The sequence below is a fragment of the Bactrocera neohumeralis genome, chromosome 5, assembly GCF_024586455.1.
Source record: "Bactrocera neohumeralis isolate Rockhampton chromosome 5, APGP_CSIRO_Bneo_wtdbg2-racon-allhic-juicebox.fasta_v2, whole genome shotgun sequence".
In the NCBI taxonomy this organism is placed as follows: Eukaryota; Metazoa; Arthropoda; class Insecta; order Diptera; family Tephritidae; genus Bactrocera; species Bactrocera neohumeralis.
Window position 1 is genome coordinate 75,077,090 of NC_065922.1, and position 139,529 is coordinate 75,216,618.

General features: G+C 34.8%; 17 protein-coding genes, 1 long non-coding RNA gene and 1 pseudogene across 25 annotated transcripts in view; 8 read left to right on the forward strand and 11 right to left on the reverse strand.

The window, feature by feature from the left end:
* Positions 1 to 8,893: 8,893 nt before the first annotated feature.
* Positions 8,894 to 9,691, reverse strand: LOC126757998 (40S ribosomal protein S12, mitochondrial). The gene is made up of 2 exons (XM_050471959.1): positions 9,484 to 9,691; positions 8,894 to 9,399 (listed from the first exon to the last, which is right to left on the reverse strand). The coding sequence occupies exons 1-2, from the start codon at positions 9,533 to 9,535 to the stop codon at positions 9,008 to 9,010; spliced, it is 444 nt and encodes a 147-aa protein (XP_050327916.1). The 5' UTR covers positions 9,536 to 9,691; the 3' UTR covers positions 8,894 to 9,007.
* A 221-nt stretch (positions 9,692 to 9,912) lies between these two features.
* LOC126758715 (uncharacterized) lies at positions 9,913 to 11,699 on the forward strand. 2 transcript variants are annotated; one of them, XM_050473076.1, is made up of 7 exons: positions 9,913 to 10,141; positions 10,202 to 10,336; positions 10,402 to 10,543; positions 10,619 to 10,805; positions 10,872 to 11,081; positions 11,147 to 11,398; positions 11,461 to 11,699. In XM_050473076.1, the coding sequence occupies exons 1-7, from the start codon at positions 10,082 to 10,084 to the stop codon at positions 11,594 to 11,596; spliced, it is 1,122 nt and encodes a 373-aa protein (XP_050329033.1). In that variant the 5' UTR covers positions 9,913 to 10,081; the 3' UTR covers positions 11,597 to 11,699. The 2 variants fall into 2 exon arrangements, with proteins under 2 accessions (XP_050329033.1, XP_050329032.1); XM_050473075.1 differs by having other exon boundaries at positions 9,915 to 10,141; positions 10,872 to 11,093.
* On the reverse strand, positions 11,602 to 13,272 carry LOC126758717 (mediator of RNA polymerase II transcription subunit 22). The gene is made up of 3 exons (XM_050473079.1): positions 13,028 to 13,272; positions 11,984 to 12,085; positions 11,602 to 11,908 (listed from the first exon to the last, which is right to left on the reverse strand). Exons 1-3 carry the CDS (start codon positions 13,140 to 13,142, stop codon positions 11,691 to 11,693), a joined length of 435 nt encoding a protein of 144 aa, XP_050329036.1. The 5' UTR covers positions 13,143 to 13,272; the 3' UTR covers positions 11,602 to 11,690.
* On the forward strand, positions 12,307 to 13,033 carry LOC126758716 (uncharacterized). The gene has a single exon (XM_050473078.1). The coding sequence runs from the start codon at positions 12,421 to 12,423 to the stop codon at positions 13,009 to 13,011; it is 591 nt and encodes a 196-aa protein (XP_050329035.1). The 5' UTR covers positions 12,307 to 12,420; the 3' UTR covers positions 13,012 to 13,033.
* A 389-nt stretch (positions 13,273 to 13,661) lies between the features above and the next one.
* LOC126759368 (uncharacterized) lies at positions 13,662 to 14,375 on the forward strand (annotated as a pseudogene).
* Positions 14,376 to 14,511: 136 nt separating this feature from the next.
* Positions 14,512 to 24,141, forward strand: LOC126758486 (acid phosphatase type 7). 3 transcript variants are annotated; one of them, XM_050472762.1, is made up of 5 exons: positions 14,515 to 14,812; positions 15,884 to 16,041; positions 16,285 to 16,628; positions 16,685 to 17,243; positions 17,300 to 18,370. In XM_050472762.1, exons 1-5 carry the CDS (start codon positions 14,674 to 14,676, stop codon positions 17,429 to 17,431), a joined length of 1,332 nt encoding a protein of 443 aa, XP_050328719.1. In that variant the 5' UTR covers positions 14,515 to 14,673; the 3' UTR covers positions 17,432 to 18,370. The 3 variants fall into 3 exon arrangements, with proteins under 3 accessions (XP_050328718.1, XP_050328719.1, XP_050328717.1); XM_050472761.1 differs by lacking the exons at positions 15,884 to 16,041; positions 16,285 to 16,628; positions 16,685 to 17,243; positions 17,300 to 18,370 and adding exons at positions 19,121 to 19,284; positions 19,360 to 19,703; positions 19,769 to 20,680 and having other exon boundaries at positions 14,512 to 14,812; XM_050472760.1 differs by lacking the exons at positions 15,884 to 16,041; positions 16,285 to 16,628; positions 16,685 to 17,243; positions 17,300 to 18,370 and adding exons at positions 22,634 to 23,147; positions 23,232 to 23,793; positions 23,853 to 24,141 and having other exon boundaries at positions 14,528 to 14,812.
* An 895-nt stretch (positions 24,142 to 25,036) lies between these two features.
* On the reverse strand, positions 25,037 to 26,119 carry LOC126758492 (claw keratin). Its single transcript, XM_050472772.1, has 3 exons — positions 25,988 to 26,119; positions 25,637 to 25,853; positions 25,037 to 25,573 (listed from the first exon to the last, which is right to left on the reverse strand). The coding sequence occupies exons 1-3, from the start codon at positions 25,997 to 25,999 to the stop codon at positions 25,197 to 25,199; spliced, it is 606 nt and encodes a 201-aa protein (XP_050328729.1). The 5' UTR covers positions 26,000 to 26,119; the 3' UTR covers positions 25,037 to 25,196.
* Positions 26,120 to 28,993: 2,874 nt separating this feature from the next.
* Positions 28,994 to 39,183, forward strand: LOC126758475 (myb-binding protein 1A). Its single transcript, XM_050472745.1, has 5 exons — positions 28,994 to 29,384; positions 34,997 to 35,299; positions 35,357 to 35,551; positions 35,616 to 37,190; positions 37,261 to 39,183. The coding sequence occupies exons 1-5, from the start codon at positions 29,370 to 29,372 to the stop codon at positions 39,043 to 39,045; spliced, it is 3,873 nt and encodes a 1,290-aa protein (XP_050328702.1). The 5' UTR covers positions 28,994 to 29,369; the 3' UTR covers positions 39,046 to 39,183.
* LOC126758479 (DNA topoisomerase 3-beta) lies at positions 31,034 to 34,699 on the reverse strand. Its single transcript, XM_050472748.1, has 7 exons — positions 34,444 to 34,699; positions 33,632 to 34,379; positions 33,370 to 33,570; positions 32,715 to 33,309; positions 32,405 to 32,659; positions 31,755 to 32,151; positions 31,034 to 31,699 (listed from the first exon to the last, which is right to left on the reverse strand). Exons 1-7 carry the CDS (start codon positions 34,532 to 34,534, stop codon positions 31,398 to 31,400), a joined length of 2,589 nt encoding a protein of 862 aa, XP_050328705.1. The 5' UTR covers positions 34,535 to 34,699; the 3' UTR covers positions 31,034 to 31,397.
* Positions 39,184 to 39,317: 134 nt separating the features above from the next.
* On the forward strand, positions 39,318 to 48,843 carry LOC126758491 (serine/threonine-protein phosphatase Pgam5, mitochondrial). 3 transcript variants are annotated; one of them, XM_050472769.1, is made up of 3 exons: positions 39,318 to 39,978; positions 40,058 to 40,493; positions 48,724 to 48,843. In XM_050472769.1, the coding sequence occupies exons 1-2, from the start codon at positions 39,403 to 39,405 to the stop codon at positions 40,370 to 40,372; spliced, it is 891 nt and encodes a 296-aa protein (XP_050328726.1). In that variant the 5' UTR covers positions 39,318 to 39,402; the 3' UTR covers positions 40,373 to 40,493; positions 48,724 to 48,843. The 3 variants fall into 3 exon arrangements, with proteins under 3 accessions (XP_050328726.1, XP_050328727.1, XP_050328728.1); XM_050472770.1 differs by having other exon boundaries at positions 48,727 to 48,843; XM_050472771.1 differs by lacking the exon at positions 48,724 to 48,843 and having other exon boundaries at positions 40,061 to 40,583.
* LOC126758496 (uncharacterized) lies at positions 40,586 to 41,275 on the reverse strand. The gene is made up of 2 exons (XR_007666856.1): positions 40,965 to 41,275; positions 40,586 to 40,869 (listed from the first exon to the last, which is right to left on the reverse strand). It is a non-coding gene; the product is annotated as an uncharacterized LOC126758496 (long non-coding RNA).
* Positions 41,882 to 57,650, reverse strand: LOC126758477 (vinculin). The gene is given in 9 exon segments (XM_050472746.1): positions 41,882 to 42,622; positions 42,693 to 43,091; positions 43,154 to 43,284; positions 43,351 to 43,468; positions 43,532 to 44,985; positions 44,988 to 45,600; positions 54,924 to 55,152; positions 56,276 to 56,402; positions 57,557 to 57,650. Coding segments are annotated over 7 exon segments (2,880 nt in total). The 5' UTR covers positions 54,981 to 55,152; positions 56,276 to 56,402; positions 57,557 to 57,650; the 3' UTR covers positions 41,882 to 42,514.
* Positions 57,651 to 98,632: 40,982 nt separating this feature from the next.
* On the reverse strand, positions 98,633 to 126,819 carry LOC126758490 (uncharacterized calcium-binding protein B0563.7). Of its 2 annotated transcripts, none has more exons than XM_050472768.1 (7): positions 126,522 to 126,819; positions 126,093 to 126,297; positions 101,782 to 102,371; positions 101,113 to 101,707; positions 100,726 to 100,869; positions 100,341 to 100,550; positions 98,633 to 99,996 (listed from the first exon to the last, which is right to left on the reverse strand). In XM_050472768.1, exons 3-7 carry the CDS (start codon positions 101,782 to 101,784, stop codon positions 99,818 to 99,820), a joined length of 1,131 nt encoding a protein of 376 aa, XP_050328725.1. In that variant the 5' UTR covers positions 101,785 to 102,371; positions 126,093 to 126,297; positions 126,522 to 126,819; the 3' UTR covers positions 98,633 to 99,817. The 2 variants fall into 2 exon arrangements, with proteins under 2 accessions (XP_050328725.1, XP_050328724.1); XM_050472767.1 differs by having other exon boundaries at positions 126,439 to 126,819.
* A 579-nt stretch (positions 126,820 to 127,398) lies between these two features.
* Positions 127,399 to 130,630, reverse strand: LOC126758480 (zinc finger protein 184-like). 2 transcript variants are annotated; one of them, XM_050472750.1, is made up of 10 exons: positions 130,407 to 130,630; positions 129,783 to 130,344; positions 129,491 to 129,710; positions 129,216 to 129,428; positions 128,750 to 129,152; positions 128,529 to 128,661; positions 128,272 to 128,360; positions 128,073 to 128,217; positions 127,865 to 127,920; positions 127,399 to 127,780 (listed from the first exon to the last, which is right to left on the reverse strand). In XM_050472750.1, exons 1-10 carry the CDS (start codon positions 130,533 to 130,535, stop codon positions 127,622 to 127,624), a joined length of 2,109 nt encoding a protein of 702 aa, XP_050328707.1. In that variant the 5' UTR covers positions 130,536 to 130,630; the 3' UTR covers positions 127,399 to 127,621. The 2 variants fall into 2 exon arrangements, with proteins under 2 accessions (XP_050328707.1, XP_050328708.1); XM_050472751.1 differs by having other exon boundaries at positions 127,400 to 127,780; positions 130,400 to 130,482.
* A 56-nt stretch (positions 130,631 to 130,686) lies between these two features.
* On the forward strand, positions 130,687 to 132,247 carry LOC126758489 (mitochondrial tRNA-specific 2-thiouridylase 1). Its single transcript, XM_050472765.1, has 5 exons — positions 130,687 to 130,803; positions 130,867 to 131,032; positions 131,107 to 131,291; positions 131,354 to 131,580; positions 131,636 to 132,247. The coding sequence occupies exons 1-5, from the start codon at positions 130,728 to 130,730 to the stop codon at positions 132,152 to 132,154; spliced, it is 1,173 nt and encodes a 390-aa protein (XP_050328722.1). The 5' UTR covers positions 130,687 to 130,727; the 3' UTR covers positions 132,155 to 132,247.
* LOC126758483 (cell division control protein 45 homolog) lies at positions 132,239 to 134,771 on the reverse strand. The gene is made up of 3 exons (XM_050472754.1): positions 134,134 to 134,771; positions 133,470 to 134,041; positions 132,239 to 133,411 (listed from the first exon to the last, which is right to left on the reverse strand). The coding sequence occupies exons 1-3, from the start codon at positions 134,473 to 134,475 to the stop codon at positions 132,595 to 132,597; spliced, it is 1,731 nt and encodes a 576-aa protein (XP_050328711.1). The 5' UTR covers positions 134,476 to 134,771; the 3' UTR covers positions 132,239 to 132,594.
* Positions 134,772 to 135,173: 402 nt separating this feature from the next.
* LOC126758481 (moesin/ezrin/radixin homolog 2) lies at positions 135,174 to 137,777 on the reverse strand. Its single transcript, XM_050472752.1, has 5 exons — positions 136,907 to 137,777; positions 136,741 to 136,843; positions 136,465 to 136,674; positions 136,174 to 136,410; positions 135,174 to 136,104 (listed from the first exon to the last, which is right to left on the reverse strand). The coding sequence occupies exons 1-5, from the start codon at positions 137,455 to 137,457 to the stop codon at positions 135,316 to 135,318; spliced, it is 1,890 nt and encodes a 629-aa protein (XP_050328709.1). The 5' UTR covers positions 137,458 to 137,777; the 3' UTR covers positions 135,174 to 135,315.
* A 129-nt stretch (positions 137,778 to 137,906) lies between these two features.
* On the reverse strand, positions 137,907 to 138,905 carry LOC126758494 (uncharacterized). The gene is made up of 2 exons (XM_050472775.1): positions 138,777 to 138,905; positions 137,907 to 138,720 (listed from the first exon to the last, which is right to left on the reverse strand). Exons 1-2 carry the CDS (start codon positions 138,797 to 138,799, stop codon positions 138,360 to 138,362), a joined length of 384 nt encoding a protein of 127 aa, XP_050328732.1. The 5' UTR covers positions 138,800 to 138,905; the 3' UTR covers positions 137,907 to 138,359.
* A 388-nt stretch (positions 138,906 to 139,293) lies between these two features.
* The window catches only part of LOC126758493 (cdc42 homolog), a 3,557-nt gene continuing 3,321 nt past the window's right edge, over positions 139,294 to 139,529 (forward strand). Inside the window, exon 1 of the mRNA XM_050472773.1 lies at positions 139,294 to 139,457. The gene's annotated coding sequence lies outside the window, so the exon portion shown is untranslated. The remainder of the gene's footprint in view (positions 139,458 to 139,529) is intronic.

The following is a 139,529-nucleotide window of genomic DNA, read 5'->3' on the forward strand; positions in this document are numbered from 1 at the left end:
GCGGTGTTTGCACATATGTGCATTTCCCAACCCCTGTATCTTGCAGCGATTAATATTTATACAACCACAATAGCCCCACAACAATGCAGCCTGTGTTCCCCCTAACTCGACGCTGATTGGTTTCCTACCAAGTGTCTGCCTGTCGAGCCTCTCACATTTACTATTAATATTCTACACAACCGCATGCAATTCCTTATAGACTGTTTGGTATTATTGTTCTTATGTACATTTTACCGACATAGATACGAACAATTGTTTATATATATATATATATACATAGACGTTTTGCAGAAATTTTAGGGGCGGATTGAGCGTACGTGCCGTCTTTGACAGACACTCTCATTTAGAATCGATTTATTTATAAAACCAAATGGACAAAAATGGCGTTTCAAGTCTTTATTCTTGGTAAGCGATGCCAAAATCACTAAAACTTCAAGATTAAAGTGAAAAGTTGGAAAAGCTTCTTTTAAATTACAGCCTTCAGGTGAGTAAGGTCCATATTTTCATATACTATATTTATGGTTCTTCAAGCAAGACAAGATCAAAATGCCAAACATTTACTTATCTTTAGTATGGAACAGAAATTTTATCACGTCCTTGGAAGACAGAAGAATCAGCAATCTGCCGACATTATATTGGGTAGTCGGAAAAGTCTTTTCTTATTTTGTTAATAGATGTCTTTGCAGTCGTATTTCTCCAGTCACATTGTGTCATACCATATAGTGTTGGAAAGGTGAGAATTTAGGCTTCATTTAACAAAAAAAAATTAAACTCGGTAGAGTTTGAAGCAAATGGTAATAGGAGACGAAAAGTGGATCAAATAGACAATAATGTGCGAAAAAGATCATGGTCCATGGTGAAGCTCAATAAATGGTCGCAAAGCCATGATGAGCTGCTCCAGCCTGGTCGAACGGTTGATTCTACATTTTACTGTCAACAACTGATGAGGTTGAAGCAAGTAACTTAGAATTTGTACGAATCGCTGGATAGAGCTTATCTAGCAATATTACAAAGAATCTTTACGGTGCAAACATTCCAATACCCCGTAGTTAATATTTAAACCAAAATAATCTAACCTCACTTTTTGTCATTTTTTGGCGAAAAAGATCTTACAAGTGTACATATGTATTTGTTTATACACAAACAAATGCTTTCTCAAGGATGAACTTCACTTTCTTCATCAATGCATTTAATATTTATAATCCCTTTCTACATATTTTTAATACTCTCCAAAAAACACTTAAAATTCATAAAATTATATTTTTCAACTTCATAGAAAGTGATTTGAAAACCAACACCAACCATTCCAGTGCATGCCGTTGCCAATAAAGGATTTTGCATGCTGTTCATATTGCAGTGTTGGACGTTAATCCTACTAAACAAAATCTGCATGAAGCGATTACTGATTGTTGAGGAAAAATCTCAAAAATCTCGAAAGAAAAAATGACACAAAGTGTGAAAATCTGCATGATGAGACAAAAATATGAAATTAACAGTTAAACGGTGGCTGTGGCACACTGAACGCTTACTCACACACAACCATATATGCTGATGTAGTTGTACTTCCGCATTGCTGTGTGGATTTATAACAGTAAAAGGAGCGTATTTAGTTCCGTTGCTCGATTTTATCGCTGCGAAAAGTGACAATTGCCACAATTGACGCTACAGTCAACAAAAGTGAGCAAAGAACACCTTTTCAACCGCATAACGGTTTGCATTTATCAGAAAGCAAAAACAAAAAAGTTGAAATAAATGAAACATTATCAAAAAGGACATAATGCAAAACGGTATTTGTGGGCGCATCTTTAGTTCACACCAACACAATGTAGAGCAACAAAAGGAAGGAGAGAGAGTGGTGTCAAAAGAATAGTGCTGAAGGGTTATTAAAGATGTGTCCAATGTGACATTTGATGAGCAAAGACCGCGTTGACAGTTAATAATGATGGTAGATGCGTTGTGTAGGTTTTTATTGAAAAATGTGGGAGTTTTGTGATTTTTGATTTTTTTCAAGTGTATACATACTTACATGCACACATTAAGCGGCGTTAGACGCTGCCATAATGCATTTTTATGTGAGATTATAGGAATTTATATGAAGTGCTTGCTGCTGACTACTTCATATGTACTATATATACATACATACATACATATACGGATGTATTTATGTTAAATACGCGGAATATTTGCAGTTGTGATGGGTCTATAACAATTGACAGCTAATAAAGCGAGAAATTGAAATAAATTATGTATGTATATTGTACATATGCTTTGAATTGAAATTTATACATAAATATATATGGACCCCTTTACAAATTCATACATACATACATATATATAAATGCGTATAAATTTATATGTTGATACATATATTATTTGTTAAAATATCTAACAAACACGATAATTGCGACTGTACCGAAGCTATAATACCCTTCATAGGTGCATTTCTTACAGAATAAAAGATTATTTTTATCTTGATTTTCATCAGTTAGTTTGTATGGCAACTATATGGTATACTGCTTTCTCCAGAATGGATAAGGCAGCGAAGCAAATGGGTCTCGTGGTGGACGAGAGCAAGACGAAATATCTCCTTTCATCAAACAAATAGGCGTTGGGGGAACAGAAGTAGAGGAAGACCTACACTCCGTCTTGTCTTTGATCGATCAAATTGTATGGCAGCTAAATTCTATAGTGGTCCTATATCAGCGATTCAGCACTTTCTTGAAAAAAAAACACTTGTGCAGGTCGATATCTCAAAAACTGAGGGAATAGTTTCGTATATACGGACGGACATGACTTAATCGACTCAGCTCTCACGCTGGCCATTTATATACATACTTACATACATATATACTTTATATCTATATTTTCTATATATTCTGTGTGTTACAAACTTCATGGTAAACGTAATAGATCCTATTTATGGTATAAATTTAATTCAACATTTCAACCGTTTGCATTATGCTGAGTATAACGGTACACAATAGACTTTCTGACAGTCCATCATAACGAATGAGCCATGCAAAATGCCACAAATCAGTTGAAATGACAATTACTACTTTTCTATTACCCATCTAATCTACAGTGAAGTAACATTCTTCCTTTGACTGTTGGCCAAGTGGGCGTTGCTCGCCTATGTAAAGGGATACTATGAAGATCTTTCAGTTATGATACACATGAAATATGCAGTTTTGTTCGTTTTCTCCTCAACAATAAACACACAAAGATGAAGCGTAAGAAAGTAGCAAGTCAGTTGAAGCAAAACAAATTGACACTTCCGCAAATTCATACATACAGACATATTTACATAGTAGGTGGGCAAACGATAGATCAACGTTGGAGGTTTACGGTTTATCGTCTTTAACGGCAGGCACTTTTTTTATTCCTTTTGTGATATAATTCTTTCAAAAAAACTGCAACTAAAAGTATTCCCAAGTTGAAGACTCAATGATATTTTATACACAATTTATTTGCGTAAGAGAGGGTTAGGTTTTGAAACAGTAAGAATAATTAATGTTCATGTTGTGCAACAGCATTTATAGTTCCCCAAATAGTGTTTATAAATACTGCTGCGGTGATCCATTTCGAATCGCTGAACTAAAAGGATGCGTAATACTTTTCAGACTACTTTTCGGATTAACTTCCAATTTCTTTCCTCATTTTTCAAATTTGAACTGTTTGAGTCCGGTTGACCCCTTTTGCCTCTGGTCATATTTCCTCTAGCAAGTAAATGCGATTCTTCCAGTTCCTGCTTCTATATTTCGCTACCAAGAGATGAGATAAGAGGACTATAATATTTAGCACTACAAGCTGATTAAGAATTTCGTTCCTGGAGTTCCCGGCTCCATAACGCAAAACTGGCAGTTTGCAAAAGAGACCATGACCATGTTGGACAAGGAATTTGTCTCGGGGGAGGTTGATCATATCATATACTCGTACCTTGATAAGTTGTAACATCTCAATAGCTGTTGGACATGGCGTATTCCTGTTTCCTGCTACCAATGCCGTTCTCTGCCTACTCTCTCATCCATGCGGGTCAACTCCTTTATGGTGCAAGACCCAACCGAAATGCATGGTTGTGGTCCCATCATCTTGGAAGCTGTCGCAGAGAGGGCTAGTTCGTCAATCAGCTCATTGACATCTACCCCTTTACGACCCGACACCTAGATCAGGTGCTAACAATGAAACAGGTATTACTCCTTCTAAATAAATTGAACAAGATAATCCATCTCAGAACCAGGAAGTATATAAATCAGTGCAGTAACAATGGTGCTTTAAAATCACCGAAATTCGTCCCAAAAGAGACATTTTTTAGATAGAGAAGAGGCCCAAAACGAAAATGTCTATGGCAGGCAGTAAGCTGCATATTTTAAATGTACATATTGACTACTAATTTCGACAGACCCACATATACATAAAAATCAACCCCTTTTAAATACAATCCCAACATTCTTGCCGCATATGACGCCATTTTTACATAACAATCTTACAAAATATGTCCGACGTCATATCCAGGCAGGAAGGCAAATCATCCGCAAACACACAATTCCTCCCTTAACGTCTTCCTAAGCATAAACAGCAACAAACAGCCAATCAGCGCGAAGTAAGAAAGATTGAAAGTGAATTTCACAAAATTAGAGCATTTAATAGAGCGCGATGGCGTAAGCGTCATGCAACCCCTATACCTTATTTAATGAAACTTCATTTCGAGTTGAGCAGAAAAAGTTGTTTTTGTTTTTTTGGTCACTTTATGATGCGAAATTTGGCCAGCTGTATCTAAAATTTCACTAAGTTAAATGTGTACGTAGCATTAAGATTGCAAAAGTTCGACATTGTGTAAATTAAAGAAGTTGCATTTTGCAAAGGATTATGTTTCTTAATGTTATAGCTATCCACATACGTCCATTACAAATGCCGTCAATTTAATGCAAGTGATTACGTTTCTTAATGTTATAGCCATCCACATATGTACGTCCCTTACAAATGCCGTCAATTTAATACAAGTGAATTGATTTTGTCATTACTTTAGTTTTAGCATTTTTGCTTCCAAACGGCTTAAATTTTCTTACCCTTATAGATTTGAACATAAGACGACTGTGCATGGGTTCACTAATTTATTAAGTGTAGAGTGGGGTTCTGGCCAGCTTTGTAACTAAACATGTTTACATACTGCCAGATAAACCCTTCGGCTAGTTTCGAGGGTGGGAGAAATGTTTATGTCTGAATACCTTGAATGACGAACCACAGCGGTGACCATATAAAATATATACATATGTATATAAATGACCAGCATCTGTATATACGCCAAATAGTTCCTCAGTTTTTGATGTAAACGTGAAATAAATGTCAAAACCGCCGATTTCGGACTACTATAACATATATGTAGCTGTCATACAAACTAAGTAATCAAGATCTAGAATTTGTATGGAAAAATCTTTAATTTGTGAAGGTTATTATAGCTTCGGTACAGCCGAAGTCCTAGTTTTTCTTTGTATAGGCTATATATCTAATGCAAATAATAATATGCTTTTAAAAATGAGCGTCTTCTCTCTTAAAATATTACTTAAATATAAAATCTTTTTTAATCTCTTCCTTTCAAACACCGGAAACATTTTCTTACATTTGTATAAGTACATCCTGTACACCACTCATCTACCATATATGCCCATTCATACCTCCGTATCTCATTAGCAGGTATTTTGTAGCTTAAAGCCGACGAAATGCCAATTAACCACTTTGTGGTTTATAACTTCAAATCCTTGGTTAGGTCAAGTGATGCTCCCAAAACAAAACAAAACAAAAAGTACAAATTTCAAAGCAAAAAATTGTCTTGAGCCAAGAAATAATTTCCTTACTGTTGCGCATGACTGCCTAACAATGCACATTTGTCTACAAACGTTGAAACATTGCCAAATCTATGAATGCGGTAATCCGCAAATTGTGCGGCAAGCATAAAGAGAGTATCGAGCAAAGAAAAAAAGGCCACAAAATAATGATTGTAAATAATACTATAATGAAGGCAAAATGTACAATATGTACGACAACAAGTTATAACTCCATAAAGAAGTCGAGACGTTGTGCAGATGATACCTTATTTATTGTGGCGTAAAGATTTGCCTTTGATATGACAAATGTGTATCTATAATGTCTAAATATTTTGCAAATTGTAAGTAAATTCTTTAAACCGGATATGTATTTTAAAAACGTAGAATTTTCTGCATACATAATTGCACCTTATTAGTAAAAGTAGAAGCGTAATAAATGTATTGCTAAATAAAAAGAAAATATTCACAAGAGTAGTATTAAGTTTCAATATTATTTTCATTATTATAATTTTTTTATTTTTTATTATTATTTTTATTTTTATTATTATGTATTTATTAACCCTTTCAGCATATACATACATATGTGTCTATTTTCAAGCTTTAATATAAATAAATACGTTGAATTAATACATTGCTTGTGAAATGATCACATTTCAAAAGCAATTAATAAATGCATGCATCAATTTCAAAGCTTTAAATAATAAACATGGTAAATTAATACGTTGCTTGTGAAATTGCTACATTTTGCAGCCATATTGCCAATTTGCATACTTACGTTAAGTGGCTTTGAAACTTTCCTTGATTGTTGCTGCTGTAACCGTTTGCTTGCAAATACACGAGCACCGCCATTTTGCGAACACATTTAGCTTGCCAAAATGCAAGCATCTTTTTATACACTTCGCATTTTATTCATCAAAGATTTTTGATGATTATTTCATGCATTTGCAAATGAAATGAGACCACTTTTTGAAGAAAACACTATATTATAACTATAGCTGCACTTTATTTAACACTTTTCGCATTTGAAACACACCTCACCACCACCCACTAGCACCAGATTTTCACTATCACATTACAGGGCACTACATTATTTTTACACTACCGCAAATAGCAACAAAAGTTGCATAAATTACAAAACTCTTCACTTCTTTAAACTATTTTACATAAACCGTTGTTTAAACACCGAAATTCAATTATTAAATTGTGCTAAACGACGAACTCTTGAAAGCACATTTCAACGAACGAAACTAGTTCCGGTCACTCGGCATTAGTGATGTGGTATATATCGATAATAGATGTTTTAAACATTATTCAAATTGGGTAACGTAAAGAATACGTTAAAAAATTAAAAAATGCATATAAAAGTATGCGCATATACTATTTCATAATAATTGCAATATATAAGATTATTTTTAACACAAATTGGAAAAGTAAAAAATAATTAGGATATCAAAATCAAACTCTTAATCAAATAAGTACTTACGTGTAAAAGTGTAACATGGGAAAATACCATTTTCTTGTTTGGTTCCAATGAAAAAAGGCCCGTGGCATACGCGTGGCCAACAACGGGTTACGATTTCTTGTGGTATGCACAAATGCGTCAAAAATCACCCTAAAACGGCAGGTGGTAATTTGTGTGGGCAACATGCCCAAACGTTTACTATTTTTTATATATAGAATAATGACAATAATATATAAATAAGCCGCCATATGTCACTATTTTGACGAATTCGTGCCTACAAATATTACAATACAATTGATTTTGTACAGATTTAATCACAAAACTGATCGATCTTTGTAATGGCAGAAGAGAAAACTGTACACGTATGTATGTAAGTGAGTATATAGCGCCTACTAATTCATATACATATATGTATTTATATATTAAAAATAATAGAAATGATACTAGCACATAATGTAAAATTTCTGTAACATAGCATTGTTAATTACTAATCGACAAAAGACAACAACAATCGATTATCGCACATCCGTAACTAAAATTTTAGAATATTCAGTTAAGCAGCGGAAATAGTGAAAAGCTATAGAGCGGATATCAAAATCGGAAATACATATGTTTCTTGTGTTTCAATCAACATTAGTTGTAGTTATTGGTAGATGTGTTGAAAAGTAGACGTTTTTTGTAGTGTTTTGGAATCAATTTGCAGTGTCCACTTTGCAAGATTTGCAATTTATGAAGCAGTTGCATTTCGAGCCATCAACCACATATAAATATATGTATAATATGTAAGTACGCATACATATATTCTTTTACAATATAAATTCGTACATGCATACACACAAAAGATTTTAATCAGTTGGCCCTTTTTCCGCTTGTCATTGCACCATTTGTGCACAAAGGGTCAGACAAACAATGCCAAACAATACTGGACGTCAGTACGGCAACCAATGGTCAATAATCTCCACACGTACAAAAAATACTTAATGCGTAAATGTATACGTATGTACGTTGTGGTTGCAGGAAAAGTATGGATTAACGTTAGGCATTAAATGGTCACAACGAATATCGCCAGCGATTGATATTGAAATGATAATAATTGGAAAGGTGATAATTTATTGCAGGTGTGCCCGAAAATTGTAGTAGTTAGCAAACATAAGTTTATGATTATTTTGTTGGTAAAATGTAGTTTTAGGTTAATATTGTCGTTGGGACTAACGTAAAATTCTCTAATTTGCATACATTCATAAGGATTCATGGCATTCAGCTTTTATTGTACACAATACGTTTTTTCGCTTCGTTACCACCGTAATTATTTTATTTAGAGCCCAATTGAAAAATGTGCCCCATCATCGTTTTAATTGCCGCTCAATCCTCCGTCCCCATCATTTGGATCGCATGCTTGGCACGCGCGGTAAATAAATCCCTCGAAAATTAAAATCAACGCATGCCATACGTAAATAGTGATTTACCCCTACGAAAAAAGCAGCCGCCTAAGGAAAATAGGTAAACAATAAAAGGAAAATAGTGATGCGCGAAAAACGCTAACTCATCCATTGAGCATATATTGCTCGAAAAAGGGTTGAAGATACATAAAAACATACGTTTATATACATATTTTTACAAGAAGTGTGACCATGTTTATTTTGTTAAAGGATATTTTATTATTTCATATACATATCGTAACATTTAAAAGGAAACTAAGAAAAATAGGTTCCACCACTTTTCTTCACTTTTTGATAACGTGCGCCAAATCATATACGCCGCGTACGCATTTCAATTTCACGCCAGGCACATCTTGACAGCGGCCTACACGGCATAACACAATGTTGTGCTCTTGTAAGTTGTGTCCCTCGCCGGGTATATAAGCGAGCATTTCTTTACCGGTAGATAAGCGCACGAGAACGCATTTCCGATTAGCGGAATTAGGTTTCTTTGGTTTTTTGATAAGTGTCTTAAGGACAACACCTTTCGCGAAAGGTTTGCCATCAAGTGGTTGTCGTGGCGGACGCGTTTTATAATGTGGACCAGTGCGGTGCATTTGGTTTAAGGATGCCATACGATAGGTCGGCTCGAATAGGCTGCCACTTTGGATAGACTGCAATATGTTGCCATTGAGCACTAAAGAAAAAGCAGATTTGGTGATTATTTAATATGATTAAAACTAATATTTTCCAACTAAAAGCCCATGTGTTGTCCACAAACCTTTTTGTGACAACTGTTTCGTAACACTAATAGTTTGCCGCAGGAAGTTCATTATTTCTCTGGTAATTGTTAATGGTAGAATAACAATCTACAATAATTTATTATTTATACTTTAACAATATACTTTTATTCAAGACAATTTATTTTTATTAAACAATTCAATATAAAAACACCAACCAGCTGAGATAACCGAGTGTCATAAGGAAGATTCTTCTTCTTTCAAATGAAGCACTCGCAATAACTTGTTGTCATTACAACAAAAATCAAAAATATTACTTAGCCTATATTTAAAAGAGATAATGTTTATTTATTATTAATATTTTTTTGAAGTTTGCGGTGTATTAATAAATAAAGTGAATTGAAATACAATTTATTTATTCTAAGTTATATACGTACACTGTTTTTCAAACTGTTTGAGTATTGACAGAGAACGTATTTTATTGTAATTTACGTTCCCTGGCTCATCTTTCCAAAACAGCTGCAAGATGTTTTGGCTTGCTGTGATCTAGGCGGGTTTATTTAAACAATTGCAAATCGTTTATTGTCTTCTTGTTGTTTTATTTGAATGAGTTAATTAGTGTATATATAATTCAATAAAATGAAATTTCTTGAGTATGGCGAGGACTTTCTATTTGATGATATGCCAAAAGTCTACAACGTGAGTACTAGTACTTTTATATGCAATTAACTTCCAATTTAATTAAGCATTTACTAAAAGCCTACGCAGAAAGTGTTCATTACACGTCTCTATGGCTTGAATCAACTGCTACTGCCAAAAAGGGTACCTAAAATTTATACAAGCAAAGCGATTGCTTGGCGAATGAAGATCCATTTCAACACAAATAAAGAGCAGGTCAGCGCAGAATTATCGCTTTTTCGCATATTTTCTAAACATATGTATACTTATTAATCATGTAGATACTAACAGACGATAACTTCGTCTACTTGGATCCTACAAAAAATCCACATATCCTGCATCTCAGTGATGAAAAGCGCGTTAAAGTTTTTGTGTTTGAAGAAGTTTCAGCAACGCGCAATATGATGGTGCTCATACAGAAAGGTTTTTATTTGTTGAAACGCTCAGCCTTACTTTATGATTTATAACAATATGAGTTTATATGCCATGCTTTTATAGAGGGAAAAATTACACACATGTACGGTGGCGCATGTGTTTTTTTACGCCAAATTTTACTTAACGATGTGTTCGTGTCGTGTATTGGCACTGGTGTTGACAAATTATACATGGACTTAAAACGTGCACTAATCCCATGTAACCCTAATGAGTTGAATGACATCATAGATGAATTGGACCGATTGCTACAGTAAATATATACCCATATAATACCCAGCTATATTTAAAATTTAAAATGTGTATTAGTATTTTTTAGTAAAAGCAAAGTAATTATCAAAATACAGCTGCTGGTGGAGCCTTTTGGTAGCGAAGAATTTGTAGCTGAGTTGGGAAATCAGCTACGTGGTTTAGTTCATCTCAATGACGCTTTCCTTAATTACAATGGCCATTTTTTGTGCCTGGAGCACTTCCAAATGGACCCTGAAATGGCACGCATATTCGTTGAGCATTCGTCAAATAAGGAGGAGTGCGCGAAACAGTATATTTGTAGTAATTCAAAAAAGATTATTAAGTAATTTTCCTTAATTACAGTTGTCATAATTCCGAAATATTAGTTACTGTAAAGTTAACTATGGACAAACGCAAAAAAGATAAATCTAAAAACTATTTCGAAATACATTATTCACCTTTGCCAAGTCCTTTCAATTTAAAAGTGCTCGCTTCTGCTGTATATCCAGCACACATATTCGGTATAACATATGGCACTATGGAACCTCCAACTCTACCTGAATATTTGCGTGGATTTTGCAGTGTACCTGGCGGGGCACGTTTTCCGAAAAAAAGGTGAAAACGTAGTTAATATAGAAAAGCTACATAATAACAAAATATAAAAAAATTGTATACAGTAGATTGCGTCCGGCTGATTCCGCCAAACCATTGCCACCAGAAAAAATTAGCCCCAACAAAGATACACCAGCACATTACTGCATACGCAAACAGAATTTCGAATATGTGGACGATGAAAGCAATGACGAGTCATAGTTGGCTAGTTAATACTGTTGATATTTTTCAATTTAATATTTTCGTATGGTTATTAATAATAAGTTGTATTATGCACTTAAATATAACTTTATTTTCACTTAAATATGCTAGTATAATATTCCTCTTCGAGATCATACAAATCCATAGCCATTTCATCGCGCAATTTCATAAGTTTCTTATCGCATTCCATTTGTTTCGAACGGAATAACTGTGAGTTGTTGGTAATCGCCTCGTTGACGGAGTGGAAATCGTTTAATATTAAATACTGTTTAATATCTGATACAAGTTTCATGAGTGACTCTCCGGCGCGCACTGAAAGCAAGAAAGTGGTAATTGTGACACAAACTGTACTGTTACTTATTTATGGTAATATGCTTTCGTGCTTACCGATATTCGCAGCGCGCACTTGCATTTCATAAGTGTCTTGCTCACATTGTGTCGTTTTAGAAATTTGAGAATCGCCTTCACCGCGTGCTAGTTTGATGATCTCTGAAAGAAAAAAAATGGCAGTTTTATCAATGTAAGATTGACTAAGTTGTAACGAGTATATGTTCCGTTACTGTATATACCAATACTACAATAATAAATCAGTAACATTCCATCTTATCGTATACTAGAGTTTATATGACTTTTGCAACAGCTGTTTATTGGTCTAATGTACGAACATTAAAAATTATATGTGCCTACATAATCAACCTAAACACAGTTGTTTAGAACTATATACTACTCTACCACATAAAGAAACACTTGTTTCGCATTCACAAGCCATTGCCAGGCAGCAGGCAGAACTATTCAACGCTGGACTTTTCTGCCATAACCATTAAATGGGTGGTCGTTTAACGCATTTATTTGCACGTTGGTTTCCAAAAACTGAACCGGAATTGCGTGTTGGCATGCTAGGATTGGATAATGCTGGCAAAACAACCATTTTATATCAATTGAAATTGGAACGGAACGTTGAGCCGGTACCCACCGTTGGCTTCAATGTGGAAAATGTGCGTTGTGGTAAAATGTTGTTAAATATTTGGGACGTTAGTGGCGATCGACCACGTACACGTACATTGTGGCAACATTATAATCATAATACGCGTGCAATTATCTTTGTGATTGACGCAACGGATATGCGTCGCTTGCCACGAGCTATGGATGAGTTACGTTGGTTGTGGTGTCGCCCCGAATTGAGCGAAGCTGTCTACCTTTTATATGCTAATAAACAGGATTTGCCGGGCGCACTGGGTGCTGAACAGTTGGTCACAATACTGCAGTTGCAGACATTAACACAACAGTGGGCCATTCAAGAGTGTTGCGCCATCAGTGGTATGGGTTTAAGCGACGGCCTACAACAATTACAGCAAATGCTTGCGCATAACCGGGGCAAGAGACTTAGTGCAACATTATCAAATAAATTGTTTTAATTGTGCGCAAATTTACCTTCGAAATTCTCCAACATGCTACGTACATCCTCCTTAAGACGTGTGTTATATGATTTCAATAGTGCTTCCTTCGATTGTGGTAATGCTCGCACAGTGCTGGTATTGCTGCTCATGTTTGAAATGTATAGTCGCGTATAAATAATATCAAAATAAATGAAGTGCTATTTATAAATAAAATCAAAGAACCAATTCGGGGAAGCTATTCTATAGTTTTCACAAAGAACCAAAACAAATCATTTGACAGACTATATTTTGGAAACCACTGGTTTTTCTAATTGAATAATTTTAAGTGCGTTGCCATTGAATTCATTATTTATATTAGGTTTCATACATATATAAAAACTATTAATTGATTGTTATTCCAAATCTCACTCTGATATAGTATTTTTGCATTAAAGTGCTTCCATTAATGTTTTTGTTAATATTCATAGCAGGCTTATTTTAATTTTACGCTATAAAACATTTTTCAGTACGTATACTGTACCCGCTGTTAATGTAACAGTTGAATGTCAAAAGTGACAAGTTTGCTATAAAATATAACAACCTATCTAGGCGCTATATAAAATTCCACTGCGCATGACTTTCGTGACTTGGATGCCTATACTGATTTCTTTAGTATAAGTATATTCTGATTTATGCAGACACGAAAAATGCTAAGTAAAAGCAAAATCGTGTGTTTGTACAATTTATTATATATTTTAACAATGGTGTCGGCATCAAAATTGCCGAAAGAGGAAAACCCAACTCAAATTTACCTCTTGGGATTAAATGACGCTGGAAAAACTGCAATTTTCAACAGTTTATTAGGTAGAAACTTTACTTTATCTCAACCAACAGTCGGTTTTAATTTAGAGGAAGTAAGATATAAGGATTTGAGCTTTTTTTTATGGGATCTTGGAGGTCAATGTAGATTAAGGTCATTATGGAAGCATTTTCTAACTGGAAATACGAATGGTATAATATTCGTAGTGGATGCAGCAGCTGGAAAAGAGCGGTTAAAACTGGCGTCAAAAGAGCTGCACGAAACACTTCGAAAGGCTATTATACCCGAAGAACTGTTCCTATTGGTTTTGGCGAATAAGCAGGATATGGATGACAAACTAAGTGCAGCAGAAATAGTAGATGGTCTAAAATTAGTGGGATTAAAATATGAATGGGAGCTGTTGGAGACCTCGGCAAAGCATAATACCGGTATTATTGAGTCTTTGGAGTGCCTACATCGAGAATTTAACTAAAATCAAAAATCAAACAAAATTTAAATATATGTTTATTAATATGTATATGTGTAAAATAAATGTAACTGCATTATGAAATTAAATTTGTTTGATTAATATAGTTACAGTTGATCATCTATATATATTTTTGCCATTTATTACTTTGGTATGCAAGAAAACGTATCTTAAGGTGCCTAAGTAACGTAACATTGAAACGTATAAAAATACAACATTGCGTGACAGTTGACTTTTTATTGTGACAGTCATTTGTTCTTGTATGTTTATGTGATTTGATTTCGCTATTGAATTTGAAATAGTTTAGTTGTGTTTTCTCTGGAACTTTTGTGAGCGAAATTTTAATCAAAATAAATAATATATAGTGCGTAAAAAAATTATCTTTCTGCACTGCTATCCAAAATTATAGAACGCAATGCGTTCGTTACTATACGTTTTATTCGCTTTGCTAGCGAATGCTACTGCGCAAAAGCTAGAGAAGATTAATACGATTTCGGATAATGTGGGCAAAGTATACCACTATCAGCCGGAACAAGTGCATTTGGCCTTTGGTGGTAAGTGCAAACATGACAATTATGTTAGGATCCTAAAGAAGGTAAAAGATTATGCAAATAAATACATTGCATGGTACATATACATGTACATACATACATATGTATGTCTTATATTTTTCTGGCATATTCTTAAAAAAGTTGGAATTTTAATAATAATATACATATATATGTATAAATAAGGAAAATTATGGAAAATTGCAATAGCGACTAATCATTTACAAGTGTTTCACATACACACATATGTAGAAATACATTCATATAAAATAATTTTTGTTTAATGAAGCCAGGTATTCACCTCTTCAATTATTCCGATGCATTTTTTTAACATTTCACCAGTGAACAATCGTAAGCGATTTTATTTCCGCGATTTTTTTTTATTGTTTGGTAGGGATAAACACGGTGTATTATGCAGTGCTTTTATTTTGATGTGTTGGAATTTTTCATAAGTAATTTTTTTTACAGGGCAGTCAGTGTATTTTTAAGTTATATACGATAATGTACATATGTTGATCATCATCATCAGTCTTATGACTAAGTGCTTATAAGGAAAATATGAATTTAATTTAAAATTTACCTTTTTGAAAGCTTTGCAATTCAGCAAAATCAAAATACATTATATTACTCACAAAGGAATATTATACACATCATTCAGGAACATGATATGATGTTTGTAGCCCAGTTTTTTCAATTAATTACTTACACTTGACGCAAATTCGTAATATGAAGCGTTTTTTATTGCTTACACTATATAGCCTGTGGCTGATAAGCGAGCGTATGCCATATGGCGGGCCTCTATTTACTATTCGAGTGCAAACAAAGATAAGAAAACAATAGCAATGACCAACATTTAAAAGGAACAATGCAATATAATATAACAAAAAGCAATATACATGTAAAAAGCTAACGTTACCCGTTCATTTTATTCAATAAAATGCAATTAAATGATAATTAGAAGAAATGTATATTTAATTTATAGAAATTCGCAAACTTTTATTAACACATTCAATATTTTCCAATTTCATTGTTGCACGAGCAATCATGTCTTCTCTGTTTGCACTACTGTATTTACAGAAAAGTCTAATGATGTTGTGGTAACTTGGTCCACACGCGACGATGCCATCGAATCCATTGTCGAATACGGTTTCATTGGCTTTACGCAACGCGCCAATGGCACATCCCAGCAATTTGTGGATGGTGGGGATAAGAAAAAGTCACAATACATACACAGGGTAAAGTTACTACTGACAATTTTGTTGTTTGCTGTTCCAAACATTTGCTATCAAAGTAGATGAGTGTAGTGTAAGTGCTGCAGTTGTGTCACTTTGTGTGACCTTGCGCGCATGAACGCGTTTAGCGTCACTTACTCAGCTGCTTTACATTGCATTGTTTTTGTTGTCTTGTGTATAATTTGTTTGCATTTGATGAAACATATATTTTTTTCGGTTTCCGCTTTCAAATTGTGAACAAAATAGGTCTCCTTATTGAATCTTGTGCCAAACCAAACGTACGCCTATCACTGTGGTGGCCAATTGGGTTGGTCGCCGCGTTTCGAATTTCGCACTGTGCCCGCCGGTGACGACTGGTCACCCACTATTGCGCTGTACGGTGATATGGGTAATGAGAATGCGCAATCGTTGGCGCGTCTGCAGCAGGACACGCAGCGTGACATGTACGATGCTATAATACACGTCGGTGATTTTGCTTACGATATGAATACCGATGACGCGCGCGTGGGTGATGAGTTTATGCGCCAAGTAGAAACCATTGCGGCCTATGTGCCATACATGGTGGTACCGGGCAATCACGAAGAGAAGTAGTGAGTAGCAATCATATTAGGAAAAAAAAATATATTATTAAAAAATGTGCTTCCAGCAATTTCTCGAACTATCGCGCACGCTTCAGCATGCCGGGCGGCACAGAGAATCTATTCTACAGCTTTAATTTAGGGCCCGTGCATTTTATTGGCATCTCCACCGAAATGTATTATTTTCTTAATTATGGCCTAAAAACACTCGTCTTTCAATACGAATGGCTGGTGAATGATCTGCAAGAGGCCAACAGGCCAGAGAATCGTGCGCGCCGCCCATGGATAATTGTCTATGGTCACCGACCAATGTACTGCAGCAATGGCAACGGTGACGACTGCACGCATGCAGAAACACTAACGCGCGTCGGTTGGCCCTTTTTTCACATGTTCGGCCTGGAAGCACTTTTCTATGAGCAGGGAGTCGATGTAGAAATATGGGCGCACGAGCATTCTTATGAACGCTCTTGGCCTATTTATGATTATAAAGTGTGTAATGGTTCGCTGGCCGAGCCTTATCGTAATCCATGCGCGCCCGTGCACTTGATAACGGGTTCAGCCGGCTGTAAAGAGGGACGTGAACCATTCGAAAAAGATACGCCTGAATGGAGCGCGTTTCACAGTCAGGTGGGTAGTGTATGAAATTGAACTTGTTTGCATTTTATTGTTTTGCGCATTCGCAGGACTACGGTTATACGCGCATGAAGGCCTATAATCGCACACACTTGTATTTCGAGCAAGTGTCCGATGACAAAAATGGTGCCATCATCGATGCATTTTGGATAATCAAAGACAAACACGGCAGTTATGTTTAATGTGGGGGAGTGTGTCATGGCTTTTAGCATTTGGTATGCGGAGAATACGTCAAAGTGGACGTAGAAAAAGCGGGGCTGCACAAAGCGCGTATATTAAAATTCTTAAGCACAATTAGTATATAGAAAGCACAAAAAATATTATAGAATATTTTTATCAACACAGCATTTGAGAGATAAAATCAGGGTTGCAAATTTTTTAACTGAAAAAAATTAATTTAAATTAAATTAAATTTTCAAACTTTCAATTGTTAATTACAATTTTGAGAACTTAAAAATATTTAAAATTAAAAATACAAATTTAAAAAAATTAGAAATTTTTAATTTTCAATTTCCAAATGTTTAGATTTAAAAATGAAATTTTAAAAACTTAATTTTAAAATTTCCAATTTTTTTTTTTAAGTTTTGAGAATTTAAAAATATTTGGAATTAAATATTAAATTTTTCAATTTTATTTGGAATTAGAAATTTCGAAAATAATTTTATTTAAGATTTTCGAAAGTAAAAAAATATTAAGAAATTAATAAAAATGTATTATTATTATTTTTTAATGTGTTATTTGCAACCCGGGACACAATACGCAAAAATTATCATTCCATTTTATGTTTTAAAAGAATCGGCTTTTCACAGTATTAACTGAAATACGAAACACTTGTACCTAGCAAATTATAGCGAATCTCTGTTTATTTTCAATTTTACTCTTTTTATTTTATATAATATCGTTTATATGCTTATAAGCGTAACCTTATTGGAACTTACACGACAAGAAGGTGTTTTTTACCACTTTTACCATTTAAGTATACATTTTGTGTGTATAATTGTTTTTGAAACTTATGATCAATTCTTTAAGTGTCTGTGGTGTATGTGGTTTAGTGAATATTTTGTAACAAAACAGTCAATTTATTCAAATATTGAATAAACGTTTACTTCTGGAAAAATAAATATGATTTTCAGCATTTCATTGGTTTCATAAGCGATCCCTCGTATAAGCTTTCAAAGACCCCTATAGGTGTATTTTTTATAGCATATCTTGACTTTGATTGGAGAGTATGTAGGAGCTATATGTTATAGTAGTCCGATCTGAACATTTTTTTTGGAGACTGAAAATGCTATGCCAAAGATTTTAGGCGTAACTTTTTATAGTCTATGCTCCCTCACTCGTCTTACTTGTCAGAACACTGCACTCCACATAATGAACTCCTCTCCAGGCAGTTCGTGCTGGGATGTTTTCACCGAAGTCACCCCTGCAGTTACCTGCTTGGAGCGGAACCGTCTCCTAGGAACAACAAAAGGTCTTTTCCTCAATTACGTCGACGACATTAGACAGTACGCCGACCAGACCTCGGACGCAACAAACTTCCGACAAGCACTGACCGCCATTCACAGGGGAGCCATCAACACCTTCACGGACTCCCTTCCAGTGAATGGCGTACTCGCAGGCAAATCACCACCCATCGAAGACTTAAGCTCGAGTTGCGGCGAGAAATGAGAATGACCCTTGCGCAACTTCGTTCTGGATATTTTAGCAGGTTAAACTCCCACTTATTCAGAATAGACCCCTATATATTTCGGTTAGTACTTAATTTCTTAATATTCTGCTCGGTCCGAATTCAGTGTTTCTTAGTTTTCGAGCACATTAAACTTATTATGAAAATATCAAAGACACTTTTTGCAAATATTTTGTTTTTAAAGAAACCACACGCGACATCGTTGTGACTTGGTCCACGCGCGACGATACTAACGAGTCCATCTGCGAATATGGCCTTGAAACGTTTGAGTTTGTGCAAAAGGCAACAGAGCCACCAAAAAAGTTTGTGGATGGCGGCAGCGCGCACAGCGTACAATACATACATCGCGTAAGTACATAATTGTTTTGGCATTATTTGCCTCCACTGTGCCATTTTTAATACGTTTTCTACTCACTATACCAGGTGACTTTGTCCAATTTGCAACCAGAAAAGCGTTATATTTACCATTGCGGTAGCAAGCTTGGCTGGTCGCCGCAATTTTGGTTCCGCACACCACCGACGCATGCGCATTGGTCGCCCTCACTAGCGATATACGGCGATTTGGGCAATGAGAATGCGCAGTCTTTGCCGCGCTTGCAGCAGGACACGCAACGCGACATGTACGATGCCATTTTGCATGTGGGCGATTTCGCTTACGATATGCATTCGGAGAATGCTGGCGTTGGCGATGAGTTCATGCGTCAAGTGGAGGCCATAGCAGCTTATGTACCCTATATGGTGTGTGCGGGCAATCACGAGCAGACCTAGTAAGTGTTAAACAAAACAATATATCCATAATTTTCACTTACATATATTCCATGCCACACTGTAGCAATTTTTCGAACTATCGCGCGCGTTTTAATATGCCCGGCGGCACGGAGAATCTATTCTATAGCTTCGATTTGGGTCCCATACACTTTGTGGCCTTCTCAACCGAGCTCTACTACTTTCTACACTACGGCTTGAAGAGTTTAGTTTCGCAGTACGAGTGGCTGCAGCGAGACTTAGAGACCGCGAATCGACCAGAGAACCGCAAAGCGCGTCCTTGGATAATAACCTTTGCACATCGTCCGATGTATTGCAGTAATGACAACGGCGATGACTGTTCGAAGCATGAAACGGTTGTGCGCGCTGGTTTGCCGGTGTTGCATATGTTCGGCCTGGAGCAACTGTTCTATGAGCAGGGCGTCGATGTCGCGATATGGGCGCATGAACATTGCTATGAGCGTTTGTGGCCCATCTATGATTACAAAGTGTTTAATGGCTCATTGACCGCGCCTTATCGCAATCCACGTGCGCCTGTTCATATTATAACCGGTTCGGCAGGTAATAAGGAGGGGCGTGAGCCCTTCTTTAAAGTGATGCCCAAGTGGAGCGCGTTTCATAGTCAGGATTTCGGTTATACTCGTCTGAAGGCGCACAACGGCACACATTTGTACTTTGAACAGGTGTCCGATGACAAGGATGGCCAAATTATCGATGCATTTTGGGTTGTCAAGGATAAGCATGGCAGTTATGCCGAGGAATAAGCATTTAAAAGGACATGAGAAATAGCGATAACAATAATAATAACGATATAAGCTGTGAATTTCACCAAAAAATGGCTAAGGAGTTTTGCAAAAGCAAAGACTTTGGTCAAAAGCAATCTCTAATCTCAAAATATTACATATTTGTATTTTTTATTATATATTTATGCATTAAAATGTTATTTAAATTTCTCAAAATGTATTTAAATATTGCTAAATATGCATTCCATTATTATATAAAAATTTTTACACAAAAATTAAAAACATTAAACGATGGCTGTGTTAAAATTTGCTCTGTAAGTGAAAATTCGAAAATTCAAAAATTAAAAAGAAATTAAAATTAAATTAAATTTTAGTGTGAAAAAAATTTAAACAATTATAAAAATTTAAAATTAAAAAAAAAATAATAATAAAAATTAAACTAACTTTTAGTATGAAAAAAATTAAATAATTATAACAAGCTCCCATCAGCATCAATAACATTTTCATCTAAAAAATTTAAATTTTTTCCAAAGCTAATATACATATGTACTTATAGCAAAAGCAATGAGCTTCTCAACTAAACTATCGTTTTTGTTTTTATTTTATTTGTTTTTTGTTCATTTTTGTATTTATTGTAGCAATTATTTATTTTATTTTTTTTATTCTATATATATAATTTTATTTATTTATATCTTGTTTTATTATTATAAAATTCGTTAACATTTTATTTGTTTGCGTTTGTTATTGCATTTATTTTTTTATTTTTTTTTTTATTTAATATATATTTTTTTTAAATTTATTTTAATTTTTTGCATTTTTTCACTTATTTTACACTTGTAATTGTGTTGTTAATATTATATTTACACATATTTTTATCATTTAATTATATCCAAAAACACTTAATCTCAATTATAAACAAATAAAAGTCATATTACAAAGCATATCTTTTTTATACCAAATAATTTTGCTTTTCCACTTATCAGTCCAAATTAGAGAATTTTTATATTATATCCTAGAAGGAAACGTCGGACACCCTATAAAATATATACATACATACATATGTATATATACATAAATGATCAGTGTGATGAGTTGAGCCGATTTAGCCATGCCCGTCTGCTGCATAAATGCCTCAGTTTTTGAGATACCGCACTGAAATTTTGCACATGTTCTTTTTGCCACAAGAAGATGCTCATTTCTCGGAACCGCCGTTATAGGACTACTATAGCATATAGCTGCCATACAAACTGATCAATCAAGCTCAAGTCCTTGTATGGAAAACTTTATTATTTGGCAAGTTATAGGCACGAAATTTGGTATAGAATATTATGTCAGGTAATATTACAATCCTCGAAAAAATTGTTCAGATCGGCTAACTATAGCATATGGCTGCCATACAAAGTCAACTGTTTTAATCAAAGATATTGCATATGTTGTTTTTACTATTATTATTAGTTGTAGTTGTTGAAGTAGCATAAAATTTTCATACACTTCAATTATGCCGTTGAATACTCTCCAGGTTTTTTATAAATCAGTGTGCGCAGTTTGTATCACATCATATGGTGTAAAGTGATGTTATGCGATTTACATTAATGTGTCGTTTGAAGACAGTTAACTTTGTCACGCTAAGTTAACTGTTTAGAAAACATATAATTATTTTCGTTATGATATAATTTACCTTAAAATTATTTGTTCAAGTGTGATGTGAGGTGAGAATTTATTATAAATACTTTTTGTAGTTGAATATTATTTAATACAATGTGTGTGTTGTGGGTGCTGTTGTACCGAAGATGTGATGTGAGTGCTGTTGTATATTTTTATTCACTCCATTCTATTTCATTTATTACATTATGTTACGTTTTGTAGCATTCCTGGTGATGGTGTGATGTTAGGTCATATGAGATGATGTGGTGATGTGACTTAAATGTTTTTGTTCCGATTTGGAGCATTCCTGGTGATGATGTGATGTTATGTCATATGACATGGTATTATGTGATATGATGATGTGACTTAAATTTTTTCTGGCTTTATGAAAAATTTCCAACAACCCAACTTATTTTAACGCTTAAAATGCTTCCAACATGAGCAGAGACCAATATTGTGTTGTTTATAGTGATGTGATTTTGCTTATCATACTTATGTTCTAATGGCAAATCATTTAAATACACATATGACATTTCTTTCACAAGATAACCTCGCTGACATTGTTGTGACCTGGTCCACGGGCGATGCCACCAACCAGTCAGTCGTGCTGTATGGCGAAAACTACGCCGACGCAAAGCGTTTGGTCAATGTCACTGGCGATGCGCGTCGTTTTGTCGATGGCGGCAAGAAGCAGCACTCACAATACGTACACAAAGTAACGCTGCGTGATTTGAAGCCACAGACGCGCTATGAATACTCGTGCGGCAGTGATTTGGGCTGGTCTGCGCGCTTCAGCTTCACCACGCCACCGGCAGGCAGCGACTGGCAGCCGAGTTTGGCCATCTTCGGTGATATGGGCAATGAGAATGCGCAGTCGTTGGCGCGCTTGCAGCAGGACACACAGCAGGGCATGTACGACGCCATCATACATGTGGGCGACTTCGCTTACGACATGGATACGGAGAATGCGCGTGTAGGCGATGAGTTTATGCGGCAAGTGGAGACGATTGCGGCCTATGTGCCGTATATGGTTTGTCCCGGCAATCATGAGGAGAAATAGTGAGTGTGCAAAGTGTTGCTGTTATATATATTTGTTAAACAATTAAAAAATTAAATAAATATTAATTTAAATTAAATGCATAGCAACTTTTCGAATTACAAAACGCGCTTCAACATGCCCGGCGAAAGGGACAGCCTGTGGTACAGTTTCGATTTGGGGCCCATACACTTTGTGTCCTTTTCCACTGAGGTCTACTACTTCATGCAATATGGTTTCAAATTGCTCACGAAACAATACGAGTGGCTGGAGAATGATTTACGCGAAGCCAATAAGCCGGAGAATCGTGCGCAACGCCCCTGGATCATAACCTATGGTCATCGTCCGATGTACTGTAGCGACGAAAAGGAGTACGATTGCAATGAGAAGCTGGAGACATTCATAAGACAGGGTTTGCCATTGGTGAAGTGGTTCGGTTTGGAGGACTTGTTCTACAAAAATGGCGTCGACGTGGAAATCTTCGCGCACGAGCATTTCTACACGCGTCTCTGGCCTATTTATGATTTCAAGGTGTATAATGGTTCCACAGCGGCACCCTACACCAATCCCAAGGCGCCAATACAAATCATAACCGGCTCGGCTGGTTGCAAAGAGGAACGCGAACCATTCTCCGAGACGCTGCCAGCCTGGAACGCCTACCACAGCAATGTGAGTGCGCCATTTTCAATTTCCCCAATTATTTTTTTATACGTTTTTTCATGCTTTAGGATTATGGCTACACGCGCATGAAGGCCCACAATCACACACATCTGTACTTCGAGCAAGTTTCGGATGATAAAAATGGCGAGATTGTCGACTCGTTTTGGATAATCAAAGACAAGCATGTGGCTTACAACGAGTTGTGAAAGACAGATCCGTCGATACTATAAATAAATAACTGTACTTTTGAAATTTGGCTGTAAAACGGCTTGAAATTTTAAAAGCTGTAGAATGAACAAACATATTTTTAAACAATAGACATTAAAAAATATACTCTTACCTAGCTGGACCTTTTAATTAGATCATCTAGTTATTTCTTGTTAAAAAAATTATTTTCTTAAATGTTACTTGAAAAAAAAAAAAATTAGAAATGGTTTTATGCAATAAAAAAGTTTTAGTTAACAATTTTTTTAGTTTTATTAATTATCTATAATTATTAAATTTTAATTATTAAAAAAAAAAATTTTTTCTATTTTAGCCTATACTTTTTTTTAACTTTGAAAAATAAATTATTATTAAATTTTAACTTGGATTTTTTTCTCTTCGAAAATATTTTTTTCACTTGGAAAAGAAGATTCATACCCTTTTTTAACTTAGTAAAAACATTATTTTTTTTTATTCTTAGCTTAGAAATATTGCTTTTTTAATTTAATATGTAAAATTCATTGCTCAACACTGTTTTTTTTAATTCTGGAAAAAAATTAAAAATGAATGTATAAATTTTTTATTTGGGGAAAAAAAGTTAGCTTAAAATTTAATTTTTCATACATTTTTATTATAGAAAAAATTTTAAACTTAGAGAAAAATATTTTTTTTTTTCACCCAGAAAAAAAATAATATTCATTCTCCAGTTTATTTTTATAATAATTTCTGTTTTTATTTTGCTTAACTGTTTTTTTAATTTTTGAAAAATTATTAAACAATTTATTAACTTATGTAGAATTTATTGAAAAAAATAGTATTCAAACCCTAGCTTAGTTTTTATTTTTAAATATTTTATTTTCATCATTATTTTTTATTTTATTTTTGTTTTTTTTTTCATTTTATTTTATTTTACTTTATTTTATTTTTTTAATTTATAAAATCTTTTTTTTTTTTTAATTTAGCATTATTTATATTTGTTTTTCAAAAATGTTTCCACCTGCTTTTAATTATTTAGACTTTTGCATAATTCTAATTGGAAAGAAAAAAATTTAATTTTTTTTAAATAATAATAGTTTTAATTTATTCTATTTAATCAGTATGCATTACAAAAATCGAAATTCTAGGCAGTATTCCCGGATCAATTCAGCCTTGTCCGAGTTTGCGCGCAACAAACGCATAGGCTTAAGGTCCGTTTAATTGTTAGGTCTTTAGTAGACTGTGCCCGAAATGCCCGGTCCATACTGATAGCCAGTGCCAGCTGCAACACCACCAACCGGCGGCACTACGCCACCAGCATAGCCGCCCAAGCCGCCACCTACCACGCTGTTGGTGTAACCGCTGTAATAGTTGGATGGATAATTGTAGCCCAAGCGCGAGTAGGGATAACCGCCACCGAAGCGTGCATTGTAGTACGCGTAAGGGCTGCCATAGCCGCCATAAGGACCATAGCCAGCAGAGCCGTAACCCGCATAGTTGCCATAACCGCCGTAAGCGCCATAACCACCATAGCCGCTGAGTCCACCTAGTCCAGCGGCGCCAGCATAACTGCCGTAACCACCATAGCCGCCATAACCGGAAGTGCCATCTTTAAAGTAGAACAAAAATTAAATTTCTAACATTTTTTAGACGCCGTGGCAGTGTCGCCTACCCAAGCCGAGTCCGAGACGCGACGAATACGGATCCCAGGCGCCACCAATGTAACGTTTCTCTTGCTTATGTGTGTCCTCCAGCGGATTCAGGCTGCTGGCTGCTTCCTCCAGCTGCTCGTCGCCATTTGCGGACGCTGCGATCTCACTATCCAACGCGGTTTCGGCGTAGGTTGTTGTTGTGATGGCGCAAATTGCGAGCAGAGCTGCGATTAAGGGCTGAGGGTGCACAGGGAAGCGGAAAATAAGCACAAGAAAACAAATAAAAGTTAATTTTTATAAATCCAGTAAACTTTTTAGAGTTAGTCCTTTATATTTGTGAACACAGCGGTATCCTTGCTTTTGACACTTACAGCGCACTTCATGTTTTTTATACGTTTTACTTCGTTTTTGCCGCACACGTAGAACTTAGCACTTTCCGTTAGCTAACTACCTTTAACTGCGAATTCGAGTGACTGAATGTCGTTTGTCCGATGCTTAACGGCTTTTATATCTGCTGGAAATCGCTCTGTTGTTGTACGCCTATCTGTTGGGGCGGCATCACGGCGTTTCTCAGACTTTCAAACTAGCCGCTTTGCGCATAACTACGCCTTTGTTGTTGTTTTTTTTTTTTTGCATTTGTTGTTGCTTGTTTGACACGCCGAGGCGCAAATTATTTAGACGAAAGTTTTTGTTTTCCCATTTTTTTGTGGAAATCAATTTTAGAGGCTTATTAGCAAGTAACGCATCGGCTTCAGAATCTCTGCCGCCAAAACTAGACTTGCTGATTAGTGCGTGTTCGCCTGTGTTGGTATAAAGCGCTGGCTTCAATTGAGCACACTTTACTATACACGACAGATCCGAGCCTGAAAATAGCTGAGCTTTGCTATCGATTGGAAAAATTGAGCTGATGAAGTGAGTTTAGCTATTTCCTTAAATAGGTTTAGAGAAAATCTGCAGAGCCGACGGTCCTTGGCAGTCTATAAGTTCCTATACGTTCCGGGTTCTTAAATAGGCTCAGCTGTGGTAACGGCTTAGGACTTGCGAATTTTCGAAATCTTAGGTTACTCTCCTTTCATAAAGCGAAAGTCCGTACCTTAACTGCCTACTGGAAAATATTCAACTGAAGCGTTAAGGCTAGTTTCTGCAGAAAGTCCTTGGCTGTATATGCATTTCAGTCGTATATGCCTTCGTCTTCTCAGTTTCTTTCCCGGTACTTATATGTCGCATAAAGTAAAGTTTCTTAACATTATATACCTTAGAGTTCTTAGATCCGTTCGCCGAATTTATGTTATTTATGTATTCTCAAAAAAATCGGAAAATATTTTACTGGGTTCTTATGGGAGATTGTTCAGCAATATCCCTAGTGAGCTTGTCTTCTTAGTTTATAGTATATACATAGGTATATAGTTTCCAGTCAAGCTTAGAACAACTAGAATACTTCGAAGGAAATGTTGCGCACAGAAAGACGAACCTTTTGTTTTTATTGTTTTACGCTTATTTGGCGTGAGAATTTTTACAAAATCAGCTATGCCGACGGTCATGGGTTAGTGTAGTATTTCTGTGCATTGTAAATAGTCAAAATATTTCGTTTGTATGTGTGCTAACTGTTTGCGTTTTACTAGAAAAACGTTTTGTAAACTTTTTTGAAATCAAATAGAACTACATGTTTCTAATTTGCTCAAATTTTCGTACATATTTAACTGAAAACAGCATACATCGATATGTCCACACACCCGCTCATGGCCGTACGTGTGCATTGCTGCTCATGGCTTGTCTACGCAAAAGCGTAAATAAAATAACAATGCTGTGCTTTATCCTACACCGGAGCGCTGCCATTGCGCCCACCACCGCCCGCTGCTACCTTTTCAAAGACCTATTTCGAAGACGCATGCCATTTGTGCCGAAAAAGTGTCACTTTGCGGATGGTTTTGTAATGTGAACAAGCAGAAATGAGTAAGCAAATACATTTTAAGTTTAGTATTTGCTTGTAAGTAAGCAAAAACAATAAATTGTTGTAAATGCAGTAGTAGTTGCTGGCTATTAACAGATTTTTGACCTTTGATGTGGTTTTTATGGCTCAAAAGTTTTATTTTAAACTATTTCGTGCCGAAAAATCTACAAATGATTCTTTGTAATTTGTAAGGAAATTGTGTTATGCTCTTTTTTCATAACAATTAAATGTTTTGCTGCTTTAAATGCTGCTTTGTTTATTTTCACTTATTTTGATTTCGCTAACAGTTATAACGCATGTAGTAGCGTAATTACGGTATATCCGCCAAAGTCTGCTTAAACGTAACTTGCGTAAAGTAAAGATAAAAGTTGCGATCTCGCCACATGGCAAGGAGAGAGACTGACATTTCTTCGTTTACTGTAAATGGCCTAGAGAAACTCAACTAAAATATTAAAAAGTTATAAAAAATATATATTTACATATGTATGTATGTGCTTGTTTACTTATCAATGGCAATTTTTGTGCGTACAATATATGCTATTGTTTATTAAAGGAAGCGACAAATATGTTAAAATTATAAATAAACAGCAATAGTGCGGAGCAGTGGAAAGTACACAAGGCTGACATGCTGAGATTTTTTTACTTATGTACATACTCGTACATATACAAGTACATACATGCATATGTAACTTATCCTCAAAAATCGAAAAAAAAAAACAAAAATATGCATACACTTAGCAGTTTTTCAATTTTTCCGCACCTCCTTTCATATTTATGAGTAATAAACAATTTTACGAATAATTTTTACAGTAACAGCCGCAAAGATGTCGATTTGTTATATAATTAATAACATCCCTCTGTATTCTATAAGATGATGTAATTTTCTTTAATTATTAATCTTTTCACTGATGATTGCTACTTTTAATTGATCAATATCACTAGAAAGAGTGAAAGCATATAAAATATATATACATATTTTTAATTTTTTTTAAGCTTGCGCTAAATTTTAACGTAACGCTTTTTATTTTTATATGCCATTAATTGAAACGAGACACGAGAACAAATTTACATATGTACATATGTAGCTACATATATACTTAAATTCATATGACACGAGTGGAGCTAACTAACAACGGTCTCATACGAAGTGCGATTAAATCGATTTATAGCGCTTAATGACGTAATTGGTTTTAATTGTAGTTAGGTAATAGTTAAAATGTAAATAGTTAAGCAAATATAACAAAATCATAGCAGAAAGCGTAACCTTAACTAATTAAAAGCTAAATAAATGCAAAATTAAGTGTGAGTAAAAAACTAAATCGTGTGTTTTGATAAGAACTTAATCAGTATTGCTCATTGCTATTTGTTATATACAAACAAATATATTTATATATCTAAACTTTGTTTATTTTACCTTTTACTTTTTTTGTTCTTATATTGTTGTTTTTATGTTCTTTTGTATTTGAATTAAAATTGAAATATAACAATCCACATATTTTCATGCATGCACGTGCAGACCTACTATTATTATCGCCTTTCCTAACGGCATTGTCATATCGATTAATCGTTATTGTTTACATACGAATTTGAGCCGCAATTTTAAAAGTCATGTGTTCCATTAATGCTAATACGCAACTTTAGAATTTAAGTGAAATGTGTTAAAATATGCATTATCGTGCATAAATTGATGGCAATTTCAAGTGTGTTAGCCGTTACTGTGTGTTATCAAATAAAGTTCGCTGCTAAACTCTTTCGAATTGCAAGCAAACTGTCGCAGGCATCAGCAGAATAGCAAGAATGAAATGATATTATTTACGGTAAGTATGTTATAGTGAAGTAACGTTTAGAAAAAGATAGCGGGAAGTTTTTAAATACTGCGCGATGTTAAATTATTTCATTTACAATACAAAACGGAATATGTGAAATATTTTAGTAAAGGCCAGAAGAAGTGTGTTCGCAAGTGTAAAGAAATTACTATTATAGAACTGTCATTTATACAATTAAAGTCAAAAATAAACAGTATGTAAATATATGTGCAATGATACGCTAATCAATCACGTTTTGTTTTAAAAACTAACTTTTAACTAAAGTAGATATTCAATTAAATCAAAAGTTAAATATAATAAATCTCTTTAGCGGAAACCAATTTGACGTCATTACTAGCAACATTAGTGCTAGATGCACATAAATAAATGTAAACAATGCAACGTAAATTAAAAAAACATATCGTTAACAATGGAGGCAGATATGTTTATACAACATCTGTGATTACACACTCGCTTAGTGCATTCTTAAAAATTAAAATTAATGTTGTTGTGAATATATGTAAACGCATAGCTTTATAGAAGAGAGTGTCTGTCCGGTATGTCACAATTAGTGGTGACAAAGTTATCTGTGTTTTAAAAAAAGTTTTCAGAAATACTTCACAACAATGGATGACTATTACTGAGCTCCCCCAAAGCCACATATTATAAAGTAGCGCGTTTTTCGCCTCTTTTTTTTATAATTAACCTTTGACATTAGAAGAATTAATTGTGGGAGGTAGCAATGATCAAGTTCTTACATTTTTTTTCGAAAAGTTACAAGTTTTAATTTTAGTTACAAGTTCAACGTGACATTTACATATACATATGTATGCTTGTGCTATAAAAAATCCGCCTATATACACATACATATATGTGGCTGCAGAGTGCATGCATTGTACCTGACATTCATGTACAGCGCCCTACAAGGTTGCAATCTGCACAATTCCCACCCATTAATCCATACGCTGATTACATAAACACACCCTCACACGTGCACACATTAGCTACTGCCAGTTGTAAACACAAATTTACTAGTGTTACTTGGAAAAGTTTGTGGTTACTTCTCTATGACTCGTTCAAGGCAACTGTGGGGTGGCCCTCAGTAGACGGCACGTCAACACAGTTCAACACTAACAAATTGGAAATGCATATTTATGCAATTTTAAATTAACTTTTTAACATGTTTACATTTTTGGGGTGGAGAGTTGTTGTTGTAGGCGGCTTACTAACCTGTGGCTTCTGTGTAAACTGTCAATTATTTTCGTGAGGTAATTAATTGGAGTGTGCGCTCATTTTTATGAAACTTGCGGTTAGTAAAATGTAAACCGATAATATTGTTTATGAAGGGAAATATTTTTAAAGGGCGAACTATGAACAAATAAAAACACAAAGCAAATTAAAGTAAAAAATAAATAAATAAATAATAAAATAAAAATAAAACCAAAGAAATAAAAAAAAATATAAATAAATAAAAAAATAAAATAAATAAAAACAAAAAAATAAATAAATGAATAAAAAATAAATAAATAAAAACAAAAAATAAAAAAAATAAAAAAAATAAAAATAAAAAAAATTAAAATAAATAAAAAAATTAAATAAAAAAAAAAATACAAAAAAAAATAAATACAAAATAAATATTTCTGTTTCGCTTTCTTGTTATTTAATTTCATCATTTGCTCTTAATAAAAGAAATTTTAAACGGTTTTGACCATAACTTACTTATTTGATCTCTCTTACATCCATTTTATAAAATTTTAAGTAATTCTAGCCGCATTTTTTGTATGTATATGTTTCTTCATTATTTAGTAAATGCAATTACAAGTACGTATACATTGAACTTATACGTTAACGTTACATGTATGTATGTATATATGTATAATTTATATATATAAAAAAAGTCATACAAGACAAAACTGTACATTTCATTAACTACTGATTGGCTTAGACCGCATAAGTTGCAACACGACGCGCTACTTCTTGCAAAATGCATAAATATACATACTTCTCCAACTCGTTGTGCCTAAATTAAACGAAATATGCCGCTAATTGGGCCATTTTGTCCTTTGGCTGACGCGGTCCACGTCCGCCACGTCCACCGCCTGCACCACCGCGTCCACCTTTAGCACCACCACGCCCACCGCCACGCGCGCCACCACGTACATTCACTGGACGCGATGCGACCGCGCGATGTTTCTCCACAAGATGCGCAAAATCGTTGGAACAGAAGACACAGCCGCTCTTCTCTTCAGTGCTGTCCTTGAACTTTGTCTTATCAGATTTGTATACTACATTGACTAGTTGAGCGCCGCATTCCGTGCACTTTTGTTCTGGAAAATTTAACAATTATAGTAAAAATAAGTTATATAAGCAATGCTGGCTAACCTTCCACCGACACTTTGGTGGCACCCTTGAAACAGTTGATTATGACATCGCAACGATTGCAGCCCAACTTCCAACTGGGCGCCAATGTGCAGTCCAGCACGAGTATGCCATGCTCACACTCCACACAACTGGAGATACCCAGTGTATTGAGTGAGTGCGGGCAGGTAGGATGCGTGCAAGAGTTGCAACCGCCATTTTTGGGCATATCCCTGAACGGTGGATGATTGTAGCAGTACGGGCAGAATGGATATGAGCGTCCCTTAGCGCCGGTGGTAAATGCCAACAATTCGAAATCGTCCAGCGGGCATTTGAATTCACGATAGACTTTAACATTACCGCCGTTCGGCAACGAATACGTTTCGTCGCATTGAGAGCAATGCAAGCGCGCAGGTTTTGTCTAAAAATTAAGTAAGAGATTTAATAAAAAAAATTAAGTACGAATTTTAAAAATATAAAATATAAAATATAAAAAAAAAAATAAATATTAAATACAAAAATTAAAGAAAAACGAAAATAAAATAAAAAAACAAATAAAAAAATTATAAAAATAAAGTAATGAGAAAATAAATTTTAAAAATATATAAAAATAAACAAATAGGTAAAAGAAAATTAATTAATAAGAAACATATAAATGTGAAAATTTGCTTTACTTGTATATATTTCATGTATCGTCGACACTTGCCGCAACGCGAGTGCGCCTTGCCCGTTTCGGCTAGTGGCGAGAAAGAGACCTCAAACAAGCTATCCATACTGCCGATGTTTTTGACGAAGAACAAAAACTTCAGTCGGAATATTTCGATGGCATGTCGCAGCACAGCCTGAAAATCCGCTGAGCCTTTGGCAATAAGATTCAGCATGCGCTCGACCTCAGAACGCATAGTGGGCAAGACGAGTTCCGGATCAATCTGCAGAAATTTTATGTCTTGAATCAAAAAATTTTAATTGCCAAAAATGAAATACCTTCTGATAGCCATGCACCAGCACGATTCCCAGCGTTGTTGGTATCAGCTTGCGACCGGTCTCGATGCGCACGTAATTACGCTGTGAAATGTTGTTGATATGCACCGGTATCGAGGCATCTGTGCCAATGCCATGTTGCTCCATCAACGTGATCAATTCGGCTTCGGTGAGGTAGTCCGGTGGTCCAGTTTGAGATTCCGCCAAGCGTACATCGTTTATAGTCACTTTTTCACCCTCCACAAAGGGTGGTATAGCCTCGTCACGGCCGAATGCTTGCCAGGTCATTACTTTTGTAAAACCCGGATCAAGTAATACGTTTGCGGTGCACGAAAATGTCTCCAAGCCGACACGCAGCTTAGCGGTGGTAGTGCGATATTTCAAATCACGTGACACTGTACCGAGGAAATGACGGCAAATAAAATCGTATACGCGCCAAGTGTCTTTATCAAAATCGCTACGATTCGCTAGTTTCATGGGGGTGATGGGAGGGTGGTCACCGGCGTCTTTGCCTTTACGTGGCGCATTGAAATCGCTTAATATGCCACGCGCTTCCTCGCCAAATTCGCTTGAGGGTTGCAATACACGTAGAACGGCACTAAAATTGTATAAAATAAATTTGATTGTTGTTGATATGTAAAATTTTTGGTGTACTCACTGCAAATCGAAATTCGCTGGATACTGATTGGTTTCTGTACGCGGATAACTTATGTAGCCCTGAGTATATAAACGCTCAGCGATTTGCATAGCTTGAAATGGACCAATACCCAGTCCTGAACTGCAAATACGCATCAACTCTACTGTGTTTAAAGCCTGCGGGCGACCCTTGAACTGCTCTTTGGAAGTTACGCTCTCCACCCTAAAAGTAGGCAATACAAAAAAATAAAACAGCTTTTAAGAATTAATTTTATAGAGCTTACAGCGCTTCCTTTTGTTCCTTTACACGTTGCATTAACATTATAGCAATTTCTTTTTTGAATACCCGTCCACGCGCCCATTCTAACGTAATTTCGGGCTGTCCCGCCAGTAATTGCAGGTACCAAAAACTTTCCGGCTTAAACGTTTGTATATCGTCATGCCGTTTCACACAAAAACCTAACGTGGGTGTTTGACATGGCCCGTAGGATATCAAGGAAGAATCCAAATCCCCATAGCGTCCTTGAAAAAATTTCGTTTGGAAGCGAGTAAATGCACAACCGATTCGCAAGTCGAGCTCTTGACGTGCATCCACTGACTTCGACTCATTCTCATTCGGATAACCAAGTGCCTCCATAGCACCTTTTATATCCTTTTCGGTAATGGCAGAAAAGTGCGCACGATATGTAACATTGCGGCTGAATACATTTGGAATGACACGCGACACCGCATCCATAACTTCATAACAAATATTTTCGCCCTCTTTATCACAATCGAGCCAGAGCACTAAATATTCGCAACCTCGCGCTTCTGACGCCAAAAATGTGCGCATATGTTGCTTGGGATTTGCTTCCTTCTTTTCGGTTGGACAGCCAAATAGTTCTGCCGGGTCTACACGATCCCAAGAGTTGTATTTGCCCACAAAATCTAGTGTCATGACATGACCGCACACTGACGTCATTCGAAAGAGCACGCTGCGCTCTTCACGGAATGGACCAACCCATTCATGAGTTGAACAAGAGTTATTTGATGCTGTTAGGACGAAAATTAAGCAGATTTGTATATTAGTTATAGGAAAGTGAGGGTGGTTATATACCTTTTTTTGTCGTGCTGCGCCCATTGGAGAGAATAGAAGCAAGCGATGCCGCTAAAGACGGCTTCTCCGCTACCATCAATACTTTCTTCATTGTTGTAGCACTCAAAAGAAGCAGCACACCTTACTTTCCACTCAGATTTGTTTTTTTAATGTATTTTCTTAATTTTTACGCACAATTCCCGAAAAGTGCTAAGCAGGGAAAACACAGTAAACTACAAATGTCAACTACAACGGTGCTACTAAACTTGTTAAAAAACATCGAGTGCCTGCCAAACTGTGCTATGTAAATTTTTAAATAATTATGTTCTAAAAACAATTGTATCTTTTATAAGATATCTTTAAAAAATATTTAATTGTTGTCTTTTGATTTATTTTTGAGGATCTAAGTTAGATTTCTCTAATAAATGAACACAATTTTGTACGGTTGGCAGCCCACTACATTTATTTCGCCAATTTGCATTTTGCGCAAGTCTGGCAATCATTTCCTCACATGTGCTTGTTGACCGTAGATTGTTTTCAGTAAAAATAACTCCAGAATTAAATAATTTTCAAGGAAATGAAAGTTAAATCAGCTAAAAAAGCAGTGAAGCGAGATCCTCCTGCCGATGATGGTGCAGAAGTAGAAAAGCCAGCTGCAAAGGTATTAAAGAAAGCAAAGATGGTGTCCAACGGTGTTACAAATGGTTCGGCAGAAACGACTGTAGCAGAACAATCCGCGGTGGAGAAAGGAGCCAACGCAGTCAATAAATCCATATTCCAACATTTCAAAGAGTTAACAAATGAGGAGGAAGACAAACGTATGAAAGCTGCGTTACAATTGCTGCAACAACTAAGCAAAACCAAAGAAGCCGAAAAGGTTTGTATTTGATATTGAGTTGAAGAAGCACGTTTTTAACGAATCTATTATTTACAGCGAGAAAAAGAACTGACCTACACGCTGAAACGTTTAGTGCGTGGCTGTGGCGCTGCAACAAATACGTCACGTGCTGGATTTTACACAGGATTGGTTGCGTTGCTAAAAGCGTTCGACGAACACGAAATCACGTTGGAAAATATATTTAACACAATGCACAAAGAGCTGAGTGTGGGGGCCACTGTCGCCAACAAGGTAAATAAATATTAGTGTTATTGATAAATTAATAGTAATTAATGTGTAATTGTTGCTGCTGCAGGACGACGCGGATGCTGTTGTTGGTAAAATACTAGTTTGTGGTGCTTTACAACAATCTGGTCGTTTGGACAACTTGAAGAATAATGAGCATTTGGAACGTATCATAAGCACATTACTGCAGGCGACAAAACAACGCAGTTATCATGCATCGCTAGCTTATGCACTACTTATAGAGTTAGTAGAAAAGATTTCTGCAAAAGATTTCAATGCTGTAGTGTGGCCGTTGTTGCAAATTGAGTTGCAACGCCCTTGGCCGAAACAAACACTGCAAACCGTGCACTGTCTCATTGCCGTGCAGCGCAAATTTCCAAACATCGTAAATGCCAAATTTTTAAAGGCACATTTCGGCAGCGCCGATCTACTAAATGCCGATAGTTATGCACACTTCTATCGACTATTTTGGGAACACAATAACATGCAACAATTAACACATCCAGCTTTTGAACTTTTCGGCGCTTGCTTGGCTACTAGCAACAATCTCAAAACCTTCTGGACGCAACAGGTTGATGCGGGTCTAGAAACAAGCAATAAATTACGCGAGTTGATTACACTGAAAATAGCTACTGACGTACTTAATAGTTGGCAACAAACGCAGGAGGTGGTTGTTGCAGATCTATTAAGTCCGAATTTTATGCGCCTGCTGGTTGAAGGTCTTAAGAATCAAAAGCAAAAGAAAGATGAAACTCTAAAAGCTTTCTACGACGACTTCTTCGAAGCTTTGGTGGGTTGTTGCACAAAGCTTGCCGACGACGAGCAATTGGTAGCCGTAATACGCCATCTTATACTACCGCCTGGCCTTTTTGGCATTGAAAAGTATACGAGCACACGCGTTGTGCATCAATTAATAAACGCTTTGGGCACAACGGGCGTAAAGCAATTGAATTTGCTCTATCGAGATATCTTTCTCGGCACAAAGGCGAAGAATGCCGATAATGCGAGCGAAACATGGCTCAATTTCGAACGCATGAACGCTGGATTCATGCTACAGCATTTGCTAGCACACAAAGCCGTGCGTCAGGAATACGATTGGCGCGAACAGCAATTACGTTTTCTGCTTACCTGTGGTATCTTCCATGTTACAGATTCAGCTGTCATATGCAAGAAGGAAGCGGCCTCCGCTTTCAGCAATGAATTTGGCGAACAATGTAAAAATATGTTCTATACCAGTATGCAGAGTCGTTTGCTCGACTTGAAACAGGAAAAGCAGCTGCTTTTAAAATTGGTGCAATACTGCAATGAACGCGTTGAACAAAAGCACGCCTCAAAGAGTTTTCGCATCAAACAGTATGATGAGTCCTTACTGAAATATTGGCGACAAATGCACGCAGCCGTAAGCGTTGCTGAGACGAGGGGTAAGAAAAAGGAGAAGCCGAAACCGCACAAGTCGGCAGCTGATAGTGATAAATTGGAACTGGTTTTCCAAATTTTACTACTAAATATGGGCTTACAGTTGTTCCGCGAACCGGAAATGGCTGGACCGGCTATAGAGGACTTGCTCAAGTGTATGCAGCGCATAAAAGAGAAACACAAGAGCAAACAAAAGGCTAAGGGAGGCGTCAAAATAGTTGATGGCGAGGTGAGTCTTGTACAAAATTTTTATATTTATATCAGCTTAACCGTTATTTTCAATAATTTTTTAATTTCAGAGCGAGGAGCCCGAGTGGATTGAGGTTGTCGTGGATCTATTTCTTCATCTACTCTCACAGAATGCAATTGCGCTGCGTAATATTGTGAATGCGCTATTCCCTCACTTATGTGACAGTCTAAATCTGACAGCCGTGCACCAAATTTTAGCAGTACTAGACATGAAGGATGGACATAATCCATTAAGTACACATGGCGAAGAGAGTGACGATGATGAAGATGATGAAGAAAACAGCGCAGATGAGGAAAATGTAACGAAACTTACAAATGGCAAAACAGGCGGTGATGCTGCTTCCGAAAGTGATGCTGATGAGGATGATGATGGCGACGATGATGAAGATGATGATGACGAAGACGATGATGATGATGACGCTGACGAGGATGAGGACGAAGAAGCTACTTCAGCCGATAAACTTCGTAATGCCATCTCACAAGCGCTAATGGAGCATGGTGGCATGCCAACCGCAGCTGATGATGACGATGATATGGCTTCGATCGATTTGAATGACATGAGTGAAGAGCAGGGTCGTAAATTGGACGAAGCGCTAGCCGAAGCTTTTAAAGCCATGCGCAAGACCGGTGGCGGCGGTGCAGCTGCAAAGAAATCAAAGAGTTATCGTGTTAAGATCACCACAGTGATGCATTTCCGCATACGCGTACTCGATCTACTTGAAATATATTTGCAAAAGCAACCACCATTGCTGATCGCCATCGAAATTATGTTGGCCTTATATAATATGTTGCCATATTGTGTGGGCGATGAGCTAAAGCCATTGCAAACAAAAGTGGAAAAAGTGTTGCAAAAGCTGACAACATTGAAATGCGATACCGCCGATGTGCAGGAGGATGAGTTGGTCGCATTTATACGTCTAATTGTGGAGCAAAAATCACCGGCAACCGCTTTTGAGGCGATGAATAAAATGCGCAACAAATGCATTATATTCCTAGTGAATAATGCAAATAAAATTGCGGTGGAAAAGAGCGCCGAGTGTAAAAAAGTGTTGACGCTATGTCAAGAGTATATCCAAGAGTTCCTACAATCGCGAAATCCCAGCGTGAATATCACTCTGCTATCTGATATTTTTCGTCTACGCTGGACCGGCGTATGGAACTTGGCTGTGACGCTAACGCATGACGGGCTCAATATGAAAACACGCGCTTTCCGCCGCATACAGATATATGAGATACTCGATGTACTCTATAAAAATCATGATTTGCAACGCGTGGACGTGTCCAGCACCAAACAGCGGTTGGGTGAGATTGAAAACGTGCTTTGTAATCATATTAAAACACTAGCTGCCAACACCAACGTTGAGGTATCGCCTAAAGAGTACAGTGTACTGTTACAACTGCTGCTGCAGGCGCAGAAGACACATCAAAGGCTGCAATTGAAATCGGCGTTGTCCGACGTTTCAATTGGACAAGCGGTGCAAAGTATGCGAGCGGACTCATCGGCGCTACTGCAACGCTATTGTGTGGCATACAAGTTGCCCGTAGTGCGGAGCAAGGAGAAGCAAAAGCTTAATGGAAAGCATGTTGAAGATAATGCCGAAGAAGCGAATGGGCAGGGTGAAAAGGAAGTGCAAGATAGAGCGGAAGGAAGTGAGAATGGTGTGGTAGAGGAACAGAAGAAAAAACGTAAGAAGACTACCGATAGTGCGTTGAGAAAGTTAAAGAAACAAAAGAAAGAACAGCGTCTGCAGATCGCGTCCGCAGGTTTAAATGGAGGATTTGCGTTCGTGCGTCCGATTTCTCAGGAAGAGGGATCCGGAGACGAAAGCGCGTAGTTTATTTGTTTGTTTTAGCCAACACAATAAAATTAGTGTAAAAAGGATTGAAGTCAAATATTTTGTGAAAATAAAACAATTTCTAATTTTAATAAATAATGTAAATTGTGTCTTTATAAACAGTAGAGACAAAATCAATATGTGCCTTTAATTTAATTCATACCTAACTGAAATCTTTCGATTCTTTACTTACGTTTCGTTTCCCTATCGATTATCGATACACCTGCTATCGATGTTAAGTGTTACAGAACTAGCGCGTTGTTTACGTTTTTTCCGCGCTGTCAGTTCATTAATTGCAAATTCTTCTGGTGGCCACAGTTATCTCATTTCAACAATTTTCTCTGAAAGCGTGAAATTATGGCTACGTTGAAGAATTTACGTATTATAAGCAGTATTGTCGTTGGTACAGGCGCAGGTTTATCGGCTTACTATTACCAACTTTTGCGCGAACCCGAAAACCTAGTGCAGAATTCCTTGCCAGTCTACAGTACCCCGGTTAGCGAAGGTGCACTCTGGGACACCAATTGGGACTTTCGCGAGCCCAAAAGTTGTGTGCGACCGGTTAAAAATGCTTCGCCACAAGAGGAGAATCGTTACAATAACGAGTTGGAAAAAATGCGCGTGAAAGCGACACGCCATATAGTGCTTATACGACATGGTCAATACTTGGATAATGGCAAACATGACAAAGACCACCACCTTACCGAATTGGGTAAATTACAAGCAAAATATACAGGACAACGTTTGCACGAGCTGGGCATTAAGTGGGATAAGATTATCGTGTCGACCATGACTAGGGCACAAGAAACTTCGGAGATGATACTTAAAGAAATTGAGTATGACCCTGAAAAAGTGAGACACTGCCCTTACTTACGTGAAGGTGCACCCATAGCACCACAACCGCCTATCTCACATTGGCGTCCCGAGAAATTTGTGAGTTCCACTCAGTTAAATATAACATATAATTTTTTAATTATATAGAATTCTCTCCGTATTGTTCATTTATTTTTAGCAGCATTTCTTCCAAGACGGCGCACGCATTGAAGCGGCTTTCAGACGTTATTTCCATCGCGCCGCTCCCGATCAAGAGCATGATTCCCATACGTTGATCATTGGTCACGCTAATGTTATACGTTATTTCGTATGCAGAGCATTGCAACTGCCACCTGAAGCATGGTTACGCATCAATATTAACCATGGTTCGATTACATGGCTAACTATTAGACCATCTGGTAATGTTAGCATCCACCATTTGGGCGAAACTGGCTATATGCCGGCGAATGTAATATCACATCGTATTCCGCGTGAGGCGAAAAATGTTGTTTAAACGGCGCAATAATGCAAATGTGAATTTAATGAATTAAAAAGAATAAGTTAAAAACCTTAGTGCAACCAGTAGTTCCTGTTGTTGCGGAAAAAGAAAACGAACCTATATGCAGTTATTTAAGGTAAATGCATTGTTTATAATTTAATTAAATACAATGGGTAAACCGAAATAGACAGACATGGTTGAAAAAATATAAAAACAAACAAAGAAACAGTGGAGCAGAATATTTAATTTGTTTAATAGTTCATAGAAGAAAATAATAACCATATTAAAAACATAAACAAAATATTGCTATTTAACTAGAATTAAATTCATCCAATTGTATAACAAAATTACTAAAGCTGCCTTTGGTGAATAAGAACTAAAGTTAATGCATGCATTTAAAAAATATATACATAGATGAATTTTATGTTTGCTGAACTGATTTCGCGTTGTACTCAAACGACGGTCCTTGGCTGGCTAGTAATTTGTCGCAAACCCGTTACCTCCAAGTCTGGCTGGAAAATACAAAAATACATGATTGAGCAGAGCGGCAGTTATATACTATGTATGTCTGTATGGTACAATTATTTTCTTTAGAACGTTATTGTACCCTACACATCTTTTAAAAAATTTGACCTTGCAGGTCGCCTAACTTTTATAACGTTTACAGGTGGATCCGTATATGCAAATATGGTAAAATGCATGTGTGTGGCTAGATAAGATAAAGCAGCTTTTGTATATTGAAGTGTGTATAGCAATTTTCACGCGGAAGTTACAATTTGCTTTACATTTACGATTTAATTAAATACTGTAATTCACTAAAGCCACCAAATGCATTGGTCAGCATTAGTTGTCCATATTTGTTTTAAAGAATCCTCACATTCAAAAACAAAAAATTATAAAAATAAAAAAGCGCGTGAATTTCGTTAGCTGTCATTTAAATAAACGTCAAACGCAAATGTCATTTTGTGTACAGTGGCAATCAAACTAATAGTCAAATAATTGTGAATGGTTTGCGTGTGAGTAGATTCAAAGCAATTTCGGTTTAGTATACTTTTAGGGCTGATTCGATAGCAAATTAAACGACTTTTTAAAATTCAAATAGCATTTATACCAAACATTAGTATGTACACGATGTATTTGTGTTGCACATTTCCGACAGGTCATGTTTTTGCCAATGCGCCTTGTCCAAAATGTTGTACAAATATTTCTTGTCTATTATTATTTTGTTATTGTTATTGTAATATCATGAATATTGGTGGAAAATTGCGTTTTGACTTGTGACATGCAGTTTTATACATATGTACATACATACATGCGCGAATATGCAAACGTGCACGAGCATGTTCAAACATGTATGTTTGTATGTATATTGCATTACGAATGCATGCTGTGCGTCGAAGCATGAATTTTGACAACCCAAACAAAATATAATAACGAATTAGCTCAATAAATTGGAATATGCGGTTAAAATTCAAATATTTTGTGTACAAAGCAAAAACAAAAAATAGTTAAAACATACATAAATATTTGTCAGTTTATTTATTGGGTAATTGAAGTTTGCGTTCAAATTTATTTTCGATTCGATTTTCAAATTGTACTGTGTAAAAAACTTTCTTGGATAACAGTTCGGTAAGAAATCTTGTCGCCAGAGACACATTTTGAGAATATGTACATATGTACTTATGTATGAACGCAATCTAAAGGTGGCCGATTTTGTGGCAAAATTAATTCCATTTTTGTAATGTTACATTTTTAATTATTGTGAAACAATGTTTACCTACTTTATTTGCTACTTACTTATATACAAAGTCAAACAAAAATTGATAATTTTTTTTGCATGTATTTGTTTTTTTTAATATTTTTTTTTATATATATTTAATTTAGTAGGAATTAATTTATCATTATTTCCTCAATTTTCAAATAAATTCTATGCAAACGGTTAGAACACCAAAAGCTTAGGAAACAAGTCGCAAGTAAGATACTAGTGTTAAAGCAAATTTGTTCGTTGTAATTTTGGTAAATTAAAAAAATGGTTATATTTATAAATTATTATTTTTAAAACTAATACATTTAAAAATTGGCGATATTTGATCGATTTTAAAAAATATGGGGCACTTAAAGGCATACAAATAAATCAGCTGGCACGTCAAAATCCATCTAATATTGATACCACGGCTGACGTCGCACCCATTGTAGGCGATTGCTGGTTTGATCTGAGCGGATTTTTATGCTAGCGCCCTCAGCAGCGCGCACTGTCTCCTTGACCTGCAAAAGTTCACAAAAAAATAACATAAATAATGGAAAAATCGGCACATTTAGCTTGCGCTACACTTACGCTCTGCATCAGATTTTGTGCATTGCCCACCAACATCTCCGTCGCCTCACGATCCTCATCTGAACCCTGAGCGCCCAACATGGTCGCCTTGACTGTCGACAAAATCTTCAACTGAGTGCCAATGGTTGGTATGCGCTCGCAGACTTGCAGCAGATTGGTACGTATGCGTCGATCTGTGCACTGACGTGCAAGCTCCTTCGCCAGTCTTGTCACATCCTCGGACGCTTCGGCGATCTTTTTAGCCGTGGCGATCAACTCACGCTTGCTGCCACGCGAATCTGAGAGCACCAGCTCGCTAAGACGTGCCATCAGTATGGCCATACGCTTCGCTGCGGCAATGATCTCATTGTCCTTTGACGACCATTGACGTACTTCTTGGTGCAGGCCGCGCGCGGCGATCTGTAAAATAATGTGCGGAGTAGATTAGTTAGAGTTTGGCGCCAGAGTATATAAGTGCATACCAAAATTGGCTGGTTGGCATGTGGCATTGTGCGGAAAACACCCTCGTCCTCATCGTCGGTCTCTGGCGGTGGTGGCCGTGCGGGTACTAGACCTTCGCGTGGCAATGGTGGACGTGGTGGTGCGCGTTCGGCTGTTGTAGAAGAAATTGAAAATTAATAACGCACCGAAACTCGTTTAAGCATACTTTTATACGCACCGTTTTGGTTGGAGATATGCAGTGCGCTGAGTTCTGGTATCGGTGGTGGCAGTGTTGTAGGCAGTGGTGGCGGTGATGGTGCAATGGCTGAACGCACTTCGCGCACATCGCCGAGCAACTGTAAAATAAACGGCACATTTATTTATTTACATATTTCGTTGCGATTTTCTACGTTACTCACCCTTTGGAATGATGACTTCCATGCGTGCGCCGCGGCTGGGTCATTGATGTTGGTGGCCACGCGTTTCGCATCGCCCACCATCGCGGGCAGCGAGCTCTCCAGCCTATTTGCGGCCGCGTTCAGATTTTGCGTGAACACCGGGTCCTCTGAATTGTCCGCCTCCTGTTTGGCGACGAGCAGCACGCGATTGATTAAGCGCGCTATATTCGATGTGTTGTCCACCATCTTTTGTGGCTGCTTAGCCACGATTGCATCCTCGCACAATTTCGCGTACATTTGCATGTGCTCCTCAGAGGTTTTAATAAATTCGCTCGGGTCGGTGGCCTGGTCGCAGAGCGTGCGCATGCGCAACACGGTGTCGGCGTATTGTTGTTTCAAGTTCTGCAAATGCTCATCGGCTGCCTTGCTGGCGGGGTAGTTCATGCGTATGCGGCCCGCATTCACGAGTTGCGGTGTCATTGAGTCCACTTGCGTGGCCGAGGAAAGCAAGATTTCGGCGATTTTCTTATTACCGCAAGCGCCGCCAGCCGCCACCATGCGGGACGTCTTCGATGCGCGATCGCTAAACGCTTGTAAATTGTTCGACTTCTGGTTGAAGTTTTGCTCACGTCCGGGCGTGCCTTCGGGCAACATAACCGCTTCGGTGAACTGCTTTAGTGGCGTACTGACGTCCATGAAGTCTTGCACAATACGATTAACCAATGCATTCTGCACGGCGGCCTTCAACTCGTGCAATTTGTGTGTTAGCTGCTTGGCAGCCTCCTTAGCGGCGGGTGTGTTGCCCGCCGCTTGACGCTTGAGACGTTCGACCTCATCGCAGAGTTGCATGATTTCCGCCTTCTGATGACCCGGACAGCCCTCGGCAACTTTACGTCCTTCCTCCACAATTAGATTCACGGCGCGCTCACCCAAACCGCCGTCGTTGATCTCGGGATGTTGCAACCACTTAACCGCCTGTTCTAAGCGTCCTTGTATTGTGTGCGCGGTCTGTTGTAAGCCCGCTTTGTCAACGCCCACGACGGCGTTGCGCACCAGTGATTGCAGGTCGCCCAGTTTGCCGCGTATTGCGCGCGCCAAGGATTCGGCCTGCGGCGAAGTGCCCTTGCCGTCTTGACGAAGTTCGCACAGGCTGTTTGTCATAGCGCCAATCTCGTCCGCCAAACGTCTGATAGGGTATGCGTCTTGCGGCAAGCAGCGCTCTGAGATTTCGTTCGCATTATCGATTATCTGTCGTAACGCCTTTTCGCCAACACCGCCTTTGAGTGCATAAGGATTCGATAGCCAATCGTTGGCCAACTCAGACTTATTATTGATGGCATTGCTGAGCTTTTTAAGCACCGTTAGATTGTCTAGCTCGCTGGTATCCTCGTCGTAAGTGGTGAGCTGAAGTACGCGTATGATTTCTTGTATTTCATCGCTCATGCGCGACGCTAAGTAGTTGCGATTCTCGGCCGCTCTTCCGTGCCCTTACCCTGCTGCTCGACAATGTGTATGTAGACTTTCATGCTGCAGATGAGTATGGGCGCTAATATTTTCACTTGCTCCAAGCAACGCACCAAAATCTCGCTATGCACCTGATGTGTCAGCTCCTTCTCACGTGCGCCAACCTCGCGCGAGACCTTGCTCAGACACGGCGAAAGATCCTTGAGAAATTGCACCAAATCTTCCATGGTATTTATCACTTCGGCAATGGCCAAATAGTCGAGCACCCGCTTGCATTCCTGCACGATCTTACGTACCTCGGACTCGTCGAAGCAGAGCAGCAGCGAGGAGGTGCCTTGCAGTATACCGCGACTTCCCTCAATCAGTTTTTTACGCGCTGGTCCCGAATAGGGATCGGCTCGTAACATATCGGAAGCCTCCTCCAGTAACTGCGAGGCAGTCTCGACGCGCTGCAATGATGCCGGCATCTCCTGCTTCAAGATCTTATCGTCCGAACTGTTGATAGTCTCGCGTCCGACTTTGACTAGATTCGCCACAGCTACCGATACCACCTGCACGGGTCTACTGAGATCGGGCATGGCGTTGCCATCTTCGGCTTCCTCGTGTAAGATGACGAGGCGAGAGACCTGTGGGGAGGGAGAGAAGGCATGTGTTGAAAATTTTCAATTAGATAGGATAAAAAATGTTAAAAATAATTACAAAAGCCTTAAAAAATTTAGATTTGATTTCACAGAACTTTTGAAATTCTAGACGTACGGAATAAGTGAAGAAATTTTGTCAAATAATTTTTACAATTAATTAATTTCACAAAATTATATGTATCCATGTTTGAAAATCTGTTTGTTGTCACTTACTACACCTCTGTCTACAGGTTGTTGTAGTGCGTTAGAAAAAAGTATAATTATTTGAACCAAATTGAACAACGAAAAAAAAAAATTGGCAAAATGCCAACTTAGTCATAGCGGAAATTTTCTCTTTCAATTGTATATACATATGTATTATAATTTTTGTAGGGTTTTCCAATTTTATTTAGTTTTTTGTTAGTTAATAAATTTTTTTTTCTTAATTTTTTAAATTTTTTTATTTTACTTTTCATTTTAATTAATGGTATTAATTAATTTTTATTTTTAATTGATGTTTTTTTTGATATTTTTAGATTTATTTAATTTTTTTGTATTTTTTTTAATTTGAATTAATTAATTATTAATTTTAATTAAGCACATTTTTTTGTAATTTTTTACGTTGATTAATTTTTTTCTAATATTTAATTTAAATTTACATTTTAAGGACTTATATTAATTAATTAATTTTCCATTTTTTTAATTTAATTATTATTTAAATTAATTTTTAATTTTAATTAATAATTTTTTTCTAATTTTTTTATTTATATTAACATTTTAATGAAGTACATTAATTAATTAATTTTCCAAATATTTTTATTTTACTTTTTATATTAGGTTTTTTTTTGTTTTTTCAATGCCATTGTAACTAGTTAACATAAAATAAACTAACGAACAATTTGTTTTGCTTATTGTATAATACAAAATTTATATTAGTTAATCATATTAATTAATTTTTAGTTTTAATTAAGGAATTTTTTGATATTTTTAGATTGATTAAATTTTTTTGTATGTTTTTAAATTTTAATTTAGCAAATTTTTTTTTGGTAATTTTTTACGTTGATTAAATTTTTTTCTAATTTTTTATTTAAATTTACATTTTAAAAAAGTATATTTAATTAATTTTCTAAATTTTTTTATTTTGCTTTTTATTTAAATTAATTTTTAATTTTAATTTATAAATTTCTTGCCAGTTTTTATGTTGATTAAATTTTTTCTAATTTTTTATTTAGATTTCCTTTTGAATTATTTTCCAAATATTTTTTATTTTACTTTTTATTTTAATTAATTTTTAATTTAAATAATTAATTACTTTTTATAATTCATAAATTTTTTATTTAATTATAAAAATAAATTTAATAATTAAATTTAATAAATTAAATAATATTTTTTTTATTTTATTTAAAAATGTAATTTGACTTTTAATAATTTAAATTTCTAATTTTATACTCTGGCAATATGTTGTTTGTAACACATAAAACTAATTGAGTTAGTTATACATATGTATATGTATGTAAATATGTATATATGTATAAATATCAGAACGATTTAATTTTATGTTATTTTCTAAATAATTTTTATTCAATGTTGTATTATTTTTTTAATAATACATCATAATTTTCTTTTATTTTTTATTATACATTTATTTTTATTGTATTATAATGTTTTTATTCTTATTTTTTTAATTTTTTTTTTCGTTTTTTGTATTTTTATTTTTTTATTTCACATTACATATGTATGTGCTTTGGTATATGGTAAAAATATAAATAACAAAGTAGATGTGTGTGTGTGTGTGTTCGTCGCATGGTGGGCGGTGATGCCAAAGTATCCGTAAAGATTTATGACTACGAAAACTAACAAATCCTACGGTTTCGCCTATTAGTCATCAATGTTTGGGAAAGTTTTGAGGCGCAAGTAAAACAGCACCTTCCTTAAAACAACACATTGAAAACTTTGAAAATAGAAACAAAACAATTTATGACATTTAGAAGTCATAAAAACTTCTAAAAATAACAAAATCACTAATAAATTAAATAAGCCACATGATTTTAGTCGAAAAAAGTTTTTTACACCCAAACACATTAAATATAATTCGACAATTTTTTAATTTTAATTTTTTGTTTTTATTTTGAAATTAGTTCTGCTCTAAATAAGCAAATATTATTGCCTTTGGCAATTACATGACTTTTGATTTAGCCAAATTTTGTTTCTACAAGTATGTATGGGTGGTTGAAATTTTTTTCATGTTTTGTGCACATATACATATGTACATACATATGTATATACGTAGGTCCATATGTATGTATTACGAGCAAAAATATATTAAAATGTTTATAAAACTTTATATATACAAATATCAATATATATTTATATAGGGTGTTCATTTTAGTGCTATAGTGCTTAGAAAAAACAACTGTCAACCGAGTATCTGCACTCAAGATCAAATTTGACTCGGACTGGTCCATATAAACCTGGCGCTCAACTAAAAAAAATCTATTTTATTTGAAATGAAATTTCTATACCTCTAAAAAACACCCTTTACATATCGAAATAAGTATGTATGTAGCTAGTAGCTCTGCTCCACTTTGTATTGTAGTATAAACATTTCACTTATAAAATGAAAAATATTTAATTTCAAGGTTTGTATGGATGCTATTCAATTGATTCAGATGTAGGTACATGTGTATGTATGTATGTATGTTTGGGTGTGTGTGTGCCAATGTCAAACTAATTTATGAAAAACACGTAGAATACTTTTAAATATACATACATATGTATGTATGTATATACATACATTTGTATATCAGCAACAAGGTATGCAGTAAAATGGTGTGTGGTGTGAAGGGTGGAAAAGTGCTGTTGGAAAATGTGGGTGTGTAAAAAATGCACTGATTTTATTAAGAAAAATTACGATTGTGCGCAAAAATAGGAATAAGAGCAAAATTCGTAGATAATGAAAAAATATGGATCAATTTAATTAGGGTAATGACGATGTAATCCCATAATAACAGCTATCAAATACTATTTTCATTTTGAATTTACAAAAAAAATACTGAAATTACTTTTATGACTTTAATTACAAAAAAAAATTTTCTTTACAACAAAAAATATTTTTTTTCTTTTTTTCAGCAGCAACAATTAGTGGTAACTGCTGCAACTTAATAATGGTGTGTGTAACTTTAAAGTGCTTTATTGGAAAATTGCAATATTCGTGAAGTGAAAAATATCAAAATTTGTTAAAAATGAAAAGTGAAACGCGGCTAAAAGAGTTTAATTAAAATGAAATTAAAATAATAAATAAATAAAAATATTATAAGTAAATAGAAAATAAAATATAATAAATAAAATAAAAATGGAAAATCAAATACAAAAAATAAAGCATAAAAAAATAAAATGTAATAAATAAATAAAACAATTGTAAATAAATAGAAAATAAAATATAATAAATAAAACATAAAAAATAAAAACATATAGAAATAATAATGAATAAAAAATAAATAAATTAAAATAAATATATACAAAAACAATATCAAGAAAATAAAAAATAAAATAAAATTATATAGTGCTTTCATTTTCAAATTATAGTGATAAAAAGTGCGTAAAATCTGTGAAAATGTCTTCAATATAGAAGAAGTCAATAATGACAAAGTGTTTAAAAAGTAAATAGTGAAAAGTGTGTAAATCGTATCTTATTTAAAAAAAATTAAAAAATCAGTTAAGGAAAAATTTTTTTAATTTTAAAATACGCGTGATCAATTAATAAAAATGAAAAATGTCAATATTTTTAAAAAGTTATTTGTTATGTGGTCTTTTAAGTAAAAAATAATAATAAAAGTAAAAAAATAACAATAAAAAAATTAGTTTAAAAAAATAAATTAGTGTCTAATTTGTAATAAAAAAGAAAATAATAATAAGAGGAAAGTGTTTTTAAGTGTTTAATTTTAAGTAATAAATAAAATAAATTTCAGAAAAAATAAATATCAATATTTTTATTAAAAAAAATGTGTTAAAAGTGCTTTATTTTAAATAAAAAATGAAAATAAATTAATTAAAAAAATAAATGTAAATGCTAAAAAAAAAAATGTGTTAAAAGTGCTTTATTTTAAGTAGAAAATAAAAGTAAATTAATAAAAAAAAATAAATGTCTATATTTTTCAAAAATAATAAGTTAAGAGTGAAAAAATTAGAAAATAAAATAAAATAATTTAAAGTAAAATATAAAAATCATTGTTTTTATAAAAAAAAATTTATAAAAATTGTTATATTTAAAGTAAAAAATTAAAAAAATACAAATAAAAAAATTAAAGTCAATATTTTGCTAAAATAATAAGTTTAGAGTAAAAAAAATTAAAAAAAAAAATAAAATTAAAAAAAAGTCAGTATAAAAAAATCATATGTTAAGTGTTTATAAGTGCCCATTTTTAATTAAAAAATTAAAATAAATGAAAAAAGTTGAGTGAAAAAGTGCTTTCATTTAAAAATAGTGATAATAGTGATAAAAACTGCTTAAAATGTATAAAAGGAGTAAAAAGCGGAATTATCAACAATCAAGCAATTTTCTCTGCATAATTCAGGAGTGGAGTTTTCTACAAAACGAAACGGTAAGCAAGATTTTTTCAAACATTTTTTTTTTAACTAAAAAAATTGCATAATTGTTTTTTTTATTTAAACACAGAGATTGATTGGATACTGTAGTAGGCACCATATATCGTCGACATACTTTCTTTAAGCTTTTTTTTAAATTTAGCGAATTCGTTTTTTTCGTTAATTTTATTTTGAAAATAGTTTGTTTTTGTAGCGGCAGTAAACATACTTGAAGTAATTTGGGGGAATGGTGCCGAGTTGGCAGTCCTTGGCCGCATGAAAATCAGTATTCCTTCCGGTTACTTAGACCCGACTCTCGTGTGAACGATTAGGACAGTAGTAAATATCCATGCACCCACCTCTTATTAGAATCCAAACCAAATGCCTATCAAACACTAGAGAAAACCTCGATCCAAAAAAATCCACACTTAGTATTTGTGGTCTTAGAATAAGACTTTTCTTTTATTTCAAGAGAGATTGCTGCTGTTCTACATAATAGTGTGAATATGTAAAACTTTCGAAAGAATAAAGGTTCAATTATAGATGACATACCATACCATAAGTCATAACTAAAATCCAAGCACCACTAATTGGAAACAGTCTTGCCCGTAAAGTTGTTCCGATCAGCTTTTTATATGGTTATGTTTATGGTGCCTATAATTGAACCTTAAGATGTTAGTAATAGTTTTTGAACGTTAAAGAATACGGGTTCGTTCTAGTTCGGGTCATTCTTGTTATGTCAAGTCAGGATGCATGAAGCCAAAGAGAAAGAGCACAAGCATTAAGGGTAACCAATAACTGTTTTTTTAGTACCTGGCATGTATTTATAGATTGGCTTGGTAAATTTTTTAACCGATTGAGAAGTACATAAAAGCGTTTGTCGTTGAATGAAATGATATGAAAAGTGTAAGGTTAGGTTAGATGACTGTTCCCTCCAGATGACGGGCGATCACACTTAGACTACTATGTACAGTCCTTTGCAAAGCCAGATAAAAAAACTCTTCTAGTTGGATATGAGCTATCGACAAATCGTCTTGAACCTGTCGCGAAATTGCTGAAGTGCTTTATAGAAATATTTCAACTGGAAGTCAAAAAGTTTGAAGGCCAAGGACTTACATATGTTTTAAATATTTTACGTTTATCGGAAGTTTACATGAAAAATGAAGAGATGTCGCCTTTAGCTGTGCCGTACCATTCCGCAATACTGTCTTAAAGATGGCTTTAAACTCATACATAGTTGACTAATCGATGATTATTACTATTTTTTTCAAATTTCATATTTTGTAAAGCTAAATATAGGTTCATTATATAACAACCATATTGCTGTCATCACCAAAAAATTCCACCAATTTATGGAAGTTTTTAACAAAGTTGTGCAAACATAACCCCGAAATTTATTATTTATCTTCCTTTTTTTGGAAGTTTTCTCCAAACAAAAACTGAACCAAAATTATGATAATACCGCGCAGCAAATTTAAGTTACCCTAAATGGTTATAAACAGATTTCGTATAGAATTCAGAAAAGTGTTAGATATTAAAATAACATTTGCTGCCAGAACTTGTTAATTATGCATAACCGTAATTGGTAATAATCGCGGAACTGCCATCGGCGTATACCCGTCTGTCAATGATATACCGAATGTCGCGCATTCGGAACAACAGGTGTGGACAACAGTTTTGTGCGGTGCGATCGGCCGACCGACCACATTTGGCGGTCACAATCACTTGACCTACGCGCATTTTTTCGCTCCAACGCTTGGAGTTTACTATAAACGGTTGCCGCAAAGCGCCGCCACGGCGGTTTAGTGATGGCAAGCGCGGGCGTTCAGCTGGCTAGCAAGTTGCCACTGCTCGATTCCAGGTGGTGGGCGTTTTTACGGCGTGAAAACGATAGAAAAAATAAAATACAATTGAATGAAGCAACGAGTGAATGAATGCGGCAGGTTTTTGCTGTTGCGTATTGTTGTCGTTTTGCCTGACATTTATGGTGTGTGTTAAGTTGCCGGTTTACGGTTCTCTTACTCGCTAACGCACATTCAGTTATTTATAATTATGTTGTTGTTTGTTTTTGTAATATTTTTTTTTGTTGTTGCTTGTTTTTATACCCTTGCAACATGCTGCTACAGAGTATAATAGTTTCGTTCATCTAACGGTTGTACGTATCAGCCCGAGAATGCCTTCCGTGGCGCCTTCAATGTTTGGAAATCGTGCTGGACCGCTGTATCGACGCAGGAGGAGTCTATTTTGTTTTTAAAGAATTGTAACGATTGGTTCAATAATTTTTTTTAAATCGACTCAGTCCTATTACTTTCCGGACAAACTCTGTACCTAAAATTAAGATTTCCAAAATTCCGGGTGACTTTATATCTTAATGAAGTTCAGAGAACGTGTTTTTTTTTTATAATGGTGCATATTTGTGCTCAGAAAGAAAAAAATGGCTGAAAACTCGTCCTAGACCCCACATAACTGACAAGCCTTATGTACCAAAAGGTACTTCCCTAGCTTTAATCTTTGCAAATTGCAAGAGTATGGAATGTTCGGTTATACTCGAACTTAGCTCTTCCTTACTCGTTTTTGTAATATTTTTTTGTTGTTGCTTGCTTTTGTAATTATTTTATTTTTGTTGTACTGTTTTTGTATTTTTTTTTATTGTTATGTTTTTGTATTTCTTTTTGTTGTTATTTTATTAACTGCTGATTTCATTTGTTTTTGTTATTTCATTTTTTACTCGTCATTATGTTGCTTTGATTGCTATATTTAATCTATATATGTTTTTTATGTGACGTCATTGCGTAGGCGCCATTTGTTGACTTTTCGAAACACACGCAGTAAAGCAAACAAAATTAAATAAATAGAAACTGTAATGGTTGGCAGTTTTAAGCAACAGTTGTTTGCTGCCAAGCCATTAATGTCCAATTTTTGACATACGATGAGCTTTGCGGTTTTCTGCTCATATCTCAGCCAAAAATATTGCGCCAAGTAAGAAAAAACAAAAACAATAATTGTAATCAACAGCAGCCAGAGATAAATTTAAGATTTCTAAAAAATAATTACCAGGAATTACACAACAACACTACACTTTTTTTCAAACTCTTTGTCTGCTGTATCAACTGGCACACATCTGGTTCAAGTTTCACCTGCCCGCTCACACCGCATGCGGTTTCTACATGGCAAACAAACTTCGTTTGTTTTTTTCTTGTTGTTTTTTCTTCATATTTTCTTCTTAAAAATAGCTTTGCGCAAGCATATAAAAATAGTACAACACATATGCTGGAGAAATATGTGCAGAAGCTGAAATATTCAACAACCATAAAGCACACGCTGATACAACCCTGTGTGTTGTGTATGTGGCTGTTTCTCTGACCTTTTTGGCAACTTCTAGCAGTTCATTTGCTCTTCTATGTTTGCATGTACAAATGTGTGGTTTTGCATTTGCCGGCGCTTTTCGCTTCTGCCACTAGTATGGTGTAGCAAATGTAAACAAATCGGTAGAGCTGCTGCTTTCCTACTCACAAGCGTAGGCAAACAAGTGATCGTTTAGTTGGTCGAATTCTGGCAATGAAGTGGGCGAGTAGTGTAGCTTAAATTGACTTCCAATGTAATTTTCATCATTGGAGCATTGAGTTGGGAGACAAGCGACAAATATTTATTGGTTTTCAATAATCTTTAACGAATCTCAATTAAAATGAGAGCCGCCCAGAAAGATTGAATAAGCTGGCAATTTTCATTCAAATTGGCAAATAATTTCGAATTTATAAAATAAAACAAAAAAGTATTAAAAAAAATACAACACATACCATACATATGTATATTATATTATGCATAGATTGGAAATAAGTGGCCCATTTTCATTCAAATTGTCAAATGAGTTCGGAAATTAAAAAAAGCAAAAGTTTTGTTTTTGCAAAAATAATTGTAAATCGATTTTGAAAAAAAATATTTAAAAATTAAAAAAATTAGAGAAATTAAAAAAATTTAAAAATAAAAAAAAGTAAAAAAATCAAAAAAATGCAAAACTTACATACATATGTATATGTACATATGTATAATGTACTTTATTCAATTAATTCAACTCAATTCCCAGCTGGCGTAAATTCTCATGTGACAGTTAATGGGGCTGAGTAATCTAATATGTGTGAGTAATGTAAATAAGCGATCTAGGCAAGTGCAGCTACTGTGTGACAGTGGAAGAGGCGCAGTGTTTCGAAAACAGTGGGAAAATGGCAACAATAAAATAGAAAATTTAACGAAAAACTAGTAAATAAATCACTTTTGTTAATCAGCTTCAAAATTATAGCAAATTTTCAGTAAATTTTTGGAAAAAAATCCTTTAACATAATTAAAAAATTTTGTATTAAAAATCAAATTTACATTTTTGATTTTCAGCTCCATTTTTGGGATTAAAAATTTAATTTTCAAAAATCCTCACAATCAGAACTTAAAATTAATAAAATATTTTTTAAAAAAATATTTTAGATTTTCGTTATTTATAACCCCAGTTATTTCAATGCCATCTCTAAGCAAAGAATAAATATATTCATTGAATTAAATTTTTTTTTGGATCTTAAAAACTTAAAATTTTTCAAAAAATGAATTAATCCAATAAATTTTTATAATACCTTAATAATTTTCAAAAGTCATTCATTTTCAAAAATTTATTGATTTTTTTAATTAAAAAAAATTAATTTATATAATAACTTTTTATAATACTTTAATAATTTTCTATAGTCATATTTCCAACTCACCTGTTGAGCTACAGGATCTAAAATGCTCTCAATTGTTTTCGTATGAAAAACAGGCATTTTGCTTTCGTTTTTATTTCACCACGCGAAAATGAATCTCAAATGCAGTTGTTGTTTTGGTCAGCACTGATATTTGTATAGAAAAATGTGCACTCAATTTTTGTATTTTCTCTCACTTTTTGGAAAATTTATAAATTTTTATTGCTTTGCGTGTTTGCTAAAATTTGGCGTGCTGTAGTAAGAAAAAAAATATATTTTTAATATTCCGAATATTTTAAATTAAGTTTTTTTTTTAAATAGAAGTCTTATCATTCTAAAATTTTTTTGCTTCTAATTATCTTTGCATAATTTTCTATAAAACGTATTTTTTTACTTAAGAGTGAGTTTTTCAATTTTTTTTTATTCAGTTTTTTTACTATATACATGATTTTTACTAATATTCACAAAAATTACTTAATAATTTGATTTAATGTAATTAATTTATTTTTTTAATTATAATAATTTAATTATTTTTCAGATTTTAATATAATTAATTAAAACCCTGAATTTTTGTAAATTAAAATTTTATTTTTAAATAGAAATCTTATCATTCTAAAAAGAATTTGTTCCTAATTATTTTTGCATAATTTTTTATAAATCTGTTTTTCACTTAAGAGTGAATTTTTCAATTTTTTTTTATTCAGGGATCACGATTTTTACTAATTTCACAATAATTACTTAATAATTTGATTTAATTTAATTAATTTTTCTTAATTATTATAATTTAATTTTTTTTAATTTTATTTTTTAAAATTTTAAATTTTCTAAATTTTTTGAAAAATTGTAATTTAATTTTAATTTTTTATATTTTTTTAAATTTTATTGCTGTGTTTTTTCGTGTTTTTATATCACTTTCGCAACTGCTGCTGCTGTTTTTATAAGTTCACTTTATGTTTTCGAAGAGGCTTTAAGCTTTTTCACTGGAGAAAATAACAAATATTGGCGTTTCTCGTAGGCGTTTTCGTTTTCAAAAAATTACACATTTTCGATTTTAAGCTCTCAAGTAAACACACGACTATAAAAAGAAAATTTCACTCAACGCTATGTATTTTTCTAAGAAATTACAGTAAATTTTCTTTATATATTCCACATTTAAGTGTATTTATTGGCACATTTAAATTGTTTTCACATCCCTGCGACAGTTTTATTTGGTTTTTATTACAGTTGTAATTCAAATTGCAGTTTTTACGTCCTCTTTTGTTTCTCACTGTCCACTTTATTTGTTTTTTTTTCGTCTTAAATTATTAAATTGTTATTTTATTTGTTGTTTTCTGTGGTTTTATCCACTCAGCTGCTTATTTTTCTTGCATAACCACCTGTCTGCCTCCGCACATCAGCCAAATCAGCATTGTTGTTCATAGTTTTTGTCTAATAAATTTATATTTTTTATTTTTGTAATTTTCCTTTCTTGCCAAACACAATATTTTTGAATATTATGTCATGCTGCGAGACGTTCGGGGGATTCATTGAATGAGCAAACAGAAGAATTGTATAAATAAAAACAAAATTTATATAAAAAGCATTAAAAATGCGCAATAATTTTTTGACAAATAATTAGCGTAATTAATTACTTTAATTTTCAATAAACATTTTTTTATTTATTTTTTATTAAATTTTAGCAGATTACATATTTAATTTTTTATTAATTAATTTTAATTAAGTAATTAAATATTTTTTAAATATATTTTTTTAATTAAAATGCGCAATAAATTGTTGTCAAATATAATTATTTTAATTTTCAATAATACTTTTTTTTTATTTATTTTTATTAAATTTTAGCAGATTACATATTTTATATTTTTTTAAGTAATTATCAGAAGGAATTAAGTACTTTTTTGAATTAAAATGTTGGCATCTGGTCTTATATATCGAACTGCGCAACAAATTTTTGTCAAATATAATTATTGTAATTAATTATTTGATTTTCATTAATCTTTTTTTGAGTTAAAATTTTTCCATCTGTTTTTATTTATTAAATTTTGTAACTCATTATTCATATTTCTTTTTATTAAATTTTATCAAAAATTTTTTATTAAAATTGAACTTTTATTATGTCATTAAAAAAATTAATATAATTAAAAAAATAAAATTTTATAATTAATTTTAAAAACTTTTCATTTGTTTAATAACTTGTTTAATTATATAATTACTTTCCGGTAATTATTTGTATATATTTGATTTCTTTATATTTAATTATTTATTTAGTTAAATAACTTTATATAATTATAATTTTTAATGTTTTTTTAATTATGTTACTTAATTAATTAATTTTTTTATTAAAATTTACCTTTTTTTATTTTATTAAACAATTTTATTATTTAATTAAAAAAAATAATAATTTAATTAAAAAAATTAAAATTTATTAATTAATTTTAGAAACCTTTCATTTGTTTAATAACTTTTTCTATTATATAATTACTTTTCGGTAATTATGTGTATATATTTGATTTCCTTATATTTAATTATTTATATTTTAATATTTTTTTTTTTTCATTTATGTATATTATATTGCAATATTATTTATTCCAATTTTCTATAAATTAATAGATTGTAGTATTATTGTTGGCAACAGTTTTCTGTAATATATTTCTATTTACTTCAGTAACTCTTTTCGCAAAACTTCCGTTACTGCAACCTTCGCACTACACACGAGAACTAATCAGCTTGATGTGTTTGGCTGTCTGAAACTATTTGATCGCTTTCGCCGAATGCGCCGATGATTCAACTGAATCATCAGAATCAGCACAGTTCAACGCAACACCCACTATTACCTACATGTACATACATACATACATATATGTATAAGTACAAGTAGATGTTATGTATACAATGTATTCCGACAGCATTTTGCCTTTGTTTCCACTTTCTTTCTGGCATGCAATGACACTTACTAAAACCCCTCGCGTAAGCACTGTGATTTCATAGTGCAATGACGTGTCACGTGACGTCATCACGAGACAAATTTCATCGAAGTAAATTATATATTGTACAACGCATGGCATTTTGACGGCGCCGCCTCGCAGCTTTAGAAAAATCTATTTGATTCTATTAAGTGATTAGATTAATGGCATTTAGGAGGCGCGTAAACGCACAGACACACGTGACTATAAATGCGCTTAGTCTAAACAATGTATGTACATACATATGTATGTATGTATGTATGTATGGGAGTATCAGCGTGTGCCGCGCTGCATGAAATCGAAAGCGAAAGCAGAAATAGGCGCGGCTTTTGTTTATAATGCCAACAAGCGGATATGTGTCGAAGCGCAACACCAAACTGCTGCCGCCGCCAAACCCAAACAAATGCTGACCAGTGGAAGTGCTGCTAAAAATAACAAATACAAGAAATTGAAATAATAAAAAAAACCTGCCACAGAAAGTGAAAATTTATTTGGAAGCGGTTACGTGACGCGTCATTTTCCCATCAATCTGACAATTCTTCAGTTTGTGTATGTTTAGAATTTTTTATTATGCCATTCAGAAATTTTTTTATTGCATGCACAACGCACTCATATAAGTCGTTAGATAATTTTGCGGTCATGCAGTAATGTCTACTTATCATCAATGACTGGCTGCCTGTGGCTGACTGACAGTTTTGCGGCATTCGATTGCGCACACACATTTAGGTTCGTACGTGCGTCTGCCATGTAAGCGCATAACGAGACCTACAAATCAAAATATTGAATGGGGAAGCCTTATATGGCGGTGTGTTGGTATTAGAGACAAATTGAAAATAGCAAAAACAAAAAACCTGACACATACGAAGCTATAATTTATGGCATATTAATTTTGCATATGAAAGCGGGGTGCTGACAATCTTGTGCGAACAGTGGGCGCTGAAGCGAGAAAAGGCATTAAATATGTTAATCAAATTCAGTCAGATATCTAATAGAGTTTTGGCAGCAAAATGCAAGTATTTTAAAATTTTCTTTGATGAAAAAAAATTCTTTGATGAGAATCGCTCTCCGGAAAAATGTATAATACTCAAATAAGTAACAGCTATGTATCGGAATTTCGCGCCTTGCATAGTTTCCGATTTCAAAGTATTTTCGATCAATGATCTCTTTGTAAAAAACTAAACGTGTATTCGTAATTCCTGATTAATTAAGATTACTTTAGACAGCCCAAAACCCGATTCCGCTAAACTCTGAACATATTTTTATGTATTTTTTATGTGAATTGTTGCCTACATTTTGGCGCAAAGCTGAAAATATCACATTTATTAGTTTTTACATAGATTGACAGTATTTAGGGTGTAATATGCGCTTGCGAATCGAATTTTTTTGTGTATATAGCGAATGTACATACATATATTTAAGAATTTTCTGCAAGCATTGGAAGTTGTTTCGGGAATTTTTGGGTAGTCGAAAAAGTCTTTTCGTATTTCTAATCAAATTTTAACATATTTTTTTTGTATACTTATAATAATAAATAAATAAACAAATATGTATCATTTTGGTCGACCACTTTTTGCTATTTTTCCGCTAGAGATATTATCCCATCAGTCTGAAACTTTCGTCAGTGTAAATCTAAATTTCTAGAACGGAAGCGAGCGAACCATTGTTGTGCTACACGAACTGATACAGCATCGTCTCCGTAAACTTCATAAATTTCATTGGTGGCTTGCGTGGCATTCTTCTATTTTTATACAAAAATTTCAAAATATAGCGAATTTCTTCATTATTTTCACTCAGATTTGAACAGCTATAACTTTTTTTCAACTTCCCCGAATTTATTTTTGGTTAGGTGAAGCTTAAAATCTCACCTTTTCACCGGAGATATACGACTGCTACGACATCTATTGACAAAATACGAAAAGACTTTTTCGACTACCCAATATATATGTCCTATAATGATCGAAGGTATCAAAATTTTTGTTTTCTTAATCATTTTTGATTTTTAAGCCATTTTGAAGTGTAAATTTTTCACAAGAAACTACTTTTTTTTTGTCCAAAAATCAATATTGTGAGCAGTTCTTCAACCATCACCTGTTTTCAGCTATAATCATAGGAATTTTTTGATTGATTTTTGATTATAAAATAATTTTAAGCTGAAACCTTTCCAACCACCAACAGAGGTTCCCCTGAAGATCGGCTACGGGGAAAAAGTAGAACCAAATTTTTCAACATATATCTCCAATGAATAAATTGCAATAAATTCTGCAAAAGTATGTACATTGTTTTTATTTAATAATTAAATAAAATGACTTTTCAAAAGAAATCCAAAAAAACGCGTTTTCTCTGAACTGCAAGTGCATATAACCCTTTCAATATAACACAAAATGTTGCCTACACTTAGGCGCTTAGTTAAAAAGGTAATTTTCTTATCATCACAGCTCGCCAGTCTTTAAAAAGCTATAGGTGTGAACATGCTTACTAAAAATGAACTATTTATAGCTTTATGTATACTTAGATAATTATCAACTGCAAGTTAACCATAGAACTTTAGGGCATAAAAATATGTACTTTTATGCTTTATCACTATTTCTAAGCTTGCTTCACTCTCGCCAGTACACTCTGCACTCATCCCCATTGACATTGATAAACTCTTAGCGCGGCGTCACTGTCATTTGTTGTCGTTTTGTTTATACTCGCTACAAATTATGTTTTGTTTTCTTTTTTCCCGCTGTCCTTTACAACCAGCAGCTTAACTTTTTGCTGTTTTCCATTTTTTATGCAAATAAATTTTGTAATGCTTACTTCTTTACTTCGTTTTTATATTTTTTGAATAATTGCAAATTTGTATATGTATACTTGTATTAATTCCTAAAATAAAAGGGGACGCAGCTTTGCTCTCACAGATGACTAAGCTTCTTGGAAAGGTGGCGTTATTTTAGCGACAAAAATGTGGTCATACTCATTGCATGTGTGAATGAGTGACGTGCTTGTTTATATGTGCATACTCGTATATAGTATGTTGTATTTGTTATTTTATATACTAATTTAACTAAAAGTGTATTTATTTACTAGATATTTGCACTATGCTTGTAATAATATTGTTGCATTTCCATTTTATCAGTTGTGTACTTTGAGTGCCAATGTAAAATACTCGTTTGCCGACGATAAAAAGTGGTGGTAAACATTAAGATAAACCGTTGGCTTTGCTTGTCAACTGCAGACAAGCGATTTGCATAGCAGAATTTAGATAGAGATGACTACAGTGGGTGCTATATATATTTTTGGATTTTCAAATATTTTTATTGCCAGCGAAAATGTTGTTTACATACATACTTATGTATATATGTATATCAGTGAGTTGCCGCTGCTTATCCTGTATTGTACTTGACTTACCAGTTATTTTGCATGATCTAACGACCTTGACACTGGTGTGAAACTTTGCTCTACGTTTGTATTACACTATATGATAATTTTGTAGACAAAATACTCAGCAATTAAATATATTTCTCGAACACAATCAAGTGGTGAGTACCCGACTGTGAGGTGATACTTTTCGCTGTAACCTCGGCCTTTTATTGTGGTTTTATCGAAATCATAAAATTCAACAAGAACAAAAAAAACTTAACTTCGATTGAGGGAAGCTAAAATACCCTTCCAGGGGCATTTCTTATAGCTTGAAAGGTTGTAAAAAGATCTTCATATTGATTTTGATCGAGCAATTTATATGACAACTATACAGGGTGGCCCCCGGACTTTGCTTCCTTGCCTGAAAAAGCCGATGAAAGGGGATTCAAGCAGCATGCACCTCGGTTCTCAAGTCTATTCCGGAGAATGCCTTCCGTGACGCCTTCAATGCTTGAAAATCGCGCTGGCAGCGCTGCATCGACGCAGTAGGATCCTATTTTGAAAGTTTTTAAGAATCTTTTTGATAGTTATATTTGTATAAGATGAATGAAGGATGAAATTTCAGATCGTTATCTCACAAACTGAGAGACTCGTTCGAGTATATACAGATAGACGGACATTGCTAGACCGACTCAGACCGTCACGCTGATCATTTATATTTATTATATTACTATTATGTAGAATATATGGTATCTCCGACGTATCACTCTGGGTGTAAGAAACTTCGTGGCAACTTAATATACCTTGCTCAGGGTATAAAAATATGTTAAAGACTTTTATAAAATTCCATAAAATATTCAGTTGTAACTTTAAACGTGTGAAGTTCTCAATTTAAGTTGGTAAAGCCATTATGTCTCTTTCTGAGGTTCATCCGAAAGCTATGCGGTGACAGCGATCTACATTTTTTTGGTCTTATAAAGTTGAAGAATAGTTTCATCGCCATGAGGCTATCAAGACAACTCCTGTTGTTGTTGTAGCGGCAGGAATCTGCCGAGTTCACAGTCCTTGGCCGGATATATGTAAATTCAGGTCCGTTCTGGTTACGTAGACCCGACTGTCGTGGGAACGAACAACTCCTATTTCTTCATCGCGTGTTTCCAAGCACATTAGAGTACAAAAACTGAATTTCACAAAGAAGCTTAATATGATTTAAATGCTTTCTCATATTCTTAGATGTATTTGACAGTATTATATTTGAGATCAAATTTGAACCGGACAGGTCCAAATAAGCAGCGCGCAAACCAAATCGAGACACTTTTTTCTAGATTAGTTCAAGCTTTTTTTATGTTCGTGTGAAGTTTGACCTCCACAGGCCAATTAGTCCCAATTAGTCTATGTTTCGCAGATTAATTTTTACGACGCGAAAGATTTGTGTGTCAATTTTTGCCATGCAAAAAAATTAACTTTGAGTTTTCTTGAAATTTTGTGTTTCTAATACAGCGTGTTTATCGATCAAACCTGTTTCAGCTTTTTAGTGATACCATACTTCTCCAATTTATCTCCAACCAACACATATTCTCCAACTCATCTCCATCTTGTCACCCGTTGAACCTATTTTGTCTGTATGTAAGATGTTCGGCCCTCATGTTCTATTTTCGTTGTAAGTGGCTATTTTTGGAATTATGCTATGAAGCATAAGCGGTGTGATTCGCTATGCATTTTTGTTTTTGATATTTTAAAGTTTTTTTTTTTCGACCGCGTTTAAGTGCTTATACGTCAGTTGCTATTTTTAGTGAACAGTTTTGGGATATCAATGAAAGTCTTTATTCTGGAACGTACTTTCACAGAAACACAGAATTTCATGGACATCCCAAACCTATTTTTTATTTTATTTAAAAAAACTTTTGTAGCGCCCTTATTGAAACAACCGTTACATATATGAATTTTTTAATTTTTTGGCTGCTTATTCACACATTTCGCTAAACTTTTATCATTTTACAACAACCATTTAAGCCATACAGTGACCCTATACTTCTCCAAGTTATCTCCAAGCAACACATATTCTCCAACTCATCTCTATCTTGCCACCCGTTGGACCCTTTTTGTCTGTATGTAAGATGTTCGGTTTTCATGTTCTATTCCACAAAAGTCAAGCATGCTGGATGCTAGACATTCTTGAATTGCTGCTAAAAGTCAACTTACAACTTTCACATTAAGTGCTCAGCTTTTGTAAACACTCGTAACTGCTGCATGATTAGCTTTCCCACCGATCTGCATATTCGTATAGAGTAAAAAGTCGTAACGCTCACCTAGGCATCCTCCACACTCCACACACCGTGCCACACTCTAACAATAACAACCAAATAAAGCAGCAACAATAAATTAAAAGTGTTCCCCTGCAAAGAAACTTGTGTTAAATAGAATGGGGAGCGCAAGAGAGTGCGCCAAATATAGAGAGTGCATACAGCTTAGCGAATGTAGCGTGAGAGCGCACAGAACTGAAATGCAGAGTTCTTGAAAGCTGAAAGCAACAAACGCAGTCGTCAAAAGCGATGCGGGTGATAAAAATATGTAATGGGCACATTTTACGTATTCTCGATTTTATTTTAGTATTTTTTCCATATTTACTTTTTGATTATTTCATTAGCGCTGTGACTCATCGCGCTGTGTGTGTGCCCAGTTCGTTGTAGACAAGCTGAAGAGTGACGATAATAAGCTTACCGACTACGGACTAGGGCGTGCGGTGTGCGGAGTGCGGAGTGAGGGCAGACCGGGCGGCGGTGGCTAACAACTAGTAGCAGCGAGCACTAATTTGACACGATCGAATTCTCTAAAACACATACACAGACACATACGTACAAACATAGGCTTTTTGGTGTGCAGACGTAGAGCTTGCAAGATTATTTCAATATGTTAATTTTTGGTGGTATAGACACAAAAATTTCCGAATTTTCACTTTCGGTAGCAGATTTTACTGAAAAACCTGAGCGCGCGCGTTGTAAGTGGCTATTTTTGGAATTATGCTATAAAGCATAAGCGGTGTGATTTGCTATGCACTTTTTGTTTGTGATATTTTAGAGTTTGTTTTCGACCTCATTTAAGTGCTTATACGTCAGTTGCTATTTTTGGCAAACAGTTTTGGGATTTCAATGAAATTCTCTATTCCTGCATGTACTTTCACAGAATTACAGAATTTCATGGACATCCCAAACCGTTTTTGTTTTATTTAAAACAACTTTTGTAGCGCTCTTATTGAAACACCCGTTACATATTTGTATTTTTTGGCTGCTTATTCACACATTTCGCTAAACTTTTATCAATTTACAACAACAATTTAAACCATACAGATATTTTTAGTTTAATTCCAAACAGCAGCAGCAGCAGCTTCTAAACGGCTTACTTTTCATAAGTTTTTATTTAATTAAACACAATTGGTTAAAAAATATTTTGTTTTTTCATTTTATTTGCTTTTCTTTACGCAATGCTGCTTCATGTTCTGTTATGCTTTCAATAAATTCCATCTACTTCACCACAACCACGATGCGCGCAAAATCTCCCCACTTGCGTACACTACAAATATATACACTTACTCGCCCAAGCGCTCCAGTCAAACTGACTACTCAGCGTTCACAATTCATTTCATTTCAATACAACTCAATTTCAATATATATTTCCTCTTTGCGTTATTCTTTGCCTTACCTCACGCCATATTCTCGCCCTCTTGGTTGGGCCTCTTGTAAGCTTTTGGGCCACAGCGACGGTTTGCTGTACGGTGCGCGGTTAGCGCACAGACACGTAAGAAGCCAATTGAATTAAGTCTTTAGGCTACTCTCGCGCTGTCGTTTCCGCGTGGCGCGCATGAGAGTGCGTTCGCTGAAGTTCTCGCACTTGCCTTTGGCGCTTTTGTGGATGCTTATTTACCTTTTTATGCTTTTTCTCGTATTAATTCAATTCTCGTCTGCAGCAACAACTGTTGCATGCGTTGATCATTAATTGAAAGAGAGCGCCGAGAGCGCATAGTACTTCAAACACGCTCATTAATTGATGACTTTTAATGTTATAAATGACCAACGGCATGCTTACGCGTGAAATAAAACAGAATTATATATAAGCTGGATCACGTTCAGGTGCTTTTGAAGCGCTTAAGCTAACGGTTAACTGAAATCAGACGTTTTACTGAAAAAAATGTGCTTTTATAGCGAGTAAACAACTATTTTTCTTGATTTTTTGATTTTAAAATTTGTTATTTTTTACTAGAAACATTCATTATTGATTAAAATTTAACAAAACTCAGTACAAGGTCACTCAGTTCGAATGAAAATTTATATAAATTAAAAAAAAAATTATTTAAATTTAAAAGCTTAATATACTATTTAGGTTTAATGAAAGCGAAAACTTTTTATAAAGATTAAATGTTTTCAATGAGTAATAAAAGTAAACAACATATACAGGGTGTCAAAAATTTTAGTTTCAAAAATAAATTTGTGGAAATAAAATTTTTAATCGTAACGACCAATTATAATCGATAAATTTTCAAAAAAAATAAAAAAGACACCCTGTACTAAAATTTTGGTTAAAAACTAACAGCCCTATTCTGAAAAAACCTCTCAACTGAGTTGAGAGGAAAAATTTGAGAGATTTCTTGTGAGGCATATTTTGTGAGGCTATTCTTGCTCAAACCACATAAGAAAAAAGCTTAAAAAAGTCACCACGTGAGGTAAAAAGCTTTTTGCTGTCAAACAGCTGTTTTAATAAAAATAAACAAACAAAAACACAAATGGATAATAAAGATATGTATGCGTCTGTGCTTGAGGGTGAAACAATCCCAATATGGGTACAATCGATTGCGCCGATTGTGCCCTTGATCCCAAATTTCGTGCAAAATCTTTAAGAGAAAATTTATCTATTTATTTATATTTATTTTTATTTATTTATCTTACCTCTTCTTTGTATCTGCAACATCCTGCGCGCTTGAAGTGAAATAAATTTCACTGCCCTTAACATCCATAATTAATTTCGAAATAAAGTGGAGAGCTCTAGACACAGAGGACTGGCTCATAGAGAGCATATAACTATTACCAACGAATTTTTGGTAAGAGCCATGCCCGTAAAAATACAAACACGCCAGGAAACGCAGATCAAAAGATATACTCGACTTCTGCACATTGCGGCACCAATTCACCTATAAGTACTTTACATAGCGATTTTGGGAATCGAAATGTATTTATAATTGTTGTGTCTTGCATAGTAAAAGGATCGTAAACCTTTCAAAATGTTCCTCCTTCCCCTCGATTCCCCCTCCTCAACAATTGCCGCATACACAAAGAACAGTTCCTCCATGCTATAACATAACATCCATAACACTCAAATATTTTTTAAAAAATGTCAAATATTGATGTAAAACAAAACAAACACATTTGTTTTGTATTATGATAGCTGCTTTCACACGTCACAGATAGTTGTGATAATAGTGAGCATTTGAGCTTTTGAATTTTCGCCAGAATAAGGTAACCCTCACTATAGTGAGAAACATCACTGTAGTGAGGTTGGTGACTTTTGTGAGGGCATGAGAATAGGGCTGTAAATTTGGGAAAACAAAATTTTGAATCGTAACAACAAATTATTATCGATAAATTTTCAAAACAAAAAAAAAATATATATACGTATATACAGGGTGCTAAAATTTGGAGTTAAAAAAACTGGAGAGGTAAAATAATTAGCAAATGGCAAATTATAACCAGTAAATTTGCAAAAAAGCTCTCAAAGTCAAAATTTGATGGTCAAAAAACAAGCTTCAAACTAAAATATTCAATTGTCACGGCATATGATAATTCGTAAATTTTCGAAAAAATATGATAGTTTCTTTGTAAGTTGATCGTTCTATGCCATGATTTCTTCCTTTCTCCGTTTTCTGTTATACCGTAATTCGAATTACAAGCCATCACTAACTCACATCACATCAACCTAAATGGGTCTCATTGCCTCAATCCCGGTATCCCAAAGCCATTTATTATATAGAGCCAGCAGTCAGACATCCGACACTTTATATCATAATACATCGCATCACAACAACTCAACTAAGTCACATGGCTACTACGCAGCCACCCTTCCAGTCTTTCTTATATAGAGCCGGTTGCCAAAAGCCTAGCACTTCAGATCACATAAACACATCAACTCAACCGAGTCACACTGAAACTAACCAGCCGCCCTGACAGCCTTTCTTACATATATAGAGCCAGCTGCCAAAATCCCGGCACTTCAGATCACATAAACACATCATTCGACCACACATCAACTCAACCGAGTAACACGGCTACTACCCAGCCACCCTTCCAGTCTTTCTTATATAGAGCCGGCTGCCAAAAGCCTAGCACTTCAGATCACATAAACACATCAACTCAACTAAGTCACATGGCCACTAGCCAGCCAGAGTAGCTTTCTTATACAGAGCCAGTGGGCTGTGGCCCTGTGACTAATGACCAATTACTTGACATCAGCTCAACTAAGTCACATTGCTTCCAGCCAGCCACCCTGGCAGTCTTTCTTATATACATATATGCTCGGATTCGATCGCAGATTTTAAGGAAAGCTGGCAAACATATTTCAGGAATGCTTCGTGCTTTAAAAACAAAATTAAAATTCTATATAAGACCATTTATTTCATATATCTAAGCATTCCTCAGCTGAGTGCTCACGTGATTATTTATACATAGTTTGATGATGATTATTATTTTAGTTTTCTTTTATATAGCAGTTCTCTTTTAATTAATACTATATAAAGTATTTTCATTTCCGCATGTGTGCGTGTGCTTCCGTTAGTACACACAGCTAACCCTAAAAGCATGCTATGCATTTTTTCACTGACAATAAAGTGATGCTGCTTATAGGAATGCCATACCTGCGCACTATGCGTATCTGCTCATATCATACTTCTTCGGAAAGAGCGCAATTTTCTCTATTTTTAAATAACGCAACTGTTTTTATTTTTCCTTTTTGAAAGCGATTTATTTTTGTTATTTTTCAACTTGCCTTACTTTATGAATTTATTTTTTGCATTTAACTTGTTGCTAAAATATAGCTGTTGGTGTATATGAATTTAAAAAGAAATGCCGCTTGTATTGTAAACGTAGCTATATTTGTATGCTAATTACACATAAATACATAACGGTGCCAGTGTGATATACTTAGTATATTTAGTGATTACCTTGCTGCTAATTTAGGCGCAAAATCGTTTTGTCCCTGAGGTGGGTGCAATTTTCTCGGCGACCTTTCATTCTTTTTCCAAGGCAGCCACAGACAATTGTTATCTACTTTTGGTGCTTTGTGTCGCCTTTTGTGGTAGCGTAGTTTGTTCTTGACTTGCTGCATGCTATAGAAACCTTTGGCTATTTAAGTGCAGCTGCACTTTGTCGTCAAGATGTCATAGAGATAATAATTTATGGGGGAAATTTAAGTAAATAATTAGGTATATGAAGTCAAATAGTTTGTCAGTAAATTGGAGCATTCTATATAAATTAAAGAAAGCTGTAAATATTTAAAAGAAAAAAACTTTAACCACGGCCACCACGGAAGCTAAAATAGCCTTCATAGGTGCATTTCTATGGCGTAAAACGTCATAAAAAGTGCTTTATCTTGATTTCGATCGGCCAGTTTGTATGACAGCTATATGCTATAGTCGGCCGATCTGAACAATTTGTTCGCAGATTGAAGCCTTGCCTCGAACAATAATCTATGCCAAATTTCGTAAAAATATCTTCTCTAATTAAAAATTTTTGCATACAAGGACTTGATTTTGAACGGTCAATTTGTATGATAGCTATATGCTATAGTGATTCGATCTGAAAAATATATACGGAGATTGTGGCGTTGGCTTGGAAAATAGTCCACGCCAAATTCCGTGAAGATACCCTGTCAAATAAAAAACTTTTCCATGTAAGGATTTGATTTGGACCGGTCAGTCTGTATGACAGCTATATGCTATAGTGGTCCGATATCGGCGATTCCGACAAATGAGCGGCTACTTGTGGAGAAAAGCACGTGTGCAAAATTTCAGTTCGATATCTGACAAATTGAATGGTTAGCTCACGCATACTCGTACACACCCTTAGGTATTATGCACTCAATATTAGACGCCCACAAACACATGCCACCAAAATGTATTGTTTTTCATTAGCACGGATTACGAAAATGTCAAAAATGTTTCAATCAAGAAATATTTTTATTGAATACTTCATTTTCATTACAAAGTCATACTTTGCATTGTCAACGCGACGCGTTTATTTGATTTAATGCTGTGAATATATTTCCATATTATGGCACTTTATATTTTATTGACAGATTATATTACATTAAACAAACGCCTCGTAAACTGCTCTTACATGCATACAAACATACACACATATTTGTAAATTTACATAGCGTACATATGTATGGTATGTAAAGTCTAACGACTGTGTAAATATGTGTGTAAACAATGTGTACGCGCAGCAAATGATTGACATGGCAAACTGACGAGCGTGTAACTACAGCCAAAGGCATATGGGACACTTGCCGGCCCCTTAGGGAAAATTTAAGGCAACGAAATCAATTTAGGAAGACAGACAGATCACAAAATGTTCAATATTAGACTTTTGATGTTTGTAAAAAATATATAAATAATTCTCTCCGTACATAACTTTACAAATAATATGAGAATTCTCAGGTGGTCTCATAAGTAGTAATTGAATTTTCGAGATTTTTACAAGACCGAGTTGTCATTTTTCAGTCAATATTTTGAAGACTTCATTTGAGATTGTAATTTTTCAAAGCTTATTTTAAATCGATATTTAAATGTATCGATGTTTTTCAAGACTTATTTTCAGTCAATATTTTCAAGACTTCATTTGAGATTGTAAGTTTTCAAAGCTTATTTTAAATCGATATTTAAATGTATCGATGTTTTTGAAGACTTATTTTCAGTCAATACTTTCAAGACTTCATTCGAGATTGTAATTTTTCAAAGCTTATTTTAAATCGATATTTAAATGTATTGATATTTTTCAAGACTTATTTTTAGTCGTTACCTTAATTTATCGATTTTTCCCACATTCGATACTTTAATTTATCGATATATTCTTTTATATTGAATTAATCGAAATCGATTTTTCCCACAATGACATTTTCAGTCAATACTTTAATGTACAGATATTTTCTTTCATATTGAATTAATGGAAATAGATTTGTCTCAAAATTAAATTTTCAGTCGTTACCTTAATCTATCGATATTTTATTTTATATTGAATTAATCGAAGTCGATTTTTTAATTTATCGATATTTTCTTTAATATTGATGAATTGATGTTTTTCAAAACTTATTTTCAGTCAATATTTTTCAAGGCTTCATTCGAGATTTTAATTTTTATTTTAAATCGATATTTGAAGGTATCGATGTTTTTCAAGACTTATCTTCAGGCTTTACCTTAAGTTATCGATATTTTCGTTTATATTGAATTAAACGAAATCAATTTTTCCAAAACGATATTTTCAGTCGATAATTTAATTTATCGATATTTTCGTTTATATTGAATTAATCTGCGGCAATTTTTCGTTTATTCTCTCATCACGATTTGGCTTGCCTACAGGGCATTGTCGGCGTGGACTGCTGACATTGAGCCAATCATGCAAAATACCAACTATACATATGTATATAAATAATTGTTGTTGTTATCATACGACATTTCGTGTCCCGGATGGTATCTGGTGTTAACATATGTAGTTATATGCGTATAAATTTTCTGAGCTTTAACAAATATGTTCTTGTTACCGCAATACAAATACCGATACCTACATATCAATATATTCAAGCGGAGCCAGAGCCAGTCAGTTGTATGCGTAAGAAAACAAAAGACATGCTTTTAAAGCGCTTTAATGTCAGCAAAGCATATAATATGCTCGCACACATACACACACACGGACACGCAAATAACAACTAACGGCACCGTTAGCAATACAGGAACGAACGTTGCATGAGCCAAGGCGCACTTGCTTGCTTGAATATTAGTAAATGAATAATTCATGCTACTGAAAATATTTAAAACGCTGTAGTGTTCGAAGAGACTGCTAACAGTGTAAATATAAATATATTTACTTATATATGTACATGCATACATTTACTCTACTGCTAACAATTTTGGTTATGACTGTATGTTTGCATATGCTATTGCAGCTGTGCCGCTCGTCTTTGGTTGCTGTTTTCTAGATAACTATTGTAATAATCGTTTAAGTAATTAACAGTTCTGCGTATTTCGGTAGTATTGCTCTCAAGCAGTTTATTATGTTGCAAACTAATTAAAATTTTAATTCACGCTGCGTACTTAACCAATTCAAGCTACAGTTAAAGCTATCAGTTTGCTTCCGTCCGAGCGTGCACAGTTTGTGTTTGCTGGTACTCATTAAGTAATTCACTTCAAGTAATGTAATTATGTGCCGGTATTAGAATAATATTTACTCTTCGATTAAGCCACAGCCAGTGCTCGAAATGCCAATTTAATCACACTTAATTAACATATTACATATATACTTGTGGTGTGAACTGATAGCATCGTTAAGGCGAAGTTTATTATTCAAGCGAACCGCATTATATGCCAATATTATTTCATTATTTTTGTAAGTGTAGTAGTAAGCTGTCATTATCTATATTTTGGCAACACAACTATTTTTAGCAACTCTTATTGTCTTATTAAGTACATATTATGTTTACTTTTGCATAAAAATAGCATAATTTTAGACGTCTAGCACTTTTTGCTCATTATTTCGTTCACACCACTCTGTACTTCTCAACCGGTTAAAAAATTTATGTAATAATTTAATTCATATATCTTGCCATTATGGTCAGAGAGGTATGCATTCACTCCGAGAGCCGAGCGGTTATACTGGCCTTGAGCTTGCTCACTGTGCGCTCAAAATTAGTCAAGGAGGAGGCTAATGGGATCAGCTATAACTTCGAGCTTTCTCCATATTTGACTTGTATGCATGCCCGGTCATCAAAAGGGGGGTCTCTTATCCGAGGCTGTTTTTGACTGTTCACTGGGGGCGTTTTTTACGTGGCGGTTACCGAATCCAGCGCACAACCCTACGGAGGGGATGTTTCACCTTCTCACTTTAGCTCGCCTTCAAACGGATGTTCGTTGGCGGAGAAAAGTTCTGCGAAAAATTTATGGTCCTTTGCGTGTTGGCCATAGCGAATATCGCATCCGATGGAACGATGAGCTGTATGAGATATACGACGATATTGACATAGTTCAGCGAATAAAAATACAGCGGCTATGCTCCGAATGGACGAAAACACTCCAGAGAAAGACCTCCACTCCACTGGAAGAACCAGGTGGAGAAGGATTTGGCTTCGCTTGGAATCTCCAATTGGCACAACCTTGCAAAAAAAAATAAATAACTGGCGCGCTGTTGTTAACTCGGCTATAACCACTAAGCGATTTCTGCGCCAGTAAAGAAGAAGAAGAGTACGCTTCACGGCGGAATCTCCGAAAACTGGCAAATTTTTAATTTTTGCAAGTCGATGTCTCCGTTGGATATCCAGTGACCTCAGCAAGCGCTGATCTACAGCCAGAACTTGCGCTATTGCGAGATCCTTCTAGCCAAGAGGTCAATCTCGCCGCAACTGTAGGTGTTCTGACTGGAACACTATTTTCGAATGCTGTCAGGAGGAAAGTGAGGTGGAGTCATAACTTTCTCTCTATTGTAATTGTCACTTCCTCCTCTATTCCTTAGCTTATACCACACTGAGTTTGAAATATTTAAATAAAAGAAATTGTGGTAAATTCAAAATGCTTCGTTGATCTATGAGGATCTAGAAGTTAGGTAACACAGGAACGAATATCTGTATCGATTTTGTATCAACCGTACGACCTGACTCGTAAGTTAACGGGTCGTCCAACCAGCTTTTTTCCGTTTAGGCCACGTAAGCTTTTAGCTCTTACGTGGTACCAACTGTGCTAACACCTTTTTATCGGGTTCAGTGGGAATAATTTAGAAACCTTTTCACCTACACTCCTTTCTTTAGGTAGTTTTTGAGTCGCCTGCACGGCTTTTCGGCAGCTTATATCATTTTGAAATATTACGAACACCCTGTATATGTTATTTATAAGGTTTCGCGATGGCGTATTGAAAGGGTTACATGTTAATATTATATAAATAAACAAATATGTACCATTTTGATCGACCACTTTTTGCCATTTTTCCGCTAGAGACATTATTCCATCAGTGTAAATCGAAATTTCGAAATTTCCAGAACGGAAGCGAGCGAAGCATTGTTGTGCTACACGAACTGATACAGCTTCGTCTCTGTAAACTTCACGAATTTCATTAGTGGCTTGCGTAGCATTCTTCCCTTCTTTCTTCATTATTTTCACTCATTTTTGAACAGCTGTAACTTTTATTTCAACTTCCCCGAATTAAATTTTTTTGGTCTCGCCTTTCCAACACTATAGAGTATGACACAATGTGAAATGAATCTCTGGTGCTACCAGAGACATACGACTGCAACGACATCTGTTGACAAAATACGAAACAACTTTTTTGACTACCCAATATGTAGTAAAATCAGTGGTATGGAGGACTTTCTGCTAGACTATGCTCCCTCCGTAGACGTTGCTGAATGAAAGTTGATATATTTTTGCTTTTTTCTGGATTTTTGCGAACTTTTAGATTTATTAATCATTTCAATTTCACATTTATCGTACTTAACTGGCTTGTTTGTGCGAAATATAATACGAAAATATGAGCTTTTTATGTATTTCTGCAATTTGGAGCGAAGTGTATGTGCAAAATAATTTATTTCATTGTTAATAAAGCACAAGAAATTCGCTGAAAAGGAAATTCGTCAAAATAAAAATTGCGACAAATTGCTGCCTGCAATTGACGGCGCTCAACTTCTTTATTTTATTTCAAAGAAACGCAATACTAACATATCGCAAAACATAAACAGGCGAACGACCCAAATCAAAATGGGAAGGAAGCATGGGTGAAAACGAAAAAGAAACCCACAAGCAACAGGAGAAAATCTTAAAAGTATGCTGAAGAGAGAAAATAAAATAAATTGCTTAAATACACATGTAGCTATAGATCTACATATATGTGTATATTGGTATGTAAGTGTGCATAAAGTAAACAAACGCATTCACAAAGTTGAAACAACAATAATTTCAACAACTATAAAATTGCCGTGATCATAAAAACAAATCAAGCGTTTAACGCTGTAAAAAAGAAACCGGCGAAAAAATACGCCAAGCAACTGACACACATGCATTTCCGAAAAATCGGGTTTTGGCACATAGTAGCCTGTAATGTATGCATTTTCTTCAACTTGCCTGATTTTACACTTCCTTTCTTCTTTTCTTCGGCGCTGAGTGACAATTTCGGCAACAACAATGAAACAATTTCTGTTGATGCGCTGGCGGGTGCTGCTACAGTGTGCGCATACGTGATTTAATCACATACACACACACATATGTAGGTGGTGGTATATTTTGATTTCCAAATATGCCGTTGAATTTTCTCGCAGTTCTTACATCGCCGAATTTTTTCTTGCGCTTCCTGCTTTGTTAAGACTGTCACGGGGCTCGTTTTATGACAGTTAAATGCCTCGAAGTGCTTACATTATTGTCTTCCAAAGCTCAGAAGTAAGTCAAAGTCAGCTTTCAGGCGCATAAATAATAAAAAAATATATTTATATTCACACTTGCTGTGGCAGACAAATTTTGATGAGATACGTGTTGGTTGCTTTGATTTTATTCGAAAATATTTATACTACAGCGGGAAAAACTAATTTTAAAGTCATGAATCTTTGAAGCTTTTGATATGATTCGTTTGTTATTCAAGTTTCAGTTGCTTATTGAGCCAGTAATCTGCCTTCAGCTATGTACATATGTGTTTAAGGAGATTTTTTTTAACGCCTACAAAGTCGTCGCAGTTAAGAATTAATATTTTGTTTTTAAATATAAGCTATAGAGTTCCTTAAGTCCAAGCTTTTTGTTTTTTTGCTATGTATCGCGTATTAAACTCTTTCAATCTGAGCCAGAGGTAAATTTTTAACAATTTCAAAGCTTATGCCTTTAGCATGGAAAAAGCTTTCATAAACTTTACATGCATGGAGCTTTTTGGACTTTACTTTGTTATGGATCTTCTTTTCCTTTTCACTTACAGCGCGAATTTGAATATTTCGGAGCTTTTGTGTTTGAAACGGAAAAGTCTTTCCTGAACTTTATTCGCATGAAGCTTTTAAGTCTTTACTTTGGTATGGATCGTCCTGTAAGTACTTTCCGTTTCACGTTTACAGTAAGTTCTAACAATTACAGAGCTTTGGTTTTGAGAAAGCTTTCATGAATTCTACTCGCCTTATACTTTTTGATCTTTGCTTAATACTGATCGTCCTATAAGTCCGTTTCCCGTTTCACTTTCAGGGTAAATTTTAACAATTTCAAAGCTTTTACTTGCAGAACGGTGAAAGCTTTCATTAACTATACTTGTGTTGAGCTTTTACGTTTTACTGTGGTATGTACTCTCAGAGAGAGTTATAACAATTTTAAAGCTTCTGCCTTTAGAGCGGAGAAAGCTTTATTGAGCTTTACCCGAATTATTGAATTTGCTATTTGCTTTCCATTAAATCGCTAATAATTTCTTTTCATCTTTCTCCCCGAGAGATTTTTAATAAATTCAAAGCTTCTGCTTGTAGACCGAAGAAAGTTTTCGTGAATTCTACTTGTATGGAATAAGGTGTTCGAAAATTTGATCACAGTTTTAATTGTTCCTCCCAAGCCGAGTTTTGGACCCAACGAAGTGTAGTATTTCTTCAAACGATTTACTTCGAAATATAATCCACGCTGACTTGTATATCGTCTACTTTTGTGTTTACTAATTTTTCGCAAGCCTTCTAGTTTCTTGTTGCCTGCAGTTGATAGGCACATTTTTCCCCAGCCGCTCAAATTTACTCCGCCTTTCTATTTTTGTACGCTTTCGCTGCGAAACTTTTACCGCTGCTTACATTTGTTTCCAATTACTTATTTGTTTTTCGTTCGCCTCTTAAGACACAGCTGCTTACAAGTAAGCAATTTCACACTAATGGCTGCTTCTTGGGAGCCCGAGGTCCCTGCTGCTGAAAAGCCAAACAGTCAACCGCAAGCAAAGGCAGTGCAGTACACAGTGGAGTTAAAGCTTTAATGCCAATCAAGCGTAAATGCTTTTGCAAACTGCCTTCAAGTGGAAAAAGTACAAACAGGCGCTGCTGAACATGTGTACGTTGAAACAGTTGAAATCGAAGCAATCGAAGGAGGAGCACAAACGCAAGCAAAACAGAAATTAAATACGAAGATGTGATGCAAATTTTAGGTATGCTGTTGCTTGGCCTTTCGCCAGTGAGTGAGTTCGATATAAACGAAATCTGGCGCGGGCATTTATATTGTCGCTTATTTTTTACTTTTTTCGGTTTTCAATACAACGTTTTTTCTTGTTTATATTTTAATCATTATTTTTTCTTTTGTTGTACTACATTGTTCGTATTTTTTAACTCTTTTCTGCTTTGTTTTCAAAGGAATAGGTCGAATTTTTCATTTAGTGTAATTTTCCAATAATTTTTCTCATCGCATAGTGTTTTTGCTGCGGTTTTCAGAGGGTGTTTGTTATTAAAAGCGCATTAAATCATTCTGTAAGCATCTGTAGCATTTTATTTCCTCGTAAATAAATCTAGCTCAGTTTTATTTGGAATATAACTAATCCAAATCTGTCTTACATTGAAGGAACGCTAAACGTCTCCGAAAATTCTAAATGCCTGCGACTTTGGAGCCTTTTTAATCAACGTCTGTCTTCTATTACCATACAATTTATTTGTTCTAACAGATTTCGCAAATAACTTTTATTTGTTAAGTCACAACAAGCACTTGCATCTTAACTTTTGACTCCAAATGCCAACACTCACGCAAATAGGTGTACACTTGTTAATTCAGCTGGCAACAAAATTAAGTTTATTTGTGATTTGCGCACTAAAACTGTGCAGCGTAATTCGAGAAAACTTCTCAAAGTTGAAGGGCAAGTCAATTTGGCATGCAAATTTAAGCAGCTGTCAAAATAGTTTGCATTCAGTGGATTTCGCGTGCTTTGCTATAAGCTCTTAACAGTTTGTGCATTTGCTGGCTGAATACAGTTGTTTACATAATTAAATTTGCACTTTTGTCATTATTTAAATGATAACTGTGAACTTGCAGAGTGATTAAAAATAGTTTAAATGCGCCGAAATTTGCATAGAGTGTGTGTAGGACGGGGCGTATGAGCAACATGCAGTGAGGCAGTTGTTGGCGCGCGGTGCGTATGAGTAACTTGTAATTGTCTTAAAGCTCGCAGTGGAATGAGGCAAAAAAATGCAGTTTTCGTATAAGCAATGTTAAATTTGAAAGAATGCTTGATTTTAGGCTTTTCAAATGTGTTTGAAATATAAAAAAGCACGAAGTACGCGGCAGAATCTGACGATTGTATGTACTAATTCGCCTGGTTTGCCATCTTTCTGTATATACGCGAGATATTTTAAGATATCTGTCGGTAATCTTGCACACATACCTTTTGCCTCATGAAGCTGCTCATCAAATCGACCGACATCGGACGACTATAACATATAGCTGCCATACAAACTCCCCAATCAAAATCAAGATACAGGGTTTGTCCCGAAAGTAATAGGACTGATTTTCCGACTGGATTCGGTAGAGGGCGTTCCGAGCTAAGGCTTACCCAGATGTTGCTTTAGCAAGAATTGGTGTGTTTCGGTTGCAGTCCTACTACTTTCTGGACAAACCCTGTAAATTATTTACCTTCTAAAATTCATGAACAAAATCAGTATCATATAGTCATCGTTACACTTTTTGTACCATTTTTGAGGTTAAAATAGCTAACCTCTTCTCTATGTTGTTCTTGTTAAAGTAAAGTTTGCGAACGTAAAAGCGGAATGCTAGACTAATACCTCCCATTTTTACAAAAAATGTAGCAATGCCGGTGCACCGCTGTGCATTTCACGTATGTTTATGTGTAATTTTGCAGGCACTCCGAAGCGATTGCATTCGCTCCAACTGTCAGCCAATACTCGTTTACTCATATTACTTCTTGAGTTAAACCACAAAAGCCACTGCCACAGTGTCTGCCTGCAACCTTCGACTCGGCTGTCTTTTAGTTATTGTCAAAGCTATTTTCGATTTCTAATCGTACAGCCATTTCGTGCACTTTTTTGCTACACTCTACCAGCTACAGTTACTTTGCATTGACCACACTGCTATTCGCCTGTGAAAATCTCAGTAATTGTAGCACGTAATTGTCATGCGAACGTCCAGCTACTCGCGGCGCACGCCCGTCCACCGAACCGACGCACATCCTTTTGCATTGCACGACACCCATTGTACGTCTGTCCATTTGTCTTTACTGCCGCTTGACAGTCGTTGCAATTTTCAAGTCACATCTGCCGTTGTCATGGCAGGCAGTGCCACCACTGCGGCTGCGGCTTTGTTTTCTGCATCGCATCTGCTGCGGCCTACCTGCGCTGTCTTTGCGCAAATGAGAACTTACCATGCCAATTCGCCAACCATTCATCTAAAGCTTGTTTGTATAAGTAGCGACCGAGGAAAAGTGGTTTTCGTGGCGCCCATAAAAACTCGCTGGCAAATAGGTAAAGATATTTAAGCTAATTTAACGCTGGTGTCGGCATTTAAAACCATAAAGAGAAATTAAAGCGACGGAGAATAAAATTAGCACACCTGTAACATTTTGGTTAGATAAGGCATCATTGAAGTAGAATAGTATATCCATATACTCTTGAAGACCGCCAAAGTCAGAGCTATGAGCCTTTAAAATTCGGGTCAATTCCGGTATAGTAGAACCGCGCTCTTTACCTTTGAACTTCCTTCATTCTTTAGGTTCCTCAAGTCGAGTGATATGGTAACTACCAGCTCTTAACAGTCTTGTTTTTGTTGAACGAAATAACAGCTCTTCTCGGGATACAGAGTTTGTCCGGAACGTAATAGGACTGAGTGGATTAAAAAAAATTATTGAACCAATCGTTATAATTCTTTAAAAACTTTCAAAATAGGCTCCTTCTTCCTCGATCCAGCGCTATTTGCAAGCATTGAATGCGTCACGGAAGGCATTCTCCGAATACCTTGAGAGCCGAAGTGCATGCTGCTTGGATCCCCTAAAAATGCTTGCCTTTCATCGGTCTTTTCAGACAAAGAAACAAAAAAGTCCGGGAATCCCACATCTGGGCTGTAGGGTGACTACGAAAGTGTCGGGTTGTCGGCTTTGGTTAGGTAGCTGTTTCCAAGAAAGGCGGTGTGAGGCGGGGCGTTGTCGTGATGCAACTTTCTATTGGCTGCGATGTCTTGTCTGACACGATTGACCCTTCGTTTGAGTCTCTTGTGGACTTCTACGTAAAACTTGGCGTGGACGGTTTGTCCAGAAGGAACAAATTCATAGTGGACGGTGCCTTTGATGTCAAAAAAGACAATGAGCTTTTGGATTTGCTCATTCTTCCCTTTTTTGGACGCGGAGACGCCGGCGTGTCCCACTCGGGAGATTGCCTCTTTGTCTCGGGATCAAACTCAAAGATCGACGACTCGTCACCTTGATCATATCAAACGTGTCTCTCGCATATTTACCGAGTTTCACACAGAATTTAATCGCGTACCTCTGCTCTAACGAATGACGCTGTATTTTCGGCTTGCACCACTCACAGAAACACATCGCGCGAAAATGTTTGTCCTGACTCTCCAAGTGCTCGGAGACAACTGATCAGCCGCTCGTTCGTTAGCTAGGAACGTATTCTACCGAATCCAGTCAGTGCGCGCACGCTACGAAGTACATCAGTCCTATTAATTTCCAGACGAACCCTGTATATGCGGTAGATATTGTAACTCAGTTCGCTGATATTTTTCTTTATACTGAACCCAATGGGAGCTCACTTGAGATGAGAATACCACATTCCGAAAAGGCCTAAATTTTTAATCAATTTATGCTTGGCTAGCTAGATCTAAGCTTGAATCCTGAAAATTGAAGAAAGCTAGAACTAAGCTTGAATCCTCAAAATTGAAGAAAGCTAGATATTGAATTGAAAAAAAATCTCCTTTGATGGTAGTAGAGCCATCTATAACTCGAAATCCCTGTTGATTCTTCATTAATGCTTGTCACCCCATACTTTTAGATCGAATATATTTCCCCCACCTTATTTGTATGGCTCTGTCATGTAACAGTATACACTTAAATGCCATAATACCAGCTTTTGCATAACTTTAAATACCATAACCTAACTTCTTGCTTAAGCTTATACTTAGCTATGTGTACCATGCATGTGGAGCTATTCAAATCAGCATTGCATTGGAATTACTGTATTAAAATGTACTTTGTAATTCACACGTTCGTATGTAACGATTATCGCAATAGAAAGCATTATTGTAAATTTGTGTGCGTCTCTGTATGGAATTGTGAAAATAATATAACAATATATACTTGGCAATGTAAATGTATGTTTTATTATCACTTCGAAACACGTTTATCCACCACAGCATTTAGCCAAAGCTTATTGTCTGAATTCCTTATAAATGCCACTTCATGTGTCTTTGCCTTGTCATTGAAACGCACGCGCGCAAATTCTAACTGACAGCTGTGGTGATAACCTTTGTGAGGCCATGAAATTACTGTCAAATTGTACTGATTTTCTTAATTTCCATTTTGCGGTATTTTGGTTTAAGTAAATACGTTGGATTTCGCTGACTGATTAAGAATTCATTATTCAACTAATTACGTAATTGGCTATTATTAATTGTAGATTATTATTGCATAATACATATCACAGATTATATCCCTCTCCATGGCTGTGCGCTGGGTTTGGGAACCGCCACGAAAGAAAATTCAAAATGGAAGGAAGAAAACAGCCTCCGCTGTTGTAATCTCGGCTAAAACCACGTAAGCGGTGTCTACGTCAATAAAAAAGAAGATATCTTGTATTGGAGGTTGGAGCCCTGTGTATAAGTTCACGCAAATGAGGAAAGTTCTCTGGGAGCCATTCACTTGGGAGTGGCCAGAAACGGTCTTAGACCAAATATCCTCAGGGCAGCCAAAACATATCCAATTGAAGGCGAGCTAAGCGAGATTGCGAATCATCACTAGCCAGGGTTGTGCGCTGGGTTTGGTACGTGCCTCGTAAAGAAACACCCCCAGTGAAAAGCACACACCACCCTCGGATGAGAAACCTCCTGTTGATGACGACAACTGCAAACGTATTAAGGATTACGATTCAAGGGCATGCATCTGGAATATCCGATTCTTTCATTGGGAAGGTGCCGCTGCCCAGCTGGTTGATGTCCTCGTAAAGGTAAAGGCTGGCATCACCACCGTCCAAGAAATGCGATGGACGGGGCAAAGACTGAGACGAGTAGGACCTTGAGGCATTTACTGCAGTGGCCGTATAAAGGTGCGCAAATTTAGTGTGGGTTTCGTGGTAGGATAGAGACTCTGTCGCCGAATCCAGGCACTCACTACTGTGGATGAACGTCTAGCCCCAATCCGCATCAAAGCGAAGTTCTTTAACATATCGCTGATCTACGCCCACGCCCCGACGAAAGAGAAGCCTCCTCTCTTCAGGTTTTAAGTGCTCAAAAATACAGTTGATTCAGGCGATGTATAAGAGCTCACATTTTCGTGTTGGTTGGTTTTCCTGATTTCTTGAAATCTACGTAATATAGCGTTCCTACCAAGTACTGAGAAGTACTTAAAACTAATGTGGCGTCCTCACCATCACTTCTAATCTATGCATCCGTGCTCAGTTCGGTTTAAACTTACTAATTTTGGATTTCAAATTCATAGTTTGGATTTTTTTTAGCAAAATCTTTGTTTAGATTTATCTAGCAAAAAGACTTAGAATCAACTCATACTTTCTACATTTGACTGCCAGACTTCATAGTACCTAAGTGCACATTAATGTGTTGATTCATTTTTCTAAATTTCGCTCAAATTGTTGAGCGCGTGAATCTTCCGTTGAATCTCTCGTTCAATGAGCTGTTTAAGTATGCTCGTTTCAGTTTGACTGCTCATAAATTCTAGTTTACTTAACCTTCGCACTTAAGCTAACTATTTGATCATCGTACTTTATTTCGTATGTAGTAGTTTCGTGTATATTGTATATTTCTGCTCGTCTCCGCCAAAATACTCATTGCAGCTTTAAAGCTTTTTGGAGTGCTTTTATGTACCAAAGAATCTTAAAATGGGTTTTCTAATATTTTTGTATTTGCTATATTTTTATTATTAATTTATTGGTTATTATTTAATGTTTTATAAATTTATTATATATTTTTATATGTTTTTTTAACACTGCTGTTTTTTTTTATTTCAGCTTCATCTTAACTGAATTTTAAGTTGAATGCGTTTGGGTGAGTGCCACAGAAAAATTAATCATATTTATTTTACATTTTATAAAAATTTTAATTTTTTTCTCTTACAAAAAATATGTTTTTAAACTGATGTCTTATTGTACATTTTTCTTTATTTTTTAAAGTTTTTACACTTTTAATATTTAAAGTTGAAAACTTTCTTCTCTTAAGTTATTGGGAACTTTTGAGTAATTTGTTTAACATTCAGCTTCTATAAATATTTAAAATAGCTATAAAATTTTGTATTAAACTGGTACCCATTTTCAGCAACCAATTTGAAATTTTATTGAATTTTTTTATAAAATTTTATTTTGTGAAACTGGTTATAAGTTTCACACAACATTTTTAAAGCATTTTAAATATGAAACTAATGATGAGTTAAGTTTTTAATAATTAAAATTTAAGGTGTGGCAACTTTCAAAAGCCATTATTTTGCAGATGAAAGTTGCCACATCTTAAATTTTAATTTTTAAAAACTTTTACTTTTGCTTTAAAATATAGCATGTGTGAAGTTCAGAAACGTAAATGCGTGTTCAGTTTAAAATTTTTTTCGTGAATAGTGAAAGTGAATAAGTTTAAATTGCGAAATTTTGTGTTCAAATTAAAAAAATAGATATACATACATATATGTAAATATTTAAATATTAATATGTAAAATAAAATAATAATATATAAAATAAAATAATAATATATAAAATAAAAAATATTAAAAAATAAACGCAATTATTTAATATTTCAAGAATTGTTTCAATAAGAAAAGCAAATTTTAAAAAAAGTTGAACTTTTTTGGGTAGTCGAAAAAGTCTTTGCGTATTTCTAATCAAACTTCAACTTATTTTTTTATATTTATTCTAAAAAATAAATAAACAAATATTCACCATTATGGTCGACCACTTCTTGCCATTTTTCCGCTAGAGACATTATTCAATCAGTGTAAAACTTTTCTGGTTTCTCGGCGAAAAACTGCGATTTTCACAGGTTTGAAGCCAACTTTACTCCATTAAGGGAGTTCTGCATTGACCGAAATAAATGGTAGTCCGATGGTGCAAGGTCAGGGCTATATGGTGAATGCATCAAAACTTCCCAGCCGATTTCTCCCACTTTTTGACGAGTCAACAAAGATGTGTGTGGTCTAGCGTTGTCCTGATGGAAGACGAAGCCCTTTCTGTTGATCAGTACTAGCCGTTTTTTTCAATTGCTTGTTTCAATCTCATCAGTTGTTGACAGTAAAATGTAGAATCAATCGTTCGACCAGGCTGGAGCAGCTCATAGTGGATGAATCCTTTCCAATCCCACCAAACACTCAGCATAATCTTTCGAGCCCTCTATCCTGGCTTTGTGACCATTTGTTGAGCTTCACCACGCCTGGACCATTATCTTTTTCGCACATTATTGTCGTATTTGATCCACTTTCCGTCTACAGTTACCATTGGTTTCAGAAATGATTCGCTTTTATTTCGTTTCAGCAAAGGAGATGTTAATTCGTTCCATTAAATTTTTCACAGACAATTCATGTGGTACCCAAACATAGAGTTTCTTTTGTAGCCAGCCTTTTTTTAAATGGTTCAAAACCGTTTGATGATGAATCTTAAGTTCCTTAGCGATGTCATGGCTGCTTATGTGACGGTCCTGGTCAATCTTTTCTATAATTTCATCGACTTTTTCAACGATAGGTCGACCAGAGCGAGGTACATTTTTCACATCGAAAGTGAGCGAACAATAGCATCATCTCTGTAAACTTCACACATTTCTTTGGCATTCTTCCCTATTTTATACAAAAATTTCAAAAGATAGCCAATTTCTTCATTATTTTCACTCATTTTTGAACAGCTGTAACTTTTTTTCAACTTTCCCGAATATAATTTTGTTTTGGTAAACGGAAGCTTAAAATCTCACCTTTCCAACACTGTATGGTATGACACAAAGAGGTTGGTAGCACTGGAGATATACGACTGCAACGACATCTATTGACAAAATACCAAAAGATTTTTCCGACTAACCAATATAATTTTTGAAAATGAAAAAATTTCATTGATCACAACACAAAATTAGTAATCAAAACATATTTGCAATTGTTTTTTATTATAAAAAAATATATAAAGTGAGATGGCGCAAATATGTGAATAAATGAAAAAATTGCGGTGAGTTAAAGAAGCAATAAAATAATAAATATATAAAAAAAACGTAAATAAGTAAAAGCAAAATGTAAATACAACAAAAAAAAACAATTAAATAAAATAAAATAAATATAATAATAAATAAAACCAAACAAACAAAAAAAAAATACAAACAAATAAAACAATAAAAAACATAAATAAATAAAAGCAAAAAATAAATACAAAATTTTATCGAAAAATCGTTTTATGAATTAATTTATAAACAAACGAAAAAACTGTAAAATTTTCAAAAAAAAAGGTAAGTTCATTAAATATTTTACAATCCGATTTTTTCCACTTGAAACAAATTTTATGATAACATAAATATAGCTATTATATTTATTAAAATCACTGTAATATTTGCAATTTTCGTAGTGGGTTACTAAAATTTTAAATGTAGTTAGTTTAAGGCTTGTAGATTAACAGCGAATTTGAAAAATATTTGGTCTGCGTATAAAATTTTGTAGAAAATTGTGATAGCATGAAATTTGATAAACAAAAATCTTATTGGCACTCAAATGTCTCTAGTTTAATTAATTGTAAAGTTAACCGCATGAAATTTGAAATATGGTCAACTTGAGGCTTGCAGATTACTAAAAAATTAAAAAAAACAATTGTCTACATATAAAAATTTCTAAAAACTTGCAACACTATAATATTTGATTTTTTTTTTATTTGAACTTTTGCACTTAAAAAGGCTCAGCGGGAATCACTTTAAAGCTAAGAGTCAAAAATTGTGTGATAACATAGCTGAAAGCATAAAACTTCGTATAAGAATGACTAGTGAAATAGACAAAAAAAATAAACACAATTGGCTGCTGCCAGCTGTTAGATGACAGTTTGGTTTCCACCACCCATTACCCATCATGCTTTTCTCAATCACTTTTGCCGTAAACTTTCCTAAGTGTGCGTTTTACCCGCTATAAGTATCTCTTATATTTACGAGTATCCTTCGTCACCCACACACGCACACGCATAAATAACGGCACACAGTGACGAGGAAATATAGCTGCGCTTAGTTATGTGCCAACAAAAACCCTTAATGACCCAGTCAAACGTTAAATTGTGGTCAAATAAAGCAAACCCATCTCAGCGCCACCGATGAGCGATGGCTGGGCGTAGAGTAAGCAGAAGCACACAAAAAAAAACAACAAATGATTGCGTTGGGGCTGTTGCGCGCCATGCCGCCTGCCTTGGCCTGGTTGAGTGTCGTGAAAGTGTTGAAAATTAAGTGTTTCCGCAACGAAATGAAATTAACCAAAATTTACAACAAAAACTACGACTACAACAATAGTGCAAACAATAAAAAAGCCACAGCAATAACTCGACGTGTCTAGTAAATGGTCAAATTAAGCGCACATTCCTTTTTGTGAGCCGTAAAGTTTCTTTTTAAACTCATTTAATGAGCGTAAAAGGCGAATCTGCCGGCCGAGGCTTCGCTAAAATCACAACGCTCCGCTTTGCACCGCAATCAGTGGTGTTGTGCTGCTTTACAACTCGCTTATTTTAAATTTTGACTTTTACCGTTTTTTGTGGAGGAAAACTTTTAATTTCCCCTGTCACGTGACCAACACATTCAGTTGCCGCGCATATACCAACGTGCAGCGCAACAAAAATGCAGCATTTCTACGCATCCTTGTGCTTCCTTACCACATATTATTGCATTCTATGACTCCTAGCAACCCTTTCTGGCTAAGTGTGTGTGCGAAAGAATACAAAAACTTTCTGATTACTTCCCTAACAAACCGCACGAAATGGGAATATGCGCGTTGCGTTCACCGTGTGTTGCCGGTAACTTAAGTTGGACACAAGATTTCAACGTGTTCGAACAACTTTCGGACTGCACATACAATTGAGTAAAATCAAAATGTAGAATATTCTTAATTTTTAATGAAGTAAATTCTTGCGCGTGCTGCGTTTCAATTAGCCTTGAAGCGCACTAATTGCTGGTAGTTTACGGCAACGAAAAGTTTCGTTTAAAATATGTTCAAGCTTCGAGGATAAATTCATTATTATGAGACTTCATTAAACTTAATTCATAAAAGCTTGAAGTTCAGACAGATAGAGGACAGTGCTTGGCTAGGTTGAACTTGCTGTGAGATGGCTATTCAGCACTAATAACTTCTTTTAGTAATTCTCTCATAGTGAAGTTGGATAATTGTTTTATACGCCGGAATGTTAGATCATAATTTATTATTACAGTCCAACGTCCAGTGATGAGTGCGAATATACTTTCTAGAAATCTCCTTATTTAGCATGGACAAGACTGCTTAGAAAACCTTATATACAATATTAAGAGGAGTAATTCTGTAAGCACCAATCGTTGGCCTCTACTTTGCAGAAGTCCATACGATACATTCTACGACCCTGATGCTCATTTGCGATTGTATTGCTGAACACTCTTCGTTTAGTAAGCTCATATCCACATTTATATAAATATATCCTCGAAGTTTCAGCTCTTAAACTTTAGTAAAGTGTCTTTGATCGCTTTTATTCTCAGTTCAGTTCGGCCCAGCTCTTCATACTTAATCGTTCTCTCTATCATTCCTTTAGCATGAATCTCAATCTATGGCTTTTCTGCTCACATACTTGTACATGAGCATCGGAGAGTTGTTTTCTAGTTTCCTTCATCCAATTTTATATTTACTTGAAAGTGATACTTGCTGAGCGAGTCCACTAGAACCACTATAGATGCTTCTTATGTTAAGAAAATCTACCAGAAAACGGAGGTTGAGATTCGGTGTTCTCTCTAGCAGATGTCATTAGGTCGTAATGTAAAATTACTATCAGAGAGACTATCCTTAAATGGATTTATGGCAGAATTTGCTTCGACCACGTGACTGTAGTGACTCGGCAAAAAGACGCAAATAGTCCGTGACGAAAGAAAAAATTTTCCACGTAATCCAAAAAACGATTTCTTTGGACCATTTTTTTGACTATTTCGAATTTTTTAAAAACAGTAAAAATTTAAATTTGGGATTATGGATAGTTCCAGACATAGCGAAATTCATAAAGAAGACTTTCTAGTTAAATCGGTCCAGTAGTACCTGGGAAATCGTCGATATCGTTTTGAAAAAGACAGTTTCGAGAAAAACGCGTTTAAAATTAAAGTTTCAGTTCCAGCCGCACCAATTTTGGATGCTGGATCAGCAAAATACATATATCTCCGAAATAAATAATTTGAATTTTGAAAAATTATCTTGTAGACATATTCTTGAATAGTTAAATTTTGAAAATATATATTTTTTTAATTCCTAGACTAAAATACCCACCTCATCGTTTAATTGATGTAATTCAAATTTGAGTTTTTTATCAATATTTTTTTCAAATAAATTTTATTATGGATTAATATTTATATTTTTATCCAGTTTTTATTTTCTTTTATTTCAAAAATTTTGAGTTCCAAAATTTGATAAATTGCTTTCTTTAAAAAAAATAGTTTGTAATATCTCTATTTCTCCGAAATAAATAATTTAAATTTTGAAAATATAAGTTTTTTTTAATTTCTAGACTAGAATACCCACTTAATTAAACATTGTAATTCAAATTTTATAACTCAAATTTTTTTCATTAAATTTTATTATAGATTAATATTTATATTTTTATTCAGTTTTTGGTTTTTTTTATTTCAAAAATTTTGAATTCCAGTTTATCCAGTTTTTAGTTGTTTTTTTAATTCACAATTTTTTAAGTCCAAAATTTGATAAATTGCTTTCTTTAAAAATAATTGCATAAATATTTTAATTTTTTTTATTTTTGGGGTATATTCATTATTTAATAATTTCGTTGTTGCAAAAAAAATCATAGTTTAATTTTCTTTTAAGTTGTTCTTAATAATTTTATTTTTTAATTAATAATAATTTTATAATTTAATTAAAATTTTTGTATATCAATATTGTTTATTTATTTTTATATATTTGACTTAAATATAACGGTGAAAAATGTATATTTCATTAAAAAAAACTTGATTTGGTTATTATATTTTTATTAAAAAAATTGATTTTTATATAAAATATTTTTTATGCAATTATTTATAAATACTAGTAATTTTTATAATTTCTTGATTGAGGGTTTTAATTTAATTTTTATTTTTTATAATTTTTTTTGTTTATTTTTATTCAATTTACATTTTATTCAATTTATTTTTTATTTTCTTAAATTTTTGGGTTTTTTTAAGTAAAGCTTTTTTTTATATATTAATTTTATTTATTTATTCATTTTTATATATTTTACTAAAATATAACGGTAAAAAGTTTTAATTTCATAAATAAAAAACTTGATTTGTTTATTATATTTTTATTAAAAAAAAATATTTTTATATAAAATATTTATAGTATACAATTTTTTTATAATAATTATTTATAAATTTTGGTAGTTTTTATATTTTTTTTTTAATTTTTTTTGTAATGTTTATTATTGATGTTTTTAATTTTATTTTTAATTTCAATTTGCAATTTTTTTATATAAAATATTTTTTATACTATTTATAAATTCTAGTAGTTTTTATATTTTTTTAAATTTTTTGTAATTTTTTTTATTAGTTTTTATTAGTTTTTTATTCTATTCTTAATTTTTTGTTGTTTATGTTTATTAAATTTACCTTTTATTCAATTTATTAAATTTCGAATTTATTTGTCTCGTGTAAAGTCGCAGATTTTTCAATGGAATTTAAAATATTAACTGTACATTGCAGAAATTGTGCGCATAAATATCAATAATACGCATAAAACGATTTTCAGTATTTCCCCTTTATAGTCATATTAAATTTTAATTTGTTAAATGCAAATTTACACATTTTATTAACAATTTAATCGAATTATACGCGCGTGTGAAAGGAGTGAACAGGATGGCATAATTTTTAAATCGCATCGCGCTGGCGAATTCCATCATTTTTCATGTCATAAAGTTTTATCAGAACAAAACGAGCACACGCACACAACCAAACTCGCAAGAGCAGCTGTTGCTGTGAATTAAAGAAACTTATTTGCAACTTATAATAAAAAATAAATAAAATTTTAAGCAAAAAATAATAAAAATTAAGTGCATGCATACAAGTAAATTACAATATTCATTAATTTTAACGCGGCAAAAATTGCAACTGACGTCGCGAAAATGAAATCAGAATGCGTGCGCGGCAGCGCTGCTTGCATAATGAATGCCCAACTACATATATCGAACCACTATAGTTAATATGTGTGCAAATGTGTATGTCTGTATGTGTGGAGGCATTTAATCATGTATTTTTTAACGCAACCGACACAAAACATGGCGAAATTTCGATGCGCGCACTTAATTGTAATATTGTAGCTGCTAGCTGCTGGCTGGCGGCAGGTGGCAGCAGGTGTCGCCGGAACCGAAAGTGTTGCTCACGCGCCCACGTCGCGGCCGGCAGCAAGCCGCAAAATCGACTGTCAATTATGCTCGTCATGAGGGTGTAAAAATAACACAACCTTAAGCACATAATTGCGTGTAGCGAGCGTGGCGCTTTCTGTGTGTGCGTGTATGCGTTCATGCATAAGTGTACGTGTGCTTGTGTTTAAGCGCGCGTGTATTTGCGCTGAACCACTGCTGGCCACACTGCACGCCAAAGTTTTATGCTACTGTGGTTGCTCATACGCCCCAGGCGACCACTTGCCCGCACGTCCGTTCGCACACACAAGTACCAACCCAAACACAAATGTATATGTATGTGTGTGCGTATAAATATAAGAGATGGCATGAACTTACTAAACGAGTTTTTGTTAATAAAATGAGTGTTTATGGCTGAAAAAGTTTTATGCGTGCAATGCCCATTCATGTTTGCAAACACTCAAACTTACGTGCATCTTCTATACATACATATATAAGTATGCCTATTTATACCCTGAACAGGTTATATTAAGGTTGTTACGAAGTTTGTACATCCAAAAGCAAACGTCGAAGACCCTGTAAATATATATATATATATATATAACTGAACGTTCGTCTCACTATCTGTCCGTCTGTATATATGCGAATTAGTCCCTTAATTTTTGAGAATCAATCTTAAATTATGCACACGTCCTTTACTTAGCAAGAAGCTGCTCATTTGTCGAAACCATCGATATCGCACCACTATAACATATAGCTGCCATACAAACTGACCAGTCCAAATAAAATCCTTGTATAGAAAACTTTTTTATTTGACAAGATAACTTCACGAAATTTGGCATAGATTATTGTTCAAAGCAACTATGTAAACACCGAAGAAATTATTGAGATCGAAACGCTATAACATATAGCTGCCATACAAACTGACCAATAAAAATCAAGTCCTCTTATAGAAACTTTTTTACGAAGTTAATGTCTTGTCTTGTTATGCTGTAAGAAATGCATCTGTGAAGGGTATTATAGCTACGGTGTTGTCGTAGTTTGCTGTTTTTCTTGTTGTTTGTGTACATATGTACATACTTATAGCGCAGAGATTTTTACCGACATTTACGAACATTTTCCGTTTTGTGGTTTTGCACTCGATTATTTTATTTTTGGTCAGCCAACAACAAGCCCAACAAAAAGAGCAACAACAGCAGCAAAACAATAAGTTGGCGGGCATAAAAATGGATAACAAACTTAAAATCACATAATCATAAATAACCAACTACTAAATCGAAAACCAAACAACAAACTGTGGGTTGGCCGCACAACAGGAAATTTGGAAATTGCACACAAAACGAATAATAGAAAGCAAAACAAGAATAGAGTAGCAGTTATGAGTGAAAAAGAAATGCAAAGAAAACTAAACCAAGCACAACACGCTGTGCCTGTCGCCTGCCCACACCACACAGTTCGGCATTTTCATTTTTCTTCGCACACTCTGCTTCTGGCTCCCCCCAACCAAGGCAGGCGGCTTTCAAATTAGTTTGGCTGTGCAAAATTTGCATTTTTCAAATTAACCTCAAACTAAGGCGCTGCTGAGTTGGCTTGTCGCAAAAACAAGAAATTATAAAGAAAGCAATGCAAAGCAAAGAAAGAAAACAAAAAACAAAAACATGTGAAAAATTGTAAGACACAGCGCCATGAAAGCTCTGCGGCAAGCAAAGCTTAAAACCGACAAGATAAAAATGTGTCGCATTTAAATTCTTAATATAAATATTTCCTCCCCATTAGTGTGTGTGTGTGTGTGCATTTTGTATGGCATGGATTTACATATGCCATGCAGGGTTGCTTAGGCATTTTTTGCTTGAAATGTCTTAACATACTTTCAGGTGTCTGATAAAATTTAATGCATGCAGACACACCTTTTTATTTGCGATGACGGCGCGGTTTAAGAAAAATACACAACAACAACAATAAACATACATAAATAAAAAAAATATGCACAGTTTTCTTTGTCTGCGTGTAGTTATTCATATTTTCCATGGCTAGCAAGCACTTGGTGTCTACTAAAAGGATGCATGTCTGTCAAGAATGTCTTTTGTTGAGGTTATAAGCCCCGAGAGCTTGCAAATCACAAAGAAGTCAACCTCTAGAGCAGGGCGTATGAAGTCAGATTTTACTTGTGAGCAGCTTGGGGTGTTTGAAAAGAGTAGAAGGTTTCATCCCAATGGCCCAAAAAGTCGGTGAAGGGTGTGTCATACTCTGATTGATGAAGACAGAAAGCCTAATTATAGTCGGATTTAGGTGAAATATCAGACATTTGTGCCGAATCTACAGACATTTCATATTTTTTAGAAATAAATCTCTGTCTAATCTCCTGCGCTTACAATGTCTTCAGCGTCATTAGCTCAGCCACTACCTATTCCTTGACTTTAGATGCCTTGTATACGAAATTTGAAATGAATTTATTGGTGTCATTTTCCGCCAGAAATCTGACCAAATCAATTAACATGAGATCGAAGGTAATTAATGGTGCACACATAATTGCTGGTCTAATGTTCTGTACACCCAAAGGGGGGTCTCTCATCCGAAGCTGTTTATGCTTTTTTATTGATAGTGTGTTGCTACCCAGAGAATACTTGGTCAAAGACTGGCGCTGGCTAGGTCATGTCGTACGTACGGACGAAAAAGACCCAGCTCTGTTAGTATTCGATGCAATAACCGCCGGGAGAAGCAGAGAGAGGAGAAAACCTCCACTCCGTTGAAAAGGCCAGGTGGAGAAGGACCTGACTTCGCTTGGAATTTCCAAGTGGCGCCACGTTGCAAAAAGAAGAAACGACTGGCGCGTTGTTCTTAACTCGGCTATAATTGCGTAAGCGTTGTCTACGCCTGAAAAGAAGAAGAAGAATGTTCTCTACAAGAAACACCTACTCGTTTATCCTTTCCTGCAAATAAAACTGTTTACTGTGCTCCTGTATTCTTCAAAAATCCATATAGAGAATCCCTTTGATCTTTTTTTTTTGGAAACTCGATTTACACTTTTTGTTCTGACACCTTTGTTCGGCTATCTTTTGAGAAGCGCTGAGGGCTTTCGAAGATTTCTTGAAAACCTTAAAACTAGTTGAACGGTTTGTTGTTTTTGTAACAGCATAAAACATCTCTAAAATAATTTGATTTATCAAAGCTGCCGAGCTGTTATTTTTGGTCATATAAAACTCCGGGTCCGTTCAGGCTACGTAGACACGATTGTCGTGTGAAGATTGGAGGTCGTTTTTAACAGGCCGAGATCGCCAAAATAAGAGCCCGTGGACGGTTAAAGTCCAGGAACGTAAAACCGGCTGTTATGAACATTGACGTGGGTAGGTCCTTATGGGCGCTTACAACCAGAAATTCGAAGGTGAAGTGAAAGTGAAAATAAAAAAAATATTTGCTATTCTCCAAAAAGCAACTATTATAGAGGCAAAAAATTGTATTTATTTCAACTATTTGCATAAACTTAATTTTAAACTCACCATACACTCAATACCATCGAAAATATCGATTTCTTTGCAATCACTAACAAATAGCTTACACTGTGCCTTCTGTTTGGGCTTGGAGTAATTTGCATAAAAAGATGATAAACCCAAAAATAGATACAGTTACACGTGTATTTGTTTAAGCAACTACATTTCTTCTGTAAACTAACTGTTTTTGTAAATATTCATTTGACTTATCGCTGCGTCTTAGCAGCTGCTCCTTTGCCGTGCAGCAACCCAAGCATTTTCTGCTCACTTGAACTTTAGCCGCATATTAAATCGTTCATTCTGCTTGCACTCTAATCTCGCCAATGTGCTGCGTGGGAAATTTTAACGCAACTGGCACGTGTTTGCCCTCCGTACGTGTATCGCTACGTGTCTCAATTTATTGCGCTAACCTTAATACGTGTGTGGCCAGCGTGGCTAACAAAACCCACAGAGGTCAGTGAAGAAAATAAATAGTTGTCAGCAGAAGATACTAGAGTGGCTGACGGCCGAGGTTACCGGGTTCCTTAACAATAAAAATGCAGTACTATTGAACTGACAGCAAGAAGACAAAGAAAACAAAATATACTTTGCTCGAAACACATTGCCAAATTTAACAAATGTGACGTTTTAATTGCAATTTTTCCGAGTCTTTCTTCTAGCTATAATAACCTAATACGAGTTTGGCAACCCTGAAAGCCAACTTTCGGCGTTGTAGCGCCGTCAGCCACTTTTTTATACACAGATAAGGGTTTGTTAACTTTGCCACTTAGGACGGAGACCCTATAAAGTATATATATATATAAGAGATCAGCATGACAAGCTGAGTCGATATACGCGAACTGGTCCTTTAGTCTTTGAGACATCTATCTCTATCTTTTGCTCATTAGTCGGAACCGCCGATATCGCACCAGTCTAGGATATAACTGTCATACAACCCGACTGAACAAAATAAAGCTCTTGCATGGAAAACTTATTTATTTGTCAATATATCTTCACGGATCTTCGCGGCAATCGTTTCTTCTTTTCGCAAGGCGGCGCTAATTGGATATTCCAAGAGAAGCCAAGTCCTTCTCTACCTAGTCTTTCCAACGGAGTGGAGGTCTTCCTATTTCTCCGCTTCCCCCGCGGTTATGGTGTCGTATACTTTCAGGGCTGGAGTGTTTTCGTCCATTCGGACAACATGACCTAGCCATCGTAGCCGCTGTCTTTTAATTCGCTAAACTACACGTATGTCAATGTCGTCAAATATCTCATACAGCTCATTGTTCCATCGAATGCGCTATTCGCCGTGTCCAACGCGCAAATTAGCATAAATCTTCCGCAGAACCTTTCTCTCGAAAACTCGTAACGTCGACTCATCAGATGTTATCATCGTCCATGCCTCTGCACCATATAGCAGGACAAGAATAATGAGTGACTTATAGAGTTTGGTTTTTGTTTGTCGAGAGTGGACTTTACTTCTCAATTGCCGACTTAGTCCGAAGTAGTACCTGTTGGCAGGTGATATTCTGCGTTAGATTACGAGGCTGACATCGTTGTTGGTTGTGAAGGATATTACAGCTAGCAAACTTTCATAGCATCTCTTACCTCTCCTACGACATTTTTTTCTTGGCAACCCTGCGTACAAACATTTTAACTAAAGCAAACAATGACCCTCCCAATTGCAACATTCTTTCTCCTACATCTGTGTAAATAAATGCATATTCGCATGTTATTTGTTTGCACAACTATTTAGCCAAAACACCCACACACATGCCCACAATCGAAAACACACTCTGCTTGATCCATTTGTTGACTCGTTGCTCGACATTAAATCACAATCAAACACAATGGTTAGTAGTGATTGGCGCCACACTAACAAATCGCTCTCTGCAGGCAAGTAAAAATCTTTTTCGGTTGCAAAGCAATTTGTTGCATTTAATCTTTCGATATCCTGACCTTTTTGTGCGGCAATATGTTCTTCTGTAAATATAGTAAATAAAATTGTTTGCTTGAAAGCGCAACTTACGACTTTTGGCATTTATATGTTTTACTAGATGAGGGTCCATTACGTAGTTATTTAGTTTGGCGCTTTTCTCAACTCAACCATCAACATCAACGGCAACGACAATAGTAAAAGTTGTGCGTATGTGTGCCATGTGTGTGTGCGAAAGTGTCAGCGTGTGTATTTATACCGTTTACTGCTCATTATTGTTGGCTTATTTGCTCGACTGAAATAGTTTTGCAGCGTGAATTGTTAAATAATTTTGGGTTTCCGAAGGCCAGTGTGCGAGAAAGCACAACGGCCTGTTAGTGCGAAGCCTTAAAGTCAGGTTATGGCGAAGATTATTCGAAAGCTTACATTATTTCAACCTTTGAGTTTAGTGCGAAGCCATAAAGTCAGGTTATGGCGAAGATTGTTCGAAAAGTTATTAGTATTCGATTATGCTAACCTTTGAGTTTCTCACACTGTCATCCCTTTTTATACAGGGTGTGCCAAAATAAAAGCATGATTTAAATTTGCGTTCATTCCAATTAATCTCTTCACAGCATTTTGTATGAAATGTTCATACTGCTGCCGCAAAGCTTTCATTATTTTTTCATAATTTTTATAATAAAGAGATGTTTTTCTATAGTGTAACTCAACATTTTTACAAGCCTAAACTGTCAGCTGTCGATTTGTGTCTTTACGACAAAATTTAAATTTTGCGTTAATATTGGAACACCCTTTATTATATATAAAAATTACATATTTAGTTTAGAAAAAGTAATTTTATGCTTCGTATATCAATTATTACGTTTTTTGACCTTTGTGTATTTGATTTATACTATACTATGTGCATGCATTCGTGGCTTTAGGTATATAAAAATTCAGTTGTAAATATGTTCGTCTCAAAATCGTACTTAAGGAAGTTAGAAGTAAAATCTACATTTAACAGTTGACCTTAGAGGAAGTGTTGCTAATTTTTGGTTGCGTTTTCAAGGATAATGCCTGGAGTTTGGTTTCGATCATTTAATAATTTGTTATCTTTCTCGGCTATAACCGCGTAAGTAGTGTCTATGCCAATAATGAAGAAAAAATAATTTGTTATAAGCATTTATAGGTCATGCGGGGCCTTAATATAGGGTAGTCGAAAAAGTCTTTTCGTATTTTGTCAATAGATTTCGTTGCAGTCGAATATCTCCAGTGCTACCAAGCACATTGTGTCACATCATATAGTGTTAGAAAGGTGAGACTTTAAGCTTCATTTAACCAAAAAAAATTCAATTCGGGAAAGTTGAAAAAAGTTACAGCTGTTGAAAAATGGGTCAAAATAATGAAGAAATTCGCTTCATTTTGAAATTTTTGTTTAAAAAAGGGATGAGTTACTATAGCACAACAATGTTTCGCTTGCTTCCGTTCTGGAAATTTCGATGCGTAAGATGCACCTCGATCTAATCGACCTATCGTTGAAAAAGTCGATGTAAATATCGAAAAGATTGACCAGAACCGTCACATAAGCAGCCATGACATCGCTAAGGAAATTAACATTCATCATCAAACGGTTTTGAACCATTTAAAAACAGGCTGGCTACAAAATAAAACTCGAAATTTGGGTACCATGGGAATTGTCTGTTGTTTAATGGACCAAATTAACATCTGCGATTCATTGATGACATCGAACCATTTCTGAAACGAATGGTAACAGGTGACGAAAAGTGGATCAATAATGTGCGAAAAAGATCATGGTCCAAGCGAGATTGAAGCAAGCAATCGGAAACGACCAGAACTGATCAACAGAAAGGGCTTTATCTTCCATCAGAACAACGCTATACCACACACATCTTTGATGACTCGTCAAAAGGTGGGAGAACTTGACTGGGAAGTTTTGATGCATCCACCATATAGCCCTGACCTTGCACCATAGAACTACTATTTGTTTCGGTCAATGCAGAACTCCCTTAATGGAGTAAAGTTGGCTTCAAGAGAAGGCTGTGAAAATTTCTTGTCGCAGTTTTTCGCCGAGAAACCGGAAAAGTTTTACACTGATGGAATAATGTTTCTAGTGGAAAAATGGAAAAAATTTTCGACCAAAATGGTACATATTTGGTTAATTAAAATTCATTGTAGATGTACAAAAATAAGTTAAAGTTTGATTGGTAATACGAAAAGGCTTTTTCGACTACCCAATATTTCTTCTGCTTCTTCTTCTTCTTCTTTTATTAGCTCTAAATTTGCTTCAAAATATTGTGTCATCAACTTGCAATTCCCTCAGCTCCATACACAGTGGAAGACATTATGACACAGTTAATAGCTCATAAGAGTGTAAACGCCATGTAAGCTGCTCTTTATCGATGTTTAGGATCCTACCGCTGTCATTATTTTCAACAAAAGACATATGCTTTTTCACATTCATATAAGCTAGTCGCTGTTTTTTATTACGCCATAGCATTTATTTGCACTAAAATGACATTTACTTGCACTAAAGTTCTAGCGTATAATCAAGCTGGGGTCGCTTTAATTAATTGTAAATAGACAGTGTTAGTTTTATCGTGATAAACACGCGCTTTTAGCTCCTGCATTGTAATGAGCTTCCCACAAATTACTGCCATTTTGGCATTTCCTTGTCTTTTTGTGCTTTTTATGACATTTTATTTTAATGAGCAGCTTATAATATCACCTCATATGCATTGAACAACCGTCTGTCACAGTGCTCAATGAGCGCAATAAAATTGTTTAACTATTTTGAACTGGGCTGTCACCTGGCGACCGACAATTCGTTGATTGAGCATGCAGTTACCTTTGAATTAAAACAAATTTAGCTTTTTTGTTTTGCATAAGATTCGAAGTTTTTATTGAATTATTTAAAGTAAAAGTTTTTGATTAAGTTTAATTGTAATTTTTTCGTTATCTAGTTTAAACATATGCGCATAATTATTATTACTAATGTTAATTTGTTCAAACTTTTGCGGAAAGTGTTGCCATTTCACAAAAAAAGTTAAACTTTTGTTAGAGATTTGCATTTCTTGCTAATTATTTATTTGTATTAATTTTGTTTGTATTTATTTTTTATATTTTTCTTTGTATTTTTTTTTTATTTTTCTTTGTATTTATTTTTTTATATTTTTCTTTGTATTTTTTTATTTTTTATTTTTTTTTGCTACTGTTTGTTTAAGAATGCATATGTGTTGAATAACGAAATTAAAATTAAATTTTAAAGCTATAAAGGCGTCAAAAATTCCAACACCACTTTAGAAAGGCATAATTTCGTGTGATTTTGAGACATACATTTATTCCTTGTGGCAATTTTAAGTAACGTAAATATTTTATTTTTATAATTAAGTAATTAAGTGCTAAGTACATATAATATATGGATATGTTTACATTGGAGTTATGTTATAATTCGTATTTTTAGTATATAGCAACCTTTTTTTCAAGTTTTAAGTTAAAAAACTTCGTTATTAGCAACAATTTACTTCAAGGATTTACATTTATACATATATTTGTTTAGCAAGTATTTTATTTTTACATAACCAATTGTGCGAATTTTGATTTTGTCCAGCTTTGTTAGATATTTTTTATCTTAAAGAATTGTGTTTCTCTGAAATGACTTTGATAATTTAAAAATAATTTAAAATGTGGCGTACCATAGATGTTAATTTTTTTTTTGGTTTTTCGTTACTTGTTGCGTAATGATGAAACTATAGTTTTGATTTTAAGTATTTTGATTACTAAATTTAAGTTAGGCATAATTAAACTGGTATTTGTATTAAAAATTTTCAATATTATTTTCCTTGCTTATTTAAAAACACAAGTTTGTTAGAAGCCAAAATTTTATTAAGCAAAATGTTACTTTTAATTTTTAATATTTTTTTATAGTTTTATTATTTTTTTTTATTATTTTATTTTTTTTTTTATATACATATATATTTTTTTTAATACTATTATTTTTTTCCTTATTATTATATTTTTTTGTTCTTTTTTTTATTTTATTATTTTATTAAGTAAAATTTTTTTTATATATTTTTAATATTTATTTTTATTTTTTATTAATATTTTTATTATGTTTTAATCTTTAATTTTTTTTTTTATTATTTTGTTATTATTTTTCACTTATTATGAATATTTTTATGGTTTTGTTGCTTATTATCCTTATTAGTTTGCTTTTAGTTAAGCTTTCGTTAAGCAGTTTCATCATTAGCTGTTAAAATTCTGCATTCCTTAGTCATACGTCATCGACACAACGGATTTTGGTGTTGGTAATGGTGAAGTAGTATTTTCCTCCTCATTCTCGTCATCGTTTTCTTGTGAGTCTTCTGGCTCGCCCAACGCATGCACGAACTCATAGAAATCAATGCGTCCATCGCCGTCGACATCCACTTCTTTTATCATGTCTTCAACTGTACAGAAGTGACAAGTGTTGGAAATGGAAACAAAAAAAACAAGATTGCAATTTAACGCTTTGCATGAAAATAATCTGTTTACGGCAACCCTAAGGCAGCATGAAAAGTAAACAAGCTAACTGTAAAATCATGCAATTCTTAACGAATTTGTCAGCCAATCATACACATACATCAAAAAATAAAAATAAATAAAAAATAAAAAGAAACACATATACGCTCAGCTGCCCAACCACAAAAAAAACGACAACAACAAATACAAAATGTAAAACCACTCAATACCTGTAAGCTTGTACTTCAAAAATATATTATATTAAATACTTAACAAATTTGCCACGACTTACTGTCTTCCTCATCCAGATCCTCGCCCAAGCACTGCAGCACCGCTCTCAGGTCTGAGGCCGTTATATAGCCACGATTATGCTTGTCGAACACACGAAATGCGTCGCGCAACTCACGTTCCTCCTGATCGGCAGAGGAAAGCCCCGATTTGTCTTCATATGTCATGTTGGAGAGTATGTCCACAAATTCCTCAAAGCTAACATTGCCATCGCCTGCAGCGATACAAAAAACAAAAACGAAAACACCTTCAAGCAAGCAATAACAAAGTGCAAAGTGCTTTCAAATATAATATCAACGCTGTCATGGCCTTTGCTGCAAAGCGAGCTAACCTCCAACAGATATTGCTATTTTCTATGTTGCACGTTTTAACAATCCCGCCCAACTCACCGTCCACATCGATTTCCTGCAGCATTTCCTGCAATTCCTCGACACGCGCGAATTGACCCAATGAACGCATTACGGTGCCCAACTCCTCCTTCGTTATGCAGCCATCGCCATCCTTGTCGAATAGGCGAAATGCTTCGCGAAATTCTAGAAAACACACACGAAAATAGATAGCAATACAAAAAAAAACAAAGCAATATTGGTGTGACAACAGCATAAATTGGACAGTTCGTGACAACCGACACGTACAAAATGGGAAAACACAGACAGCTTAGCTAGCGCACACAGATTAGGTGAGGTGAGCTTAGCTTGTCCCTTAAACAACCTAATAACTCTATTTATCAGCCAACTACCGATCATACAAGTAATCGTGTTTACGCTGCAACTCACCGCGCATTTGACCCTTCGATATGCATGGACGCACGCCGCTCTCCGTGGACTCGGTCGAAGTGGTGCGCTGCGAGAATTGACGTGCGGTCTTAATGCGTCGCTTTGGCCGTTTGACGCCGCCTTTCGCCGCCGAGCTAGTCGTCGCCTGCTCCGGCAATTCGATTTTCCTTTGTTGTCTACGTGGCTGTAAGAATCTAGCGTTGCGCTGCACCGGCGATTCGTCGTAATAATCGTTTTCGCCATCAACGCCATCTTCGTAATCGTCTTCCTCATACTCATCGAGGTCCACGGCTGCCGCATCGTCGTAATCTTGTGTTGCTGTCGCTGTACGGCCGCTGTATGAGTCCAGCACCAATTCGGAGACACGTCGTTGTCGTAGCGAGACCGCTCCGCCGCTGCACGCTGCTTCCGCGTTCGCGGCAGCCATGCTGTTCGCTTGCTGCTCGCGTTGTTGTTGTGTTGGCGGTGTTGTTGCTGTTGTATCGGAACTGTAGCCAGCTGGTGGCTCGTAGTGCGCAGCGTCCTCAAGCTGTTGTGCGTCCGCGCTGTCGCCGCCAGCAGCCGTGTCATCCGCGACGCCTGTAGTCTTTCTCGTCTGCAGGAAATAATAACAAAAACAACGTGTTTTAGTGCGAATACTTGTGTTACACTGTTGCGCAGCTCACCCACCATTAGTTGCCTGAGTTCGCGGGCAAAGCTCGAACCGGCTAAAATATTATTAACAGCCGCGAATAGTTTTTTTCCTTCCAACTTGGCGGTGTTAAGTGAATTTCGGCGTTGCTGCAGAATATTGAAATGTCAAAAACAAAATTTGCAACAACAACACGCTGCCTTGTGTTGTATTTGTTTGTGTATTAAATGCAATTCCGCGGCATGCCCCCGTTCTAACGCCGTCGCCAACACCCTGTTCTGCCACACGCACACGAACGCGCTATTTTGTTTTGTGGTAGTTTTCGTAGTTGTCCGCGTTCACGCGCGCTCTTAATTGACAGCATCAATTGGCGTGCATTTACAATGGTGAAAATGTCATTTAACTGATTGCACTAATTACCAGCGTGTATGTATGTACATAGCAGACACCGCTTCGTCATTTATACAACGCGTTGCTGCACACTGTCACGAATAACTGTACTAGCAGGTCATTCACATGTCAATTTTCGTTTACGCGCTGCAGCTGCTTTTGACATCTGCTTTTTTAATTGAGTTTACGCGTATGCGTGTGTGTGTGTGCAGTTATTTGTGTTGCTGGACTTAGCAGCCTGCAAAAGAGAATTTATAATTAAGCTTAATTGAGCGCATCGATTATGCTAAAATGCGTGGTGTAAATTGAATAATTCAACTGTCACGTCAAGTCATGATTTTTGGTGCAGATTGCGGAGGGCGAGTTTAAGTTTTCCGCCTAATTTGAGCTGTCAAAATATTAATTAAGGAGCGCCAATTAAAAATTCAAACAGAAAAGTCTAATTAATTGAATGTAATGGTGCTAAAAGACACTGAAGGTAGTAGGCAACAACACTTAACAAATAATTGTATTTCCCTGGCGCAAAGTCAACCAAAAGACGGAGGAAATAGCAACAGACCTTTCTATGCTTAACAAATTTCAATGCTTCAAATAGCATTAAGTCTAGTATTCTTGCAAACCGAACGTTTTTATTTACATCTTCTTCTCCTTTCTGGATATTGCGTCGAATACTTTCAGAGCTGGAGTGTTTTCGTTCATACGTACGACAAGACCTAGCCAGCGCAGCCGCTGTCTCTTGATTCGCTAAACTATGTTAATATCGTTCTATAACTCATACAGCTCATCATTCCTTTGAATGCCATATTCGCCGTGGCCAACGCGCAAAGGACCATACATCTTTCGCAGAACTTTTCTCTCGAAAATTCGTAACGTCGAATCATCAGATGTTGTCAACGTCCATGCCTCTGCACCATATAGCAGGACGGGAATAATAAGTGACTTATAGAGTTTGGTTTTTGTTTGTCGAGAGAGAAGTAAACTCCTCTCTTTATTTACATACCGTACGATTTTTTGTTGATATTGAGTAGTCGAAAAAATCTTTTCGTATTTTGTCAATAGATGTCGTTGCAGTCGTATATCTCCAGTGCTACCAATCACAATGTGTCATACCATATAGTGTTGGAAAGGTGAGATCTTAAACTTCATTTCACCAAAAGAATTAATTAATTTCGATGAAGTTGAAAAAATGTTACAGACTTTCAAAAATGAGTGTACGAAGAAATTCGCTATATTTTGAAATTTTTTGTATAAAAAAGGGAAGAATGCCAGAAAGCCATCAAAGAAATTTGTGAAGTTTACGGAGACGATGCTGTATCAGTTCGTGTAGTAAACAATGGTTCGCTCGCTTCCGTTCTGAAAATTCGATGTGAAAAATGCACCTCGCTCTGGTCGACATATCGTTGAAAAAGTTGATGAAATTATGGAAAAGATTGACCAGGACCGTCACATAAGCAGCCATGACAACGCTAAGGAACTTAAGATTCATCATCAAATGGTTTTGAACCATTTAAAAAAGGCTGGCTACTAAAAGAAGCTCGATGTTTGGGTACCAAATGAATTGTCTGTGAAAAATTTAATGGACCGAATTAGCATCTCCTTTGCTAAAACGAAATGAAATCGAACCATTTCTGAAGCGAATGGTAGCAGGAGACGAAAAGTGGACCAAATACGACAATTATGTACGAAAAAGATAATGGCCCAGGCATGGTGAAGCTCAACAAATGGTCACAAAGCCAGGATTGAGGGCTCGAAAGATTATGCTGAGTGTTTAATGGGATTAGAAAGGAATCATTCACTATGATCTGCTCCAGTCGAACGATTGATTCTACATTTTACTGTCAACAACTGATGAGATTGAAGCAAGCAATCGAAAAAAAACGACCAGAACTGATCAACAGAAAGAAAATATACGACTGCAACGACATCTATTGACAAAATACGAAAAGACTTTTTCAACTACACAATATTTTTTTTTTTTGCAAACTATTTCTTGGATTTAGTGATCTAAATTTGGCATTTATACCGTAAGGCATAAAGTAAACAATTAATAGCTTTACTGTTCATACTCTTGACTGTAATTTTATGCAACTTTTGTGTATAAATTGCATCAATATTACTTCAGCTCATATTTTTCGTTCAATATACTTATTTTAATCCTCTCTTGCCATGTGCTTATATTGTCTCTTGAGCTTCAAATGCTTCATGCTGCAACCGACTGCCTGTAATAATAAATTCCATAAGTATTGAACTTCGATAAGAAAACAACTCACTTTACTAAGCTCAATATCATAAAATAAAATTACTATTTAATTTTGTAGTTATGCCAATGATGATTTTCCGGTACTCAAACTTCTGCCTTTTCCCACCCGCTTTCCAACACATTAGACAGTCATGGTTTTTTTTCCTCGTTTTAAGTTCTTAAGTAGCAGTTGCAAACTCAATTGCCATGCAAATTGTTCCAACAGCAACAACTCACTTCCACGCACAGATTCGCAAGTGTTTGAAGTGTAGAAAAAGCGTAAAAAAATATGCCACAGAAAAGTTGAAGCGTGTCAGACCAGGCATATATACTACTACTACTCGCACTATATAGTGAGTTTTAGGGTAAGAGTGCAAAGGTATGTGTATTTTATTGTTTTTCGCAAGATAAAATCAACGTCGACGATGAGTAAAGTTTATAGTGAATAATGTCATAAATGCAACTATGCATGTGAAGAAGAAGCAGAAAAAAACACAAAAAGGAACGAGGCGGCGGAAGTTATGTAGCTAACTGATTGGTTGTGGTAAGTTTGTGTGGGCTGCACTAAAAATGGTGTGCACGTCCAACAAAATAATGACAGTGTTGATGGCATTGCTGTGCTCTCTTGACATTATGGAAGCAGACTTTTGGATTTGTTTGGTTACGGTGTTGATATCACACACACGTTAGTCTGAAATTTTGTTAAATGGAAGAATATTTGCTTGGAAAAATGTGAAAATTTTTTAAGCAGTTTGGTGCAAGGTGTTGAAATATTTTGAAACTCTATATTTTGATGCACTTTTTTTTAAGAAATGAAAGGCTTTGGACTTTGTGAAGTGAGTTAAGTTTCTCGCTGATTTAAGTTAAAAAAAAAAATTAGGCTTCACGTTAAGTAACGTTTTAAGTTAAGTTTCACGTTAAGTTGCGTTTTACGTTAAGTTAAGATTCAGATTAAATCAAGTTAAGTTTCTCGTTAAGTTGCGTTTTACGTTAAGTCTTACCTTGGCTTAATTAAAGTTTCACGTTAAGTAACGTTTTATGTTAAGTTGAGATTCACGTTAAGTCAAGTTAAGTTTCTCATTAAGTTAAGTTTCACGTTAAGTTAAGTTTCACGTTAAGTATCGTTTCAAGATAAGTTATAGTTCACGTTAAGTTGATTTTTACGTTAAGTTGCGTTTTACGTTAAGTCTCACGTTGGCTTAAGTAAAGTTTCACGTTAAGTAACGTTTTTCGTCAAGTTAAGATTCACGTTAAGTAACGTTTTACGTTAAGTTTCTCATTATGTTAAGTATCACGTTAAGTTGATTTTTACGTTAAGTAATTTGTTGTAATTTTTTAAGCTACATACATATGTACATACTTCCAAAAGCGTTGTTCAACAACTATCATCGCTTATTGCACTACAACTGCTTACTGCTACTAGTCGCTACTATACGATAACAGCTCCATTTGTATATGTAACTTCTGTTCACTTTGAAAACTTCGAGAGTTTGAGGCTTTGACATAAACTCGAGATTTCAATGGATTCCCGTTAGCTCTAAACAATACACCTTCTTGCGAAGTGTAAGATTTTTTGTCTGTTTGAAGCGTGTTTTCAGACTGTTTGATCCGCAAATGTCACAAATGTCAAAAAGTGTCTCAAATGTTAAGGAATTTCCCAAGTGCCAAAAAAAAATTCACAAGTGTCAAACAAAAATGTTGCAAAAAATGTGACAAACGTCAAAGAATTTTCATAAATGTCAAACAAATCTCATAAATGTCAAACCAATTTCATAAGTGTCAAAGAATTTACATAAATGTCAAAAATTGTCACAAATGTCAAACAAATTTCACCAATGTCAAAATAAAATGAAAAATTGTCGAAGTCGATTTGACATTTGACATATTTTTGAAGGATGTATGTACATATATAACACATGTATAAACTTCATTGCGTTTGAGTCTAATACTGCATGATTTTCCCGCCAGCATTTAATTAAATGTAACTAGTTTACTGTTTGATAGTAGCATGTGTAAAAGCTACTATTTATGTGTTGAAAACTCATAAAACCAAAATTTCTCCCTATGTGGCTTGTACATATACTTGTCAGCATATTCTTTATACTTGTGTCTACATATTTTCAGCAGTTATCCACACATTCATGATGTTTGATTTACGTAGTAGTTTTACAGACTTTCTCACGTACTTTATTGGCTTCCGCACATAAAACTTGCAAAGCTAGCGGAGAGTTCACCGAAAATATGATATAATAAATATTTCACAGCTACGTACATATGTATGTATGTAGAGTTCGACGCTTTTCAGTTCGGCACAACTATTTTTGCTGCAAACTTCTTAATCATCCAACTGGTTTATATAACTTAGTGAAGAATTGTTTAACTTTTTTAATGTTTGTGCAAAGTCGTTTGGCAGACAAATTGGCTTGAATTGCCATTTTTGTTTTATAGTTGTTAAAATTATATTAAAATGTCAAAATATTTTCAACATGAGCGTGCTTTTGTGTGATTTTAAAAACATTTGACGTGTTTGTATAGTGCGCAGCAACCTTAAAGGATCTTGTTAGTTATCGAATATCGATAGCGCTGAACTCAGCTGAGAGCTAAGAATTTAAATATTTTGAATTATTTAAATGCTTTTAAATTATTTGTTTTATAATTCGCACGAGTTGGCTTATATAGCGCTGAAATAACAACAAAAAGTGCTTTACTAAACTTGAAACAGCTTTTTGCCTTACACACTATGGCTTATTAATCACTATTGTTGTAAATTTTCTCATATTACTTTTCCAAATAATTGGTTTGGCGTCACTTTCTTATCTCTTGTGCGCACGGTTTCCTCGCATTTTTTTTCTACACACAAGTGGTTAGCTTTTTTAATTCTCTTCGAAGCAAGCAACTTAGAAAAAATGCTGGTTTCTTATTTACAAGCAATAAAGCGCTTTTGTATCTTCTTTTATTAGCGCCTGAAAAAAATAACATTAATTTAACGTAGACAACGCTACTTAATCCCAAGTGTGGCACTTCAGTTGTTTTGTTATTGCAGCTTTACAAAAAAAAAAATAATAATAATTAAAAAAACAATTGGAAACATGAAGCAGTTTTATGATAAAAATGGGAACACAACAATACAAATTCCAAGAAAACATCGCGCATAGCTGCACTGAGGCCTAACGAAAAAAATAATACGCGCCATAAAGGGACGTAAGCAATAATGATAATGGCGCAGCGGCTGGTGGCGTCTCGCGGTTAAAGGAGATAAAAAAAAGCGCACACACGCAAGTAGCACAACAATGACCAGGAGCTACTCAAAATAAATACGTGCAATAATAATAATAATAATGCGCGGCGAACGGGAAAAAATCCAAAGCAATGTGCACAAATAAAAACCGCATAAATTATGTGGTTTGAGAGCGGCAAACATTCAATTTATATCTTTACGTGTACTCCGCCAATTTGTGTGCAACGCGTAGCAGTAGATATTCGATAGCACTGTTTACGCAGAGCGGCAGGTGCGTGGTTGCGCGGTGATTGCGCTGATTTAATTTTATTTCATTTGGCTTTCGTGTAAAATAAATATGAAGCGCATAGTGATAAGGCAAATTGACGTTGAAACAATTAAGCGACATAAAAATAAATTAACGGCAATGAAGTCTACAATTTTTGGTGTATAAAGTTGGAGAAATGTCCTGATTTTTTCACATCGAAATTGGCCTGTTAAAAATACAGAAAATGCATATAAAGCATTTATAGACATACTTAAGTAAAGTTGTAGAACTATGGAACAAAATTTAGAGGCAACAAATAAATCTTTTTTTTTTTTAATTTTATTAAGCGAGCCGTAGTTATTCCCTACGAATTGGGCTAGGATATCGCTTTTGAGTTTAAGTGAAATTAAGTTTCATGTTAAGTTAAATTTTATTAAGGAAGCTGTAGTTATTCCATAGAAAATGTGGTAGGGCATTGTGTTCTAAATTAAGTGAAGTTAAATTTCACGTTAAGTCAAATTTTAAGTCAAGTTAAGTTTTACGTTAAGTTACATTTTACGTTAAGTTTCACGTTACCTTGGTTTTCACGTAAAGTTTCGTTTCAGGCTAAATTAGTTTTCACGTAAAGTTTCCTTTTACGTTAAGTTACGTTCTAAGAAAAGCTGAGTTAAGTTTTCAGTTAAGTTACACGTTGGTTAAGTTTTAAGTCAATTTAATTTTCAGGTTAAATTACGTTTAAGTTAAATTAATTTTCTCGCTGAGTTAAGTTTTGAACCAAATTAATGTTCACGTTTTAAGGTAAGTTAAACTAAGTTAAGTTTCACGTTAAATTGCGTTTTACGCTAGGCCCCACGTTGGCTTAAGTAAAGATTCACGTTAATATATATTCAGGTTAAGTCACGTTAAGTTACGTTTTACATCAAGCTAAACTTCACGTTAAGTCGAGTTAAGTTTCTCATTATGTTAAGTTTCACGTTAAGCTGATTTTTACGTTAAGTAATTTGTTGAAACTTTTTAAGTTACTTCCAAAGCGTTGTTGAACAACTATCATCGCTTATTGCACTACAACTGCTTACTCCTTTAACATTTTTTAAATAGTCTTCCTGCTAAGTAATCACTACGGTAATCGTTGCAAGTATGTATGTATGTAGCTTCACAAAAAGCTATCCATTTAAGCAGCAGCATTATTCAAACGTTTTTCACACTTACATCTCCGCTTAGCATGTTAAGCTCACTGCTGCGCCACATTGGCCACCCAGCAACTACTACTTACACACAAGTGTGCTCGCACTTATCCACTTGGGCGCCCACTTCGTTACATAGCAAAAGTGACGAACTAAGTAAAAAAGCAAATAAATAATGCCGAGAAAACAAACAAAATGTCGCGCCGCTGACAGCAAGGACTTGTTAAATATGTATGCTAATCGTGATATGCTTGTAAGTTCATTTTCATACAGTGCTTAAGCGTGCACTCGCACTGCTTATGCCAAGCAAAATATGTCAGACCGTTGAGGCAGTGCTTTGCGCTTGCCGTCACGGCCTGCAAGGTCATTATAGTGTTGCTACAACAATGTCAGATGTCAAATATGCGCTTAAGTGCTTACAAATTTCTATTCTTTATGCTTTTGATATGCTTCTTAAGTATTTTTTTTTACTTTTTTTCTGCTTGCTCTTTTAATGAACTTATATAGTAGAGCTCCTTGCTTGCAAATGGATTTTTATTTATCTCTTGACACACTTAAGCACTTTAAGTTTTGACAATCTCATTATGTGCGCTTTACAAACCAAAACGCATACATATGTAATTAAGGAAGTATTTGTGCAGAAAAATAAATTTCGCATTGTCTTCCTTCATGCGCGCGATTGCAATGCGTAGCTGCCGCTGCAACAACCCTTTAACCTAATTTCTTGTTATGCGCTACTGTTAAAACACCCACGTATGTAGATATACATATATAGTATGTATATGGTACGCGTTAATATCTTATGTATGCTCTTACGAAAAACTTTAGCAATTCAACGGTGCAACGGAGTCCGCCTTCGCTTGCGAAAACATTAGATGTGGAAGTAAGCTTGCCAGTTGTCAGTTGATCTTGGCGTTGATAATTTTTCAAAGTTCAGTAATGTGTTTTTTCCACAAGCAGGAGGGTGAAAATGCATTAAGGTATCAAACGTGTTCAGAAAATCTATAATATGTATATGTTTTTAAGAAAAAAAGTCACAATTTAATATCATCAGAATTTTGTAAATCTCGGTTAAATTCGGTAAGTTTACAGCGCTGATACCCGCTAAGTGGATTATGGAGATTCCGCTGGAATTTTTGAAATTTCTGTGCTTTGTAATTTATAAAACACTGCGGTACGTATCAAGAGAAGCTAACGCATGACGAAGGCCTGCCACTATTCAAATTTGGTGACCCAAGGTATGACATGATGTGAAATAAGTTTAAGTTTAATTAGATATACGAAAAGACTTTTTCGACTACCCAATATTTACAGTTTCGGTTAGGTTACATGAGATTTCGGTGCTGATAATCGCTTCGTAGCTTAAAGGAACTTGGATTTTAAAAAAATCTGTGCTTTCTTATGCCAGAAACGCATAGGTCCAACTGCAGAAGTTTTTCATCTAGCTTCACAAGGAACTGTACATAATAATCATAATGTGTTATCCCACGCCTAACTCAGAGATCAGCCATCTAACCTAACCCAACTAACTTAACTTTGCTAAATATATGTAACTTTCAATTTAATGGATATATTTTTACTAGACATTAAACAGGGTTTGTCCGGAAAGTAATAAGACTAATTTTCTTCCGCCGCGACTGGAGATCGGAGCGTGCGCTCACCGACAGGATTCGGTAAAGGGCGTTTCTGGCTAACAAGCGGCTGGTCAGTTGTCTCCGAGCACCTGGAGAGTCAGGGCAAACATTTTCGCGCGACGGTTTTCTGAGAGTGATGCAAGCCGAAAATGCAACGTTTGTTAGAGCAGAGATACGCGATTAGATTCTGTGTAAAACTCGGTAAATCTGCGACAGAGACGTTTGATACGATCAAGCAGGCACTAGGTGGCACTAGGCCTTTGTGGAGGGCCGGGAAGACGTCGCTGATGAATGAGCAAACCGAAAGTGAAAACGATGCTCATTGTCTTTTTTGACATCGAAGGCATTGTCCACCATGAATTTGTTTCTCCTGGACAAACCGTAAACGTCAAGTTTTACGTGGAAGTCTTCAAGAGACTCAAACGAAACATCAATCGGGTCCGACAAGACATCGTAACCGATTGGAAGTTGCACCACGACAACGCCCCGGCTCACACCACCTTTCTTCTGAACAGCTACCTAACCAAGCCCGCCATACCAACGCTTTCGCAGCCGTCCTACAGCCCAGATGTGGCCCCGGACCTTTTTTCGGCAATCAAAGCTATTCCGGAGAATGCCTTCCGTGACGTCTTCAATGCTTAGAAAACGCGCTGAATCGACGCAGAAGGAACATATTTTGAAAGTTTTTAATGAATTGCAACGATTGGTTAAATAAAATTTTTTAAATCGACTCAGTCCTATTACTTTCCAGACAAACCCTGTATGAGACATGCTAGCATTTTAACTGTGCCCTGAACTAGCCTCTCTACAAATCTCAAACGCTTTCTGCGCACATTTTGCATATATAACCTCATTGGCGCACCCTTTACGACAGTGTGTGATGCAATTAAAAAATGAAGTCAACTGTTTAAAGTAAAAATTAAACTTAAATTTACTAAATTGCCTTCGGCCGCAACTCTACCACACACACCCGGCCACTGCGTGCGCACGGCCTTAACACTTTAGGTGTTGATCACCAACAAAGTTGCATTAAGTTAATAAAGTTGCTGACAATGTTGACTGCCGGCTGCCGGCTGGTTGCCGCTGCTGCAGGGCAGATGAAACTGCGCCTGCTGCCACATTTAAACGCATAGCGGCACTTGAGTGCTGGTGTCGCTGGCGTGCATCGCCTTTTTGCAGCAATGCAGCAATGAAATATTAGCTACGGTGCAAAGTATGTCACGTAGAATAATGAAAAATGCGAGCAAAAGCAAAAATGAAATTAGTGCAGTGGGAGTAGCCGGGCAACTCACATGCATGAATATGTGCCATACTGCTGTGATAAGCAACGTCGCTATGGCGCAGACGTGCTACGACCGTTATTTACTGTTTACTGCGACGGCAGCAGCGCATAAATGTGCGCATATGAATAAAAGCTCACAGTGGCAGCTGCTGCATGTGCGCCACTGCTTTTGTGCTGTAAGTTTTACAAAGCTGTAAAAGGTATGAATATTATTATAGTGTGTTGTAAAATATGCGAAAATGATGAACATGTTTTTGTAGTTGCTCACAAAATGAAATTCAAGTATGCTTGTGCGCTTTATGCAGCGATAAAATTGAATTATTTCAATGAAATGCAGCAAACGGCTAATGAAATTATTTTGGAGACGTTGTTTGTGTTGTTGCTGATTTTGTAAGAAGTTGAAGCTGTGTACTTTTGCAGAAATGAAATCGTTGGTGTTTAATGCTTAACGATTAATCGGTGGAGAAATGCCTTTTTGGCAAGAATATTCACGTTAACAGCTTTCTAAAGACTGGCGACCTGTGGCGGTACTAAAAAAAATTTACTACTTTGGCGGTGCGCCTACATGTAGGCAACATTAAGTATTATATTTAAAGAGTTATAGCCACTTGCAAGCCAGAGAAAATGCAATTTGTGTATTTATTTTGCATTTTCTAAGAAAATTTACCATACCAATTTGTGTATTTTTATACTGTGATACTTCAAGGAACATAAAGCTTATTGGGTGCTCAAAAAAACTTTGCTTTGAAAACTTTTTTATTGAAAAAAAAAGTAAGAAACACAAAAACATCGTTATTTGAATTTTCCACATAAAATTTAAGGTTATGTGAAGAAAGTGTATATACGAAAGTTATAGATCTTTCCATTATCTACAACATTGCCCTATAACTTTTTTCAATAGGACTCATAGTTTTGCCGGAAACTGTGATAAATTGTTTGAAAAAAGGAAAAAAAACACTTTAAATAAAAAAAATACAGTGTCTTTGGAACATAGAGAGAAAATTGGAAACTTCTTCGTGAAAGAAGAAAATATTTTTGTAAAAGTTAAAAAAACCCAAAAATTTTGTCATTTGAACTGAGAGAACTTTTTTTATTGAAAAGAAGTAAAAAAAAAATGTGTTTGGAACATAAGACGGAAAATTGTAAACTTCTTCGTGATAGAAGAAAATATTTTTGTACAAGTTAAAAATAAAAAAAAAAACAAAAACTTGGTTATTTAAATTTTTTATATAAGTTTTGAGGATATGTTGAAAACAGTGTACATATATACGGAAGTTATAGTTCATTACCACAGATCGCCCGTAAATTATTTTTCTTTTATGTTTGTCATTTCATCTTTTCTTTCTGATAAATATCAACCTACTATGATTTTCATAATTTTTTTTTCATTTTCAAAGGCTTTTGGAACTAGTCTATTTACGCTTCAAAGTGCTTGCAAAATAGAAATTATTATCGAAAATCGTATTCCTTCGATCGATTACCTGTTAAAAGTATATGTATGTATATTTAAAAATTATAAATAATATCAATATCAATTTTTACTATTTTTTAAAAAACTCGAAGCAGTCAAAAAAGTGTTGGAAAATTTTTTTTTCAGGCAGTCGCCAATTTATGAGAAAATAAATTTTCAAACTTTTCCGTAATTCCAGACATTGCAACATTTTTCTGGATAAATATTTTCTGTTTCAGACTTCCTTATGGGTTTGTCTATGGCTAGAACTATCCCCATCGCCGAATTTTAACTTTTACTATTTTTAACAAATTCAAAAGAGTCAAAAAAATTTTTTTTTCTGACAAAAAATTGTTTTTCGAAGTTTTCCGTAGCTCCAGTTTAACAAATTCGAAAGAGTTAAATATTTTTTTTTAATTTTTTTTCAGACAGAAACAATTTTTTTTTATTTTTTTTTTTAGACAAAGAAAATTTTTTTTCGAAGATTTCCGTAGTTCCAGTCATTTACGACATTTTTCGTGATTAATATTTTTTTTTTGTGAAATCGTGGATATGGTCTCGTGCCAATTATTAGAAACACCCCATTTTATTTATCACCTGCTAATTTTTGAAATTTTTAACTTTTTGTATTTTTTCCAATGAAATGCTGCAATATTAATAAATAAAATAACTAATAAAAAAATTTATAATAAAAATATGAATTGCCTTTTTCTAAAAGACTTATTATCTAAAATTCATGCCTAGAATACCCCTAAAGTTTGAGTTTAAACTCTTCTATAAAACATTTAAATTTTCTCAAAATAAGGACAATTATTACCAACCCTTTATTACCCTTTCTACTCCACCACCTTCTTTCATGTGTTTTCCGAAATCCGCAAAGCAAAGTCTTAAAAAATCAACAAACTGCCACATGTGACATATTTGCGACCGCAAGCGCTGTCAAAAGTGGCAGCTACACAGCTGTTGCTTTGAAATATGCACAACTCATTAATCATTAAATTTCATGTAAATGAGCTGCCAACTTCTCTGCACCCCTTCTCCTCAACACTGACACAACAATTTGTTACTTTTTGTGTAGAAAAACGAAAAATTTATTTAAATGCTAACTGCGTTTCCAGCCCAATTCGTGCGTGCTTTCTCATATGTCTATTGTTGCTCATTGTAAAAAAGGTACGAATATCCCAAAATAGCACAAGCCAAGTAAAAAATAAATACAACTTAACGAGCGTTTGATAACTTCACAGACTCCGTTTTTATTTGTGACTTTTGTGACTTTGGCAACTTTTGCAAATATGCAAATGAAAGCGTGCAAACTTTGGCGAGCAACGCGCAATAATAATGCTTTCGTTGTAGTTGTTCGTAGAAAAACAGCAAAACTATAAATATTTTATACGCAGTCATTTAAAAAGGGTTAAAAAGCACTGACACAAACTCCCAACGCGCAACGCAATTGTCGGCTTTTTACGAGCAATAAAAATTTCAATTTGTTGCCCGCGCTTCCCGAAAACTTGTTGAAAATTAAAAATAAACCGTTAAACAATGAAATTGTTGCGTGTGCATAGCTGAACATTATAAAAAGTGGTAAATAGAATGTGTTCATATTGGTTAGTCGAAAAAGTCTTTTCGTATTTTGAAAATTTTGCGCTGATGGTATAATGTCGCTAGCGGAAAAATCACAAAAAGTGGTCGACCAAAATGGTACATATTTGTTTATTTATTTATTAATATGAATATAAAAAAAAAACAAGAAAAAACGTTAACTTCGGCTGCACCCAAGCTAATATACCCTCCACAGGTGCATTTTTTTTAGTAACTATGTGTTCAGTTTGTACGGAAGCTATATGCTATAGTAATCCGATCTGAACGTTTTTTCGAAGATTATATTATTACCTTCAACAGTTATCCATGCCAAATTTCGTGAAGATACCACGTCAAATGCGAAAGTTTTCCATACAAGCCCTTGATTCTGATCGTTCCGTTTGTCCGATATCGGCAGTTCTGACAAATGAGTAGTCTTGAAGAGAAAATGACGTTTGCAAAATTTCAAAACGATAGGTATCTTAAAAACTGAGGGAATAGTTCGTATATATACAGACGGACAGTCAGACAGACAGACAGACAGACGGACATGGCTAAATCGACTCAGCTCAACATACTGATCATTTATATATATACTTGATAGGGTCTCCGACGCTTCCTTCTGGGTGTTACAAACTTCTTGGCAAACTTAATACCCTGTTCAGGGTATAATTATTAATCAAAACTGAAAATTTTTTCATCTGTTCGAAACATAAAAAACAAAAAATAAAAATAAAAAATTTTTCCTATCCGAAAAAAAGTAAAAGAAAATTACCACTTTTTTGACTTTTGACGAATTTGTTCAAAATAGTAAAAATTGAAATTGGGCGATGGGGATAGGCCCAGCCATATACAATTTCATAAGGAAGTCTGTCTAAAAAAATCAGGTAAATCGATCCAGTAAAACTTGAGAAATCATGGGTATCATTTAGCAAAAGACTCTATCGAGCAATACGCGTTTAAAATTTCAGTTCCGTCCGAGTCAGCAAAATACATACATTGGGTAGTCGAAAAAGTCTTTTCGTATTTCTAATCAAACTTCAATTTATTTTTTTTTACTTTATAATGAACTTTAATAAGCCAAATATGGACCATTTTGGTTATTTTTCCATTATTCCATCAGTGTAAAACTTTTCTGGTTTCTCGGCGAAAAACTGCGACAAGTAACTTTCCCTCCATTAACTGCAACTTTACTCCATTAAGGGAGTTCCGCATTGACCGAAACAAATGATAGTCCGATGGTGCAAGGTCAGGGCTATATGGTGGATTCATCAAAACTTCCCAGCCAAGTTCTCCCAGTTTTTGGCGAGTCATCAAAGATGCGTGTGGTCTAGCGTTGTTCTGAAGGAAGACGAAGCCCTTTCTGCTGATCAGTTCTGGCCGTTTGTTTTATATTGCTTGCTTCAATCTCACCAGTTGTTGACAGTAAAATGTAGAATCAATCGTTCGACCGAACTGGAGCAGCTCATAGTGCATGATTCTTTTCCAATCCCACCAAACATTCAGCATAACCTTTCGAGGCGTCAATCCTGGCCTTGCGACCATTTGTTGAGCTTCACCACGCTTGAACCATAATCTTTTTCGCACATTGTTGTCGTATTTGATCCACTTTTCGTCTTTTGTTACCATTTGTTTCAGAAATGGTTCGATTTAATTTCGTTTCAACAAAGAATCGCAGACGTTAATTCGGTTCATTAAATTTTTCACAGACAATTCACTAATTTCATTGGTGGCTTGCATGGCATTCGTTCCTTTTTGATGCAAAAATTTCAAAGTATAGCGAATTTCTTCATTATTTTCACTCATTTTTGAACAACTGTAACTTTTTTTTCAACTTTCCCGAATTAAATTTTTTTTTGCTTAAATGAAGCTTAAAATCTCACCTTTCTAACACTATCTGGTATGACACAATGTGATTGGTAGCACTGGAGATATGTATATGACTGCAACGACATCTATTGAGAAAATACGAAAAAACTTTTTCGACTACCCAATATAATTCCGGAATTCGAATTTTAATTCGAATAATTAAAATTTAAAAAAAAATTATTTATTTTAAGACTAGAATACAGACTTTTTTCCAAAATTATAAAATATTTTATTCCACAAAAACAGCCACAATCTCCGAAGATTGTTTTTCAGTTTGGACCAGGATAACAAATAGCTGCCATACAAAGTGACTGCTCAAATTCAAGGTAAAGCTCTTGTCATACCTTTTTATGCTATAAGGCATGCACCTGTGAAGGGTATTATAGCTTTGGTGGAGCAGAAATTATCAGTTGCCTTTGTTTTATTTTTCAATTGCACTAAAATTACTTTATGGATTGAATATTTTTTAATGAAGCGCAATTTTTTGCCAATACCAAATGCCTGAACTTTAAAATATTAACTCCCACGCATTGCCATAGCCGTTTTGCACCAGTTCATTCATAAAAGTAAACAAATTTACAATAAAATAAATCCCTGCAACATAAGCTCAATTTCCGTAACCGCAACAGGTTTTGCATTGTTGTTTTTGCTCATTTTTCACATATTTACAAGTATCAATCTTTTGTCTGGCTATAAGTGTGTGCTTTCCGGTCACTGCTAATTAAAAGTCAAACATCACACACACACGCACAATAACAATAGTACAACAACAACAACAACAACAACAACCACAAAAACAAGGCTAGAGCAAAGGATGCAGTAAATATAACAAAGCGATGCGCACAAACAGCTCAAGGAAGCGGGCAAGCAGCCACAGTGGCTGGCGGTTTGTGTGCATTGTGTTTGAGTTCAGTCAAGTAGAGCTGTGTTAAGTTGGCATAAAATTAAGCGGGCTTAGGTTAGTGGCGTGGCAGGAGTTTAATGTGGTGCTCAGTTTGTTGGCTTTATGATTATGGTAAGCCATAAATGTATTATGCCCGTGAAGAGTTGGCGTTTGCTCATTTTTATGTGCAACAGAGAATATCCACAGCTTTGCTGGTTTTGATAGTATAAAAACAAAATGTTAGAAAAACTCAGAAAGCAGAAAAAACATGTTGAAAAAGTGGGCGAGCGATGGAAAATTGTTGCAAAAAAATGCGTAAGTTGAAAAAATATGTTTCAATAAACTTTTGCGTGCGTTGGTGTTGGCTTACGCCACAGTGGCAAACACTTCAAAGCAGAATACCTGAGCGCTTATTAAAAAAGAAATTAATAAACTGGGAGGCAGTAGCAAGAGTGCCGACGGAAGAGCGGCACAGCTGCTAAGGCTGTATGGGTAGGTTGTGGCATAACTTTGAAACACAGGCACTATTGGCAGATATGATTGATACGGACTCAGTGCGTGCGTTGACCTTCAGCTGCTGGACGCTGCGTCACTAATCACTCATTGGTACTGGAAGTGGTAGATATATGTAGATCTAGAGAAGGAACTTTTAAGTGTCTAACAGAACTAGCCATCAGCTTCCCGATTCTGAGGTACTATTTGCTTTTTACTGCCGTAGAAACTGCTTAGTCGGTTATATTCGAGTTAACAACAGCGCGCCAGTCGTTTCTTCTTTTCGCAAAGTGGCGCCAATTGGATATTCTAAGCCAGGTCCTTCTCCACCTGGTCTCTCCAACGGATTGGAGGTCTTCCTCTTCCTCTGCTTCCACCCGCGGGTACTGCGTCGAATACTTGCAGAGCTGGAATGTTTTCGTCCATTCTGACGACATGACCTAGCCAGCGTAGCCGCTGTCTTTTAACTCGCTGAACTATGTCAATGTCGTCGTAGATCTCAAAGGGCAATAAATCCTCCGCAGAACCTTTCTCTCAAAAACTCGTAACCTCGACTCATCAGATGCTGTCATTGTCCATGCCTCTGCACCATATAGCAGGACGGGAATAATGAGTGATTTATAGAGTTTTGTTTGTAGTCTTATATAAGATGATATCTTCTCTGTTTAGTTCTGCAGCTTGAAATATTTTCTGCAGAAGTAGATTGAAGAAGTCACAAAAAGGGAGTCGCCTCGTCTGAAACCTCGTTTGGTATTGAACTGCTCGAAGAGGTCCTTCCCAATCCTGACGTAGCTTTTCGTGTTGCTCAACGTCAGTTGACACAGCCGAATTAGTTTTGCGGGAATTCCAAATTCAAACATCGCGGCATAAAGGGAGCGCCTTTTCTTGCTGTCAAAAGCAGCTTTGAAATCGACGAAGAGGTGGTGCGTGTCGAATCTCTTTTCATGGGTCTTTTTCAAGACTTGGCGCATGGTGAATATCTAGTCGGATGTTGATTTTCCAGGCCTAAAGCCACACTGATAAGGTCCAATCAGTTTGTTGACGGTGGCCTTTAATCTTTCACACAATACGCTCGATAGAGCCTTATATGTGATGTTTAGCAGATTTATCTCACGGTAGTTAGCGCAGATTGTGGGGTCTCCCTTTTTGTGGATTGGGTAGAGCAGACTTAAATACCAATCGTTGGACATGCTTTCGTCCGACCATATTTTACAAAGAAGCTGATGCTTGCTACTTATCAGTTCTTCGCCGCCGTCTTTGAATAGCTCGGCCGGCAATCCCACCACTTTGTTGTGCTTCAGACGGGTAATTGCTATTTGAACTTGTTCATGGTTGGGCAATGGAACGCCTGCTCCATCGTCATCGTTTGGGAATCGGGTCCGCCTTCTCCTGGCATTATACTTTCCCTGCCATTCAGCAGTCTGAAGAAGTGTTCCCTCCATAATCGCCGCATCTTTTCGTAGAATTTTCGAGCATTACCCTATCGGCCAGCTTGTCAAGCTCTTCGTACTCACGCATTTCGGCCTCTCTCTTTTTTGTCTGCAAATGCGTCTCGTTTCCCTCTTCAACTCTCATTGATACTCCGTAGCGAAAAATTCAGTCGACTATCGAGAGGAACTAGTTTCGGCACACAAAGAAACCGCTGACGAGCCATACTCAAAGCGACGTTTAGAGCACCCCTTCGAGGTGCCCAAAGCTATTTCTCATTTTCCTGCCAAAACCGCTTCTTTGGCGGCAAAATTTATATATTCCTCGCTCATGTGAGCACCATAGGGCCTAGCAAATGTCAAAGAGCACAAATTGTAAAGGCATTATTGTTGTAGCGGTGGTTGGAAAAGCGCATTATAAGCGGCTTTGCCAAGCTACAAATAACATAAGCTTTTATTGGCGATTTATGCAAATGAAGCATATTATTGATGAAGTGAAAAATATTATACGAGAACATTTACGTATGCCATAAACTATGTGTTTAAGTGTTAAAGTGCGAGTAATAAGAATATAATTTGCATAATATTAAATATGAAACTTAAGACATTTTGAAATACCATACATACAAAGTATTTAAATTTTCTTAATTAATTTAGTGCTATTCATCGAATTTAATCAGAATACTAGCTGGCAATTTAAGGTGCGCAATATGTTCCACACACATTGCCTGTTAATTGAGTGGCGTGCCGCTGTTAGCAACCGTTATGCACTTGTCGAGTAGCTGCATATTTGAACAAGAGGCAAGCCGCAATTATATACATAAATATATTTGTATATACATATGTATGTGCATTTACCTTGAAAATAATTTGTTATCGACGTTAACTGTTGTAAGTAAGACCTTATAACGTCAATTACTAAGGAAATGTGGAAATAATGAGGTATACATTTCACAAAAATAATTTTTACACATTTATTTCAGAGAATTATTGCAACTAAAGTTAGATAAAAACGAGAAAAAACGTTAACTTCGTTACAAATATTCCTTACAAGTATTTTTTATCGACCAGTTTGTGTGGCAGCTATATGCTATAGTGTTTCAATATGAACAATTTCTTCGGAGATTGCAGCATTGCCTCAGACAATAATTCACGCCAAATTTCTGGCAGATATCTCGTCAAATTAAACAAATTTTCATACAAGTACTGGAATCTAAGCGTTCAGTTTGTATGGCAGCTACATATATGTTAAAGAGATCCGATTTGAGCTATTTGTGCAGAGATCGTTGCGTTGTCTTGGACAATAATATATATCAAATTTCGTGAAGATATCTTGTTTAATAAAAAAGTTTGCCATACAAGCACTTGATTTGGATCGTTCCTCTTGTATAGCGGCTTTATGCTAAAGTGATCCGATCTAACAAATTTCTTCGGAGCTTGCAGCATTGCTTCAGACAATAATCTCTATGCCAAATTTGTAGCAGATATCTCGTCACATCAAAAAGTTTTCCATACACACTCTTAATTCCGATCTTTCAGCGATTTAGGCAAATGGACAACATGACGTATGAGTAACTTTTCAGAGTTACAATTTTTATCTCAGTTGAAATATGTAAATTCATGCAAAGTTTTGTTTATACTGAAATTTAATTATACTTAAAAAATAATTTTATGATTATTAATAAAATTAAATAAATTAATTAATAAAATTAAATTAATTAATTAATAAAATTAAATTAATTAATCAATAAAATTATTATTTTTTTAATAATATTAAAACATTTTTTTACTAATTAATACTCAACTTTTTTTATTAATAAATATAATTTTTTTATTATTAAATTTATCTTTTACTAAAATTTATTTTTATTAATTAATTAATTATTTATTTTATTAATTTTTATAAAATTAATGCAGTTTACTTTGCAGCTACATATGTATATGCTAAAGTGGTCCGATTTGAAAAACTATTTTTATTAATAATGTTAATAATATTAAAATAACTTTTTATTAACTAATATTATACTTTTGTTATTAATGAATATATATATTTTTTAATTATTAAATTTATCTTTTATTAAAAATTAATTTTATAAATTAATTTACTATTTATTTTATTAATTTTTATAAAATTTATGCAGTTAGTGAAATTTCTTGTAGATACCTCGTAAAATTAAAAAGTTTTCCATACAAGCATTTGATACCGATCGTTGAGTTTGTATGGCAGCTATAAGCTACAGTGGTACGTTATATGCCATTCCGACAAATGAGCAACTTCTTTGGAAGAAAAGGTTGTTTAAAAAATTTCAGACCGATATCTCAAAAATTGAAGAACTAATTTGCATATATGTATATACAGACTCGTCTCGCTGAACGTTTATAGATATACTTTATAGCTTCTTCGACCGTTCCCTCTGCCAGCACTTTTTCATTTATAAACTCTTCTGAGTTAAACACTCATATATTTAAATGTTATTACTAATTAATTACTCTAATTATCAACTGATCACTCTGCTGATTGGTTCAATTTATATTGTCATCATCAAACTGTCACAGACATCACTTATTTATCGCTTAACTTGGTCAATATTAATTTAACACCACGCACGCAGAAAAACATGCTGCTGTGGAAAAAATCAAAGCTCAGCAAAAAACCGAAATCCGAAACCAGCAAAAAATATACACAGTCAATTAATTTCACAAACTCTTAAACGCTTAAGGCAACATTGAAAATTCCCTACCAAAATGCCAATGCATTTTAAATTTCAATTTTAATTTCAAGCGTAAAATTGTAGGCGACATAATACTGCAGCTTGTCTACTAAATATTTAGTTACATGCTGGGATTGGAAAAATCCCGTTAGATTACGTACGTTTAGCCATAAGCGTTTTGCAATATGAGGCAATATGTGAGCCAATTTTAATGGAGACACACATACACAAACTATAAACTACTCGCATTTTGCACACACAAATATTGTTTACTATATACATACATATGTACATATTGTTTATGTTTATATAAATATTTATAGCTACACATAAATATATTTGTGCATAAATTTAGATCAGTGCAGGTTTACTATTTTAAATTGCGGATTTAAACGCTATAAAAGTTGCCAGCTGAGCTAATTGCGTAGGCCGTTTCAGCTGCAAGCGGAAACACAAATTGCAAAATGCTAAAAGGAGATGTGAAGGCGCATATAAATTACTAAAAGGAAATGCGAAAAGCGAAACTAAAATCGTAGCTACTTAGTTTTGCTGAGGACAATAAAAAAGTTTTTAATATTTAAAACGTCATATATTGAGTAGTCGAAAAAGTCTTTTCGTATTTTGTCAATAGATGTCGTTGAAGTCGTATATCTCCAGTGCTACCAATCTCTTTGTGTCATACCATATAATGTTGGAATGCTGAGGTTTTGTGCTTCATTTAAAATTAAAAAAATTAAATTCGGGGAAGTAGAAAAAAAGTTAGAGCTGTTCAAAAATGAGTGAAAGTAATGAAGAAATTCGCTATATTTTGAAATTTTTGTATAAAAGGGGAAGAATGCCACACAAGCCACCAATAAAATTTATGAAGTTTACGGAGACGAAGCTGTATCAGTTCGTGTAGCACAACAATGGTTCGCTCGCTTCCGTTCAGGAATTTTCGAAATTTCGATTTTTAGTTTTACACTGATGGCATAATGTCTCTAGCGGAAAAATGGCAAAAAGTGGTCGACCAAAATGTTCTTTTTTTGTTCATTATTCATTGAAGTTTGATTTAAAATACGAAAAGACTTTTTCGACTACCAATATAATATGGCGTTTACACTCAAAGAGCTATTGATCTTGGGCGTCGTAACTTTTTTTTATTAACTAAACTAGAAAACTGGCTCAAACCTTAAGGGTGTATCCTAGTATAAAAAAAACGATTTTTATTGCATATTTTTTTTAAGTTTAAGTATTCAAGCATGTGTGTACAAGACGATTTATCAAAATTCAAATTATTTTCGGAGATATACATACTATATGTAGTAGGTACATTGCTGCCCCGGTATCTAAACTCAGAAGTGAAGCTTTAGCGTTTTTCTCGAAATAATCTTGTTCAAAAAGATGATCACGATTTATCAGGTTCACTTGAAACGATTTACCTTAAAATTTTAGAGCGACTTCTTAATAGACTTATCTAAACCCGGAACTATCCATATTTGAAAATTTAAATTAACACAATTTAAAAAATATCAAAACAATCAAAAAGGGTATATAAAAATTGTTTTTTTTTTTCAGGCCGTCGCCATTTCATAAAAAAAAATACAAAATTTTTCTAAAAAAAGTGTTTCTATTAAATTTTTAATTTTTCTAAAAGAAATACGAAAAGACTTTTTCGACTACCCAATATATATATTTTTAAGTTTAATTATTATAGAAGGTTTGAAGTCGGGGGTATGGCGTGCTATTTTTTGATACTTTAAAAATTTTCTGAAATTCATGGATCTGCACTAGAAAACCTCCTAAGTCTAAGGTTTTCCCAAACCGGCTACTTTTTATAATATGAAAAAACTTGTTTCCCATCATTTCGGTTCAAGTCTCTACAATTAGAAAATTAGAGTTTCATACTCGAAACTATGAGGACAAAGCAATTTTTCCCACCTCAGTTTCTTGACTCAGTTATAAACCATAAAGCTATTTCGGACCAACTAAAATAAAGGTTTTAAAACTTCCGTCGGTTTTCGTGTAATTTTTTGACAAGTTAACTTACTCATTAAAATTAAACGAGTTTTCAAAATATTGCATGGATTCGAAAAAGTAGACAACATGGCGTATGAGTAACTTGTCAGAGATACAATTAAAAAAATTCATACAAAATTTCAGTTAAAGATTTAAATTTAAATGCAAAGCATTTTTTCAATACATTTTAATACTTAAAAATAATATTAAAATTATTGTTAATAAATAATTTTTGAATTTTTTTATATTTAAAATTTTAAAAAGATTAAAAAAAATAAATAAGTTTAGACGATTTATATCTGCAAACAATTTGATTTTATGCAATTTAAATTATTTTTTTTGTAATATATTTAAATTTATTTTGTCCAGATGTGCTTATTATTATTTTTTTTTTTTTTTTAAATAAATGTAATATTAAATTATTGTATAAATTTGTCTTAAAAAATTTGGTTTTATATTTCCTGAAGACTTTATGTCGTGTGATTAATTTAATTTAAATAAAATTAGTTAAATTAATTAATTAAAAATTAGTTTTTATAATACGAAGTGATTTAGGCAAATGGACAACATGACGTATGAGTAACCATTCAGAGTTACAACTTTTATTTCAGTTGAAATATGTAAATTCATACAAACTAATTTTCATATTATTAATAAAATTATCAATGAAAAAAATTATATATATAATTATTAATATTAAAATATAATTTAATTTGAATTTATTTTCTTAAAAATAATTTTGATAAATTAAAAAAAAAATTGTTTTAGTATTTATTAAAAAAAAATGAATATTTGTTAATAAAAAAATAATTTTAATATTCTTTTCTTATTAATATAAATTTTTTTTAATATATACTAAAATTATTTGTATTGAAATTTGATAAAGTTATTTTTAAGAAAATTAATTTAAATTAAATTTATTTTCGTAAACAATTTGATTTTATGGTTTTTAAAACTTGTAATACATTTTTTGGCCAGGCTTAAATAAAAATACTATAATAATATGAATTCATAGAAATTTATAAAAAAAAATTGGAATTTTTTTTATTACCTAAAGAATATTTTTAGCTTTAAAATTTTGAATTAAACTTTAACTAATTTTTATTTTTTGAAAAATTTTGTTTTAATTATCTAAAGAACTTTTTTAGTTTTAAAATTTTTGATTTAGGTTTTACCTAATTTTTATATTTCGTAAAAAAACAATCAATATTTTTATAATAAAATAGTTGTATAACTGAAACCCAGGGTTGCGAATTTTTAATTCATAAATTTCGGATTCCGATGTTGGTATAGCAAACTAAATTTTCATATTTTAATCTCGTTGTTGGGCTTATTTTATCCAAGAAATTTGGTACCCAAGAAAAATATATATTTTTTAAATTTAAATGTTGTACACAAACAAGGAAAAATTTTAATTTTAAAATAATTTATTTTTTGATTCTCAATTATGTGGTGAGGAATAAAAAATGTTATTTTTAATGCATTATTTACAACCCTGCTAAATACTCAAACTTAAAATGTTTATTTTGATCAATTTAATAATTTTTTAAGTAAAAAATGTCAACGACAAAACTAAAATAATTTAAAAAATATCAAAATCATTCTTATAAATTTTTTGTCATTTTAAAAATTGCTTAAAAATTGTATCAGTGTTATTTAATGCTAAATTTTTCACTAAATTTTTTATTATTAATTTCAAAAAAATTTAAATATACATAAGAACTTACCAGCAAAAATTTTTCTTTATTTTTTGAAGTTTTTTTTATTTTTATATACATATGTATATTTAATATAAGTTTTTGCTTTTTTTTTATTTTATATTTTGTTTTATATTTCGTGACTCTTATATTTCCTGTTAAATTGCGCACAAATTTGCTTCCTTGTGATTATTTTGTAAAATGCAGTTGTTGTTGTTCATAAAATTAACACTCGCTAGAACATTTATGTTTATTTCAAATCGTAAAATAAAGCATAATACTACGTCCTAATACATATGTACATATACATATGTATGTATGTGTGTGAATGATTGAGGTAAGCAAACAACAACACGCGCCGTTAAGCACCACTCACTTGATAAGACAGAGTGCAGCACAACAACTTGCACAACTTCAATCAAAACACTCAAGCACAGTGCAATACAAAGTCATACGCACACACACACACAGAGGCAGACACAGCAAGCGTGGAGTAAATGCCCGCGGCACTGTTTACATTTGACGAGTTTCGTTGTTGAAATTCAAAAACCACAAAAACAAAGAACCACAAATACTGTTAAATTGCTGTGTGTTTATTTTTTTGTTGTTGCGCGCGGATGCTGACACAATTGTGGCTTGACTTCCGGTCGGCGTTCTTTTCTTTGCTGTTTTATTTTTAGTTTTAGATTTCTAACACACTTTGAATTTTTCAATGTTTCGTAAGTACCGTTAGAAATACATGCGAACACAACGTTGGCCGCCGAAGAACTAAAAGTGATTATTTTGCGCTGAGCACATTTGGCCGTTAGGATGCTGCGAAGTTACTCATACGTCCTGTACGCCATACAACGGTGTGAGTTGGGACGGTAAATAGTGTTGCCACAGCGCTGTACAAAGTTGATTACAAATTCGATTGTGTTATCGATTAATGACATACTGATTAAATCAAAATAACTGTATAAAATCAAGTCAAAATAAAAAAATTAAAAAGGAAAATATGAACGCAAAATAAACAATAGAAAAGGAAAATACAAGCACAGCTTTGTAAAGAAAATTCAATTTAAACACAATAATTTAAAAATATTGATAAATTTATTTGAAAAGTATTAAAAAATATTGTAATAAAGCAAAAACAAAGAAAACCATAAAAAACAATAAAATAAATGCTGAAAAAGATAAGATAAATAAAAATATTAAACTTCTGGTTGCAAAACCACTATGCAAATTTTACAAATAATCTAAAAAGAGAGACTTTTGAGCGTAATATTATATTATTTTATTTTTAGATTAAATTTATTTCTATAATCTTAAAAAAAATTACTAAATGCTTAAATATTTATGTTTTTTTTAGAAGTTATTGCTTTAAATTTGTATACATACATATTTATATATTTTGAATTTATTCTTACATACATAGAATTTAATGTTTTTAAACTATTTTTTTTTTTTTTTTTTTTGAAAACTTTCTGCCTTTGCACTTTAAATAAAATTCGTGGAATGTTACTATCAACTTTAAAAAAATTCTAGTAACAAGAGCTATAAATTATTAATTTTTTTAATCAATGTTTATCGTCTAACTCCTTGCCGCTCTGATTTTGCGCCCACTCTGTTGGGTGTTTCCACTTGCGATGCTCGAAAAAATGGGAATTGCTTTTAAAACGTTTGTCACAGTAGTTGCAGCTGTAGAGATCTTCCCCGGTATGGGTGGTCATGTGGTCCTGAAAAAAAGAAATTGAAAAACATAAATTAATTCAATAAATTAAGAAAAATGTCAAAAAGTTTAAAAGTAATATCATACTGACCCTCAACCCCCGCTTTGTGCTGAAGTTGCGCGCACACACCTGACAAACATGTGGCTCTGGAAAACAAAGGACAACATAAAAAAACAATGCGATAAGTTATGAGAAAAGATACGATAAATAAACCAAAAAAACAGCAAAAAATATTAGTTAACAAAATATTAGTAACAAGAGCTATAATTAATTTTTTTTTTTAATAAATTTTTATAACCTAGCTCCTTGCCGCTCTGATCTTGCGACCACTCTGTTGGGTGTTTCCACTTGCGATGCGTGTATAAATTGGAATTGCTTTTAAAACGTTTGTCACAGTAGTTGCACGTGTAGAGATCTTCCCCGGTGTGGGTGGCCATGTGTTCCTGAAAAAAAGAAATTGAAAATGGCAAAAAGTTTAAAAGTAATAGCATACTGACCCGCAATCCCCGCTTTGTACTGAAGTCGCGCGCACACACCTGACAAACATGTAGCTGCTGCTCAATGCCGTGGCACAGACGCTTGTACTCTGAAAAACAAAGGAAAACATAAAAAACAATGCAATAAAAACAGCAAAAAATATTTAGTATTTAAATAAATGAATGGAATGTTACAATCAACGTTAAAAGAATATTTGTAACAAGAACTATAATTTATTATTTTTTGATCAAATAATGTTTATCACCTAACTCCTTACCGCTTTGATCTTGCGCCCACTCTGTTGGGTGTTTCCACTTGCGATGCGCGTATAAATTGGAAGAGCACTTAAAACGTTTGTCACAGTAGTTGCAGCTGTAAAGATTTTCCCCGGTGTGGGTGGCCATGTGCTCCTTAAAAAAAAAAGAAATTGAAAAATAATAAATTAATTAAAAATATTAAGAAAAATGGCAAAACGTTTAAAAGTAATAGCATACTGACCCGCAAGCTCCGCGTTGTGCTGAAGTTGCGCGCACACACCTGACAAACATGTGGCTGCAGCTCAATGCCGTGGCACAGACGCTTGTGCTCGTTCAGTGCCACACGCGTTGACTCTTTCGTATCACACAATTGACAGGCGTACACGCTCGTTGGATCCGTATGGCGGATCATATGCACACGCAGGCTAGATTTGTTCGCTAGCCATTTATCGCACTCGGTACACTGTACGCCTTGACCGCGCCGCTTGGCGATTGTGGACTCACGCTTCGCGCCGTGTTGCGCCAAGTGACGCACATAGCACTGCTTGCCGCTCACCTCATGCCCGCAGTGTTTGCATACAAATAACTTGCTGTTGTCGTGTACACGCTTCATATGCTCTTGCAGGCGCACAGCATTCGCAAAGCTGCAATATTAATAAATGAAATTTAATATTAAGACCCGCGCTATAAATAGTATTGCAATGTACCTCTTCGCGCAGATCGCGCACTGCTGCTGTTCCGCATCCTGTGCCGCGTCGTTCATATGCTTGCGCGCATGTTGCTGCAGAAACCGCACTTTAGCAAAACGCGCACCACATATTGCGCACACGTGCGGCAGCTCTGTTGCTTGCGGATGCTTCAGCAGCATATGATTTCGCAGGCACAGGCGGTCAGCGAAATTCATGTCGCAGTCGGTGCAGCTTTAAAAAAAAAGTAAAAATGCTGAATTTCAAGACATTATATTGACATTTTTGCCACTTACGAAAAGTATGTGGGATTACGATGCACATTTATGTGATCTAACAACATGAAGCGTTTATAAAGACGCTTCTCACAGCAAACTACATAACCGTTGCTATTATGTAGCCGCTTGTAGTGCGCTTTAAGTGATTTAAAGCATTTCGCTTCAAATTCGCACACTTCACATTTCAGCTGCAGGTGCTTAGCAATCAATTTGTCCTCCGCAGCCTGACTTTCGGCATCTACGAAAAAATTAGCACATTACTGCATATACATCTGTTAAGTAAAAGTAGCAAGTAAATACTGCGGCTTACCGCCAAGCAGTGGGCTTCCATTTGTCTGTGCGCTCGATGCAGTTATAACGCTTTCTGTATCAGATAGTGTGTCGGCGTCGCGCTCCGCTTCAGTATTTGTATGTGTTTGGTTTTGCTGCAGTGTTGTATCTTGCATATCAGTCTTATTGAGTTGCGGATGCGTATGCTGTCTATTTTTTACATTGTCAGCTGTCTCTTCCAACGCGAGTGGCGCTATTGTGGTGGCACCATTTCTCACTTCGACAAATGCTGGTTGTTGCTCGAGTTGTGTTTCTGCTTCGCTTTGCACTTTTAATCTTCCTTTCGGACTGGTTTTTATATTTTCGTCTGTCTTCAAGCTTACATCCTTGCGGTTTATGGGAACATTCCTATTTTGTGTAGCTTTATGCATAACACTGTCATTCGCAGAGTAATTTTCTGTTGCATGCTTTTCGATTGAGCACTTAAGCGCTGTATCTTGCTGCACCTCGGCCGCCTGTCGCTCAGCTATCAGCAAGCAAAATTTGCGAAAATTGTCTACGCTGGCCCAGCAATTCACACATATAGCATCGTTGCTAGTAAGCTTTAAATATTTAAAAATTAAACAATGTGCTCCACTTCCATTCAGTCAAATTTACAACTTACCAGCAAACCCATAAATGTGTGCACGGTAGCCAAAATGTCCGCCGTAGCCTTACTAACGTCATCGCGCAAGGGTATTACTATTTTATCTTGATATAAACACAGGCTGCAATGTGTTAAGTCCGTTTGCATTTTACAAGTTCCTTTCTTAAAAGCACAACAAATATTTAATATACACCAGTTGACGTCCACTATAAAATAAACACAATTTACAACTTGTCAGCTGCTAAACCGGTGAGCAGCTGTTCATTGCGGACTGTCAAGCTAGTAAACAAAAAAAACCAGCTGTTAGGTGAAAAATCGCGAGGAGTTATCCGTTTTAGGATGTTCCGTAATGTTGTGATTGGCATATCAGGTGGGGTCGATAGCGCCATTTCTGCATTGCTACTCAAGCAAAAAGGTTAGTGCTTCAGTTTTCAATATACAAGAATGCAAATAAAGCTATGACTTATACTAAATAAAGGCTACAATGTGATTGGCGCTTTCATGAAAAATTGGGATGAATTTGATGAAATGGGCGCTTGCAGTGGTGAGCAGGACTACCGTGACGCGGAGTATACATGCCAAAAGCTTGGCATTGAACTGCACACGGTGAATTATGTTAAGGAATATTGGAACTCGGTGTTCAGGTGTGACTACTATGTGCTACACTAACATTTACCGTCTTTAATAAACAATATAAATAATAAATTGCCAACAACAGCGCTTTCCTGGAAGATTATCAGAATGGACTGACACCAAATCCCGATATACTTTGTAACAAGTATATAAAATTCGACTTATTCTATAAATATGCCACAGAGCAGTTACAATGTGATGCCATTGCTACGGGACATTATGCAAAAACAAGTTTTGGTAACTTTCTGCAGCACTACAACGCTAATGGTGGTATGTACGCTATTTAATTGTGTTGAAAATGTGCTCAAGCAAATAATTTCCCTGAAACATAGACGTGCACTTGCTCATACCACGCGATACGTTCAAGGATCAAACGTTTTTTCTCTCTGGCATACAACGACACACTCTCAGTCGCACCATGTTCCCGCTGGGTGACGCCTTGAAACAAGAAATCAAAGCACTAGCGCGTGAATGCGGCTTAGAGCGACTGGCTCAAAAGAAGGAAAGCACCGGCATTTGTTTTGTAGGAAATCGCGATTTCAAACAGTTTATTAAGGAGGTAAAACTTTAAAGCACATTTTCCTGCTGAATAAATTCATGCAGTAGTCTTACAGTACATACAACCGCGCACGGGGCATTTTGTGGATATAGACAATGGAAAAATTGTGGGCACACATGAAGGCGTACACACGTGGACCATTGGGCAACGTTGTCGTTTGGCCTCCTACCTGCGTCCGTATTTTGTGGCGCAAAAAGATGTCGCCAATAATGTTATCTACGTGGCTTCGGGTCATGAGCATCCCGCGTTATACAGCGATGTCATACACGCAGGTGTACCAAATTGGCTGTGCAACGATCCCTTAAGTGCTGGTGCTGACGTTGCTGGTCAGCAGTTGCGTTGCCGCTTTCGCTTCCAGCACACAAAACCGCTAGTTGATTGCGTGGTTGAAAATTCAGCCAAAGAGACTGCCGGCGTGACAATAACTCTGGATAAGCCATTGCGTGCGCTTACGCCAGGGCAATATGCAGTTTTCTATAGTGAAACGGCTTGTTTGGGTTCAGCGCGCATCGTGAGCGCCTGCCGAAGTGTGGAGGAAAGGGTGGCGGAAGTGGGAATACTGAAACAGAGTTGACAAATAAAATAGTATTTCTCTTATGCCACAAATACTGTTTTGACATTTTTCTTTTGATAAAAAAATTAAAAGAAAAAACGTTACTTCGTTCAATTTCCTCGTATTTTAATCTGGACTTTTGTAGTGTTTTATTTTGCTATTATTTTAATGCACGTTTTTCTAATGGTTTGCATATAAAATTCCATATTTTTTTGGTTCAATGCGTTCTGCGTGCTTTTGCGTCGAGAAATGCTAAATAAAACATGAATACGTATAACGGCATTGACCAATTACAAAGTCATCGTTGTGCTATTGTTTACAAATATAACTAGAAATCTAATATTAACAATCTTATCAGGTCATATAACGGTTAAATATTGGTTACATTTCTTATAAATAAAACGTGTCTATATTATTAATTTACTTAACTGCTTATAAACTAAACTTAAAAGACAAATTTACTAAGCCAAAAGCACAGTGAGCGCATCTAAAAATTTCGCCATATCATTTTGTCTAATTTGTATTAGCGAGGTCTCGAAGAAATCCTGTAAAATAACTGCGTTACATTTGCTAGCAGCCTGTTCAAACGCTTTGCCAAAGAAGTTTTTCGGTGAATCTTCACGCACCGGTGGTATACCCACCAAGAGGCACAGGCCACGTTCCAAATCCACCGGACAACTGGCGATTAGCGGCAATTCAGGCGCTTGCCGACTACGCGATACCGCGACGTGACCGTTTAACATAAACTTTGCCAGCAAAGTCAAACCGTACGGGTAGGAGAAATATGTATTTTCTTCGTTTAAAATGTAGTAGAAGAATGTGCCTGTAGAGAGCACTTGATGCGCCTCCAAGCTGCTTTGTACTTGTTTGAATATGGACGATAGTAAGAGTTTGGCATTTTCAATGCCTTGCAGCATAATGTCACGATGACTGCGCGATAAGCTATCCAACGCTTCTAAAAAACAATCCTCTGGTGTTTTATCCTTTTTCACTGATTCCAAAATGGCTAGCATGCCATAAACGTAATCGGCCGCCGAATATCGATTTCGATAGCCATAATTGAGCGTGAATGAACCGTAGACTATATCCGGAATGTTATATTTTTCCGCCAGTTTTTCCAACATTTTATAGAACTCCTGACGCAACACCAAATCCATTGCGCTGAACATTTGTCTCGCTTGCACTAATGGCAAACCCATTTCGACCAGCAGCTCATGCAGACGCTTCTCACCGCGCAAAGTCCACAAACGCAATTTGCACGCACAATACATGGAGTAACTAAAAAATTTAAATTATCAGTTAAATTACTTTACACAAAAAAATTTCATCCACACACCGCATTGACTCCACCACACTCCAGTGTCGGTACAACACTAAGTGCAAGTCATTTTCAAAATTTATCTTCGAGGCACTCATATTGTTCTGATCGTTGGTTTTATTTGTTAAACGCGATACATGCGACTGCACATTCTCAATTTCCAACGTATACGCGCTACTCTCTATTTTGCCCAAAATCAATTGCTCTGTGAGACCCACAATGGCCCACCACAACAAATCCATATTATCCTTGGATAGTTTCCAAGCTAATTCAAATATGTTTAACGCCGTCGAACGCCCATAAAAGCTGTATTGTGTATATTCGAACATTATTCGATCTCGTTCATTCTCCCATGTACGACGTTGACGTTGCTTTATAATACGCTGCTCGTGACGTTCAAGGCGACTCAGCTTCTGTGCGGGTGGTCGATCTACTTTTTCACTGCCTTCTTCATCAGAACCGCCGGCACCACTATCATGGCCTGCATCATCATCGCCGTCATTATCACTGTCCTCATCTTCTGATTCACAAAATATGGATTCGAATGTGGGTATATTCTCTTCCAGAGCAGGATCACCTAATATGCACACCTTAAAAAAATATTTAATAAAATATAATAAGAAAGTTATATTTATATATATTTTATATATATATCCATAACATGGTATGTAATATAGCCCACCTGTCGGTCACTGTAAATGTTGCACACATCCAAAGGCCGATGCGCATCGCAAATAAAAAACGTTACATCCTCTTCGGGTTGCAGTAATTCTACAACGTCTACACAACCGCCACAATTCACTAGCAGCACGTACTTTACATCACCCTGATGTTCGTTGTAAGCGCGTTGCAATCCGGCCAAACCCATTATTGGTACCACCGAATATAGCATGTGGTCATATTTGAAGAGGGACTGCAAAATCTTACTAGCACATATAGCATCGATATCATAATTGACAATTATAAGCAGGCGTTTGCCCACTAGTCGATTGTAAAAATCCTGTCTGAGGTCTTGTATAAACATTGCAATTTTTTATTATTTGTGTACACTAAGTAATTTCTTTCGGTTTTTTTTCTATTTAAATATGCTGTGCCTGACAGCTGCTCGCGATCACCACTTGAGCTCTACATAATTATTGGCCGTTTCACGCTAAATAATGTTTATATCCTTATATATTTCTTCAAAACACGCGATAAACTGATGTTACTAATGTATTCCTATTAGATTTTTTATTTTAATCGTTGTTTCAGCAGCGAAATAAAGTTTGCAAAATTTCCAATGATCGTCCTGTTCACTTTCCCATGTTGTTTTAAAAAGCGGGAAACTCTTGTTCGTGGGGTATGTTCAATTTGAAAGATTGTTTAAACAGAGTTGCTTTTGAAATGAAAACAAATGTAACAAGAAATAAATAAATATTTAATTTTAAAACATAAAAATAAACTTTTAAGAATTAAAAAAGAAAGTTTAAGTGATATAGCAAAAACAAAAATCAAATATTATATTTTTTATGTTGCATACACAATCAGAAATTAAAAAACGTTAAGGATTGATCCTAAGAAGAGGAACGTAGTGGAATTGCATATTGGCAAATTTAAATTTTGAAGTTTAATTTATGAATATTTATTACAGGTGATAATTCAGCCTCAAGTAATTTAAATATAATCATTTAATTATTTGTATTTATCTTTTTTTAATTAATATATAAAATAAGACACTTTAACTATATACTGTATAACAGCAAATGTTTTATTTAAAACTAATGATATACAACTTGTCACTTTTTTAGCACTAAAATCTATAGCGAAATTCTAATTGACAAACGCAATTGAAAATTCTAACTATGTATTATATTCCCTTGCCCACCTACAGTTCCTCGAAGAAAGCCACACGCGCTTTAGTCGAACCTGATTTTAATTTTTTCAACGTTGAGTATTTCGTTTCGCCCGCCTTGATAAGTGCATCACTAAGTATATCAAAATTACTTTGATTTTCCTCGATTTTCAACAATTCAATTTGTGAACGTAATGTTTGCAACTGATTTTCCATTTGTTTGGATTTCTTTAAATATTCTGAGCGACAATTTGCGATTTGCTCCATTTCAGCATCCGTGAGAATGAATTCCTTTGTTTCACAATCATCAATTAGCTCGGAGCAGAGGTCGTTTTTGGTAATGCTAACATCGTTGTGGGATGTCGTCAATTCGACGCCGCCAGCCGTTTCCATATCAATAGTTGAATTGCTGTTGGTCAACGAAGGCGTACTGACAGCCGTATTTGTAGCCGATACGACTACAGTATTCCCTGAAACGGCCACTAAACTATCGGTGGATGTTTTGCGTCCATGATTGATAAAATTAAGCAGACGCGCAGTGGCTTCGCGTTCGGCTAATTGTGCACATTGCAGCTCTTTTCTCAGCTTTTCCGCCTCTGCCTCTCGTTTATCTTTTTCGACCGTTAATTGATGTACGTAAAAGTCCGCATCGCGGATCTTTTTCTCCAAATCCATTTTCTCGTGTTCGATTTTCATTTGTCGCTCCCGCAGACGATCCATTTCCGTTTTGAAGTGATGTGCTTTAAATTCGGTCAGTTGCATTTGCTCCTCATTAACGCGACTTTTCTCAAAGTAAAGCTCCTTGGTCTCCTCCGAACGCCGCTAGGACCACAAAAATAAATATATAATTTATTTTATTATATTTAAATAATATAAGGCAACTGCACTTACCAACGCATCACTAGCCATATGCATCTCTTCCTGTAAATGATCATATCGCTTTTGCAGTTCATAGCGCTCCCGTTCCGCCTTTTCGCGTAGCTTCTTCTCGCGCAAAAACTTGGCGCGTTCTTGCTGGCGCCTCTGCTTCTCCTCTTTTGCTTGAGCTTTCATTTGCTGTATTTCCATCGTATCCGGCTTACGACGTCGCATATAAAGATCATGATTGCCTTTACACAAATCTAAAATCTAACGGAAAATAATATATAACAACAAAATATGTACGTTGAAGAAAATGCATACCATTTTGTTAATATGCAAATCTTGTGAGTAGAAAATAAAATTAGAAACTTTTGTGTCCACCAGACGTATGGTAAATTTTTTATCATCGAAGCTCACATGTCTTATTTCGTTCCATTGAAACGTAGTACGTGGTGAGAGCTTATTATTTTCTTCATAAATATTGAGTCCAATCGCGGTAACGCCCAGCCATAATTTGGTTTTATTTTTATTCTGTGAAAAATAGTGAAAGTTGTTTTCGAATTCATCTTAATTTCAAAACAGCTGAGCAACACTTACAGTAATAGGAAAATAGTTCACACCATACATATCTAAATCTTGTGCAATCTTCAAGTATTCCATTTCAACTTCATCACGCGTCATCGGTTCATGATCCATATACCTATAGAATGATTTTCTGGTTTAAACTTTGCATCATATAATTCCTAGTATACCATATACTAACCATGTCTTAATGCGTTCCTCCCACATTTCCGGCGTCATTTGATACTGGTCGGTAACTTTTTTTGGCAACAAGTCTGCGCTCGCTAACATACCATCCTTATAGGTTTCATAGTCGTAAGGACCATACTGCACGTGCACAGCATATGAAGCTAACAATACTGATGCTTCCGGCCGACAATATATATCCATAGAGAGTATACTTTGTTTAACTTGTAGAAAAAACAAATGCTGTGTGATTTCTTGTATTAGCTCTTCACTAACATTCTCCGGAAAATATTTTGCATAGAAATTGAAAACGTAAAACCCATTAGGTTGCAACTGTATGCGTTGATCCTTTACTTTCTTGTCCATCTTCAGCCAGGATACATGTCCACGCGTATCCACATACTGCAAGCCAAAATACCATGATTCACGCAAGCCTATGGTGCGACATACCAAATCAAAAAGTTCTTGTCCCGTTTCGCGATATCCCAAATTGAATTCTAATTCGGAATCGAAGGTTACCACCTTCACTGGTAGCGAGCGATTTTTCTTCGACCGAAATGGACTCATTGTTATGCAGACATTAGTGCATATATTTATTCCTTGTTTGCAATGTCTTCGAGTGCACTTTGTTATTGTTTTGTTATGTTGTCCAAATTTGTTGCTACATATTTTTTTAAAATCAAATGGTTTGTTCAAAATTTGTTTGTTAAATATTCATCCCTAATTTGGCACTTCTTAAGGCACATAAAATTTACAGCACGCTGAGCCTGACAGCCCTCAGCTGCCAATCTCTTTTAAAGTTTAAATATAGTTTGTACGATCTTTTTATTACAAAATTTCATCTTTTTTGTTACAGCGCGATCACTAAAAGTGCAAATTGATAAAAGTAGTAAATGAAATGAAAAGTGAAAGAGAGCAAACTGTCAAATGACTCAAAACGCAAAACATCAGATTGTTGTTGCATGAATGAAGCATAAATAGTTGTCGAGTGCGCACGCACTGAATGTACTATAATGTTTCAGATATTCACAAACAAAAATAATTTATTGTTTTAAGACGTTCATGAACAAATATTTGGCTTTTAACATGATTGAAATTATTTTTACAGAGTTGACGTGCACAATCCGCTTTAATAAGAACATAAGCTGTTGTCAATTACTAACCAACATTTTGCTTTAACAGTTCGATGACTTACGCATTCATTTTCTGTATTGAGTATAAATTTACATTTGTATGTACGATTGGAACATGAACAAAATAGTCGTTTCTAACGCAAACAATTACTTAACTTATACGTTATTCTATCATATATCATCTTAAATTTTATAAGTTGTTATGGTAAATTAAAGTAAAGAAGCCTGTTGCTTTAGCTATTATAAACTTGCTTTTGTTTACTGGTACAATTTGCTTTTTTTCTTTTGCACATTCCTTTTTTCATGACTAACCTAATTTATTATTTCACAAACACTCTAAACAACACATCTTTTTAGACGCTCATAGTGCAATTCATACAATAACTTATTCTTAATATAGTAGAATGGGTTCTCCGCTTCGTTAAGCTCTGGTGCATAAGGATGTTGCAAATGTATTTGTTGCTGTTGTTGTTCGTCTGCTGTCTGAGGTTGCTTGTTATGCAAATGCATATTTAAAGCACTGTTATTGATGTAATTGTTGTTGTATAGTTGAGACAAATCAACTTGTTTGGTGGGGTCATTAAAATGCAATTGCTGAATTGCCTGCTGGGGCTCATCCAAATTTGTCAAATGCAGCTGATTGATACGTTTAGAGAGTGGTGTCGAATCACAGATGTCATCTTCACGACTTCTTTTTCTGCATAGAAAACGAAATTTGTATTATTTTTTATTATCGCACTGTAAGCTAATTACCTTTTGTCGATTAAACCTGACATATTGTTAAATATATTTTTATATTTTATTTAATACTCCGTATTTATTATCTTTCTTTTATTGTCGCAGTGGCGAATCGGAGTAAAAGTGGGATCCACTTGATTGTGTTCACAACTAGTAAATAATGAACAGGGTTGCATGGAAACAGCACGTATTTCAAAATAGAAGCTCTTTACAAATTAGAGATAAATGATAAATAAAAAATCGTATTAAAACTCAGTATATATAAATATATATGGTATATATATATGTATATGTGAGATATACTTTTACAATCTGCAAACCTTTGAAAACACATTTGTACCGTCACATATTAATATGTGACAGTTCAGTGAAATGATTTAAGTAGAACAAAAATGGATTAAAATACTCTTAAACAAAAATTCAAATCTGATTTTATTTTGTTTTGAATGATATATATTATTTTGTCGTGCCAGATTTTAACATTGTTTGTTTATTGGTTAAAGTTTGCTTATTTGGAACATATGCATACATATTTAGTTTACTACTTACTGCCGCAACCTTGCAACCGTACAACTCGTCATAGGAGAACAAAGAAGAAGAAGCAGATTGTGGAAGTAGACGTGAATAAGAAGTGGACGAAATTATTTCATAGAGCCCAGCCCCAGTTAAAAATTTCTGATTTTAACAAAAAAATATGTAAGTAAATTGTTAAGATTTGTGAATTTGCAAATATTTGATTTATATCCGACGTGAGTATGTGAAAATTGT

What these genes read in the sequence shown, in the direction of transcription:
- LOC126758717 (XM_050473079.1), bottom strand. Translation starts at nt 13,142, where the DNA reads ATGAGCAGCAATACCAGCACTGTGCGAGCATTACCACAATCGAAGGAA. An exon ending in CATGTTGGAGAATTTCGAAG is followed by an intron (nt 12,086 to 13,027) that starts GTAAATTTGCGC and finishes TTTTTCTTTCAG; the next exon opens with AGATCATCAAACTAGCACGC. An exon ending in AGTGCGCGCTGCGAATATCG is followed by an intron (nt 11,909 to 11,983) that starts GTAAGCACGAAA and finishes TCTTGCTTTCAG; the next exon opens with TGCGCGCCGGAGAGTCACTC.
- LOC126758716 (XM_050473078.1), top strand. Translation starts at nt 12,421, where the DNA reads ATGGGTGGTCGTTTAACGCATTTATTTGCACGTTGGTTTCCAAAAACT.
- LOC126758494 (XM_050472775.1), bottom strand. Translation starts at nt 138,799, where the DNA reads ATGTCAGGTTTAATCGACAAAAG. An exon ending in TCAGGTTTAATCGACAAAAG is followed by an intron (nt 138,721 to 138,776) that starts GTAATTAGCTTA and finishes TTTTCTATGCAG; the next exon opens with AAAAAGAAGTCGTGAAGATG.
- LOC126758486 (XM_050472760.1), top strand. Translation starts at nt 14,674, where the DNA reads ATGCGTTCGTTACTATACGTTTTATTCGCTTTGCTAGCGAATGCTACT. An exon ending in AGTGCATTTGGCCTTTGGTG is followed by an intron (nt 14,813 to 22,633) that starts GTAAGTGCAAAC and finishes TTCTTTCACAAG; the next exon opens with ATAACCTCGCTGACATTGTT. An exon ending in GGAACGCCTACCACAGCAAT is followed by an intron (nt 23,794 to 23,852) that starts GTGAGTGCGCCA and finishes TTCATGCTTTAG; the next exon opens with GATTATGGCTACACGCGCAT.
- LOC126758483 (XM_050472754.1), bottom strand. Translation starts at nt 134,475, where the DNA reads ATGTTTATACAAGACCTCAGACAGGATTTTTACAATCGACTAGTGGGC. An exon ending in ACATTTACAGTGACCGACAG is followed by an intron (nt 134,042 to 134,133) that starts GTGGGCTATATT and finishes TATTTTTTTAAG; the next exon opens with GTGTGCATATTAGGTGATCC. An exon ending in AGTGTGGTGGAGTCAATGCG is followed by an intron (nt 133,412 to 133,469) that starts GTGTGTGGATGA and finishes TAAATTTTTTAG; the next exon opens with TTACTCCATGTATTGTGCGT.
- LOC126757998 (XM_050471959.1), bottom strand. Translation starts at nt 9,535, where the DNA reads ATGAACTTCCTGCGGCAAACTATTAGTGTTACGAAACAGTTGTCACAA. An exon ending in GAAACAGTTGTCACAAAAAG is followed by an intron (nt 9,400 to 9,483) that starts GTTTGTGGACAA and finishes CTTTTTCTTTAG; the next exon opens with TGCTCAATGGCAACATATTG.
- LOC126758475 (XM_050472745.1), top strand. An exon ending in AAACCAAAGAAGCCGAAAAG is followed by an intron (nt 35,300 to 35,356) that starts GTTTGTATTTGA and finishes TATTATTTACAG; the next exon opens with CGAGAAAAAGAACTGACCTA. An exon ending in TCAAAATAGTTGATGGCGAG is followed by an intron (nt 37,191 to 37,260) that starts GTGAGTCTTGTA and finishes TTTTAATTTCAG; the next exon opens with AGCGAGGAGCCCGAGTGGAT.
- LOC126758490 (XM_050472768.1), bottom strand. An exon ending in GCAGGAAATCGATGTGGACG is followed by an intron (nt 100,551 to 100,725) that starts GTGAGTTGGGCG and finishes GTATCGCTGCAG; the next exon opens with GCGATGGCAATGTTAGCTTT. An exon ending in GGATCTGGATGAGGAAGACA is followed by an intron (nt 99,997 to 100,340) that starts GTAAGTCGTGGC and finishes ACTTCTGTACAG; the next exon opens with TTGAAGACATGATAAAAGAA.
- LOC126758492 (XM_050472772.1), bottom strand. An exon ending in GCGTCTCGGACTCGGCTTGG is followed by an intron (nt 25,574 to 25,636) that starts GTAGGCGACACT and finishes TCTACTTTAAAG; the next exon opens with ATGGCACTTCCGGTTATGGC.
- LOC126758481 (XM_050472752.1), bottom strand. Translation starts at nt 137,457, where the DNA reads ATGAGTCCATTTCGGTCGAAGAAAAATCGCTCGCTACCAGTGAAGGTG. An exon ending in TGAACTATTTTCCTATTACT is followed by an intron (nt 136,675 to 136,740) that starts GTAAGTGTTGCT and finishes TATTTTTCACAG; the next exon opens with AATAAAAATAAAACCAAATT. An exon ending in ATTTGCATATTAACAAAATG is followed by an intron (nt 136,411 to 136,464) that starts GTATGCATTTTC and finishes ATTTTCCGTTAG; the next exon opens with ATTTTAGATTTGTGTAAAGG.
- LOC126758489 (XM_050472765.1), top strand. Translation starts at nt 130,728, where the DNA reads ATGTTCCGTAATGTTGTGATTGGCATATCAGGTGGGGTCGATAGCGCC. An exon ending in ATTGCTACTCAAGCAAAAAG is followed by an intron (nt 130,804 to 130,866) that starts GTTAGTGCTTCA and finishes TACTAAATAAAG; the next exon opens with GCTACAATGTGATTGGCGCT. An exon ending in TATTGGAACTCGGTGTTCAG is followed by an intron (nt 131,033 to 131,106) that starts GTGTGACTACTA and finishes TGCCAACAACAG; the next exon opens with CGCTTTCCTGGAAGATTATC.
- LOC126758479 (XM_050472748.1), bottom strand. Translation starts at nt 34,534, where the DNA reads ATGAAGAAAGTATTGATGGTAGCGGAGAAGCCGTCTTTAGCGGCATCG. An exon ending in CCAGCGAATTTCGATTTGCA is followed by an intron (nt 33,310 to 33,369) that starts GTGAGTACACCA and finishes ATACAATTTTAG; the next exon opens with TGCCGTTCTACGTGTATTGC. An exon ending in TGGTGCATGGCTATCAGAAG is followed by an intron (nt 32,660 to 32,714) that starts GTATTTCATTTT and finishes AAATTTCTGCAG; the next exon opens with ATTGATCCGGAACTCGTCTT.
- LOC126758715 (XM_050473075.1), top strand. Translation starts at nt 10,082, where the DNA reads ATGAAATTTCTTGAGTATGGCGAGGACTTTCTATTTGATGATATGCCA. An exon ending in TCAACACAAATAAAGAGCAG is followed by an intron (nt 10,337 to 10,401) that starts GTCAGCGCAGAA and finishes TTAATCATGTAG; the next exon opens with ATACTAACAGACGATAACTT. An exon ending in GCACGTTTTCCGAAAAAAAG is followed by an intron (nt 11,399 to 11,460) that starts GTGAAAACGTAG and finishes AATTGTATACAG; the next exon opens with TAGATTGCGTCCGGCTGATT.
- LOC126758491 (XM_050472769.1), top strand. Translation starts at nt 39,403, where the DNA reads ATGGCTACGTTGAAGAATTTACGTATTATAAGCAGTATTGTCGTTGGT. An exon ending in ATTGGCGTCCCGAGAAATTT is followed by an intron (nt 39,979 to 40,057) that starts GTGAGTTCCACT and finishes ATTTATTTTTAG; the next exon opens with CAGCATTTCTTCCAAGACGG.
- LOC126758480 (XM_050472750.1), bottom strand. Translation starts at nt 130,535, where the DNA reads ATGCAAACGGACTTAACACATTGCAGCCTGTGTTTATATCAAGATAAA. An exon ending in ACACATTTATGGGTTTGCTG is followed by an intron (nt 130,345 to 130,406) that starts GTAAGTTGTAAA and finishes AAATATTTAAAG; the next exon opens with CTTACTAGCAACGATGCTAT. An exon ending in TCAGAGCGGCAAGGAGCTAG is followed by an intron (nt 127,921 to 128,072) that starts GTTATAAAAATT and finishes TTTGTTTTCCAG; the next exon opens with AGCCACATGTTTGTCAGGTG.